Here is a 144,179-nt window from a genome sequence, read left to right on the forward strand (position 1 = left end):
TTTATTACTATGACATTTGTGTATATTTTATGAATCAATAAAGATATGCACAACTTACGTATACTCAGTGTGTGTGTGTGTGTGTGTGTGTGTGTGTGTGTGTGTGTGCGCGCGCGCGCGCAAGACATTGGACTAGACTAGAGATTCGTGTGCATCATGATCATTTTGTTATTGTGTGGATGCGAGTCAAATCATTGATTGAGTGATTGATTGATTATAAAACAAACAAGCAAACAAACAAACATAATAAAGGTGCATTCAATTTCAAATAGCCTACTCGTATACACTACAGTACACATACATGTCCGTGAGATCTGTGACCTTATACCACAAATTTTACCAAAAATAGATCAGCGCGCATGCTTGGTGGCGCACCTTTTCAGTCCCGCCCACTTCCTGGTCTTTAATGGTGGTTAGCGGTGATTGGCCGAGCCTCTGGAGTCCTCCTCCTCCTACAACACTTACGACGACCCCGAAAATTGCAGACCTACAAGCTCACAACGCGTCGAGGACGCGACGCGTTGTGGGTTGGTAGGCCTGCTATTTTCGGCCACTCGACACCGTCGTGCGACGAAGTCCAAACGCGGGCTACAGAGTGTCGAGTAGCAGCTGATCCACTCTGTTCTGTTCTAATCCGGAGGGGATTGAGTGCGTTCGTTGTTGGTGTGAAAGAAAGCAGACTGGGGCATACGTGACGGACTGGCTGCTGCGGCTCATTTTGTTTCTGTGTAACTTTCTCCTAAAGCAATCTGCCACAGTTTCTCAGCAGAGTTGCGGATGAACATCTACAGTTCATTTTCAAACCGAGAGAGCGCAAGTTTAGGAGTGAGTGATGGTCTGATTTGGTTTTGGATAGTTTCTAGGAGCGAGACGCTGAGATTGTTGCGTCTCTCCGTGGTGCTAAACATGGATGTGAGTGTTAACGCAGATCATTAAGGTCGGGTGGGTTGCTGACTGTCTGGTATTTGTGGATGTGGCGGGTTGTTCTCTCCTCTGCTCCGACCGACGACGGCTTTGAGTTTGAACGCATCCACTGCACACAGGTGACGAGGTGAGGCTTTTTCCGTTACAAGCGAAGCCTAGAGAGTAAAAGAGAGAACGTTTGAAAATCAACATGCATCCTATATCGTAGTCATATGGGTTTTGTGTGTGTGTGTTTTTGTTTCAGGGTTAGGTTGTAATCTTCATTTTCAAGTGGAATCTGTTTCAAAGGTGAGTCTAGTTTTGATAGGTACAGGCTATGTCACGAACAAATAACGGTGTTTCCTATAATATATTGAAACACTTTGTTGTTTTGCCATGTTTAAAAGTTATTTTATTGACCTGATTCACAATGGCGTAACATGTAGCATTATGACCAACAGACAGTTTCACTTCCATAATACTAGCAAAAATAAGTTAAAATAAAGTCTCAAACTACCTGCCAGCCCCACACCATTATGCAACTCCTTGTAACAAAGCCGGTTTATAGACTGTTGCAGCGGTCTGGCTACTGTGGCTACTGGCTAGCCCCTTTCGGGACACTTGGTTACCTTTTCTGTCGTCCCAATTCTTTTTTAACAGAAAAGGTATAACCAAGGGTCCCGAAAGGGGATACAGTCTGGCCTGATCAGTGGTTGCAAGGAGTTGTAAATACTAGCTACGACTAGTACTACTACTATTGTGGATACACCAACTACTAGCAGTGATAGAAGTGGTTGACCAGAATCCTTCCAGTCTGGCTGTCACTTAATTTTGAGAAGATCATTTATCCTGATGAGATTTGAGCTATACCCACTCTGTCTGCCCTACCCCCATAACATCTGTTGCTTTATCCCCCAATTATACCATTAGCCTACATCCAGACTGGCCTTTATACACACACACTCTCTCTCCCTGGACACAACTATGTTTCTTTTGTCATACTTGTCTCTGCCAGGCCTGTAGACTAGGTGCCAAAGATCTTGTGAGTGTGTGTCCGTAGCTAATCTTGTAAACTACTACACCAATCAGCTTTAGATTTCTTGTGAACACTGCCGGTAGACCAAGAAACTCGATTCCCATATATTTTTTTAATATATCAAGCATAACTGTTAAGGTCCTTACACACTGGCAAATTAGCAACGCAATTTGTTTATGTGAATAATTAGCCTTAAAAAAATAATCATAAAGTCAATGACCTTTATTTACGGAGCCCCTGAATGGCCATGTATTCAAAATATATTTTATCTTGTACGTACAAGATAATATCTTGTACGGACAAGTATATATTATTATTATTATTGTACGTACGAGATATTATCTTGTACGTACAAGATAAAATATATTTTGAATGCATGGCCATTCAGGGCCTCCGTATTTATTATTGTGAATCGTGAAAACCGCATGTAATCTTTCTTTTAAAGTAGTCTCTTCAGACATTTACACCAACATTGTTTTTGTGAAGTAGTCTTGGACAGTTTGTAAAGATCACTAAACTGGAAACGGTGCATTGATATGGCGCCTTTCTCCAAAGCTCTTCGTAGCCTATTACACATTTCACCCATTCATACATACGTTCACACACTGACTGCAGAAGCAACCATGAAAGGCACCAACCTGCTCATCAGGAGCAGTTAGACTAGAGGTTCAGTCTCTTGCTCAAGGACACAAAGCCAAGAGAAGCTGGGTATCAAAATGGGAAGCTTCAGATTTCCAAGCGGCCGCTCTACCTCCTACGCCACTCTGTCTTTCACAGACGGAGCCACACAGAAAGACTGATGTGCATGCACATGTGATTGCAAATGGGAGAGAGACGCAATTCCATTAAAGCCCACATTTGATTAATACCAACATACTAAATGTGACAACAGGTGCATCTATGTCATGTGCACATCTTAGGCTGAGATTATTGTCCTGACCTCCACTGTGTGCCTGTTCTAGTTTTCTCTGTTTACATGTGCGACCATGAATGTGCGCGTGTGTGTGTGTTTGTGTGTTAGTATCTGCATTGCTGATGCATTCAGTTCAGCTCCATTCCTGTGTTGAATTGCTGATCCTATGCAAACCAATACAAATGACCTACCAAGAACACACAAAAGAAACCATGTCATTCAGCCTCTTGTCAATGTAAATAAATATTATAGTCAATCTATAAGCGTAGAGGCAGCTTCACACACTTGATGAACGCACCTAATTAATTGATCTCATAAATGGTTTAGATACCAACATGATTTGTAATATTTGTGTTCTTTAATGTAATTACTTCAGTCATTTGCTTCAATTACCACAGAGTAAAATATTCCTTTGTAACTGAGAGTGTACATAACAGTAAAATGAACACTAAGGATTTTACTGTGCTGTGTCTTCAGTGTCAATATGCAGTTATGCACAATGGTTTGTTGCTCTGGCCAGCCAGACATGATGAAACATGTCCTTCATCACTCTCTTGTCTATCGCTCTTCCTTTACCGTAATCATTTGTCTCTTGGTGTTTCTGTCTGTCTCACTCTCTTTCACCCCTTCCCTCCAATCTCCATTGATCCTCTCTCTCCCCTTATCATCCTTTCTCTCATTGTCTCCGTCTATCTTTTTGGACTTGTCCATGTCCTTCATTTGTCTCCCAGGCTCCAGCCCATGCTGGTGGGGAGTTTCTTTGTTTATTTATTTGTTCAGTCCATTAGGGCCTACTAAAAGTAACAGGTAGGCTATTATTTTAGGTGTCCAGGCAGATCTTAATGATGTGACTAGGTGGCGTAATGATGACTATTTGACCGTTTTGTTTACCCATCTGGTGATGTAATTGTGACGCTTTTACACTCATTCCGCCAACTCGTAACCTGCACAAATACATGCATAACAATAATCTCTGGCCTAACCCTAACCTAACACTAAAACCAGCAGCTCATTCTCAATTTCAAGGATTTCCTAATCTCTATGTGTATATACACCACCTTGACTCATCCTCAGCTGTTTATTCACAGCATTTTTCTGTTTCTCCATTATCTCTCCTCTTATCGACAGAGATTACAATATCAATATCCTGGTTGATGATTTCTGGGTGAACTATGTACCAGTGAAGTCACTGTCATGAGATCTGTGTGTGACAACAGTCTCAGTTGTTTCCACACAGCACTGGTTGAAGGACAGTGAGGTTTAAAGGTCTTGTACTGTAAAACTATAACGTTATAATTCATTTGGGGTCTCTGTGCCTAAAAGTTAAATTTGACAACCAGTTATTCTTTTGTGGGCTGAATATGTAACACAACAAGCTTCCTCTACATCATGTAGGCTTTTCTTAATGTCTCCACACATCAGGCAGCTAGAGAAATGTTTTCTTCTTGTGTGTGCTTCTGACACGTCCCAGCAGCAGCTTGCGCGTAGCGAGTAAAAATATGCCACATAGTTACATCTTTTTACTGCAAATATTAACCAGGAATTGCTTAAAATAACTAGGGATTCACCGAATGGGAAATTCTTGGCCAAAACCGAATACAGAATATAGGAAACAGCCGAATATGATTTACTATTTTGTTTTTAACAGTTTTTGTACCATTGCTGTCAGAGCTGTACAGCTACCTCCAGGCATGTGTGCGCTGTGCTTGAAGCCACGTTTTGATCTCATCAAAACAAAATGTAAAGGTAACCCCGGTTCTTTAACGATTCGGTTTCGGCTCTAAAACCAAACAAATACCAAAAATCTTTTTTTACACTATTCGGCCGAATAGTTTTGGTGGTCGAATATTCGGTGCATCCCTAAAAATAACTGAAAATATGGGTCTGGACAAGGTTAGGCTCACCTGATATTCCAAATTGCATTGCTTACTTGATGTGCTTGTTAGGTTGAATTGGCCTCACAGGCAAATGGCAGTCTGGTCCTCAACTTCTTAATGATGCTCAGCATATGAGTTGGACCTGTCACTCAAGACGCAGCATTAAGTACTAAACGTGTTTAACATGCTGTAGTAACTCAATTCTTTATGCTACCGTCATACTTAAGCGGATGAGACTACTTCTACTCTATTCTTTAACTAAGATAATGGAACCCCATGTATGGATGACTACTTTAGTCAAACTCTTTGGCTTGTTGCGTACTAATCTTTTCTCTTCTAGCATGTCATCCGGCGTTAACTGACTCGGCGTATTAATGATTTAAATTATGCTATTCTATTCTATTCTAATAATTGTTTGTCTTATGTTTCCCAGATGTCAAGGCTGTGGAGGCGAGATATGTCTCTGTCAGAGAGACTGGGGGATGGCTCTCCTCTGGGCATGGTACCCGGCCCTCCACCCACAGTTGCCCTGTCCGGGCCTAACCACTCCTGGCTCCCTGGGGCCCCTCTGTTGACGCCAGACCAGCCTACTTTCCTGATGACCCCCACCGCGCAGGCTGTTTCTGGGTTCTTTGTCTGGACTGCACTCATCATCACCTGCCACCAGGTAACGATGGTTAACACAATTTAGTTACTAATGGGAAAATTGCCTTGCACAATACTACAGGATTGCAGCAAATAATACAGTCTCAATAGCTTACTAATGGTAATTGGAGTCTTTTTTTTGTTTCCCACAGGCAAGTGGGTTTTTGTTTGGGGCGGTTCTTTCTTTTGATTAGCAACCTTCTTTTGTTTGATATTCACATAACATGAGATATAACTGTCCATGAACTCTTGAATGTCCTTGTGCTCTGCTCAGAGCTCTCTCTGTCTCTCTCACTCGCTGTCTACCTCTTTCTCTCTCTGAGACATGCAAACATGCACCAGCTGCCCAAACATCCACTGTCAGACGGGATGGCAAAGTTGGTGTACTGTTAACAGTTTTAATGCTGTGATTAAACAATCGTGTTCCACATCTCCCTGCCGTGTTTTCTCTAACCTTTGAAGAGCGACTGTTCGCCGCTTCACCTCCCAATGTATGAATGAACAAAGTATGAATAAAGCGCTTTGAGCACTTGGAAAAGCGCTATAAAATGCAATTCCAATAAATAATTTACCGCAACATTGGCTACGTTTACATGGACAGTTAAATCCCCTTTTCATTCAGAATAAAAGTTAAATCCTATTAAAAGTTGTCATGTAAACGCCTACAAAAACTTAAATCGGAATGAAAATGGCCAATCTGATTTAAACTTAGATCTGATGTAACTGACCAGTTTATTCCATTTTAAAATCCTATTGAAACAATTGTGGACTCATGTAAACACTCATTCGGATTTAAGTTCATTCTGGTCTTTCTGTGCATGCTTGTTTCCATGTAATTGGTATGGCTATATTATGCTCTTGTTTTGCGATTAATTATAAGAAACTAGACATGTTTAATTTCACATCTCTGAGAGCAACCTCTCATAGGCTACAGGATACATCAAATATAAAGTAATATGGCATAAAGGTGTTTTTATATTATTATTATTTTTGTTTTACCTGAAATGTAGTGGAGTAAAAGCATTGGAAATTTGAAATACTCAAGTAAAGTAGAAATACTACTAAAGTAGTACTTATTTACTTTCCACCACTGGACTAAACATATCCGCCCCGCCCCCTATCCAATCAGAAGCCTTCCCAGCCCCAAACCTGATGTGGAATGAAATAATGGGATTTAAAAGTGTTGTCCATGTAAACACTCATTTGGAATGACCATTTCCCATGTAAACAGCAAAAAACTTACTTCTGAATTAATTAATTCTGAAGTTTTCATTCTGAATGAAAAAGCCCTCATGTAACCGCAGCCATTGAGTTAAAAGAATACAAATTTCAGTTTCTTCTTTGATAAAAGAAGTTGATCCATTTTGGGCGGGAACCCCTTTTGGTGTTAGCATTATGTTATGCTTTAGCTATTGAAAAATAGCAGATCTACAAGCTCATAGCGCACCACCGAGTGGCACGCTAGGAGCTTGTAGGTCTGCTATTTTTGAAAAATCGAAGAACGACTGATATAGAAACATAGCTTTTTCAGAAAACTGTCAGGATGTAGAAGACATTTTTAGAATCTGATCTCAGGTCAGAATGGGTTAAGTGAGTGAAGTGTTCCTATGGAGAAACGTATTTAACTATATCTAAAGGTTTAGTTGTGCATTGGAAATGTGTTCTAGCATGGTGAAAGTAGACAAGTGGTGCAGTGGAGGGTATACAAAAGAAGGTAATGCCGTATTCCACGTATGTGCATGTGTGTTTTTCTATCTGCATTGCTGATGCATACACTTGAGCTCAATTTCCGTGTTGATTTGCTGATCCTGTGCAAACCAATACAAATGACCTACAGTATGAAGACACAGAAAATCAATCATGTCACTCAACCTCTAGTAAATCTAGATCTAAAAGCGTAGAGGCAGCCTCACGCACTTGATCAAACCACATAATTAAATAACTCCATGTAGACCATTATTACGACCTTTGACCCTATATGGGGTCTTTGCTCCAAAGGAGGAATATATATTGTGGCTGTCAAGGATCACAAACCAATTCAGGCAAAAAGGTGTACATTTATTGAAAATCTTTACAATATTCACATCAACAGGGCAAGCATGTATATATAGCTTCAGGGTGGCCAATGCTAAAAATAACAAACAAAACACCCCCCAGCCCTACCTAGAAAAGAAACAATCCTAAACTACACCAAAAAGAAAATTACAATCTAGGCTCCCTGACTAAACATTAAACAATGGGTCAAAACTGGGGCACCAAAATAAATAGCAGCACACCCTTACCATACAGCTTCCCTTCTTTTAACACAGGAAAAGGGTTTGGGATATTTTGACAGCGGTTTGTGTACAATGGTTGGTCTGTTCTCTAAACACTCAGTAACTAAAGAAACCTCAAACTCAGCAGGTAAGGCACACAGCCTACAGACACTACCCTAGCTACAGACTGGGTTCAGCAGCACAGGTGACGGATGGCAAAACTGACGAGGAGCTTCTCCCAGCCTTTTATACTGGTGGCTGGCTGATTGAAACATGAGGCCCAGGTGTCTCCAGACACTAAGCCACTCCTCCAATCCACCCTCCAGTCATCATGCACAGAACAGCCTCCTCCTCGGCAGCCTCGGAACAGCCTCCACACACAGAACAGCCTCCTCCTCGGCAGCCTCGGAACAGCCTCCACACACAGAACAGCCTCCTCCTCGGCAGCCTCGGAACAGCCTCCACACACAGAACAGCCTCCTCCTCGGCAGCCTCGGAACAGCCTCCACACACAGAACAGCCTCCTCCTCGGCAGCCTCGGAACAGCCTCCACACACAGAACAGCCTCGGAACAGCCTCCACACACAGAACAGCCTCCTCCTCGGCAGCCTCGGAACAGCCTCCACACACAGAACAGCCTCCTCCTCGGCAGCCTCGGAACAGTAAACAACAATTGTGGGCATTTATTGCGTAACTGCACATTTCTAGTGTGCACACCAACCAAAAAGTTTTTGCTGTCACAAATGGAGAATTTTCAGCACACACTCATTTTGAATATTTGAAACGGTTTCAGTACTCATTTTCTGGCCTATCAAAACCAGGAGGAAAATAAACAACCTGCATTTGTCTGTTTCCACACGAGTCCACAGTGACACACACACAAACGCACACACTGTTGCCTATATGATGCTCCTCCACCTCAGTCACAGTGCTGCACTGTGTCACCTTTGTGTGTGCGCTCAGTTCAGACAACAGCAAGAGCAAGCTACTAATATTGGTCTTTCTCATTTTGTTTCACCGCAAACTTCACTCAGTGACACAAATGGAACTGTCCTTTTTTTGGACCACTTTTTGGCTGGCTCCTGTCGCAACGAATCGTTACTTGCCATGCATGCAATGCTGCTTCCTCACGTGGAATCGGTATTCTGGTCATGGTGTGAGCTATAGGCTGGTCATGGTGTGAGCTTCACTGAGATATAGGCAAGTTTGTCTGTGTTGGCTTACTCAATATGATATGAGCACAGAACCTCTGGAAATAGGTTTGAGTGACAAATATGCTCTGACTGGACAAAAGTCTTATACATGTCTTATACAGTCTTATACATGTAAAAAAAGTAATTCAACTTTCATTCTACCACCTCAGAAACATTGTCAAAATCAAACCCTTCCTATCCACCCCTGACTTAACTAAAGTAATCCATGCATTCATTTATTCATGTCTCGATTATTGCAACTCCCTGTACTCTTGTCTTTCCAATAAATCCATCCAACGTTTACAACTAGTTCAGAATGTCGCAGCCCGAGTCCTGACCGGTACAAAGAAATACGACCACATCTCACCAATCCTGGCATCCCTGCATTGGCTCCCAATCACTTTTAGAATCGATTTTAAAATCCTATTATTAACTTTTAAGTCCATCTCCGATCTGGCCCCATCCTACATATCTGACCTACTCAAGCCCTATGTCCCACAGCGCACCTTAAGGTCCTCAGAAAAGGCGCTCTTGGTAGTTCCAACTTCCAAGTTGAGAACTAAAGGTGACCGGGCCTTTGCATTCAGAGCCCCAACTCTCTGGAATGCCCTCCCCCTCGAGATAAGGCTCGCAGAATCCGTCCCCCGCTTCAAATCCCTCCTAAAAACTCATTTTTATAAAGCTTCTTTTAACACCTAAACCTTTTTTTTTTTTCTTTTTTTTTTTTAACATTCCCTATTGTTCTTATGTTCTGTTCATTGCCTGTTCTTTATTTTTATTATTGTCAACTGTTGTTTATGGTGTGCACTGCATTTGATTTTATGTTTTTCTGTAAAGCACTTTGTAACCTCGTTTTGAAAGGTGATATATAAATAAAGGTTTATTATTATTATTATTATTATACTCTTCCCTTCTCTCCCAAGCATGATTTGGCTTAAACTTTGTTCATTTCAGCTAGAAAACATTACAACTAAGTACAAATTCAAAAGAAACATGCAAGACATGTTAGCAGATAGTAGTATGGAAATTGTTAGAGTAAGAGGTTTTACATCATGATGGATGTGAAGCTCTATACACACGGGAGAGTGATTTCCTGTGTGTGTCACACACACACACACACACACACACACACACACACACACACACACACACACACGGTTCAGTCTGTGAGGAGAGCAGGGGTTGCTTGGCAACATCACTTGGCAGGTGTTTGTGTTACAGGGCATGAGCAAACACACACAGAATGTGAAAGGTGAAATGCAATCTCAGGTGATGAAGGGTGTGTTTAAGTTTGGCTGCCTGAATGGAAGGGGGCTGGGGCAACAATAATGAAAGACAGGGGACTCAGGGTGTCGGGATGGTGTGTGGTTCTATCTCATGGTGGTTGCAAACAATGTGTACAACAATGTGCAAACACAGCAGCAAGATTTGTGAGTTGCTGTGATAGGAGAAGGATATCAAATGGAACACAACCACCGTAAAGACTAATCATTGTGTATATGCCTGCACTATACCTGCATCGAGTGATCTTGGTACATAGAAGTTGATCTATTGAAGAATCTGACAAAGTACATAATTTTTGTTTTTGTTTTGATTGTATTGCTGTATTGTTGTACTGTTCTTTCTGCTTTGGCAATGTAAATGTATGTTTTCTCATGCCAATAAAGCCCTTTGAATTGAATTGAATTGAATTGGTTGCACTCTCATTCATTCCTGTGAGATGATCTCAGGTTATAACATACAACATTGATTACTAGTCTATACTGTCTGGAATGTTTGCGTTTTCTCATCTCTCCTACACTGTCATCATTCCTTCCCTATTGATCGTCTCTTAACCCATTTTGGGCGGGCACCCATTTTGGTGTTAGCATCATGTTATGCTTTAGCTATTGAAAAATAGCAGATCTACAAGCTCATAGCGCGCCACCGAGTGGCGCGCTACGAGCTTGTAGGTCTGCTATTGTTTTTAAATCGAAGAACCACTGACATGGAAACATAGCTTTTTCAGAAAACTGTCAGGATGTAGAAGACATTTTTAGAATCTGATCTCAGGTAAAAATGGGTTAACCATTGAATGGCCGGGGGGGTCAGATCAGAATACACAAGGGACTAAGATGCTCAGTTCATCTTAATAATAACATGAAAAAGATCACTTACAACTCACAGAAACCTTGATAGAGCAAGGCAGACAGAAACCTTGTTGGGTGAGAACTAAAGAGCAAAGCAGACCAAAAAGCATGGAAGGGGAACAAAGTATGCAGACAGAACAGAGAGATTTGTATTTGTAGCAGTATTTATTGTTCTGGAGTTTATTACAGAGCGGGATTCCCTTCAGATGATCAGTTTTATGTATTATTCATTGTACAATGGACACTAAAAACGATCTACAAGCTCACAACGCATCACTAGAGGAGCAGGGGTTCTCAACCTGGGGGTCATGACCCCTGAATGGCTGGAAAATGGAAATTATGTTAACATAGTACACATAGTACATATAATATATATAGTACATGCATAAACTTTTCTTAACCCATTTTGACCTGATATGAGATCAGATTCTAAAAATGTCTTCTACATCCTGACAGTTTTCTGAAAAAGCTGTTTCTATGTCAGTCGTTCTTCGATTTTTCAAAAATAGCTGACCTACAAGCTCGTAGCGCTGACGGATCTGTAGATCTGACAGACAGCCAGTAGGCTGACAGGACACACTGCCCGACTGGATTACCAGCCAAGGTGCCTGGACCACTGAGCCATGGCCCAGGCCTCTGATTATATTATTAACATCACTGTAAATGTGTGCAAGAATGTCTGCATTATAAATGTTATTATATAGTGTGGGAATTAATCAAAATATGCACAATGTCACGCTGAAATTAAACCCTTGAGCCTGATATTTCTTTCCATATGCCTCTCGCTTCCTTAATTTCATTCATTTTTTTCCTTCTCACATTCCTTTCTTCATTCTTTCCCTCCATCCTTCCTTATTTTCTTGAATTTCTTTCCTTGATTCTGTCTTCCCTGGCTCTTCCTTCCCTCCCTCCCTCCCTCCTTCCTGACTCTCTCCCTCTGTCTCATGTCAGATCTACATGCACCTGCGATTCTACAACTCTCCCAAGGAGCAGCGTCACATCGTGAGGATCCTCTTCATCGTACCCATCTATGCCTTTGACTCCTGGCTAAGCCTGCTCTTCTTCACCAATGACCAGTACTATGTGTACTTTGACACCGTGCGGGACTGCTACGAAGGTGAGACGAGATGCACCGCCACCAACTGGTCTGTTCCACTTGTTCTGTTCTCTTTGTAGCGCCACTAGCGGCGGGGCTCTAAAGCTTAGTTCAGACCAAAGATTAAGGCTCAAACCACACCAGCTGCCACTCCTTACAACTACTCGCAACTCCTTTCAACAAAACAAACCACACCAGTGCACCAATTCCCCATTGGGAATAATGGTTGCAAGTAGTTGCATCTTGCAAGAAGTTCTATAACAACCCTCTGGTGTGGTTAGGGCTTTACAACTAAATGAAACTGTTGAGCCCCATCTTACAATGGTGTTGTGTACAGTCGGTACACCATAGAGTAAGCGTAAAACATAGGGATTTTCTCTCTTTACTTGTAGTAAAGTACTGCGATTGGCTGGGTATGTATTTATGTCTGTGTACTCCACCGGCCAATGAGGCGATCGGTTGGGTATGTATGTATGTCTGTGTACTCCACCGGCCAATAAGGCGTTTGGTTGGGTATGTATGTCTGTGTACTCCACCGGCCAATAAGGCGATCGGTTGGGTATGTATGTATGTCTGTGTACTCCACCGGCCAATAAGGCGATCGGCTGGGTATGCATGTATGTATGCATGTCAGTCTACTCCACCGGCCAATAAGGGATCACTGTTCTTGATTGCGTAACTAAAGCACGTTTCAAGGTTGGTATAAGGTCAATAGGGGGTATAATATGTATGTCGGGGTATGTACAAGTCGGTGTCCTCCAACAGCCAATAAGAGACCACCATTCTTGGTGATGTTACTAAGGTACGTTTCAAGGTTGGTATAAGGTCAATAACTGGTCTAAAGGATTTAGAATAGCAGAGATCTCTAGGACTCAGAGCAGCAGTCGTACCCAGACAGACAGCAGAGAGCTCTAGGACTCAGAGCAGCAGTCATACCCAGACAGAGAGCTCTTTAGGGACTCGGAGCAGCAGTCGTACCCAGACAGCAGCAGAGAGCTTTAAGACTCAGAGCAGCAGTCATACCCAGACAGACAGCAGAGAGCTCTAGGACTCAGAGCAGCAGTCATACCCAGACAGAGAGCTCTTTAGGGACTCGGAGCAGCAGTCGTACCCAGACAGCAGCAGAGAGCTTTAGGACTCAGAGCAGCAGTCGTAACAGCAGTGGTGAGTGCACTTCATGGTGCACTCTGCTTGCGCACAAGTGTGCAAGTTGGGATCTCGAGATCTAGTTCCTCATGTTTCCTGCTCATCTCTTTTTTTCCTGCTCACTCTCCCCTCTCTACCTCTGCTGTTCTGTACTAATCATCCACTCCCCCAACTATTTATAACTAATTTATTAGTCCTTTACCACACCCACTTCCTCTACCTCTTGTTAGCTTTTCCTCCTAATGTTTCACCTCCTTGTTTTTCTTCTGTCTTGCTCCCTCTCCTCATTGTCTTGTCACTTCCTCCCACTTCCCCCACCTCTCTCCTCCTGGCCTCTTACTTGTTTACCTCCTCTCTCCTGCCCTTTCTCTCATCCTCTGTCTCTCCTCATCTCTCTTTGACCTTTGGTCTCCCTGCCTGTCCACCCCCCACTGCTCTCTCCTCCTCAACTTCTGTCCCTCCCAGCCTTTTCCAAATATTCTAAGCTGTTGCATAGCAACCACACTTAATCACTATCCTCCCAGGCAATCAAACACTCAATGCTCAATGCTGGGGGATGTAAAAGAATGACTCCTGTGTCTCTCAACCAAACTTGTATGCATGTATGTATGCAGCCAGCAGTATAGATGTATCCTACTGTATCACCATAGCAACGGCTGCTGCTGAAGAAAGAGATCTCAGGAGGAACTGTGCATGACACACACACACACACACACACACACACACACACACACACACACACACACACACACACACACACACACACACACACACACACGTACATGCAGTGTTGTCCCTGAACACGTTCACGAATGGTGAAAGTGAACTGAACATACTGTATTTCTTCTTGATGAACGTTAATTGTGAACTCGTTCATTTCCGGCGTGTGTGAACGTCACTCTCTCATAGTTCACTTCGTTCAACAGTGTGTCAGATTTCCATAGAGCCTTCCAGGCGAAAACCCAGCTAAAACACCCCCTAAACAGGTCTTGGTATGTACAGTAGCTGAAAACCCACCAATAAGCACAAAACCAATTTAACTCATCTTTCTCAGCCGTGCAATTTCTCTGGAGCGTGCATCACACATCTTACAACTGCATGATGAATGATGTGTGCTGGTGCTGATGCACGCAGACACGGAACATGTCCCGACCCAAACGCTGAGGTAAACTTTTTGTTCGATTAAACATAATCTCCCACAGTAGAAGCCTGATTTATTCTTCGTTGTATGAAGTGTTGCATGCTGAAAATAGCTGATCTGCAAGCTCACAGCGTGTCGCGAAATATGCAGGTATTGCCTTCACAAAGTTGGGGCTTCATTTTCACATATAAAGACAAAAGCAAAGACGGAACTAAAAATAACTAAAATTGTAATAATAATTTTAGTTAAATATTTTGAATGATGAACTGAACATGGTCTTTTTTTTATTTGTCAACTGTGAATTGAACTAGTTCATGTAGAAAGTGACCTTTCCCAACAATGACTATACATACGTGTTCCAGTTAATACACTCCACGCGTTATAGTATAATTGACAAGATACCGTGACTGCTGGGATTGTTAATTACCTTTGGAGCATATGCCAAAATATTTGCGCCTTTTTGATCCATGAAAATCAGCTTGAAAACAGTCCCATGATTGTTATTGAACGCGGGTTATGGACATACAGTACAGACATAGAGGATAGATAGAAAACCAATCATAGGCAGGGGATTTTCTCTCTCTCTGCGCTGGGAATGTATTGGTGACAGAGCTCTCTCTCTGCTGGGAATGTATTGGTGACTGGCATAACAGGTACTGCTGCCAGTGGTTCAGCTGACACATGGGAACTCATGCACACGCGTGCTCACGCACAGTACCCCCACAGGCGGGGGTGTGTATATTACACACAAACAAAAGTACAGCCTTTGAATGAATGAATCGAAGGCATGAATTCACACTCAAAGGCATGAATTCACACTCACCTCGCTCCCAACCTTCCGCCGTAGTCTGAAAACCCAACCTCTTCAGACTCCATGATGGCCCGTAGCACTTGCCCTAGCCCCAACATTTTTATGTAGATTGCAAAATCCATCAGTCCAAATCTGAGCATGACAAATCTACGCAGGGAGAATTCTGGATGAAGTAGAGGCTCATTTATGCTTTGTTGTATGGTATGAGTCCTGCTTTGGGAGTTGTGTTCTGGGCTGATGAGCAAATTAATGACTGTAGAAGCACAAACAATGGAGTAATGACTTATTCACTTTTTTTTTATAGACTTAAGGTCATTCATACTCCCGAGTCCCAACCTACAATGTACAATCAGGCTACTCCTACAAATTGGTGTTGTGAGTGGGTGTGGATGATTGTTAAACCTGGATGTTTGACATAGCTATGCCTTATTGTCTGGGTATGAAATCAGCCTGTGATCGTCTGTGTGATGTACAGTATGTGTGGTCAACTGTTTTTTGTTTTTGTTTAGCTAATTTCGTTGTATAATAACTTACCGGTAGTCATATCTGCCCTGTGGAAATGTCAATGTTGCATGACAATTAATCTTAGAGTACATTTTCATCATCGTGACAGCATTAGCTCACTTATTTATTTTCCTGAGAGCCTGTGCTAACATTAGCTCATGGATCAAATGCATTTGTTCTACTGTTATTAGTTGGACAAACTACTACGAGTTGTTACTGTGCAACAGGAAGCGGTTAAGTGCATGTACAGTGCACTGCATGACTGCATGTGTGGTGCTGGAAGATGTAGTTCACACCCTCTTTCCATTTCATGTTTATTGCTGCTAAAATGAAAACATACATTGTAAACCTGTTTGCTCATGCGTGCCGCCTACAAGCTAAAACATAGGGGAAAATGAGAAACATTTTGTGATTATTAGAAGTGGAGACACATGTAAAGGTGCAAAAGTAAATGGTTGCCTAGCCAGAGCCATGATCGTTGTTTTTGTAGCAAATTCTTAGACAATTGCCATTTACCTATCGGACAACTGCTTTGCTCTGAGTTTGTAGTGCGCATATTTACAGGCTGGCTGTGCCGGGCTTCAATTAGATCAAAATACCACAACATATGTCCCTGTTGACATGAGAGTATTTTTGTGTCTTACGATGCTTTTTAGGAATGGTTTCATTCAGAGTAATTGTGATTCTGAATCCCTTTTTGGAGAATTTCCCATAAAATAGATTATTCCTTCCTCAAACTATATATTTAGGAACAATGTCGTTGAGTGATTTCATGCTTCTTTTTCTTGCCAGAAAGTTTACAACCTCATCTGGTTCAACTTGAAACATGCTCTTAAACGTCCTGGTCCAGTTACAGTATCATACAAAGAATGACTTTTACTGTAATTGTTTGGGTATAAAGACTCCATTGTTGGAAGGATATTCTATGCCCACCCACACATAATCACCAGCCCTGTCATTCTACCAACCTGCCAGCTCTCAACAAAGATGTTTTGCTGTTTTTCTGTCCCCAGCGTTTGTCATCTACAACTTCCTGAGTCTGTGTTACGAGTACCTTGGAGGAGAGAGTGCCATCATGGCTGAGATCAGAGGAAAGCCCATTGAGTAAGCACCTGATAATACAATAATTCAAATTCTTGTGATGCATCTGGTATGCATTTTCCTGCAAAGTTCAATGAGTGCAAAGTTCACTCTGCCTGTGCAAAGTGCCAATACAAATCAAATTGGACTTTTTGTGTTCTCTTTAATATTATCTTTGAGAACAGTGGTTCTCAAACGTTGTCAATGTCATGTCAAGGACCCCCAAATTAAGCATTTGGCCGCAGGCTCCCATCTGAAAATATTTTTGGCCAGGGACCGCCATACAAGATTTGTATTTGAAATGTTTCAAAACTATTGCGTATCTTTCAAAAACAAAATCAAGATTTTTGTAAAACAAATAGCTGACGTACAAGCTTGGCTTGTCGATTTTTCTACTCCCATTACACTTAAAACAGGCAGCCTCTAGATGGCCTCTAGTACAGACCTATTTCTTCACTCTTGCTTTTAGTTTTTTAATTCTCTGTGTTGTTCATGTCGTCATTGTTTTGCCGTATTCATTGCCTTTTTTTCTATTTTAATGTTTTATACTTTTGCTTTTAACTTTTCTTTATTTCTATGTAAAGCTCACATTCATTCGTCAAAAGACCTTTGACCTTTAGATCACTTCACACAAGCGTGATCTTTATTAATATTTATTACTTAATTTCAGACTTAATCAATGTTTATATAGCTCATTGTGCTTTTATTCTTTTTGGGCGCGACCCATCTTATAGCTGCTTGCTGTTATTGTTGTTATTATTATTATTATTATTATTTTATTGCTCCCCCTGAACTATGCCCCTCTAAGAAAGAAACCCTGTTTGTTTCTGCTCCATGCAGGTCGAGCTGCTTTTACGGTACATGCTGTCTGTGGGGGAGATCCTACTCCATCGGCTTCCTTCGGTTCTGCAAGCAGGCAACGCTGCAGTTCTGTGTGGTCAAACCGCTCATGGCCGCCATCACCGTAATCCTGCAGGCCTACGGCAAATACAAAGATGGCGACTTCAAGTAAGTGCTGCACTGTGTACAAGTAAAGTACTGTACACTCACTGCATTCACTGCACCAACCACTGCAGTCAAACTTAGTTACTTGGTGAATGGTGAGTGATATTCAAATATTTCACTTGACACTGAACCCCCCCACTTGACCCCCCCAACACACGCACGCACACATGCACACACACACAAAATGAAAGAACAGAACATTTGAATACAGAACACACAAAAATGTATCTAATAGAAAATACTAATTGGAATAACAATCCCTTTCTCTGTCTCCAGTGTTGCCCGTGGTTACCTGTATGTGACCATCATCAACAACGTGTCGGTCAGCCTGTCCCTGTACGCACTCTTCCTATTCTACTTCTCCACCAGGACGCTACTCAGCCCCTACAGCCCCATGCTCAAGTTCCTTATGGTCAAGTCTGTCATCTTCCTCTCTTTCTGGCAGGGTGAGGAACAACACACACACACACACACACACACACACACAGATTAAACTATTTATTAAAGACTTTAAATCCGTAGACTAATCTTCTTTAAAATGTTCCATCAGGCATGTTGCTGGCCATCCTTGAGAAGTGCGGGGCCATCCCTCGGATTAATTCTGAGGAAGTGACAGTTGGGGAAGGGACAGTCGCCGCTGGTTACCAGAACTTCATCATCTGCATAGAGATGTTCTTCGCTGCCCTGGGCCTGCACCTCGCCTTCACATACAATGTCTACATGGACAAACGGCTGGACTCCCAGGGTAAGAACAGATGAGGAAAAAGATACAAATAATACAGGGTAACCTTTAAACTTATATTGCAGTGTTTGTTTGTCTATGCAGTATGCGCTTGTTTGACTGTTAGACATTCTCTTTTTACTGTGTGTGTGTGTGTGTGTGTGTGTGTGTGTGTGTGTGTGTGTGTGTGTGTGCCTGCCTCGCTCTTCCATTCTGGACATGTGGTGTGGTTCAAATTATTAATAATTACGGTGCAATTATGGTGAACAAGTGGCCTCACATTGACGCGAGTGCCATTGATGCTTTCTATCTCCCAGGCCCAAGATACCATGTACAGAATAATCTTTTTAGCTGAAAATATGTCTTTGATCATCAAGCACCAGCATCAAGGCTGTGGTGACTTTGCCAGAGTGTCTGACCAGCTGTTTATCCTTTTGAAGGAATTGATTGCGTAGGCCCTGACACTAGATTGCGTAGGCCCTGACACTATTGCGCAAGTAGCATCATTATGGGAGCTTTTTTTTTCATGGATTGTTACATTCTGTCATTCCTTCTTGACTTTATCTTCATCTATCTTCATCATTCAATGTCCAAAATGTCCCACATCTTCCATTTAAATGTTTTTATAATGGAAGCATTAAGCATAAATTTGGAATGTAGGACTCGTCACTTGTCCTTTCTTTTGCTTCTGGTACTTTTACACCCAGTGTTCATTTTTCCCCGTGCTCGACAGGGTCACTTTTCCTGTTTCTACTTATTCTTTTCTTCCCTCTTTCTCTCTCTTTGTCTCTTGATATTTTTCTCTCTACTGCAATACAAAGGAGCCCTTCCTACAGAAGGAGAGTTTGGTAGGTCAAACGCTAGTCCTCTTTACAGCACAGTCCCCTCATCTTCCCAGTTCCTTTTTATCTGCTTGTCTTTATTTCTACTTGCTATTCCTGGCAACTTTGGCTGATCTCAATTTGTGTTTTGTCAACCTGCTACGTTTGTTTGCTTGTGATTCAGATTGTAGTTTGGTGAATTTAGCTGTAAATGCTGTGTATGCATGGGGGTTTGTTTGTTTATTTTATTATAGTTTATTGTACAGCTGTAATTCTCGTATTCTCCACTTGTCTTAGAATTATTTATTCTCTTGTCCGTCCCATCCTCCCCTCTCCCCAGGGCGCAGTGCTCCCATGAAGAGCATCTCCAGCAGCTTGAAGGAGACCATGAACCCCGGGGACATGGTCCAAGACGCCATCATTAATTTCTCGCCGGCCTACCAGCAGTACACCCAGCAGTCAACACGCGAGCAGGGCAACAAGCGGCCCTCGCCCGTTGCCCGCACCAACAGCACAGTGGGCTCCCGAGCAGGAGTGGGCGTCTGCACTGGAGCAGACACAGAGAAAACATTTCTCCTCAGCTCTGATGATGAGTTCTAGAGAGAGAAGACTCAACTTGAATTTCTTCATCTTCACTCAGCATAAGTAATTATGGCAGATCTACAGTGCTATGGTGGTTCAGGTGACTTCCTTAGAGACATTGAAGGGAGTAAGGTACTGGCTGAGCTGATGCCTGCTTTAGACTGAACTTAAAGTAGAGGATCTCGACACGAAAATGCTGGACAAGCATGCATACACATACAGTATACACAGGCACTATAAATTACATTGTTAAGAAACTATTTTGTCTCAGATTTAGCAGGGACATTTTAAGATATTTTTTCATCACTGTCTTGACATTTCAGTGGTCATAGGAAGGTTTTTTTGCGTGCAAATTTCTATGAATTGTACAGTTTTTTTTTATACAGTACATTACTTTTGAGTCCATTTCATGATGGAGCTTCATTTTACATTGTCTCGCCTAGTATAATATTTTGTTCAGCAAAACATAGATATTTTTTACCTTAATTTAACCAGGCAGACAAATAAAGGAGCTCAAACATTCAGGGTAATAACAAATAAAAACAAAACAATGGTAGTACCGTAGTACTGTCTAAAGTTAGATATGGAGATACAATACCGTATTGCTTCACTTCAGAAAGTTAGCTTGGCTTGTTTTTATGGCCTAGTTATGGGCTTTTGTTGTGATGTCGGATTGGTCACAAAGACATTAGGGCTCTGAAGGTAATGTGGGAAACGTAGTTTTGACAGACGGGTATCTGGTGATTTCAGTAAGATGGGCTTTAAATTGCTCTTTAAACTGGGTCAGCCTTCCAGACATCTCCTGGGTCTTGAAGATGGAGAGCATGCCATAATTGCCACATCCTCTTGTCTGGACTGTCTGTGACATAAATCATCTTGAGATCGGCAATGCTGTTTTACAGAAAGAGATCCAGCAGATTTCCAACGTCAATCGAGCTCACTTGTCCAATGTTGTGTTCAGCTTTTGCTGGGGGGGGGGGTTAATCTTGTGAGCTGTTGTAATAAGCAATTTGTAGGATTATCTAAAGATATTTACTCCAATAACGTATTTAAAAACAGCTTTCTAAACTGCTAAGCTATAAGACTGAAGCTATGATCACATACTTGATAATATTATTTTGCTGCTATCTGTCTGGATTCTCTTTTTCTGACTTTGCCTGGCATTGTGTATTTTCAGATATCCCAACATGACAAGTGTTTGTAATTGGACTTTTAAAAGGGACAGTGTTTGGAGCAGGATGGAATATATTTATAGTTGCTGCTGTGGCCAGTGAATTGTATGCTGTAGGACTAGGATTGTGTTACTGTTATATCTGGAGGCATTGGGGAGGAATGGGAACCGTGGTGGTGGGAGAGACCATCTGACCCTACTGGATCAGAGTATGAGAGAATGCCGAAAGACCCGTCAAAGTGCTAGCATAGCCACCAGCGCTACTGGAGATTACACCAATGTAATTGAGGGCATTATTCGTATATGCTGGGGCACATGTTGGTTCACTCAGGGCACACTGCCAAGTGCCAATGTAGGTTAACGGGATCTAACTCTCTATTTATAGGCCATTTGAGGAATATGGATTCAAGCTGCATTTTGATATATTTGATGTTGTAGTGTTCTTAAAATACTGTATTTATACCAAATGCAATTACAGCATAACACATCTTCAAGATGGCTGTTTAAAGATCTTAATCTGATGGAGCCTGAACTAATGACACGTGGCTAATTTTACTCTTACATCATTGGTGAGGCTTCCATGAGAATAGTCTGTAGCTGTACATCAGAAGCAGATATTTTCATTAGTCAGAGCTGGTCATTTCATTACATATAATTTGGGTTCTTAGGTCATCTGAGTGACTCATACTTGTAGAGAACCTGACATTAACTTTTACTGTAACACGCAAAAGCACTGAGTCACCACTCTGTGATTGCCGTGTTGGAACAGTAGAGGGCACAATTCACTCTCCCGCACACCCCCCCCCCCCCCCCCCCCCTATAAAACTGGCAGGCAGGGCCCTTATCAGACTTTATGCACTGTACACACGTAACAGAAGAAGAATGCTTTGTCTTCAGCACCAGTATGCAGCCTCTGCCCTACAAAGCTCTCTTCTTCACTGTTTGTGTTAGCGTGCGGGTGCAGATGCATGTGTGTTTGTAACCGAACAGAAGCATGCCCTGTCCCTGTAGGGTTTCTCACACAATGGTCTCAGCTCTTTTTCACATTTCCTGCCTAATATGTTTGTGTTCTGAATAGGAGCATTTGCAGAATAGATGCAACATTATAGCACTCCAGGATCAATAGGCAGCTTCGCGCTTCACTTTTGTTTGTTTTATGTGGGTCATTGTGTTTAGCAAAAAGCATCTTGTGTTTTGTAATTATGGACAGCTTATGACGTGTCCTCAAACTTTTAGTTTTAAAAAGGCAACTTGTGTTACAGAATCTGTTTTCTTTTATTTCATTATTTTCATTTTAGCTTGTTGCAATCTTGGGACATTGTCCTTGCACATAATTTCATTTTTGAGTGGTGCAACCACTCCCTTACGGAGCTGTGTGGGTGGCTGGCTGGGTGGGTGCGTCTGAGCACGAAAACAGCATGGTTGTTTTTCACCACCTGTACGCAACGTAACACACAAACGCATATTAATTGTATTCATGATGATTTCATGTGTGCCAGTACAGTACAGTGACAGTACAGTAGAGGGACCCCCACACGGTAACTCTATGTCATTTCTCAACCGTTTCGGACGCGGGGTGGCTCGCCGGAACCGGCCCGGCCCCCTGTGCGCGTTCCCGGGGGTCTGTATATTTCGGGGACCCCCACACGGTAACTCTGTCATTTCTCTACCATTTTGGACGCGTGGCGGCTCGCCAGAACCGGGCCAGCACCCTGGGTGCGTTCCTGTGCGCCCCCCTCCCCCCGGCGCCCCCCACACGGAGTTGCACCACTCACTTCACACGGCTCTGATTTTCCTTTTTTGTAAGCCAATCAAAGTATTTTATTGCTTATACATTTGAAGAACTCAACTGATTAAACTAAACGGGATCAAAGCACTGTGTAATCAGACCCCCCCCCCCCCTGTTGTGTGCACACACACACACACACACACACACACACACACACACACACAAAATAAATAAGAAATAAGAAAAATAATTATACTTAAACCTGCCTGCATGTTGGTGTAATTGTTAGTCCTGTCATTAACTACTTAAACCCTATATTGTTAGTTTCCTGGGGTTCCCAGACATGGTCCCAAATGTCTTTGCTGAACAAAAGTGCACCTATAAGCTCGCATTATGTTGTGACACACTTGTAGATCTTCCAGATGTTCCAGAATAGGGATGCTAGGGGGCATGTGGTTAAATGGTTAATAAATGCACAGCATCACTCATTAAAACACCTGTATAGTGAAGTGTGATCTGAATAGTTATGGGTGTTTCCAGAACATAAGGCAATAACAGTTAATGTCCCACTCTTGGTTCCTGGCCCACTACTTGGGAAACACTGTTTTACTTGAGCTGGTTTAGTTTTTTTGTTTTTAGGGGGCAATATAACTCGCATTCATGTTGAATTATAAACAATTAGACTATTTTGATTTAAGTCTCAAGATGAGAGAAACCACATCATTGTCATCTCTTGCTATTGTGTTTGGCATGTACTTAGAACCTGTTCCAAACATCAACGTCACCAAATATGTATTTGGTGTACAAATACTACATGTACAAATATTACTGGCAGAACATAGGATTTATGTTGTATTATTATGTAAATAAAGATTTGAGAGTTTAGACTTGTATGCATTAATTTTAATGTATGCCATAAGCTTGAGTGAATGGATAAAAAAATGTTTTGTATCATTACTATATACTGTAACTGTCGTTTATCATTTTAACTATGTATTCTTTGTTTCCACTTTTGTTATTATACTTTATTTTTCCAAAGCTGCTCTTATGATGCTTGTATTTTATGTCGATGTTAAACTCAAATAGAAATCTGGAGAAATAAAGATATTTAGTTTTGTTGAAATGAAATGACTCATTTTCTCTTAATTTCAATTAGGTCTTGCACACTTCATGCTGTTATTGTTTTCTTAAATGAGTCAGATTTGGACATTTCCATGCAATGAATCGGACCACAGTCAACGGTTAAAGGTATATTCAGTGATTTCACTCAAAAAAACCTTAGGTTTCGTTTTTGGCTGGGACCTAAGCCTTTCGTCCAATCAGGATAGAGAGCCAAAAACGAAACCTGAGGTTTTTTACCCCCAGGGGTTAACTGGGGACAGGGAGGAACTCCTTATATGGTCAGCACACTCTATAGTAGAGAGGATTATCACAACAAAACAAAAAAATAAGTGATATTTGAATTAAGTGAAATCACTGAATATACCTTTAAATGAGTCAGATTTGGACATTTCCATGCAATGAATCGGACCACAGTCAACGGTTAACACAAGGAGTTGTTGGTAAGTTGGGTGCTGCCTTTTTCTTAAACACTTCACCATGCATGTATACAGTTTGGCCGTGGGTATCCACACAGAGGAGGCCGGTTAACTTGATCACTCTGCATTAGTGTCCACACTGCAGAGCACCTCCTACATGTGCTTCTCTCTCTTTAACTGTTTTATGGTTCTTCTTTCTAGTTCCTCATATGAAACCCACCAGTGGGAAAACAGTTTACTTTACGATAACCGCATTTCTGTCACGGCTTGCCTTTGTATTAAGACAATTGCCACTTCCCCTTTTTAAGTTTGCAGGATGAATAAGCAAAAGTGGCCTTGTATAATCAGTGGATATACAGTATAGGCCTACTATATATATTTTTATTACATTTTAGGTATTTTTAGCTGATGCTGTAATACATGTAGTGAGTGACTAAAGCCTGATTTATACTTCGTCATGAAATGGTGTTGCAAGGTGGAAATTGCTCATCTACAAGCTAAAATCACCCGTGTGAACGGAGTAGTGCAACTCCCCTCTCTCTGCAGCACTATCTCTCTCTCTCTGTTTCTGGCACAACAGTGCCACTTTTGCCCCTACTGGTACTCATAGTAACATAGTCACATACATAGTCATAGGTTAAGACGGACATTGCTGTTCCTTGGAGTGGTTGCACCACTCAAAAATGCAGTAGATCACAATGCATTGTGGACTGGTAAAATATTTGCGGAATACTAAAATCTAATGTTTTATTTATTTTTCTATGAATCTGTGACTTGACACCCATACTGTTATAAAACGAAAAGAAAAAGATTTTGAAAAGAAAAAGTTAAATAGAAAATTTGGAAAATGTTTGGCTATAATAACATGCCCAAAATAGGGACACCAGATTGAAAGTGGTTAAAGGGCAGTCACAAGGCCACCACGAAGGTTGTGGGAGGCCAGCTCATGTACAATGAGTCAGTCAACTGGAAACTAAATCTAGCCCACAAGAGAAAGTGGAAACTGAATTTATATTTGTATTTTCTGTTATACAACAAAGCATAGGCTAAATTAGCTTCTGACGATGTCGGAATATAAACTTCACATTCACATTGTAGGAAGTAATTTTAAGTTTTTGAGTGAACTTGTAGCAATAGCGGCTACCGGCTATGTCTTGTGTAAAACATGGGGGGTGTTTTGCAACATATTTCAGTGGTATCTTTTAACAGCAGATAGTTCCACTTTGCTTCCCCCCCCCCAATTGTAAGCTTAACAAACTCAATTGATATCCCAGTAGGCCTACTTAACATGATCCAGCACATCTCATGACAAGCACACAATTTTATGTACAATATATACAACATTTATTTTAATTATTAATATATATAAAATAGACAATGTACTTAAATTTTCACCATAGAAAAAATACAATAAATACAAAGACCATTTGTTTTGTAGTAGTACAAAACATCCAGCACAAATTTGACAGATCTGAGACGTTAAAATATTACTGAATAATTGCTATGCAACATTGATACTGATATAGCTAAATATAGTAACCCTATGATATCTCAAGGAGTATTTATCAACACAATATAGTGTTATAATGCCTGCTTAAAAAAAATCATATTGCTATTTGAGGTCTGGTTCCCCCCACTGAAACCCAGCATACTGAAGTCTAGTTAGCATAGTTTGCATGAAATACAGTTTAAGATTTTTAAGTTAATCACACTTCGCATGAACTCTTAATTCCACCCTCTTCACTCACATAACCCTCACTTCCTTTAGCCATCTTTCTCCAACTACTACATGTGTAGTATGTACTTTCTTCCATTCTTATTCCATCTATCTTCCTGTTCCAATCAATTCTCATTACCATCACCTCTCTGATCTCACTTATGCCAATGCTGAAATAACCTTGATTTTTTTATTACCATAAATAAACTCACACCATCACCTTGGTACTTCATAGAAAAATAAGAATATCCCTACAAGCCACTATGAAATTAGTACAAACAAGGCAAACACGCATACGGAAAAATCATCATACAGCAATATGGCCATTGAATTTAGCATATTTCTAAAACAGCTCATAACGACAGTTAACATTTTTTCAAAATAATAATCGTCACTCAAGTACAATAATTAGACGTGGGAATAATCCCAAAACTAGTCATATACAAGTACTTTTTGGAAAAAGAAAACCAAACCAAAAACATAACATCACAGCACTCGTTAGCTTTTCTTTTCGTAATATCTATCTTTAAATACAAATAAAATATAGAATATAGCTCTGATAAATGTCGCTCAACATTTTCGTCTTTCATCGTACGTACAAACATTACAAAAGACAACAGATAAAAAGGAATGTATGAATAGAATTTGCATTGACGGAGCATAATTCCTACCAGATGTAGTCCCATGGTTTTTTTCTTTTTTTTTAACATGTTCCAGCAAAATGACCAACATCTGTCGTTGGGGAGTCTAGTAGATATACAAAGCTTTGCTTTTTTTAATACAAAATCACAACAGACTAACACATTAAAGCACAGTAATATCTACGGACAACGAAAATAGCTTGGTGAATTATTGGACGAGGATTTCGTAATTAATTGTGTAATTGCATACAGCAATTTAGCTTCTACAATTAATCGTGGTATATTTGGTTCACCGCAACATAGACACCAATAATCAGATCACGTCATCTCCGAAAATAATTTAGAATTACAACTTCAACTATAGTTGTGCAGCCCTACATTCAGACAATGCTATCCTCTGGTAATATAAAACTAGCAAAAGAATGTGTGCCCATAAATTCTAAAGGAGCTGTAGCATTCCACTGTTTAACCTTTCCCCACCAAAGTATTCTTTCACTCCCCTCATACACTTAAAGGCATTGAGTTAATGTAAGAAAGTCTTACGCCAGCCCTACACCTCCAAAATCCATTCACAAGGAGTGAACAAATAAACTCTAGGTGGAAAGATAGAAAATATAGGCTTGTGTTTTCTTTTAAAAAGAAAACATCAGTTGCTAACACAGTACATGGTTGGTTGGTTTCAATCTACAGTTTCCTTAAAGATGAGACAAGATTGATTAACCAAAACATATTGCTTGAAATTGAAATCCTATTAAACGGGTAAAGAAAACAAAACAAACACGCAGAGACGCGTTGCTCCTTCAAAGCAGAACCATACAAGAAATGACTAAATGATCAGACTACTGTATGTGTGCTGCGAGAGGAATGCAGACATTGTTGAGTTGGAGGAAGCAGAACATACTGTATATGCCTGGTCCAACTTTGGAATTTTGCAGTTGGTCAGATGCCATGTTACTGGAGCAGTCACTAGCAGAGTCAAAGAGCACCAGCTGTACGGCTGGCTTTGTCGATGGTTGGCCTTGAGGATACGCACACCTTGCCGGTCACTTTATGCTTCAGTCAGATTCTTCAGTCAGCCACTGTCCATGTCTGTGTGTGCGTGTGTGTCAAAAGTGTGAGTGAGTTTGGTGCTTTAGGTCTGTTGTGGTTACGTGTGTTGAGCAGGCCTGAAAAGTATTATGACCAACTCTGAACTCATCAGTCTTGTGTGCGTTCATGCACGTGTGTGTGTGTAACACAGATGAGCATTTAGTAAGTGCCTATGTCTAGAGCTCAACAGTGACTGCTCACTTTTTAAACAGCTCCATTTTCCGGTGTTAATTTCTCATTAATTTACACCAGGAACATTTCACGAAATCCTCACAATCAAAACATTTAATTTGGTGCAACAACAACAACAAAAAAAAGGACAAGGGTCAACGAACAGTACTAAACTAAAGAAATGTTAGAGTGAATTTACTATTCCTCCCATAAATATTGTGAATGATACATTTCCAATGACTTCCAACCCAACAATAGTTTCATTGACACGGTTCAGTGCTTCGTTTACTAATCTAAATCCTCCATTCAGAATATGAATTCTTACTTCCGGAACGTCACTGTTGAGCTCTACATATTATTTTCCTTGTCCTTACTCTCCTGTGTGTGTACAGTCATGTCCGTGTGCATGTGGCATGTATGTGTGTTTGCATTGCAGGTCATGTATCCCACCCCAGTCCAGGTATCCCCTCTCCTATGAGTTGGATCCCTGCTCTCTCTGTGGTTGTGAGGGAGTCTTGACAATGGTGATGACCGAGGCAGTGTTGAGGCGGGGGGCTGTGGCCAGGAGGCTGCCTCCTCCGGACTCAAGGCCCCGGGCGAACCTCTGCAAGGCGGCCAGGCGGGCCCCGAGGCCTTCGAGCTCCCGCCGCATGCCAGCGTTCTCCACGCCCAGCCTCTCCACCTCGCGCTGGAGCTCCTTCTTCTGCTGTTCGAGGGCCTCGCGCTGTGACACCCGCTTGACACGGCAGCTGGCGGCATAACCCCGGTTCTTCAGTGTACGCCGGCGTTGCTTCAGCTTCTGCACCTCCTCGCGGGAGAGGCCCCGCAAGTGCAGGTTGAGCTCTCGCACCGACAGCGACATGAGCTCGCTGTCTGACAGGATGGGCACATTCTCGCCGCACTCCCTCTTCACCTGACAGGACGCAATAGGATCCGTTTAGCTTTGCTCACTCGCACGTTGGTTATTAATGCAAAGTAAAAAGAACATTAAAATAAGATAAAATAATTTAAAGGAGAAATAACAATAGAAACAAAAGGCTCGTTAAAAGAATATTGGAGAGTTGGGGAAAAGGAAGGGAGGAGATGGAATAGAAGGAAATGAAAGAAGAAAGGGCAAACATGGTAGAAGGCGCCTACAGGAGACTGGATACGAAAAAAGAATAGTCAACAATGGGAGGACATTAAGAATTTGTATCGATGCTGACGTCTTTCCTTCCACAGAAATAGTTGAGGCTGCTAACATAAGTCATTGTTATGGAAATAAACTTGTCTTACTGTACCTTCAGGGCTTTGCTGTTTCTTTCTGATGTCATGGTCTGACTTTGTTTGTTCTTCTTTCCCAGGCACCAGGCAACACGGATTTAGACACTCTGGAAGAATAGACCAAATAACATACTTTAAATTAGGGCTGCACAATATTAACAAAAATATATATTCTGCAAAACAATGGAATCTCTTAACGCATTTAGACTGTACGATGCGTGGGAACGTCATAACTAATCCAACCGACAGGTTTCGTCCTAGCGCATTTTCATTGATATATCAAACGAGAGAAATATATTCTGAATTTCTCTTTTTTCTTGCCTCTCCTTCTGCGCGCGTAATCTAAGGAGCTCTCCGTGGTTTTGACCAGATGGATATACTAAGCTCTTAATTTCTGACTTCAACATGCCTCTCGTTCAAAATATTAAGCGAGCAATCATCAGAGACTTATATCGCAATCTTAGCGAGGTAAGCAAGCAAAACTATGTCTCTCGGTTTTTGTCCGTAACGGAAGGGAGGGCTTTACAGAGTAAAAGCGGCCATATCTTCCAAGTTCCCGGCACCCCGAGCTTCTATTTTGAAAGAAATCCCGGTGCTGATTGTGTTAAGATGCCATCTGGGGCCACAATTATATATAGCCTTGCCGAGCCATGAGGCCCATAGGGCAGGAGCCTATCTCCTGTTTCTGTAGCGTGAGGCAGCTTGATGTACATGACGCTAGTATGTCGTAGGGATTTACCCCCAATCCAACCCTTGATGCCGAGTGTCAAGCAGGGAGGCATTGGGTCCCATTTTTACAGTCTTTTAAGATATATATTTTTTTTGCGGCTTACGCCTTTATTGATTTTTTAAGGGATAGAAAGTAGGCTGACAGGAAACGGGAGAGAGATGGGGGGATGACATGCGGTAAAGGCCGGGTCGGGTCCGGGAGTCGAACCCGCGGCACACCGCGACTGGATCACCAGTCCGGTGCCCAGACCGTTACGCTACGGCCTGGGCCATTTTTACAGTCTTGACCCGGCCGGGGATTGAACCCCAACCTCCCAGTCTCAGGGCAGACACAAGGCCAACCTAGCATCATGTTATCTGGGAATTTAAGTAAATCCTTTTTCATGATTAAATATTCAGTGCCCACCCCCCCCCACAAAAGCATTATCACATGTGATTCAGAACATCATGCAGTTTTGTTCTCCATTTAGTCTGACATTCACAATGTGCTCACAAGATGGCCAGTCATGTGCGAATAAAAAAAAAGGAGAAGAAGCCAGTATTCTGAGCTTTTCCAAATGTTGCCTTTTAGTTTAATCAGTGGTTTGATATAAAAAGAAGGGCTTCCAAGTGGTGTGCTTGTGCTTTCTCTGTTGACTGGAAACGTCTAGGGGAGGGATCATGTGTCCACCCCCTCCTTGCTCAAAGCAGGTGTCTCCGAAATCTAACCAAAACCCACCACACTTCCCCTTACCAACCGTCAGAGGGGCCGGTCAGGTCCTTTCTCTCTCCCCCCACTGTGGTGACATGGATTCAGTAGTATTGTACTACAGTACTTTTTATCTACAGTACAGTGTCAGTGAGTGCATTGCACTGACAAGAACACCTATAACAATAATTCAGCTAAAATAGCAAAACTATATTCCATTATTTTAAATCATCAACAAATATGACTACCAAGACACTGTCAATGAAAGCAATATATTTCAGTTGCGCTAACCCTGCTTTCACTGTAAATAAACCATTCCAACCCTCCTCCTCATACACGTGTGTGGAATGAAAACTATCCTTAAACACCAGGCCTGGTTTGATTGCATTTCCCGTAAAGCGTGGGAAGTTTTGGTTGTGTGTGTCGAACCACCAGACGTGACCGTTTCATAAAGTCAGGGTGATTCAGCAAGAAACTGCCTTGCCTGGCTGATCCACTGTCCACAGCTCCGCCAGCACACACACACACACAGTCACACACTGTGCTGAACAACAGCACATATAAGGTCACATGGGTAGATTTCCACAGACATCACGGTGTAGTCACTGTAGTGCTTGGGTATTACCAAATATAATGTTACATAGATGGTATAGGCCTATGCAATGACGACTATCCCAAAGTATTGCGTTACTGGCCAACCACAACACGTTAACCCTTTACCCCCTTATTAAATAAGCAGAGGTAATGGGATGACATAAGATTAAGATGAGTTAAATTCCACATTCCACACATGAAACAGGGTCGTATGCCCCCTCCCCCCAACAACAATCCTCCCGTTTCATATGCAGACACTGCTGGCTGGCATGGTGCTAAAAGCAGCCTGCTCTAGTAAACAGCCATCACAAGTGCGCACGCCATCCATCTTAGCAAGGCTTTAAATGCTACACAAATGGCTTAAAACATTGTAGGTACTTAAATGTGCTTCCAAAACACTGTCCAGCAATGTCATTATGTGCCCACCGCGTTACATCGAGATCAATAAGGCCTAAACAATCCGTCAGAAATCGAAGCATTTGTGCTTCAGGGTGGCTCGAAAACATGCTAGCAGCACGTTAGCATGGAGGGCTAAAAGAAGCACATTAAAGCAAACAGCTGCCTACTCACTTGTCCTTGGTGTGTCTGTCAGTCGCGGTGGAAAACCAGTCCTCGTCGGTTGGTGTGTTCGGTGATAACAGAAAACGGAACGTCTTCACGGTCAAGGAACGGTTGGATTTATATGTCTGCTCTCGGTCGGTCGAGGAGAGTGTCTGGCGACAAAATGTCAGTCCGCCTTTTCCCGGAATTACTCTCTGCTGTTTGAGGTTGGATTCTTTCATTCATAAAAAACACACCAACAATGACGTCAGGCCAGAGGAATGAGGGCGGAGCCTCCCCCCGCCCCCACAGCGTACTGTGAAAGATGTAAACAACATGGAAAGGAAAGCCCAAATCCCAACTTTTCCATTGCCCTGTTCCCAGGATTTCTCCTTGCATTTTCCTTATTATTTTTCAATATATAGACTAAATAATAATACATTGTGTACACACACATTGTCCATGTTCATCTCACACCATATAATCATGGAATTATATGGCCTTTATTATGCTGTGCAAATGAGTTGCGAATGCGTTATAAATGGGTAAATTAACTAAATTGATTTTTAATGTGACAAAACATCACCCACCCTTATTTACACATCAGGGCCGTCATACAATATATAAAAATATGTTAATCCAGTCTATCATTCATCAGATTTTTTTAAAGAAAGACCCTTGATCATTAGTTTGTACATTATACACTGATGATTCTGAACAGGTTTGAAGATCTAATTTTAATTGGTTTTACACAATGTCATGCTCATGGTGTTGACGACACAAACCTGTCATTAGACAGTCCGTACGACAGGGGGAGACGTTCGTTTGAGCGAATCCAGGAAGTGACCCCTTTTCCCGTCATCCAACGCGCACATGCACGCTTTACTGAATGACCTCAGACTGTCGCAGGACCGGTGCTGCACCTTCCTCGTCTGCCTAAAATTCACAAGCCCTTGGAGAAAGAAATATAATAATATCCTCCTTTCTCTGTGATTAGCGACCAAGACCAAGACTCTGCTGATTTGATCAGACAGACTGTCGGAGACGGGCTTGTAGATAGATCACCATGTCCGGAATTGAAGAGCTACCCCCCGTTGCGGGCCCCATCTCTGTCCGGCCCCCTGAAGACGAGATTGAAGATGATGATGATGACGACGATGATGATGAGGTATGGATTTATTATAAACACATTAAATCAAATAGATTAACAATCACACTGCAGCCCTGCCTGGATTCAAGCGGCAGCTAGCTTCTGAACATACAGACCCTAGCTTGCTAAATAACCCTTCGATTTCTCTCGGAATTAATGCTGGCAGTCGTTAGGTAATTTTACTTTTAAAGAGTAGTTATTTTGTTTTGTTATATTATCGCACTAATGCACAATCATCATGGATATTGCAAGGTTAACTTTGGACCATAATTTGATTTCCAACCCTATTTATGATGACTTACTTTACATATATTGGAATGCAGCTGTCATTTGATTTTAGTGATTGTTCCTACAGTGTAGAAACAGTGAAACACTGTTTCACTGTTTATACACTGTAGCTATAGGTAGTTGATGCATCCTTTGTGGCCGAAACCCTGAGAATTGAGGTCAAGTAGACCTCAGAACTTTGTACATGCCCCAGAGCATATGATTGTAGAATGTTATCACGCCGTACACCTGTATGGAAGATTTGTTATGTTTCTTTCTGCACTCATTTATTCAGGGTTTTCCTTTTGATTTGTCATGTGTGTGTATATGTACGATGGATGGATAGATATTGAATAATCCATTGCACACCATAGAGCAGTATTTATTTGAAGACTTGAAACAGTGAACAATGTGTTTTTGTTTTCTCTCTGTCAGTTGGATGAGACAATGGTGGAGAGGCTCTGGGGTTTGACAGAGATGTTCCCTGACACAGTGCGCAGCGCTGCAGAGGTGTCTGCAAATTGTTCTGTCTCTCTTGCCAAGCAGTTCTACAGGTACGTCAGTAGTATGTCTCTTCCACATTGAGAGATCCACACTAACATGATGGTGTAGGTTAGGTGCCTGCAAGTAACTCTTAGATCCTATTTTTAATATCTTGAATCTAGAGTTGCAATACCAACCCTTGACAGGCCATACATCGAAAAACTGAAAAGTCCTATCTGATTGTATTTAACAATGTTAAACTCACAAACATTGCAGCTGTACGGAAAGCTTTAATTATCCTCTTTTTATCTGCAAGTTTTTGTTGAATAAAAATCCACAGGTTATGAGCTACTTTCTGGCATTCAATTATGTGCATGTGATTATTTTACTAAGTGTTGGAGTTTGGAAGTGCACATTCAATAACGCAACGTCCTGCTGCCTCCTGCATTGTGTTTTATTTATTTTTTTATTTTATTGAGATTAACACTTATAATAATAAATATAATCACCTGCACAGAATTATTGACAGAAAGTAGCTCATAACATGCATATGGTGGATTTTTATGAAACAAAAACATTGCAGATGGAAAGAGCATTATTTAAGCTTTCCGTACAGCTGCAGATTGTATTAAACGTGGTTTAATAGATTGTATTAAACGTGGTTTAATACAATCAGATATGATCAGGAACGAGTACATCAGAACTAAGGACAGCGCATGTAAGATGTTTTGGAGATGAAGCCAGAGAGCCCAGACTGAGATGGTTTCGAGTTTGAGGAGGGATAGTGAGTATATCAGTAGAAGGATGTTGCGGTTGGAACTGCCAGGCAGGAGGCCTAAAGGAAGACCAAAGAGAAGATTTATGGATGTAGTGAAAGAGGACATGAAGTTTGTTGGTGTGAGAGAAAAGGAGACAGAGGACGGGGTGAGACTGGAGGCAGATGATTCACTGTGGCGACCCCTGAAGGGAAAAGCAGAATACAATCAGATATGACTTTTCTGTTTGATATATGGCCTGTCAATAGTTGTTATTGCAACTCTAGATCTAAGAGTTGCTTGTGGTGTAGGTGTACTGTTAAATTATACAATTAAAGCCCTATTCATAATCATATTTCATATTTCTTCTAGCTTGTAATATGTTGCTAGCTAGTTATTCTGTTGCTTTGTAGGGCAACACACTTACTGGAGCTGAATCTTGCCACTTTTGATGTTTTGTGACCACTGACCAGTGACCACAGATCACATAGTCATAAATGAATGTATACAACAAGATATAAAAGAAATAATATATATAAAATCAATTATATATCTTCCCAATATGTCCCTCTTGCCCATATCCTAAAGCTATTACTCATGTTTATCTTAGACATTTAATTCCTCTTATCTTTTCCTTTTTATGTTTGTGTATGTATGTGCAATGTAGTTTCTCCCGCGCAGCACTCTGGGTTGGCACCACTTCCTTTATGATCCTGGTGCTTCCTGTAGTGTTTGAGACAGAAAGACTACAACTGGAGCAGCAGCAGTTACAACAGCAGAGACAGGTCTGTGTTTGTGTGCGAACGTATAATTTCTGCACAGACCACAGCTTTAAATAAACTTGTATAGCTTGTTTCACATTTTGTCATTGTTCTTTAAACCTTTACTTAATACTTTTGCATGTTTTGGATCTATGGGCATACCCAGCACAGGTGAAGACTGATTATATCCACCTCTCCATTTAGATCCTTCTCGGTCCCAACACTGGCATGTCTGGAGGGATGCCTGGCATGATGCCACCTGCACCTGGCAAAATGTGACGAAGATGTTCCTGCACAAATGTGAGACCTGCCGCTAACAGCGGAGAGGGACAGCCCAGAAAAGAGGCGGTGAAGAAGATTATGAAGACCAGAAGAATTGATGGAACTGTGAAAGCTTTATCCTGATGATGCTTATTTCAATATCCAGGACTGGCCAATCGGATGGGCCGTTGAAGAGGAGGATTGCCATTTCCTGGGTGTTGCAGTCTAATGTGTCCCCCTCTCTCACTGTCTCTCTTTTTTCAAACACCTCACAGAGACTTACTTCATGGGGCAATATCTGTCTATTTTGTTTTTATACATTATACATACAGTATATATATATATATATAATGTACTTCTAGTGATTTAAGTGAGTTATGTTCCCTACTGACAACAGGTGAAGGTGGTTTATTACAAAAAAAGGGTGTGTGAAAGATCCAAAGTACTTCTAGAGCCTTGTTAACTGGTGGTTTTTGTTCAAACTGAAACTTGAAACACTGGCATAACGTGGTGGACCAAGAACAGAGACAAGAGAATATTCTGTTATTGATTATATTTGGTTGTGGAGGGGTCATAGAGAAGGTAAAATTTGGGTCCCGAGTAAAGCCAGCAGTGAGCCATTGTTCTACACTCTACAGAATACCAATTGTATGTCTGTGTTTTCAGTCTGAGCAATGTCCATGTGGGCGTGATACTTGTAATGACATTCTGCCCTTTGAAGCGATTGAAAACGTCTGTTTGGTATTTGATATATATATTGGTTCCATCTGTATGTGGAGAATAAATGGGTAGTACATGCCGACTAAAAGCAATGCTGCACAACTGGAGTGCATTCCAAGATGTGGAACATGCATACTATGTAGCTGAAATATGATTCATAACTCTGCTGCAATGGTTCCCAATCCCAACCTCAGTTCTGGAGGCCTGTACGTGTCTGTCCATACTATTTTCTTGTAAATAGAGTTCTCATCGGGCCCGCAAATTAAGGCCCGGCCCTAACTGGGCCCTAACTGATCAGGCCCTAGGCCCGGCCAGATTAATTTGCATAGATTTTAGGCCCGACCCGGCCCTAAAATGTCGGGTCGGGCCTGGTCAGGTTTGTGCAGAATTTGAGAACTCTACACAGAGTAAAAGTGAAACGCCAGTCAGCACCATCTTCATAATAGATAAATACACAAACAGACAGAACAGAACTATTATTTTTTATTATTCTAAACAAATTCAATATATATATATTTTTTTCATGGAGCCCCAGGCCCAGCCCGGCCCTACTGATTAGCATACATTTTAGGCCCGGCCCGGCCCTAAAATGTCGGGTCGGGTCGGGCCTGGTCGGGTTCGGGCAGAGTTTGAGAACTCTAGTTGTAAACCTGGTATGACGGGAGTAAATTAGTGTGTGATTACAGGAAAGCCAGTTAGTACTCTTTATCCCCAACACTGGATTTGTGAACTGTTAATATATGTCAGTAGTTCCCATCTCCAGTCCTGGGGATCCGGCTAGAACACAGGCTACCATTTATAGCTAGAAGGAGAAGCGGCAACATTCTCGCTCCCCTGGATTGGAGGTGAGAGTTGCTAAACCACACTCATATCCACTACACTGTGCATTTCTATCTGTATTGTTTGTGAGCTTTCATTCTGGGTACGATTGTTTCTTAATATGGTGTCCCATTACTTAGAGTTGACATCTCTACCATTTTTGTTTGCACCTTACAATAGCATTGGGCAATATCTGACATCAAAGTAAAGTAGCAGTATGTATGGGCCAAACTGTACTGGAATTGTCAATACTAAACTTTGAGAGTAGTTTATTAAAATATACATTTGAGAGCCTAGCACTACCTTTTAATTGATCAATGATTGATCACCTGTGAACTTGAAGACAGGTAGTTATTGGTCTTGATTAATTTAAGAACATGCCACAAAAGCCATATTTCCTTTACTTCTCCAAAGTCAAAGCCATAACCTGTTATACGTTTGGACTCTGTGTCACATTCCCTAGTGAAATGCCCAGTTAAAAGAATGTATACTGACAAACATTACCCTGACAAGTGACAATTCCAGTCCAGTGTAATTGAACATCATTCGTTTTACTTTTCTCTCATGTTGGAATTTACAGTCCTTACCTCTGCTCATGGAGCATATTCTGTTTTCAACATGACTGCTAATAAAAACACCAGTGAGATGGAAAGCTATGTAGGCATATGTCTTTCTTTACTCTAGGCGTAGGGAGTCAAACTTATTGATGCAATAGATTACAATATGTTGCTGTTGAAAGTTAGATTGAATGTGTGTGTGTGATATTAAATCAAATTTTGTCTAGCCTAAATCTGTACACTATCAATTGAGTTGATTAAAATGTGCTTGTCGATTATTTAGGAAAGTAAGTAGGTTTGTAACCTTAAGCTATTTACTAAATGGTTTGTGTCAATTCATATATAGGATTTAATCTAATCTAAATGTTTCATTCAAATCAACTCGCAGAAAACAACAGGCCGCTGACTAGATAATACTTGCACTAGCTACTAGCTAGTGTCCACTGGATAAGCTATTAGCCTACCATAGATTTACCGGTAGATATGTTTTTCTTTACGTCAACAGTTACCGGACAACTAGCTAGCCAATCACAGTCTGCTGTCCCCCCGTACCATGGGATCTACAGGCAGAACAATCTATATTCTTCCCGCCAATCAATCTGTCAAGTGCTTATTCATAACTCTGGTCAATTGTCAAAACGGGTTCTCTATTTGATTTAACCTTTTGATAATATAGGTAACTCCATTCTTTTATTGTGCGGTAATGCTGTTTCTATTTAATTATTAGTAGTTTGTGGCTATTTAGTGAATTTATGTGTTTGTAGATTTTAGTAGTTGTAGTTCATGTCAACTGCCTTGGGATCGAGTTGAAAAGCGGAAAAATCACTTACCTAATACCTAGCTTAAAGCTATAGCTTAGTTGTCAGTGAAAAGTTGATGAGCTAACGTTAATATATGCCTACTTAGACACAAGCTATAGCTGCCATTTAACAGTGAGACAGTTAAAAACTATCATCACAACTTTTAGCTTCTACCTGCAATCAATATGAAAAGTGCAATGGAGGACCAAGTCGTGGAAGATGATGCTGTGTACCAGGAGGATGAGGTGAGAACACGAGGAATACAGGGACTGTCACTAGGCTATGCTGTTACTGTATCTATCAAGACTCCTATTTTCCTCCTAACAAAACCTATATATCCCTGTTACTGTATTTTGTTTTCCTTTGTCTCACCTATCAGGAGAGCTTCTTCCAAGACATTGACTTATTGCAGAAACATGGAATTGTGAGTTACCTCTAAATAAGGAAAATGTTCCAAAACAAACACGCGCACGCACGCGCACGCGCACACACACACACACACACACACACACACACACACACACACACACACACACACACACACACACACACACACACACACACACACACACACACACACACAGGTCCACATGTGCACCTAACAGCTTACAATGCATCTCTTTCTGTTGTCCTCATCATTTTCTCTTATTTATGTCTACAGAACATGGCGGACATTAAAAAGCTGAAGTCTGTGGGTATCTGTACTGTGAAGGGCATCCAGATGACCACTCGCAGGTCCCTGTGCAACATCAAGGGCCTGTCAGAGGCCAAGGTGGATAAAATCAAAGAGGCTGCTGGAAAGATGCTGGTGAGAGCTCATGGAGCATCCAGACTTTCTTTAAAATGTTTCATCCACATTTTCAGGATTACATAACCTATTAACAAATTCAACAGTGCACATAAAATAATACTTGTTCTGTGAGTGGAAATTTGGAGAGATTGTCCTTTCAGTTTGTTCTTTTCACATTGTAGACAAATGGTTTCCAGACTGCCTTTGAGTACAGTGCCAAGAGGAAGCAAGTGTTCCATATCACAACCGGGAGTCAGGAGTTTGAGTTAAGAAGCTAGTTTATGATTCTTTGTGCTTCTCTTTACTAATCAACTTGTTGATTATTATGAATGTGTTAGACAATTACAATGTCGTTGGCTACCAGCTACCAGATATTTTGGAAAGTAATCAATTATTTGAAAGAACTATTTTATTCTAAAAGTTCAGTTGTCAAAATAGGGTAAATATTACTAGTTTCCTGAACTGGTGTTACAGCTACTGATATTCTGTGGATGTTATCTGTCTGCAGCAAACTGTTGGGTGGAGGTATGGAGAGCATGGCAATCACAGAGGCCTTTGGAGGTGAGGAGTTGTTATGCTACACTTCTATTGCTGTACTCTGGGCTGTGCTATGGGCCTTTTTGTCTCCACCAGGCCGAAGGCATGGGAGAGAGTGTTTTGCACTCTGTGTGTGGGTGTGTGTGTGTCCGTTCGTCCGTCCGTGTGTCCATCCGTCCATCTGTGTACAAATCATGAACACAGTGTGCAATTTACTTGAAATCTTTCACAGACTTTCCTACTAGGCTGAGGAATATATCCCACCCTTTTCACATTGGCCTGTTATAGAGCCACCAACAGGTGTATTTTTTCAAAACACATTTTTGGAACAAAATGCCTCAAATAATCCAATTGCCATCCAAGGCGTAAGAAGAAATGGCACCCTTTTCACATTGGCCTGTTATAGCGCCACCAAGAGGTGTATTTTTGCAAAACACATTTTTGGAACATAATGCCTCAAATCATCCAATTGCCAACCAAGGTGTAAGAAGAAATAGCCCTTTCACACCCTTTTCACATTGGCCTATTATAGCACCACCAGGAGGCCACAAACTGACCTGCCCTGGTGGAGACCTGTGCCCTGAGGTGCACTTTATCTAGTTTCCTTTGTTATATCTTGTACGATATGTGAATGTGACCTTCAAGGTGTGCAACCCAATTCCAACTTAGCAGTCATATATTTTATATGGACGTGTGTGTGTGTGTGTGTGTGTGTGTGTGTGTGTGTGTGTGTGTGTGTGTGTGTGTGTGTGTGTGTGTGTGTGTGCTCGCGCGTGTGCGCGCGTGTGTGTGTGTGTGTGTGTGTGTTTAACTATTGATCAGCAATTAAATGTACAACAACTAAGCAGAGTGTTAGATGTATTTGTATTTGTTTCAACAGAGTTCCGGACAGGGAAAACTCAGCTCTCACACACACTTTGTGGTAAGTTATCTCATCAAAGAGATAATGAAAACTTTGAGTGAACTAAATTAATTACTTAGACTGAGTGTGTACTGTTGTTCAGTCACAGCTCAGCTACCTGGAGAAGATGGCTACACCGGAGGCAAAGTCATCTTCATCGACACAGAGCACACCTTGTATCCTTTATTCATATACATTGTAGCTTGGTGACGTGATATCCCCTTTGGGAATTAAGTTCTCAGGCTCTGTACTTACAGTATAGAAGTCCTATTACAGTATCAACTGCTAACTTTAACATATTCATTCTATATGAATGTCATATTATTATTATCAGGTATTGGATACTTCATTATTTTGGATATGTCATTTAACTTTTACATAGGACCTCATCTGTGTAAAATGTGCTTATTATATAACACTTGTATGCATTTCCTACAACACAAGCAAACATGTGAAAGGTCTAATTTAAGAAAATAAACCATCAATAATTGTAAAGTTGTAAAGTGTTATTTAAGTCCCATATTACCCTTGACTTGTATGGTGTTGATTCTAGTCGTCCAGATAGGTTGAAGAACATCGCTGAGCGGTTTAATGTGGACCACGATGCTGTCCTTGACAACGTGCTCTATGCTCGAGCATACACCAGTATGTGCACAGTAGGGTAGCCACTTTATTAGGGACACTTACCTAATAAAGCACCTACTAAAAATAAATTAATCCAATTCACTTGAAATTATTACAACCATGAATTACCGTATTACAAAAGATATATTACAACAAGAACCAATTAATATCTGGTTCATATCTGGATCCCTAGGAATAGGATAGAATCATTACATTGGCCAATGAAACAAACCTATTAGATCATGCATCTTGCCCATTCTAATTTTGTTTAGTTGAACAATGACTGAAACTCTTCACCTTGGCATAAGAGTAGTTGAGCATGCTATATACATAAGCATGCTGTTATGTTGATGGGCAGGTGTACCTAATAAAGTGGCTACTGATGGTCCGCCTTTCATTTCCTAGTAAGACATTACTGTATATGGCTGCAACTATCGATTATTTTACATTGATAACTTTTTAATTACATCATCTATGCACTGTAGTGAATCAACATGAAATTGTAATATAGTATATTTTTCGAAATGGATCTGTCTGATTAACCACTTTGGTACTATTTTATAGTTAAGTTTTACAATGATGTCACTCAAAAACAAATCTACAAGCTCACATCGTTGTAAGCTCATTACGTAGATCTGCTCTTTTTGCTTTATATGAAACCTTTGCCTATTATGACGTTATGATTATGATGTTCTAAATAGGGTTAGTGGTTAACTGTTGCAATCTCACACTCAAATCAATTAATTTATTAATAGTTTTATTTTAAATCATTTTTGTAGCACCCCTAATTCACCTAGTTTTGTGGCACAATGTGTCAGGTTTTGAATTTAACTCACACAATCTAACTCCATTCGTTATGATGCATCACTTCTGCACAGACACTCATTTCTGTTCTTGTCCGCAACCCAGCTGAATCATAGCGCAACACACTTTTGCAGCTTTATTTAGTTTGTGCTCTGTCTGTAGGTGAACATCAGATGGAGCTGTTGGACTTTGTAGCAGCCAAGTTCCACGAGGAAGGAGGAGTTTTCAAACTTCTGGTATGTGGAAGGGACATTTTACAGGAATTCATCCTCAGGGTTATTCATTGATTTTCATTTGTTTTTTTTAAGTTGTAATCTTCTCTCTTGTGAAGGTTTTTCTAGGTAGAATATATTGTATTTTTTATGTATTTTTTATTCTCATATGTGATTTACAATGAATTAAGTGTAGAATGAATTAAAATTCCCAGATAACCAGCATTACAAAGTTAAGACAAGATGGCCAATTGGCCATACAACACACCTGATATCCTCACATGATTATGTGTCAGGCCAAGGAAAGCTCTCACTTTTCATTGGTTGATACTGTATTTAAAAACATCAGACAAATTTAAGCACTTTGAATCTGGTGTCCATGTTTTGGGCATAGAATAGAAAAATCACACCAGTGTGAACCAAGTGGTGCAACTCCCGTCTATTGGTTCTCTGTATCGTTCCAATTTGTATCATTCCAATTTCTTCTCTGTATCGTTCCAATTTCTTCTCTGTATCGTTTGCGTCCAGCAGGTGGCAGCCATGTCACATACTTCTCTCGTTCCAATTTCACGCATGCGTACACCACTCGTGCTCACACAGGTACATCACAAACAGGTACACAGGTACACGGACATTGCATGCTGGATGTAGAAGTGCTTGCACCACTTAAAAAAAGCAAAGGTTTACAAATTAAATTGCCGGTCAACAAGAGTTTGTGTATCGGCTATTTTCGCTACTTTTTCAATAAACTACAAGGTATTAAAAGGCCGTTAATGTGTGTTCGACAGCAACAATAACTAATAATATAGATATAATATAGATTAATAGTGTCTGTCTACCCTGCACCTCATCTCTCGGCCATCAGATCATTGACTCCATCATGGCTCTGTTCCGGGTGGACTTCTCTGGCCGAGGGGAGCTGGCTGAGCGGCAGCAGAAACTGGCCCAAATGCTCTCCAGGCTGCAGAAGATCTCTGAAGGTCTGAACCACAGGCACACTCTCCTTATCTCTTCTTTCTTCCCCTTCCTTCATATGCCTTTTCATTTCCTCTAATATTTTTCTTCTCCAGTCTGGAAATAACCTTTCAAGTCTCAGCCAGGGTTTCTATTTGAGTTATGTATAGGAAAATGTACATTTTCATTGTATATAAATAATGAAAATAGCTTATATATTGATCTGATATTCAATGTAACAGAAACTGATACCAACACCCTTGTCTTGACTTTATATGTTTTTCATCTATGTCTTGTCTTATAATGTGATTTATATTGTATGCTGTTATGTAATGTTGTTTAGAATGACATTATTCAAGGCAGAAGCCTTTTGAGCATCAATCTGAGACATAAATGCTATTCTAAAATTAGCCTGGTTTCTAGCCCACATACCCTGCCCACTCCACTGAGTGAACAAGAGCAGAAAGCTCAGAGTCTGATAATCAGGCTAATTCTAAATAGTCATATAAGGGTGACACACAAATAGATACACAAGTCTTCCATAGATGGCCATGTACTATAGACAGATTATGCTGACAGAGGGTAGGAGTAGAATCCGACCATCAGCTGTTAAGATTAACAGCTGCCGTCAAATTAGAATTAGTTGTATACATTGATGTGAAAAGTGGCTGACTTGCATTGAATGAATGAATTTTATTTATATAGCACCTTTCCAAACATAAAGTTAGTGCTTTACAGGTTAAAAACAACAATCAAAAACAACATCAAGAACATCAGAAATAACAAAGCATAGAATCATAACAACAAACATCAAGGAACACTAAATAAATATATACGTACACATATACATATATGTATAGTTTTTACTCCATGACCTTGTAAAAGATAAAGAATCTTCAGTAAAATAACCAATCTTGCATCACGATTCTGTTGATCTGTGGAATTGGGAGTTGAGAGAGTTGGAGCTGTTGAGTTGAAGTTAAGCACTCACTTTGGCAGGAACAGCACAATCATCAATCCTGGTTGATTCGGCTGTGTCACAAATACATGATGCCTAAATGATGACATTATGCTTTGAGAGACTACCATGAACGCTTGTACTGTATAATGTACCCTGTACTGTATGACATATCTAATTGCCTATAAACATGTTTCTTCTATCTAGAGTACAATGTAGCTGTGTTCGTCACCAACCAGATGACTGCGGATCCTGGTGCAGGAATGACGTAAGAAATAACATTGCATTCACTCAGTACAATAATAATAATAATAATAAAACTTTATTTGTATAGCACCTTTCATGACATGAAATGCAGCTCAACGTGCTTTACAGAACAATGGAGAATAAAAGAAAAGCAAGGCAACGACATTAAAAAACAAGCAGTATGCATTACTGCTTGTTTTACAGTGAGGACATGAAAAATAAAAAATTAAAGGCAATGTTGTAGAAGTGGGTCTTGAGCTGAGCTTTAAAAAGTCTACAGAGGCTGCCTGACGAAGGTACAGTGGGAGCTTGTTCCATGCCGACGGCCCGTAGAAGCAAAAAGCTGCTTCCCCGTATTTTTTTGTTGCCATTTTCTTTGGGCAAAGCGAGCAGGCCGGCGGTGGAAGACCTTAGGGGGCGGTTTGGGACATATTTAGGCAGGCAGTCATGTAGGTAGGAAGGTGCGAGACCATTGAGAGCTTTATAGACAAGTAAAATTATTTTAAAATCAATCCTAAAAACAACCGGAAGCCAGTGCAGTGATGCCAAAACTGGAGTAATATGTTCTCTCATCTTAGTTCTAGTTAAAACTCTGGCTGCTGCATTTTGGACAAGTTGTAATCTGTCAGTTGTTTTCTTAGGCAGTACAGGCACACTGTCGCGTGCAGACGCGTCAGAAGAACCTGAAGCCCTTCTTCTTCGTGGGGTTTTTAGACAGCTGGTGGAGGTGGAGCTTCTTTTCCATCCACCAGCTGTCTAAAAACCCCACGAATAAGAAGGGCTTCAGCCGGTTCTTCTGACGCGTCTGCGCGCGACAGTGTCTGTACACACAAAAAGTTCTTGAATTTTGCAAAACTCACATCTGTAAATCCAGTTATAATCTCTCAATTAAAATGAAATAACTTCAGACAACAACACATTCACTGCAATAAGTGTGATCAAGGGAGAACAGGAGAGCATTTTGTTTGGTTTTTAATTGGTTGTTTATTCTTGTTTTCCCATTCCAGGTTTCAAGCTGATCCCAAGAAGCCGATTGGAGGGCACATCCTGGCCCACGCCTCCACCACAAGGATCAGTCTGAGGAAGGGGCGTGCAGAATTGAGAATTGCCAAGATATTTGACAGGTACTTACCACAGACTTTGTGTAATTTCAGAAGAACATGTAGTATTCAAGGGAGCCAAAGCACTGCCTGCCACCTAATCCAGGCTTAAATTAGACTACTGTAGAACAATGCAACTCACTACTTGCATTTGGCAGAGGAGCAGATAAACTTTGGGGTCATTTTTCTCCAGTTTCTCTACAGCTCTGCCACCTAGTAGTAAAAAAAAGCAGGGTTTGCAAAACCTCTTCACCCTGTCTGACATGTGTAGTGCTGGGCCTGGGGGGGGGGGGGGGGACACTGTATAACCCCTGTTATACTAGTGAGGTGATGTGGCAGTGATGTGTCTTCTCTTTTCCATTATGTCCTCTTACTCCTCTAGTCCTGATATGCCAGAGAATGAGGCCACTTTTGCCATTACAGCTGGGGGTATTGCAGATGCCAAAGAATGAAAAGACCATATGCAATGACTGTTCCTATCTACTGTAACTAATTTAACGTTTATTTCAAAGTGACATATGTTCATGTTGTGCTAAAGTACCATTTGTATTGCATTTGTATTTATTGCATTTGTATTTATTCAGCAATTTAAGGCTAAACAAAGTACCATTTAAGGCATTTGTATTGATTTGTTAATTTAAAGCGGTTGTATTTATTTCTATGGTGATTGATTGGTTTGCTTGTTCAGTATTCATGGTGGTGGTGGAATTAAATTGATCATACTTTGTTTGAGTTTGTTGTCAAGTCTGTTTATTGATGGAAAAAATCACACCCGTGTGAAGTGAGGGGCGCTCATACATTATCATGACGTAACATCGATTTGCTCAGACACAATTCTCCATTCATTGTCAATTTGTGTAGGACGGAAATAGACGATTTCCTCGTCTACATCTAACTATAAATGCAAATCCAGGTAACTCAAGAACCGTTCTCCCCACCAACTTCAAATTCGACACGCGTTCCACCCCACCTCAGGGGGTGCAGTGCCTGGTGTCGAGTCGATCGGACCCACGGTTGTCCAGAACCACCACAAAAATGCCTCTGACCGGGATCTGGACAGGGCCACTGCCCACTGCCCAGTGTCCATATAATGGAGCTGGTCTGTTCTGACATCATTCTGACGTCTGCATAGCTCCATATTCGGGCATGCCCGACAAAGAATTCCATATATGGGCATAAAAGGGACACAGACATAATATCTGGGTGGGGCACACATTTCCAACTTGCATCGTTCCAAGTAGGTCAGTGCCCAATTGGCACCGCTTTAGTATGACGTAAATTCTCCATACATTGTCAATGGCATTTCATGTTTGTGTTAGGACAAAAATCTACCCTATAGCTGAATATAAAAGGACATTTTTAAATAAATAAGCTCCAGGTTATAGACATAGGCAATATATTCTTCACAGATTCTTCTGGTTTTCATAGCCTTAGTGTTTGTACAATGTTTTATCCTGTTGAACCTACTAATACATTGATCAGTGGCTTTATCACTCAATAAAGGGCATATATTACCAATATAGAAATCATGAGGACTCAACTTGGAATAATACAGTTTCTACCTTTAGGAACAGACATCAATAGCCTTCATTAAAAAAAAACTTTATTCAAAAAGTATGAGCATGGCATCATTATGCAAGTTTCACAAAAAGAAAAGAAAATACAACTCTTTTATATTTTCTCCCACAACTCCCTCTTTTATATTTTCTCCCACAACTCCCTTCCCAATCCTCCCCCATCCACCGACCATATTTCCCCGCGAGGCCAGGCATACAAACAACATACAGGTATTAATTAACAACTCAATTTAACTAATTATTTAACTCTGTTACACTATCACCATCTGGTATAGCATCACATACAATGGAGTATTCTTTAGGTGAAACAGGGAAAGTCTGTTTATTGATAAGTGTTTATATGGTGGCCTCACCCCTCACCTCATTTGTCTGCATGAGATCAGAAAGGGGTAAGTGGTAAACTGTGGTGTGGAGATAACGGTCAACCGTCACAGGCTAATGAGCACGCACAGTAGAGGTCGGGTGCCCCCTAGCGGGCAGTTGATACCTCAGAGGTGAGAGACGGTCTCAGCCTACTACCGGCTCCATATGCTTCCAAAACAACAAGGCGCAACACAAAGCAATGGGAACTTAGCTACGCGGGTCATTGAGAGCGTTGTCAGACACGCCAGCAAGCGGGTTTGAGTGAAACGACCGATCCCTTTATTTCCCCGTGGGTGCTTTGGAAGCGCGTCATCTCTCCGGAGCAGCAGCGATGGACCCGACAGACACAGCCCCAGATTCGTGGGACCTGGAGGTGGATGCCGAGGCCCCGGCTGCTGCCGTCGCCGCCTCCGCGGGACTCGACAGCGCCTTCGCTGAGCTCAACGTCAACGCGAAGCCGTTCGTCCCCAATGTTAACGCCGCGGTGTTCATACCGAGCTTCATCCAGAGCGGTACCGAGGAAAGGCCGCTGCCAGGCGGTAGGTGTTCGTGCTCAGCTGGAATAATAACATGCATATTAGCCAAGAGACAGCTGGAACTTAGCTGAACTCGCTAGCCTGCTAATCCCAGCTAGCCGTGCTGCTGGTCCAATCAGTGCCAACAATCATAGCTTGCCACGCAGTGGGAAGTCATCAACAAGTCAAATCATGTGTTTGTTTTGTATGCAAATACATAAGATCACGCGCTATTGCTAATTCCCCAGGCAGTAATTACATTCCCATAGAAGCATTGTTTTATGGCTTTCTAATTTTCTCGAAATTCCGCGAGTTTGAAATGTTATTTTCTTTCCTCTTTGAAAGGTGTTTCCGATCCAGTTGCTAACATGGAGGTGTCAGAAACAGTCGGTATGCATCATTATTTGTACAATATTAAATAGTCTGTTAGGTATCAACATAGTGAACCCTCACCAGACAGTCACCTGCCAAGAGTGTTGTTGAAACCTAAAGCCCCCCAAAAACCTTCATGCACATTATGAGAGCGATGCTCTTCACGTTTGAGCTGTACTTGTTATATCTTTAGTCAGCGTCATGTCTTCCTCGTATGCAAGCTTGGTCCACATGGACGCTACCGAGCCAAATTTGGAGTCCTTGGCAAGCCCATGTGTATTAGCCTACTGAACCTATATGGTGTGATGCAATATCACTTGTCTACTATGCCTAAAATAGATGTCCCCATTTGGCGCAGATGGTGAAAGATATCAATGGCTACAACAGGTCCTCAGCACCACCACTCCAAGGCTTGGGCCTACTAACACTTGTCAGAGCATTTTGTGGTGTCTGCAGCATATTGTTAAAGGGAAATACTGCCATGTCACCACTGGCTGGTCAGATCCTATATAATGCTGATGTCAGGTGTTTACATTTGGTCAAGAGACAGAACACAGTGCACCTTTTACTCGGGTTACACAGGTCCGCAACTGTAGCCAGAAAGACAGAAACAGAAAATTGACATTGGTGAGTACCATAGGAAGAGATGGTGAGATGTAAATGTGAAAAAGGATAGTTGGACAATTGGAGAAGCAATGTAAAACAATGAAGTCAACCTCTTTACTGCCATTCGACCAGGGCCAGTGGGAATAGCTTTTGTTACAATGTCATGGTGCAGAATAACTGTTAGGCAAATAGACAATAGTATTGCATACCACACAATACATAGTTCAAAATTCAACAGACAACTCTTGCTGATAGAGTGCCAAAAGAGAAAATATTGTAAATGAAGCCTTGAATAATGAATACATTATTATATAAATAAAGAGTTGTTACTTAGAACATTAAAACATCAGCATGTTAGAGTTTGTTTAAATCTGTATTCTGTAAGTCACTGATTTGCCATGTGATTCTCTTAGTCTTTGTCATAAAGTCAGTGTGAATGTGTCTCACTTGTCATTACGGTAGTTATATTTATTGTATGCAGGTTGAGAAGGGTTTCTATTTGACCACTGTACTGTGTCAGACTCAGGGGGCAAATGAATCAATCATACACAACAGATTTCAGTGTCTGATTATGGTTGTTTAACCTCAATATAAAGTTGCCAATATTAGTGTTACGATCTTTTTACTGCTGATGTTCAACTGCCGACCTACAAGGAAACATAATTCTATAGTAATTATTTAATAATGGCACATAAATAAGTCAAAAAGCCATCCCCACCAATTAAGGACCAACTTTAAATATATTATTCACAATGTTGTCTACAGCCTGGTATTGCTTACAACCTCACGATCGATACGTATCACAATAGAAACCACGATACGAATACGATATGTATCGTGATACGTGTTGATTTAGAATAATGTTTCTAATGTTTTGACAAGTTTAAAGTTTCCAAATCAATCTGAAAAACTTAGATGACAACATTTAAACAAAAAGCAAGGAAATAAATACAAATACATTATGTATGATGGATAAATGCAAAAGATTTAACCCATTTAATCCTAATATATCGCAACGTTTTATTTATTATTTTTTTACGCCGCGTCACACACTGCATTTCCTGGCATATCGTACGGTAGCCTCTGTATCGATATGATTATCGTCAAGGAATACCATACGATTATTTCCATATAAATTAATTGAACCCACCCCTTGTCTTTATAGTTGTAGTGTGGACTCTGCCTTCCACCAAACTGTATTCATTGTTGGCTGTAGTTAAGTCAGGGCAAAGGCCGGGGTTGAGCACATGGCAAACAAACACACTCAGTCAAATAATTTCAGCCCCAGTGGAGAACGGAGGAACGGAGGCAGACATGACTACAGAGGAGGAGACGTGGGAGCAGAAGGAGGAGCCAGGAGGCGGAGGTGGAGGCGGAGGAGTAGGTGAGGACACCCCAGAGGCAGGGAGTCCCTCCAGAGAGGTTGGCCAGAGGGCGGCAGATGAGCAGATGTTGGAAGACGAAGAGGAGGATTTGCCCGTGCTCAAAGTGGTGCCCGTGCCCCCGCCGGATGCCCCCAGGAAAGAGCACGTCAACGTTGTGTTCATCGGTCACGTTGGTATGTCTCTGGGAATCCCTCTTAAGGAGATTGTATCAAGTTGTTGTATCTTAATATAAAGGATATAGTCTTTAAAAAAAATGCATGTCCTGTCTGTGGCACTATATGCGTGTCCGCCTGTCCGGTACAATATTGCTGGTTATGTGTCAATTGTATAATGTTACTTTGTTACTGCACATCTGCACCGCATGCCAACACAGATGTCTTGTACTGCAACTTCATCCATGGTCAACAAAGAGTGCTTGATTGCAATTATGTCTTTCAGATGCTGGCAAGTCAACCATTGGAGGACAGATCATGTGAGTGTTGATATGCTGATCTTTAATTTATTTAATTTCCATTATAATAAATATAATTTATTTGGAACTGCAGTGAATGTTTGGGCAGTCTTCAGTCTTCTTTAATCACACGTCTAGACTTGATTTTTGGCGTCGGGCAACCAGTAGTCCAAAGTATAGGACTTTGACGCTAAACATGGTAATCAAATACATAAAAATAGTCATCAAGAATCAAAAGTAAGCTAAGAATCTAACATCCGTCTAACAGTGGAATATCTATATAATGAAACTATCCGTATACACTACACTTATTTATTTATTTGACAGGGACAAAGCTCATTGATCAACATGTCAGTTTTCACATCAATGTAAATGGGCCAGAGTTAGCCGAAGCTAAATTTCATCTGTAGTCCCTGTACAGTGGAATATCTATATAATGAAACTATGCGTATACACTGTGACTATAGGGTGCTATGTCTACATAAAATGCTATCTAAATTACATAAGTTGAGCCTTTGCATACATGGTCGTCGAGGCTAGGGCAAGTGCTACGGGCTAAGATGGAGTCTGAAGAGGTGGGTTTTCAGACTATGGCGGAAGATTGGGAGTGAGTCTGCAGTTCTGATTGCAATGGGAAGTGCATTCCATAGTTTTGGAGACAGAACAAGGGAGAAGAGTTTGGGACGTGTGGAGCGTTGTCGCTGCGTTTTGAGTGAATGTACTTCCAGCTTCCCTGCGTTTGTAGGGTCCAATCAGACTTGCAAGATATGGAGGTGCCATACCTTTGGTTGCTTTGAAGACCAGCATCAGAGTTTTGTACTCTGTGCGGGCAGCAACAGGGAGCAAATGGAGGGAGCGGAGAAAGGGGAAGACATGTGAGAATGTTGGCTGGTTGAAGACCAGGCGAGCTGCGGCTACGCGAGACTAGGACCACAATGGTTATTCATAGTTGCCTGAAAGAAATACACAGACTGATGTCCTGAACTGATGATAATGACGTCATAGCGGACCCTGAGTAGACATCCCACCACCCAGGAAGTCTACACTGCATTGTAATTGTATGTCTACATGGACCTGTCCGATTACATCTTCACCAAGATTCCCATATGATATACATTATATTATGGGATATTGCAACCACATGTATAAATAATATATTGGTTATTGCAATAACTAACGCATGCAGTGGAAAAACAGACCCGTCATATCAATAACGTCATTATGGGGACGGGTGATGCTATTTCTATGAATTGTGTCGGTGTTGCAGAAGTGGGGATATTGTACTGTTGTGTGGCAAATGGATATGTGACCAAATTGACCAAATTGCGATTAACAAAATAACGCAACCCCCATATGTCATGCCCTCATCACATCCCCTTCTCTACTGTTTTTGTCCTTTTCATATGTTGTTTTGGGTTTTGATTTGTAGGTACTTGACTGGCATGGTGGAGAAGAGAACCCTAGAGAAATATGAAAGAGAAGCGAAAGAGAAGAACAGAGAGACATGGTGAGTTAGGCTTGTGTTTTCACCAGGATTTCTGTGTGTTTGGAATTGCTTACCATTATGGCATTCCTTTTAATGGAATTCCTTTGACAGCATTCTTTTTTATGAGCATCCTGTCATAGCATTCCTCAAATTCTTATTTTTTCTTTATGCTGGTAATCAAATGATTCGAATCAATAGTTCACATCAAGCAATAAGCAACAGGAAGGAATGTATTACTTCATTCAAAATCTGGTGAGGAAATCCCCTCAAATCTATGGGTGCCTGAATAGGCAGAAAATGTATTACCAAATAGTGTATGCAATTAATGCATCCAAAAGAGCTGAATAAATGCTTTATGGACACATAATAGTGATTATTATTTAAGTTAAGTTTTGCCATAACCATTTATTTTGCCATAAATCAGGTAGCTTTAAGGTACGGCCATGACAGCAATGGTAGGAAAAAATCTATATAATATTAATCATATTCGGATATTAGGTATTCGGTTTCGGCCAACTGTTTCCTATATTCTGTATTCGGTTTCGGCCAAGAATTTCCCTTTCGGTGCATCCCTAGTTCCATCTCATTTGTTGTTGGATGTATTTATTATTCACTGTGTTCTTCACAAATGTATTAAATCTGGTTTGATATCACAAGCTTGGGTAATACAAAATATTATTTGTATATCCTCAGGAGTCAATTGGGTCATCACAGCAGTATGGGAAAATGTAACCGACAATGAAAATCCAGTACAAACAGACTTTTCAAAATTTCATTCTAGCCCATAGACCTTTTTTTAAACGCCTTGATTGTGCAGGGATTTTTCAAAATAATGGCACTATAGTGCCAAGCAGATTTGGCAGATTTGACTCTGAAATGCCCCGCCTTCCATTTCTCCCCAAAACTGGGAGGCATAAACTTCCGTTACTACCTTGTGCTGTACTGCTGTCACATCTAAAGTCTCTAGAAGTGTTTATATTCCAAACAAGATGCTAGGAGAAGTCAGAAATGAAGACAGAACATTGCCGTTTTGATCAAAACCATGGAGAACGAAGAGACAGTTTAGTCGGTCCATAAACAAGGAAGTGAACGGCAGTGTGCATGCGCAAAACATGTCTAGGGTCGCTGAAGAAGGCATGGCCAAATGTTTTTATTTTTATTTCAGCGATCCCGTTTGATATCATTAACCCATTTAGATCTGAGGCCGATTAAAAAGGCAGTTGATAAACCAAGAAGCCAACCCACTGTGTGTCACCTACAATTCGGTCTTAAGAGGGATTTGTAAGAGGGTCAAATTACTTTGAACGTTTCTTAGACGGTTGTTTTTTTAAGGTTGACCAATTAACTTTTTATATTTGTGCAGTTGCCTTGACAACAGAAATATGTGTTAATGATACACCTACAATTTCTACAAAGTATGTAGCCACGTAGACACACAAAATAAGTGGTCCCATATTTTGTAACAGAAAGTTGGCTTCTTAACATTGCTGGCAATAGTATGGAAAAATGAGTGTTACTTCACAGCCTTCACAGCCTTATGTTCTACAGGGAACAAAGAGGATTAAGTAAGTAGTTAAGTAAGCACCCTCAGACTTGGAACTCCAGGTGAACAGTGAACACAGTGAACTGCAGTAGATTATAACAATAGCAGTGATCCTGGACTGCACTAACACAGAGTAAATAGGGTGGTTGAGTGGAGCGATAACAACGCTCTCTTCATTAATGCAAAAAAACAAAACAAGGCCCTATATAAATTTACAATTTACTGACAAAACACTACTGTCTGGCCTTGACAGCCCATACATCCAAACAGAAAAGTCCTATCTGATTACATTAAACAACGTTAAACTAACTTTGCCACTCAATCTGCCACTAAATTTGACACTTACTTTATGCATGCACATACCCTCTATTCATGGTGAACAAATCAATTGGACCTTAATTTAGGAGCAAGCAGTGACTGTATGGATGTTCAGTAAGCCAACATGGCTGTGTCTACTCCACAGGTACCTGTCATGGGCCCTGGACACCAACCAGGAGGAGCGAGACAAGGGGAAGACGGTGGAAGTCGGCAGAGCCTACTTTGAGACTGAGAAAAAGCATTTCACCATCCTGGATGCCCCGGGACACAAGAGCTTTGTGCCTAACATGATTGGTGGAGCATCTCAAGCAGACCTGGCTGTCCTGGTGAGACACGCAGACACTCAATTGTAGGATCACATATCTGCCATAAGTTTCATATGTTTCACCATAAATAAATAGAAATGATGTATAACATTTAAGCGTTAAGCCAGGTAAAACGTGTAGATTTAGCCTAGAGAAAAATACGGAAAATTATGTTTTATATTTCTTAATCTAGTTGATTGACATGAAGACAATTGGATGATAACAATAGAGTGCAAACCTTTAGTGAAAATATTACCTTTACCTCCTTATCTATACCGTAATTAAATGTGAATTATTTGATTATACACAGTTAATCATGTAGACACACACACACACACACCTCAAAGCACATTTCACATTGTATGCATTTGACAAATTAATGGCTTTTGTGGGTTAAAGAATGGATTAATTACTGCACTTTTTCTATCTGCACTTCTGTGTTTCCATTTCATTCCTTTTATTTCCTGATAATTCCCGTAAAGTCCTATTGAAAGTTTCTGCCTTTAATATTCCCGGAACCCTTGTGACAGTCAGCCATTCAACACACTTTGCTGAATGTCCTGTCCTTTTGTGTAGGGAACAACACAAAAGAGAACACTGTAACCGCAGCCTACAGCTGACATGTACTGCATGTCTGTTTTTAACACTTAAGTTATCCTGTTTCACCGAAAACGGCACCAAACTACACACACGTAATTACAAAAACAGAAACTCTAAATAGCACAATAAAATCATACTACAGAAGATGATAATGCCACAGTGTCCTAGTGTCGGAAAATAATCCATGATCGATCTGTGAAAAAATGTTAGAAAAACGGAGGCGATCGTATTGCGCTGCGTCATCCCATAGGATTCCACTATGTGGGGGTTTTCCGCTGCCCCCCACAGGCAGGGACACAGGGACACACGTTTTTATTTTTTCGGTCACGTGATCCACATGTGTGACGTGTCAAAAAGAACCCGCGGAAAACGTATGACGTCTCATAAGCTAGGTTATCAAAAGCGCCCTCCAGTCTCAATAAAGCAACTCGGGCTTCTCGTGTTTAGCAGGGAAAGACTCAATCAATAATCTCGGGAAACTCAGGTTTAGCAGTAAGTGTTAACACTGATGATAAAACGGGCGGCTCAAAGCATTTCATTCGTTGACAGGTGTAGTATATGATCATATACCATGGCTGTGAAGTCTGTATAGTTCTATGCCACTTTGCGGCTCTGAAAGAAAAAATACTAACAAATAGGGTTGGCTATAAATTATACAAACATTAAAAGGTAATAACAAATGTTCTGTCAACAAAACCAAATATATTGGAAGAACATACCACAGCCTGGCATGAATGATAACATATGATAAATATATGACCTGTCTTTTCTTGGTTCTTGTCAGGTGATCTCAGCCAGAAAGGGGGAATTTGAGACGGGCTTTGAGAAAGGTGGCCAGACCCGGGAGCACGCCATGCTGGCCAAGACAGCTGGTGTCAAACATCTCATTGTCCTGGTCAACAAGATGGATGACCCCACTGTCAACTGGAGCCTGGAAAGGTGAACACCGCACACTTGACCGATAGCTTACATTGTTCAAATTACAGATTAATTACAGTTGACACAGACTCAATTCCATGAAGATATTTGCAAGAGACCAATTGCTAAAGTAGTTACACTGAACAGATGCCCAGGCGTGATGTGGCGTCACTATTTTGGGCTTGTTATTATACATGAAAATCTTAAATTGTGCAGTGAAATTATCTATGTCGCAATGTGGCGTGTTCTGAGCTTGTAGTACATGAAAATAAGGAGAAGAAGCCAGCACTCTAAAGAAGCGTTCCTGGTGGTCACAAAAGTTTAAAACAAGTCACACTTTATCTATACAACACATTTCATACAAAAACGTCAGCAAATACTGCACAAGAAATTCGTAGAACAATACACATTCATGTACTGTACAATTTTTTTAGAAATGTTTATATAATAATAATAATTATTATTATCATGCAGCTCAAACGCGCTTTACAGAGCAATGACGAAAAAAAGAAAAGCAAGGCATAAAACAACATTAAAATAATAGCAATAATGCAGGACATGAATAACAACAAAAAATGTAAAAGCAAGATTGTAGAAGTAGGTCTTGAACTGTGCTTTAAAAATGTCTACAGAGATGGAGATTGGGGACAACAGGCTCAGGTAAAAATGTAAGATTAAAACAGCTTTTCATCTCCACCCACAGATACGAGGAGTGTAAAGAAAAACTAGTGCCGTTTCTTAAAAAAGTGGGTTTCAACCCCAAAAAGGACATCTACTTCATGCCTTGTTCTGGACTCACAGGGTCCAACCTCAAAGACCCTGTAACAGAATGCCCCTGGTACACGTAAGTAACAAGCTGTGGAAAATTGTATGACACAGTGTCGTCTGTATTACTCACTAGTAGTGATAGCCATGCATGGAGCTTCATGCAGAGTCCCATGTTTGGAGATATGCCCGTTTTGGCAGCTTATCAGACAGAAAGGTTCAGCAGAAAACAGTTAATAAAACCAAACCAGTTAACAACAAAACACAATGTTTGACTTGAAATTGACCAAAGAGTACCTCAATTACATCTACTGTATATTACTGGTCTTCCTCGTTATCTTCAACTTCAACTATTCTCTTATTGAAGAATGCCAGTCAATAAAATAATTTCAAGGTATAGTATTGTTCTGTTGTAGATGGTTAAAACTTCTTTGTGTGTCATTTTAAATTAATTTGTTATGTAAATTGTTTAGTCGAATAAAAAGTGCTGAAAGTGAAAATAAGATTTCTCTCCTGAATCAAGCAGTTGTACTGTACTCTGTTAGCTCAGTGGTAAAAATGTAGTTATTTACAGAAAGTTGAACTTGGGCTGGAACTTCAACAGTTGGATCATTTTCTTGCATACTGCCAGTGTTAACTGTACTATTTATCTCTCTTTCAGGGGCTTGCCCTTCATCGCCCACCTGGACAGTTTGCCAAACTTAAATAGATCCAATGATGGCCCAATCCGACTACCTATTGTAGACAAATACAAGGTAAGCACAAGAGGTTCTGGTGAAAGGGTCTTGGAGACTGTTGAAAAAAGTCAGTTTTTTCAGAAAGGAATATAAACTTTTGAGGTCAAAGTCGGAAGAAAAACGGAAGAACAACAATAATATGCAGTTCTTCGTGGTTTGGTGTCTGTGTGCAAGCCACCAGGCAGAATCATGTGTTTGCCATTTCTTATCCTCCAACCTCCCCTGTCAGGAGTTAATACAGTTTGTTTAATTCATACAGTTCATTCATTGCTCTGCCTGCAACCACAGTGTTGTGACTATAGAGTATATAAAATATCTCTATGGTTGTGATTAGCATTGATTACTCTTGGTTGAGGAGATGCTGATCATGTTCAAGCCTGTTAGGATTTCCTCGATCAATGATCGATCGCATAAAGATTTTAAGGTAAACAAAATATCCAAATAATACCTTGGTATCTGGACTTGGTATTAATTCTACTGTGACTATGCTTGAGTTAACAGGCTGCCAAGGTCACTCATTCAGTACAGTGGATTAGGCCAACCTGCTCCACAGTGCAGCAGGTTGGCATGGTGATGTAGGAATGTTATGGTGATCTACTGGGCACGATGTTGCTTGTTACCACATAAGTGGCATCATTTTAGTGTACGTGTTTTACATACAGTATGTTACTATATCATACTGTAAGAGACTTCAGAGTCATTGTAAAGTGAATTTCTAAGGGACTTTGACACTTTGCATTGACTCATTCAAAGTGGATTATCTGAAATGTATATCCACTATCCAGTGTACTGTATATAGACAGACATAAATATGAGATGGCTTTGATTCTTCATTGACGTGTGTGCGTGTGTGTGTGCGTGCCTAGGACATGGGTACAGTTGTGTTGGGGAAACTGGAGTCAGGAATCATCAGCAAAGCCCAGACGCTGATGATGATGCCAAACAGGGTAAGATTTCTGTAAACCACTAGCACTATAGCTCATATAAGGACTGTAAATGTATGGCTAAAATGATAGTTAGTAAGTCTTAACAAAATTACTTTCTCTCACGCTTTGCGCCTGGTATGTTAATTTAGTTTTTTAATCCTACCTTTTTGTGGTAACCACAGAAATACCTTTTTGAGTAGTGCAGCCACTCCAATGCACAGCAATGTGTGTCACTGGCTGCTGGCTGGCTGGCTGGCTGGCTGGCTGGGTTTGTCTCTGTCCATCCGAGAACGGAAGCATTATAGCGTTTGTTGACCACCAAGTGTCACTGTTGCGCAGCCACACAGACAGACAGACAGACAGACAGACAGACAGACAGACAGACAGACAGACACACACACAAACACACGCGCGCCAGGGAGGAGGGCTTGTATAGTACTACAGCACCACTTCAGACAGGTCTGACTTTTAAAACACTGAGTAGTGTAATTAGCTGTGAGTGACTTATGTTACTATTACTGTATAAGCCACTCTGTCGGCCCAAAATGCGGTGGTCGAGAAGACATCTAGAGATAGAAGCTGTGTTGTCTCTCTAATCATCATTATGTGTCTTCTAGCACACGGTGGAGGTGCTGAGCATCCTGAGTGACGACGTGGAGACGGATGATGCTACTCCCGGGGAGAACCTGAAGCTGAGGCTGAAGGGCATCGAGGAGGAGGAGATCCTGCCCGGCTTCCTCCTCTGTAGCATCGAGGACCTCTGTCACACTGGACGCACCTTTGACGCACAGGTGCTCCATGATTTCACCACTTAAAGGAATATACTGTAAAACATGTACAATACAATCTAAGGAGTTTAGGGGAAATGAGAGACAACTTTGAAGCCATAATCACTCAAAGGCCATGGCTAAAGTTTAGATGTCACATGAACAAAACATTATACAGTACCATTCAGTGTTGCTATACACCAGCTTATTAACCGTTACCCGATTTTGGGAGGACAGAAGATCCTAGCTTATGAGTTGTTTTTGTCACTTTCAGTGCTCAGGCCAATCTGTCAGTGCTGTTGACGATCATATGGCAGCAGTATAGTGGCTTAGTTCTGAAACCAAAGCCTAACACAAACAATAACTATGAAGGCCTCCTCTTGAAACAATTTGTAGTTTAAGCATTTAGCAGACACTCTTATCCAGAACAACTTACCGTACAAGTGCGAAATCAGAGTAAACATAAACCCTTGTCAACAAACTGGAGAATGAAACCGGTCAAATGCCTGGTATCACTATTACAGTGGTGTTCTGTCAATTACCATGGAGGGTTTTATTTCAGCAATTTTGATGGAATGAAAAGCTGATCACATGATCAGACACCACTGTACTGTATGTTATATGACCTGCACTGTTCATATTCACTTCATTCACTAACATTCTCCTTTTGATTTCAGATTGTCATCATTGAACACAAATCGATCATATGCCCCGGTTACCATGCAATCCTCCATATTCACACTTGCATTGAAGAAGTACAAATCATGGTAAGTAATTATAACGTTTTCTAATATTTTTGTAACTGCAACTTTCTAATAGTTATGTATGATATGGTTATGTCATGGCTATGGAAACGCAACAACCAATGTCTTATTCTCTTACCCTCCTTACACAAACTGTGGATTATAGTACCGTAATTTCCGGACTATAAGCCGCGGCTTTTTACCCATGATTTGAACCCTGCGGCTTATACAACGGTGCGGCTAATCTATGGATTTTTACAGCTAACGCAGAGCCATCTCAGGCTCTGAGCTAACGTAGCTGCGTCTTATAGTCCGGTGCGGCTTATAGTCCAGTGCGGCTTGTATATTGGATTTTCCCTAAATTTGGCTGGTGCGGCTTATATTCAGGTGCGGCTTATAGTCCGGAAATTACGTTATTTAAAATTAATTAAATAAAGTCAAATCTATGGTTATCATATTGTTGTTGGCCACAATAAGTAAATCATTATCTCCACCAGGCTGGAGGTTATGTTTTTGTCTCCGTCCGTTTGTGCTAGAAAGGCACACCTTTCTAGTTATGTAAGGTCATTATTGGCTCAGAAATTCCATGTTGTTGCATCCCTACTACAAAATACTTTACACTCGTCTTCAACTCTCTTCCATTCCCCACTCACAACCAACTCCCAGGCCTTAATCTGTCTCGTGGATAAGAAGACGGGGGAGAAGAGTAAGACACGGCCCAGGTTTGTGAAGCAGGACCAGGTGGTTATCGCCCGGCTGCAAGCAGCAGGAACCATCTGTATGGAGACCTTTAAAGACTTTCCTCAGATGGGACGTTTCACACTCAGAGATGAAGGTTTGTGTGTGTGTGTGTGTGTAAAGTGTTTGACTCTATACTGTAGGCTTGTGTCTGGGCATGTCACTATCAACATATTTTGTGGAGTTTTTGAGTTTTCTTATTTGTCAAATTACAGTTACAGTGTATTAATTTCGTCTTCGTCCCTTCCAGGCAAAACCATCGCTATTGGCAAAGTGCTGAAGCTGGTGCCAGAGAAGGACTAAATGCACTAGCAGTAGTATGCATGGAGATCTTCCACTGGTTATAAAGAGGGCATGTTGCTAGAAGAATCTATGTGAAACAGCCACTATGCTAATGGAAAGCAGAGGAAATGGAGAATGAATGAATGAGTGCAATGTTGAAGTTAAAGACTGAATCAGTTTTTGTGATCAACTACATGAAGCGACAAGATCCAGTGAACCAGCTTTCTCATATTGAGAGCTTAGCTATGCCACTAATGTAGCTATATTATAACCCCCCTCCCGACCTGGCTGATGTCACTGTTGCCTCGCAGCACCATTTTGTGGAATGGACATTGATGCATTGAAATGCATTGGGAAATGTAACAACACTGCTCTTGTGTCATGTTGTTATAAAGACCAGACTTGGCCTGTGATTATCATTTGCTAAAAGGAAAACAACAACTCCATATTGAGAATTAAATGGATGTTTTGTTTTGGGGATTATGGATTGTTGTACCAAATTCTTTGGTCTCTGTTGGATGTGATTCCAGTGGTTTATTTGATTTCAGATCACATCCTCTGTTACAAAAAAAAAGTGGGAACACAAACGCACAGACATCTGTTACATTATTAAAGATGAAATAAACTTACAGAAAAGCAAGTGTCTTTTTTTTTTAAAGTAGGATTTTATTAGGATGATGTGACTTCCTTGTTAATGGTCATCAATCATTATACTAATAAGGTTTTGAAGGTTGAACTGTGTGATGTGGTACACTGTACAGGAATGTACAGTGAACATACTGTAGGTGACAGCATTTCTTAATATACTGAGCATAGGTGACAGAGCATGTCTTAAATCTTAATATTAAATTCAAAGGACCATTATTGGCATGAGAAATGTTTATATTGCAATTTGCAAGAGTCAAAATATAGGCTAATTGACAATGGGGAGAGTAGTTGGAGGGGATAGCATTATATAAACGGCTTCATATTGTCATATAGCCCCTGACCCAGGGGGTTCCGAGAGGGGCTAATTGTCATATTGCGTCGTTGTATACATGTTATATGATATCTTATGTCTTTTGCAGTCACTTTGGGACAAATCACTTAAATTGTCTTTATTCAAAAAGGTTAAGGGGTTGAGTCAAAACTCAAAAGGTAAACTTAAGTCTTCTCATCTGGGGGGGCTGTGGCTTTCAGCCTAAGGTTACACAACAGGGTTTTTGTTGTCCTGCTTTCCCCCACAGACAACAGTGTTGGAGCTGCATTGAGACTAGTGACAGTCAGTCAGTATCCAACGCGTTTAGTCTGATCTAGAGTAGTAGTCGGAGTAGAAGGTGGCGGTGATGCGCCAACAAGCTGGATGCCAACAACGGAAGTAAAACAAGACGAAAACTAGAAGAAGACGTGTATCACGCCCGGCTAGTGCGCATGCGTTCCTCCTCGCCTACTACACGTGAAACAGACAGTATGGCGAATAAAACACTAAAAACAGAGGACCTCGCTTTGGACAGAGCACAGGTAATAATATTAAACGAGCACTATTACATTTACAGCAGAAAGAGTACCCGTGTAATAGTAAATATTTGATGACAGTCGTTACTAGATTGCGACAGAATGATGTTAGTATGCACTCTGTCTGCGGTGCCTAATGTTAGCTGTACTAGCCGATTAGCTTGCCGACAATGCCGCGCTGTTGCCACGAAGCAGCTCTAGTCTGTACTGACAGTGACACAGACCGTGAGAGTCAGTGGTTTGCAGTCGTTTAATTGTGTGTAAATTAGTTGTTGGGTGGTGTTTGTCTTGTATAACTATACAACTCATGTGGTTTTCCAGGTCAAAAGGGCCGTCCAGGCTCTGCAGGCTTTCTTGAAATCCAAGTCCACCCCGCTCCTGGCCGACACTCACCATGTGTGCCTTCTCTTCACGTTGTGGAAGATCCCCAAAAAGGCACAGAACATCCGCATGTGAGTTGATAGACATCCCAAATACCTCCGAAATGCATTCAGGTGTCCGAAAAGGGGCTATTGAGAATGACAGGCAGTCCATACTCATACTGTCTCCGACCACCGAACTTTTCGTCGGAAAGATCAGACTTGAATTTTTTTATCCGAAGTAGAGTTCGGCGAGTCACAACATATGGGAGTGCAGCTTTCAGAACAAAAATTCGGAGGAATGCGTTTCATAAGTTGCGAGTGACGTCATGTTGTAGTTGTACCGGAGCTTTCCGACGAAAAGTTCGATGGTCGGAGACAGTATGGACTGCCCGAGTGCCCGTGTTGTATTCATACCCAGGGGGGCAGTCAGCCAGATATTTCGTGAAGCCTCATTTGAAATCGGTAGTTCATATAATGGCCTGTTGTGGCGCTGGACCGGACCCAAAAAGCCCCATAGCTCCATAGAGGCCCATGTATTTTGGCCCAACTTCACCTAGACTGTATTACCTTAATAAACATGGTCATGAATACTTTCTTCTTCCAGTCACTAGTTTAAAGTCTCATTTCTAATGTCATAATATTCTTTTTGGAAAATTATGGTCCCATTAATTAAAAAAATGACCATAAAGAAAAAAAACCATCGCGTATGTTCTGAGGGGCGTGGCTACCATTACAGTCTATGATCGGGATTCCCCTCCCACTCGAGTCAAAATAAAAACCAACGGAGAAGAAGGGGGGAAGTCCCGCCTCGTTGTCTGGGCAGCCAATGACCAGCTGGTATACAAAACGGAGCCAGCCAATGGCCAGCTGGTACCAAAGATGGCGACTTACATCAGGAATTAGCATATTATTACAGGCTTCATTTTACGTTCATGTTAGACCCGGGGAACGCTTTGTCCATATTTTTTACAGTCTATGATTCATACTCAGGCTGATGATTCCCCAGGGTTTGCCCCGGCTGTAACGCAGTGGTTCTCAAACTTTTCAGGCCGCGACCCCCCCCCCCCCCAATTTGGCAAATATTTCACCAGTTCAGTTATTAATTATAGTATATTTTGTTACTTTAGTTTTTTGTTGACCAACCACTTATTTTATGACCCTTTTCTCTAATTTAATTTCAATGTCATGACATTGTTACTGTAATGATCAATTACAGGGCTAAAAAATACCCTATTTTAAAATTATTTTTTTGAATAATTTGATTTCTAAATGATAAAATAATTACAATGTTTTTACAAATGCATTTTGTGTTGTCGTATACATTTTGGCTACACATTGACAGTACTTTCAAAAGAAAGTGCTATTTTGGTTGCACCACTGCAATCATTTTAATGTTTAGGTACCACTCTGCATCCTTGCATTGTTCCTCATTGCTGTAAAATGTCCTTGTAAGTGAGTTGTCATATAGCACCTCAGCAAACCCATGTCTCTACTGTGAAGTGTTTGATATGGGTAATACATGGGTGCTACAGAAACTCAAAGTATATCCAGATGGTCCTCCTTTCTCAATGGAGCCTGTCTCTAGATCTTTGAGACATTTCGTAAGTGTTTAGTTCAAACGCTCTCCATATCAGTCAAGTTTATTTTCCTCAGAGAGTATCGGGACCTTTACCAACATCGAGTACATGATTAGGGTTAGGGTATCTGTATCGGTACAACTCTACTCTATGAACATCAATTATTTGTAAAAAATAAACTAATGCCAAGTATTTCTCTTGACACCAGCCCCCTGCCTCATGGCCAGCGGACAGACACGGATGAAATATGCCTCTTCACCAGAGATGAACCAAACATGACCTCGGATCAGACCCAGCGTTTCTACAAGAAGCTGCTGGAAGAGAGAGGAGTGAAAAATGTCACAGAGGTACCACTCTGAATCCTTGCATTGTTCCCCATTGCTTTAAAATGTCCTTGTAAGTGAGTTGTTATATAGCACCTCAGCAAACCCATGTCTCTACTGTGAAGTGTTTGATATGGGTAATACATGGGTGCTACAGAAACTCAAAGTATATCCAGATGGTCCTCCTTTCTCAATGGAGCCTGTCTCTAGATCTTTGAGACATTTCGTAAGTGTTGAGTTAAAATCCGTATCAGTCAAGTTTATTTTCATCCAATCTGGCTAAACTGATAATCCCCATAACAAGATGTCGCAATCATGATTGACCTGTATTTATGGAACTGTATATTCTGCCATTTTCCTCTACTGTGGAAATGTATTTCAAATTATTCTAGTAATTTCCTGTCTTTGAAAATTGATTTACACTGAATACAAAATGCACTAAAAAAGTGCTATTTAAAATGTCTTACTGTTCCTTGTCTGCCTTGTGCCAGATCATCCCATTCAAGGTACTAAAGACAGAATACAAGCCACATGAGGCCAAGCGTCGCCTGCTGGGAAACTATGACCTCTTCTTGTCTGATGATCGCATCCGTCGGCTGCTGCCCAGCCATCTGGGAAAGCACTTCTATGAGAAGAAGAAGTAAGATAAGCGTCTGATTCACTTACCCACTTAAACCCTGTATTCTTTCTTAGTAAATCGGACCAGAGTTACAACTGTACTTGGACAATTTTGTTTAGTCTAACAATATCTCATCGGCTAAAGTAGCCAATATACAAGCTCATAGTGCACCACGTTGCAATGCGTTAGCTTGTAGATCTGCTATTGTGTTCCCCCCAGAATAGGCATGCTGGGGTTTAAGTACTGAAATGCGTAGGAGAAATGTCAGTTGTTGACAATAAGAATTTTTTTTTGTTTTTACGGTAGTAATTAAAATAGCTGCTCTCTCTCTTCCACAGGGAGCCTCTGTGTGTTAATCTGCAGAGTAAGCAGCTGTCCAAAGACATGCAGAGTGTCATCCAGGGTTCCTATGTGAAGGTCACCAACAAAGGCAGCTGCTGGTATTAAAGTCATTATGTTACATACTTTATTAAGAACAAAGAAAGGACCTATGGTTGCAGAGACACACTCAAATGTTGAAAAAACACTATCTTGTGGCCAGACAATCAGACCGTCTACTGATAAAATGCATTGGACGCCGGAGAAAACCAGGCAGTGCTAACAAACCTACGCCAATGATTTGAAAATCAATCCTAATACCTTGAGAAAGGACCCCACGTCCCCACCCTAAAATCTTTACATTGGTTCTTCTGTGATGCTGCATTATTATTTTGAGGGCCCTCCTATATTTAGTCTTACACAAACATTAAATTCTCATTGACAATTAATTGAGAATTTACGTCATATGTGGACGAGCTAATTGGCTATTTTTGAGCGGTGCCTCCGCTCCATTACGCAGCTATGTGTGTCCCTCCTACCCTATGTAATGTGTGCGTGTCCCTGTGTCTGTCCGAGCACGGAAAGCTGCAACACGTTAACATTGTCATTTCTCGACCATTTGGACGCGGGAAGGCTCGCTGGAACAGTGCAGGCCCCCTGGTCATGTACCTGGGGGGTCTGGATGTTCCGGGGCGGGGACCCCCACGTGGTAAATGTTTACAGCAGTAATTTTTGTCCTACACAAAGTTAAATTCCCATTCACAATGAATTGATGATGTACGATGACAAGAGCGCCCCTTACTTCACACGGGTGTGAATTTGAACTGTTTACATACAGTTTTAGCTGAGCTAGGATCAGCTATGCCTGATCCATCTTCTGTGACTTGAATCTTTACTGTAAATTATTTGGTATAAATATTTAGAAGCTTAATTGATAATTACGAAATAAGAATGATCTAATATAAAATGGCACCATAGCAAACCCATTCCTGCTTGTTGAGTGTGGGATCTGGGCAACACTGGAGCCAAAAGAGACTTCAAAGTATATCCAGATGGTCCTCCTCTTTCTGTGGAGCCTGTCTCTAGAACTTTGATACAGGAATTTTAAGTGATGTTTTTATTTTGGTTTTGAGATGGGGCTATGCTATTCTGGTGACAATGATATTTTATTTATTCCAGTTATCTTTGAATTCTATAATGGGAACATAAATAATTATTAGTCTGAGCTGTTGTTTGAGTCTTATATTGGCCTGTGTTCACCACTGCTATCCCTAGACTGGCTGTGATGATGTGATGTGACATACATTTCATGTATTCCAAATACACAGCCATAGATCACTCCCATGCCCGCCTGGATAGCAGCCTGATCTTTGCAGCATTTAACTTCGATCTATCTACGATCTATGGCTGTGTACATGAAATGTATGTGTATTATCAGCCGTTCTGCATGCGTTCTGACTTAAATGAAACAATTAAGCAGTTTGAAACTACAAATTTAAATTACCAAATTGATGCAGGAATATGTACAGCCGTATCAAAACTTTTAACAAGTCTTACTGAGACGTGAGCTTCATATCCAGGCCTAATCATAATTTCATAGTAACGATGAGCTCTCTTTTCAGTATGGCCCGTATTGCCCACTCTGGCATGACGTCAGACGAAATAACGGACAACATTGAGGCTGCTGTCAAAACGGTGTTGACCAAACTACGCTCGGTGAGTCCTCAGCCAGTTGCACACCTTTTGGGTACCTGAATTCCCAACATCTTACATTTGGAACTGTACCATTACAGCTCAAATAGTTTTGCAAGATACTGCATCATGGAACTCTGTGTTAATGAGCTCATGTTGCCATTTGTCAGAAAGGACCAGTGGTGAAGATCATCCACATAAAGAGTGAAGCAACAGCAGCCCTACCAATCTACACCTCGGACCTCAGCCACCTAACTCTGCTGGAGGACGCGCAGAGAGGGGCCAAGGCAGAGAAGGGCAAGGTATGTCTGCCAGAAAACGCCACTCAATTCATTGTTCAGTATTGCTGCTGCACAATTCCGTTAACCTTTCCTGCCATTTGATTTTCATCTTTCAGTATGTAACTTTCAATTTTCAGGTCCATGGCTCCTTGCATATATGTAATATGTGCATGCAGTGTAATATGTGTATTCGTTTACTCAGGCAAACATTACATGTATGCCTATTTTTGCCTACTCCTGGCTGTTTGTCAACAGTGTATGTCTTGTGTGAATTACAGAGAGCTGCCAATAAGGAGACACTGGAAACTGCTCCCAAGAACGCAGAAGACGAAGACGAGATTCCACAACTAGTTCCCATAGAATCGCCTAGCAAAAAGCCAAAGATAGAGGTCAGTATAACACGGAATCTTAAAAAGATGCTTTTTAAGATTTGTTTTCATCTAGTTCTTTAAATGAAAGGCTTTTATGACAATTACCAATTCTATATCAAAATGTCAGGTCACACAGCTAAGCACAGCATGGGCGGTTTCATGTCTTGATTGAGGTTCATTGCACAAATTGATTGTTTTGCATTTCTCCCTTTTTATGGTGATAGGCAATGACCCAAAAGTCCAAGAAGTCTCATGGCAAAAAAGCTGGGAAGCCCCAGACTCCAAGTCCAAACCGAAAAAGAAAGATGCCTAAAGCAAAATGAGTCTGTGAAGTGTCTTAAATCATCCCCTTCCCCCTTCACTTACCATGTCAACCTGGACTATAAATACAAATATACCAGAATACACATGCCATGGAATTGTGGTATTTTTGTCTTCCACAAACTGTCTCGTTCTTGTACTAAAATGTTTATATAAAACTTGATGGATCCAAATTAGACTCTTGTCTTTTGTATGACTACATATTGCCAATGATAATATTAAGTTGAGGCAAATGAACATTTATTGGTCTGATGCATCCCAGCTGACATGTATGAAAGAACAGTTTTCTTTTTCTTCAAGAGATGACACCCTGCAAAGACAACCCCAAATACAGTATGTTGTATATTGGTGATGTTTCTGTTTTGAACTACAAAAAATGTGGATGAGGAGAGCAACAAACATTACCCATTCTATAAAGTCTCACATGATGATCAGAGATCTCTACCTACTGCTATGAGGAAATCTAATTTCAATGAAACACCCACTGCTACAATTTTTTTTAGCAAACCATGATTGTTTGGGAAAGTTCCAAAATGTGTCAGCCTGGTTTTAGTCCATTTTGTATTTGTGTGTCTCACTCAGTTTCTGTGGGTGCAGCTACAGACAGCAGTGCCATGGCCAATTGATTGGCAGGTCTAATTGTGTTCTTGTAACTAGGCTCTCACACACAGACTGGCTTCATGATGCAAAGGTTTCTCAGGCATTCTCCCCAGTGGGTTCTTTGAATTTATTGAAGCTGATTTGTTCCCAATTTTAAGCTTTTTATTCGCATTCTTGGGAAATTGGATCTGTAGTGTTGCGTGTGCACTGTGCTGTACCGTGGGTATGGGCTAGTTATGGTGACAAATGACCACAATTCAAACTGAAGGATGTTGTAGTTGCCTAATATAAGTTGATTTTGAAAATATTTGCATTTTACAATGATCTGCCTACACTGCTAGTTTCTCAGACAAATGTCACCAGGCTAATGGGCAAAGATCAAAAGATGTGTATTTTGTTTGTAGATTTTTGCTTTAACCTTGAGGGCTGTTTACTCAGAGTGAACAAAAAACGGCCATCAGAACTGTGCACATAACCACATATAGTTGCTAGCTACTATCGGATGACATGTTGGTACACCTGCTGCTACTGTCATGCAAAAATGCTGTTTGTTAAAAAATTGCATGAGGCTTTTATATTGGATCACAGTACAAATACTTTTATAGCATAATTAAAGTTTTATTTAGATTTTCTTACTACTGTTTTTTAAAGGCACAATGATTAATTTGAGGGTTATATTTTCATTTATTTAAATGGAAAATATGCTTTTTGGAATTAAAATATAGACCAGCCTTACTCCAGTGCTTAGAAACATTAGACCGTACCAATATAAATACACATATTTCAGCCCCAAAATATGTTAGTCTTATAAGGAGCCGTGTCAGTCATAGAGAATAGATACCTGCTATTTTTGTGTTCTTTGGGGTGGCTATACATGTTTTTTATCACCGATTGGGTGCTGCTGCCACTAATATTTATTTTAAAACACAACAAAAGAATTTTGTTTGCCACTGCCTTTTGGTACTTAGGTACGATCCACCTCTGCAATACTTGACAGGACAGTTTTAGCTGTTCAAAGGGATTATGTGGACTTTCTCTCTTTAAATCTCAATCTTTTTAGTTTCATTGACGCCCAGTTTTATTATATGCATTGTATGACCACAGACTCCCTTTTGATAAATGTTTTATCTCTGGGACCCCAATCTACTATGTAAAAAAAAAAGTCTTAATTTAACAGAGATTTACAATTGGAATAAACAGGCCCTTAAAGGGTCCACTTGGTTCATTCCAAACTATCAATCATTTGGCTGCCCCCCCCCCTGGACCCAATGATGAGAAGTGAGAACCACTGGTGTAGATTATTCCGTGCTTTGAAAGCACAGAAGATGAAGGCTGGTGCTGGCCAATCAACAGTGACGATGGGAGATGTCAACAGTTGGATTATGTGTGTCTATTCATCACAAATCCTTTGCCGTGAGGGTGTGGTGGACCATCTCAAATTTCAGGGGCAGGGCTGCAGGAACGAGAGATTTCTTTGCCAAAATCGATGTACACAGACTACACACTACTAGACTACACAGTAGCAGAGATCATACACAGCCTGTGCAGTGAGATGCGGTAGTATCTATGGTGAATTTCGATTACCTTTAGATGATTAATTACAGCCACTATGACCAGATGTATGAGATAAAGAGGATCCGACAGGAGCTGTGGATGTTGAGTTTGAGTTTTGGAGTCTGCTGCTCAGTGGTAAGCTTACTGTTTAGTGACGTTGGCAGTGAGGTCTGAAAGAACATCAGCTATGCTGTAGATGAGAACACAACTCTTCAACAGTGATGTCCATGCATTAGCAAGCAGAAACACAAGCAACTTGGAATCGTTCATCTAAAATGATTGATTTTTTTTATTGACAATAGTCTATCACTGAAGCTCATATCAAATGTGTCTCTGCTTTTGCTACCACACTCATTCTGCTCCTGATGGGAATTCTAAACATTTGTCCAAATACGTTCATATTCAATAAACATTTAAGCTGGAAAAAGACGTACTGCAAGAGAAGAGGAACCAGGTCTGGAAGCTGCATCATCCTTTAGAACGGTTAGAGCATGGAAGTGTCAGGAGAAACCTCCTTTCCACGTCAATCTGATTCAGAGACTTCTGTGAGGCAGAGCCTGCAAACGGAACCCCCTCCCAGAATTCTGCAGCCCTCAAGCTGGACCTACTTCCACAAACCCGTCATCGCCATAGTGATGGGAGCATTGATGTCTGCTGTGGGGGCAGTCCTTTTTCTGCTCCACTCTGCAGGAGTTCCTGACACACCCCACGGCATTGCCCCAGCCTGCCTATCCATAGGGCTGATGTTTGTGGTGGTTGGCCTGGTGTGGATACCCATACTCAAGGAGAAGCTAAGACGAAAGGGGCCGTGGCAAGAGACTTGGCATGGAAGCTGTGAATAGTGTAAGGAGGGAAAAGTCAACATTAAGGAGATAATTGTTAACCACTTTCAACCAGGCATTCCTTCAAATATTTTCAAACTTTATAAAAAATATAAAATATCAGATCTATAATCTCACAAGTAACACATCGCATCATGATGTGAACTTGTAGATTGTCATACGATGACGTATAAAAAAGGCAAGTGGTTAATATTAAAGGCATTTATTCCTTTTAAAGGGTGTGACAGCAGAGAGCTGTCACTTGTTTCACAAGTTGGGAAGTAATAAACGTTTGCTTCAATAAACGTTAAACATTGTCTTGCCTGATGTGTTGTTGGGAGGACTTTTAATGTTTTAGTTGAGCATTCTATCTGAAACTTAATTCAGGTGAAAAGCTCTGCAGCGATTACAAATTACATTTTGTGCAGTGGATGGACAGAGGGTCCTTATTTTGTAGAGTGAAACCCCCTTGACTGCAGACAATTTATAGGACATTATTACCCTACATCAACTCTAGTCTAATCACCACTCTGTTTTTATAGTTTCCAGCTGATAAGCACTGAGGGTCAATGTACTTTGAACATGTGGGTTGATATACTGTATGTGTGACTCTCAGCCAGTTTTGGACAACATTGCACTTTACTTACTGCAGGATTGACAGCAGCCCAAAACCTCTATCCACCTGGAAGTTTGGAAAGGAATCACCCACTGTGGTGACAGCATCCTATCTTTGTGGACTGATACATTCTGGTCTTTAGGTTTGGAGTAGCCTCAGTCCACTGTCAACAATGTCAACGTCCGTAGAGATGGTGCCGGTCGTAGAGGAGAGGAGGTACGGAGGCGTGGGCCGGTGCAAGTGCTCCTTCTGGTTCGCAGTGGCGCATGACATTTTCGGAGTGTTCATCATGATGGTCGGAGTGTTTGGTGGACTGGTGATCCATGACCTTTTCATTTATGCTGGCGCAATTATCATCTTCCTTAGCCTCATCTGGTGGGTGTTCTGGTACAGCGGGAACATTGATGTCCCACCTGAAGAGCTGGAGGATGATGTGGGCATGATGAAGCTGAAGAACCAGAAAGGAATCAGCAAGGTGGTGAGGCAAATGTCTGACCGACTCTCCAACGGGATCAGGAACTCGTTCAGGAGGAACGGCATGGCCAGCAAAGACAGCCCCATGGAGCCACAGTCTTTGGACACATTGGGAGGCAACACGACTTCAACTGCTGCCCAGCAGCAGACTCCTGATGGGGCACTTTCTGTTATATGTCAAAACACCCCTCAACAGGCTTCATCGAAAGAATATGTGAGGGAGACTCTGTCAATATGATCTGGGCAGTTAATCGTCAAAGAAATTGTCAAATTGATTGCTTTGTGAAAGCATTTCACTTGCTACATCATGTAATGATTAAGCAGTACCAAGGTCTTTTCTGGACATGTCCTTATCTAGTAGATAGGGCATAAACTTTGCACACAAACTCGTATGTGCTCGCGCTCATACACACACACACACACACACACACACACACACACACACACACACACACACACACACACACACACACACACACACACACACACACACACACACACACACACACACACACACACACACATTAACAAAGGCTAACAAAAACAAATTGGTTGCATGTTCATCTGTCAATGGCTATTGTTATTGACAATATTCAGGTGATATGAATATCCAAAACTTTATTTTATGTGAATAAGAAAGAAAAGATATAAGACGTGTAATGTGAAATGTTTGTTTTATATAGTAGCCTACTTAGTGCACTAAACTTTGTATACACTGAACTTACCTCTGGATCTCAAAATGAAGAATATTATACACTCTTACGAGTGGTAATCTGATTATAGCAGTCTTCATGAAATTCTAAAATGTTAATACATTTGCCTACTCTACCACAATATAGTTTACACACTTAATGTGCATGTTGGAATTGCTTATATACTATTTATTGTTCAATTAAATGTTTACATACAAACAATGATATTTCTGCACACTTTGTTGAAACAAAATGTCTGCAATGCAGGGAGATATTTGTGGACAATCCAGTGTCTGCCCTTCTGGGCTCAAAAGATGAAATATGGAGATGCAAAGTTTCTACCCAACTGCGGAAAAAGAATGGCTAAAAGGTACAAACATCACACCTGTGTGAAGTGAGTGGTGCAACTCCGTGTGAGGGTCCTCTGAAGTTCCAGGCCCACAGGACCACGGCCAGGGTGCCGGCCCGGTTCCGGCGAGCCGCCCCACGTCTGAAACGGTAGAGAAATGGGAGAGTTACCATGTAGGGGTCTCCGGGGGTCCCCAGGGAGTCCCCGGAACATCCAGACCCCCAGGAACGCGCCGAGGGGGGGCGGGCCGATTCCGGTGAGCCGCCCCACGTCCGAAACGGTTGAGTAATGAGTTACCGTGTGGGGGTCTCTCTACTGTACTGTACTGCACACCCGAAATCATCATATATACAGTTAATATGTGCGTCTGTGTTTGTGTGTGTTAGGTTGCGCACATGTGGTGAAAAACAACCATGCTGTTTTCGTGCTCTGACGGCAGGCACCCACCCAGCCACACACATACTCACATAGCTCCGTAAGGGAGTGGTTGTACCACTCAATAAACGAAGCACTTGATGAAATACTCTGATAGGGCGAATGGATGTCAGTAAAACTGTCTTAGATTAGATATGATACGAATTATCATATATTTTGCTGATAAGTGATATTCATTCAGGATGAAAAAGACATTTACCAACTGTATAGTTTGTCTGTCTCTTTCCAATGACAGCTGGGAATTGGGGAAGTGAGTGACCAAGTTCACTCAGGTTAGACTAAAATAAATTTCAATACTAGATGGTTTTACCATCTGCTAAAAATGGAAAATGAAACGCTCTGCAGTCAAACAAGTTCAATAGTGGCAGTTTTACAACAGCAGGCAGAGCTTGCAAACAAGTGCTGGTAAAGCAGAGTAATGGTGCTACTCTGAAACAGTTCTTGTTATTAAAAGTGAATCTGAATTGATGGAAATCATATTAATTGCTCGGATACTGCTTGAGTTCAGATGAAAAATGGATGGCGGTTTCTGCCTCTTTTCTGAAAATAAAGTGAAAAAAGGTACAAACTCAAAGCACCTGATGAATTGCTCTGATAGGGGTGAATATATGCCACCAAAATGTCTTAACTCTTAAGATCAGATATGATAGGAATATCACTTATCAGCAAAATAAATTGACTGACTGACTGACTGACTGACTGTATATAGCTTGTTTTGATTGATTGATTGAAATATTTATTAACAGTTTGTAGAATTTACAGTACATTTTAAGCACAAACTCAATACAAAGACTGTCAACTGTGAGTGGACGACCCAATTAAGCATTACACTTGTTTACAACAGGGTCCACATTGTTCAATTCATCAAAACATTTAAAGACATACAGACATTTAGAGACATACAAAAAGACATTTCTATGTAGCTAAAGTACAGAACAGGAATTCATCATATGGGAAGCAAAAAAGGGAAAAGATACAATATACAGTGAGGGAAAATGGGGGGGGGGGGGTGGGGGGGATTCAGATTTTACAGAGGCCAGTTTCGAATTGCAGCCATCCGTAGGTGCCCTTTGAGAGCGGTTTTGAAGGAGTCAAGGGATTCACATGTCTTAATGACTGTTGGTAGGGCGTTCCACATTTTGGTGGCATAGGAGCGAAAATAATTTAGTCCCCTGTTTGTGCCGAATCTGGGTTGTACATGGTTTGTTGCACTCCCTCTGGTGTTGTGGGTGTGGACTTCGTTTACATTAAGGAAGTATTTAGACAGGTACATGGGTATCTTGGTGGTGTATCGAATCTTGTGGACCAGACCCATTGCAAGATGCTGTACTCTGTCGTCGACCCTAAGCCATCCCAGCCTTGTCTTGAGACTGACTGCTATTTCACCCTTTATTAAAAAGATAAAATGGAAAGCTCTGTGGTCAAACCATAGACTGTAAAAGGGTCAAACAAGTGCATTCATTTCAGTTTCGTCATGTTGCATATTTAACAGCAGGTGGAGCTATTTTGCAAGGCAACAAGTGCATGGTGGTAAAACGATTATACCAAATGGTGCTAATCTGAAATTGTGTGTGTGTGTGTGTGTGTGTGTGTGTGTGTGTGTGTGTGTGTGTGTGTGTGTGTGTGTGTGTGTGTGTGTGTGTGTGTGAGCGAGACGCAACTTGGCCTGTTGTAGCGCCACCATGAGGCTGATTTGAATGCATTTATTTTGGATTCCAAGGCCCTTTCCCAATTCCTTTTTTAACCCTACCCCTCAGCCCTTGCCCCTTCCCCTTGTCCCTACATAATGAGTGTCAAGGGGTAGGGAGATAAATCATCCCCCTAGGAATTGGAACGTCCCTAAATATTGAACGTCCCTTGTAGATATTGATATACAACCTGTTCTCAGAAAATAGCTGATCTGCAAGCTCACTACAGGCTAGTGGTCCCCAAACTTTGATGGCATTTCTGTCTCTAGGACCCCCAATTTATATTGTAAAATCAATGTTAATTAACTCTGAGAGTGTACAAACTATCATTTAGCCCATAACCCACTTTGGAAACTACTTTCCATTTGATTTAAGCTGTAGAGCCCACACGGAAAGGACTTATATGAAACTTATATGTTCATATATGTGCATATATGCAACATATATGTCATATTCAGGTACATATATGTGCATATATGTATATAAGCATGACATATATGCAACATATATGGCACTTATATAGTGCATATATGCCACATTTAGGTCCATATATGTGCATATATATCTATAAGTAGGACATATAATTATGCAACATATACGTCATATTCAAGTACATATGCAACAAATATGGCACTTATATAGTGCATACATGCCACATTCAGGTCCATACATGTAAATAAATATCATAATTATGCATAATATATAGCTCTATTGAAATTCAGGTTCATAATATTGCATAGCCATAATACACCATGTAAAGCTCATAGACATGTCACAAACAGGTTAATAATGCATACATTATGTAAAAATGACAACATGAATAGATTGTGTTTAAAACATTTATTTGCAAGTTAATTCACTCACACAGGCGCGTGTATAATACATGTGACAATCTTGGGACTAACTTTCCTTTTCTTTATTTTGACTGTCTACTAAGCAGTCTTCATCAGGGCAATACTGCAGGGCATTATGTAGCCTACATGCCTGTTTGCAATTCAGATGGACCAAGCACTATGCACTCCACATGAGGAACCACATGTACACCTTGTCTGATATAATTTCAACTTTAAAGGCAGAAAAAAAGAAACAAGCTGCGATGACAAGCGTGGATATAGCCAGGTCAAACTCACATCATTCTATTTTTCTTCTTGTAATATTACCACATGGTTGAGGACAACCTGGAACCCCATCAACGCCTTGTGGCCAATTATGTGTACCATAAATTAACTGCTGCATGACATTAATCTGTTTGGAAGGCATATCTATCTATCTATCTATCTATCTATCTATCTACCGGTATCTATATTTATATAAAGCATTACATTATGAAAGGGGGGGGGGAAATTAAAAAGGTAAAAACAAGACATTTATCTCATCGTATTTTGCCGCACAGTCTAGCTGAATGGTCTAGCAGCTAGCTAGTGGACCAGCATAGCCCAGCATCACCAGCTGGTGAAACTGGCCTATGCTGGTCTATGCTGGTTTAGCTGGTCTCATTACTTTGTACATATTTATGCTGCCAGTACAGTAGTCATTGTATCTTTGGTAGACCACCCCCCCCCCCCCCCCCCCCCGTCAATTTATCTATTTGAAATACTTTAACATATCTGCTTACACATGTACAGTAAAAAAGGTCAATTTTAGTTAATTTAAGCATTTTTATATCACAATGACAATGATCCAACTGTCATTGTGTAGGCCTATGTAATGTATTTTGGAGGGTGTTAAACATTGCAATTTATTATTATTAACTTCTACTACACTTACACTACATCTCAGAGACGAATATTGTACTTTAACTCCACTACAATTATTTGAGAACTTTAGTTACTAGTTAATTTGTATTTTTATTACAAAACCTACAGCAATCTGGGAACCCATCTGCAAAAATAAAGGGAAAATGGCACCCCCTTGAGTCAACAGTTTGTCTCAAGAGACTAAACATACAGTAGGGAAACCACCTTAGATATAGGCCATTTGAAAATGGCCAATCTACATGTTCCCAATTGTGAACTTGTAGATCCATTTTCAAAATGTTTTAGACATTTTAAGCATTTCTACATAATGAGTACTTTCTGCTTTTGGTACTTTTAAGTGCATTTTGATACACTTTACATTTTGATACATTTTACCTACACACAATACTCTTACTTAAGTTGATACCAGTAATCTTACCTAAGTAAAGTTTTATTACCATACTTTACAGTATTTCTACATTGCAGTATTCATACTTCAACTTAAGAAATGTTTTCCACTACTGCTCACATAGGTTTAAGCAATGTAAAGACAAAGTAAACTGTTCAAACCGCAGCTCATCAGTTTCAGCTTGCAGCTGGTGCTTGATTACTAAACGTAATTGTGAACTATATGACTGAGATAGGGATGGGAATGATCAATTAATTGATAACCTTATCGATTAACTGGTTAGTATGTCCAACATAAAATATGTTAGACATAATATTTGCTGATATAAATACAAAAGGCATATTATATTCCTCAATCAAGTATTTATTTGACCATTTGAGATACAGGGCCAGTCAATGGCATCTTTGTGAGGAATACAATGAAATGGAAAAGTCACACGCATACATACATATTATACACACACATCCTTAAAACACAGGTACATTGTTTTGGCGAACCCACATTTGGGTGAAATTTCAAAGTTGAAATAAAGCACATTAAAAATAAAGCATATTGAATTGTATAGGTTAGATGTTACAATGCTGGGATCCCTGATTGTGTCTAACGTACAAAAGTGCAAAAACACAAAGGTGTTTCTGTAGGCTGTCGCCAGAACCTTAAAAAAAAAGAAAAAAAGAGATTCCATTCACAGAATATGCCTTTCAAAAATCAGACCTGTCTTTATTGAGTGGTGCTGACGTGCTGTACAGTACTTGTGCTGTACATATGTACAAGCCCTCCTCCCTGGCCTGTGTGTTAGGCTGTGCAACAGTGACACTTGGTGGTGAACAAATGCTATAACGCTATTTTCGTGCTCTGACACAAGGACCTGTCTATAGGAGTGATTGCACCACTCAAAACAGCCTAACCAGTAAGACCACTGAGGGCGAGAAACGACCTCGCCACTGGCCATATATGGAGCATGTCTTGGGTGTACAGGGTTTGATGAGGTCAGATCAACATATTTTATGTTAGAACAGGTCAGCTCCATATATGGAGATCTAAGGTTGGCAGCGGGGGAAGTGTCTTGAGTGTACAGGCTTAGGTAGGGCCGGGCCTTAATTTTCAGGCCTGTTGAGAACACAAATAATGAGATGCACAAAACTTTGGGGCAGGCCTATCTAAAGTTTAAATGGACAGGCTATCAGTCAAAAGGGAGACATCAAAGAGGAAGGATAGATGTAGAAGGATCAACCTTAATATGGAACCACAAGGTTCTGACATATATCCATATGCAGTACTAATATTGATCAGGGATCTCTATATATGGACTCAATTGCGACAGCAGGTCGCATTTATGACATCAGGGATCTCCATCCCGGATGTCACGAGACCTGGTCACCATACAGTTAGTATGTGGGGGCTTTTGAGTGATTGACTGAATAAGTACTTGTACTCTGAAAAATAAAATAAAAGGTATCGGGACAACTCTAGAGCAGAACAGCTCGATGTGATTCATTGCAAACTTTGATGAAGAATCTCTTAATGATCGATTAACCCATTTAGGATAGAAAACGTATTCTACAAATGTCTTCTAAATATGACAGTTTTCTGAAGAAACCTATGTTTAAAACACCAAAAGGGGTTCCTGTCCTGAATGGGTTAAAACAATAGACTAGTCTCGCTCATGTGCATTTGGGAAGACACAAATGTACACCTCATCACCGGATTTTAAAACAATGCATTTCTGCTCTATCTGGTCTATGGAAAGTAGACACACAGGCGAAAAAAGGCATTGATTTACACGTCTGATGTGTTCCACAAAACTAGGTACAACGTGAAGCCTTTTCAAAAGTACAGCAATTTATGTACTTCCTGCTGGTGAAGGAAATGATACTATGTCCTGAATTTCTCCATAACCACCACCACCACCACTCAGCTTTGCGAAAAAGTCTTCACGTCTCTTACTGAGGGTGTACCTTTTGCTGGTATAAATCAGTCCTTTATGTACCATTCTCCTATGCACTACGACTTCATTGTCTCCACCAGCCGAAGGCATGGGGAGAGTATGTTTTGCACTCCGTCCGTCCGTGTGTCCGTGTGTCCGTCCGTGAACAGCTAATCTCGGCCACCGTTAACCCGGTCGATGCCATATTTTGCACACACACTCCCTGGATGCCAACCATGAACCTCTGCCCCAAACTTTCCAGAACGGCCTGTTATAGCGCCACCAGGAGGCCGCTTTGTGCAAAACAAGTTTTTCGATGCCATATTTTGCACACACACTCCCTGGATGCCAACCATGAACCTCTGCCCCAAACTTTCCAGAACGGCCTGTTATAGCGCCACCAGGAGGCCGCTTTGTGCAAAACAAGTTTTTGCACAGTACACCTACAGATTTTGTCCAAACATCACGCAAATTGGTACACAGTCTCTCTAGAGCCATTCAACGAAACGGGTCTTTCAGATTTATCAGACTCCATCCTGATTGGTTAAGATTGGCTTCCAAAGTTCACAGGAGTGCTCAGTTTCAAACAAAATGCTGCAAATCATCGCGTGATTTCCGTGAAATTGTGCACCCACATTCCCACTAGGCCGAGGACAAAATGCCACATGAACAATTTCAACTCAGCCTCAAGGTGGCGCTATAACTGGCCGAAAAGTGTTTTTACCTCTAACTGCACGGATCTGTGGATAACCTGGTGGAGACCTGTGCCCGGAAGGGCACTTTTTCTAGTCTGGTGCTGTTCTTTGTGCAGAAATGATGGCACTTTTCTCATAAGCGGTAGTCTCTGTCACCCTGCCATTATCTAGAACAGTTGTATCATATTTGGTAAAACACTTTACTCTTCTGTCGTTTGTCAATTCCAAACAAAACTCCTTAACTTGTTCACTAACTGCATACTTAGTGGTGATGAATGGTACTGCTCTGTGCAACAGGAATTTGTTGACTATCTGAAGAGCTACACACTTAGTTCCATGCAGCCGTTTCAAAAGACCACCATTTGCAGTCTTAAACACAAATGCTGAATGTGCCCAGAGTGGCCCCCACAATTTTAAAGACTTTGCCAGGTGAGTTAGCAGATGTACATTAAATGTCATAGCTGCTTCCCAATACAGCAACTGAACCTTGGTGACAAACTCAAACAGCATGTCATCTGCTTTGTTTACATCTTGGAAGCTGATGTTTTCTTGCAAAAGCAAAAATACTGCAGACACCAGAAGGCTTAGATGCTTCACATAGCATGGTTTAAGTATTCCATTCAGGACTGGCAAGCTGTAATATAGGAGCCATGCCCGCCACTCTGAAGCTTTCCAGTATTTGCGCTCTGCAAGGGGCCTGGGTAGTCGTGTTATCAGGTGTGGAGGCTTAATATCCTTCATCCTGTTCTCAAGCCTCCTCAGTGTTGGGACTTCCAATGTAGTATGGTTGACCACTTCCTGTCAAAAGTAGCTATGTGAATTGTCTAATGACACCAAGTAAAACAGCATGCATATAATCTGGTACGAACCCCCACACTATATCAAAATAAGGCATGTTTATGACACTTTTGTTTTGTGCTACTGCTTGCTCCATGTCTAACAGCATTGCCTTGGCCTCTCTGTCTGCATAGACTGCTGGAGTCACCTGTTTCTCTACTAGAGTACCAGGATGTAAACAGAAGCCACAACCAAAGTAGCCATTAAACTGGTGGTGTTTTGTCTGGATTTTCAAGAAGTGCCTGAATTTGAGGTGCAATTGGTACGTTGATAAAGAAGCTTGCACTGTTCATGGAAGAACAGACTGCACAATGCAAAATGTTTGCATCGGTTATTTATTTTTGCGTGCCAATGTACATTTACAGCTTTTGCAGTAGAAGTGGAACTCCACTATGTCAGAGTTGTTTTTAAAGACCTTGTTGAACTAATATTTTGATCTTGGCAACACCTCTTTGCCAAACAACATATTAATTAGCTTTAACAAGTCCTCAAGTTGTGTTCCAGTTATATTATGCTTTGCTGCATGACTCATTAGCATGAGAAGAGCTTCAGCCTTTGTACCTGCTGACATTAGTACTGAATCCATATTTATGTCAAACCCGATCTGTCCGAATGGATCATCTTCTGGAAGCTCTTCCATTTCTGAATCAACTTCACAAGTACTGCCCTCTGACTCACGACCAGATTCCTGGACCACTTCAGATTCAGCACTGCCCTCTGATGATGACTCACAACCAGATTCCTGGACCATGTCACTTGGTTGCCGCTCAGATGGAAGGAGAAAGAATCCAGATGGATTCATGACCTGCAAAATAAAACACCACATGAGTGCATATGTCTGCATAGGACAGTGAACACAGCTTTTCTCATAGGTTTAATATAAAATGTGGTACCTTTTTCAAAAGGCAGACGGTATAAACATGCAAAAGTAGTTATTTTGCCAATTGCCGTTAACCATCATTATGGTTAATAACACTAGTTAGCCATGTGCATAGCCTTAACTGACACACATCTTTTTCTTTTTTTTTTAAGATATTTTTTTTGCGGCTTACGCCTTTTATTGATTTTTTAAGGGACAGACAGTAGGCTGACAGGAAACAGGAGAGAGATGGGGGGATGACATGCGGTTAAGGCCGTGTCGGGTCCGGGAGTCGAACCCGCGGCACACCGCGACTGGATCACCAGTCCGGTGCCCAGACCGTTACGCTACGGCCTGGGCCACTGACACACATCTTTAATGAAACGCACCTTAGGCGTGGTTGGTAGAAGAACTCACCTGGGGATGCAGCCTAACTTTCCCCAACCAGCATCACTCTCGAGTAGGCTGGTGCCCGACAGGCACAGGTCTAGTTATTTTTTATATTGAAATCAATATCAATCAAATAAAAATATGTAACCACTTAACGATTTAAGACTAACCACTTAAGCCCCATTTTATACTTTGTCACACAACAGTGCCATACAAGAAATAGTGAAACTATCAGATCTACAAGCTCACAATGCTTCACATCAGACCTTGTAGATTTACACCATTTTTGTTTTGTTTAGTTTAGCCTGTAATGACATGCCCGATTTTTTCTTTCACCGAACCCCTTTGCCAGAAATAGCCTTGCAACGCATCACGCTGTGAGATTTTAAATCTGCTATTTTTACCAAATACACAAAAACAAAATATAGGGACTGCATGAGAATAATGAAGGTGTGGTTGATAGAAAGCCTTACCTGGTCAGTCATGACGTCTGGATCTGGTAGAGAATCTCGGTCGTCACGGTCATCAGATGGCTATAAATGACAAAACACATTGATGCTTTTTTCACTAATATTTTGTTAAGTTTCGCCTGTAATGACATGCCCGATTTTTTTTCCTTCACCAAAACCCCTTGCCGGAAATAGTCTCACCTACAATCACAACACATCATGCTGTGAGATTTTAGATGCTATTTTTGCTAAATATTCAGCAACAAAATATAGGGACTCTAGGGTGCATGAGAATAATGAAACCACCTTCAGGTGTGGTTGATAGAAAAGCTTAGAGATAGGATCCAGAAGGAAGCACACACACATCTCCAGAAACATCTCCAGAAATTATACAGGTGCTGGACAAAAAAATATACGTACAATGAAAAGGAAGGGATGTCCGCACACAAACGTTTCGACCCTTACAGGTCTTCGTCGTATTGAACTGGTAGAGAATCTCGGTCATCAGATGGCTTAGGCTATAAATGACAAAACACATTGATGAGTCCTTGTGCCTACATACATTAACAGTGAAACCACAGCTCGTGTCCTCATGGGTGCGTTCGGAAATGCGCCTTGAACGCACTGGTGTGCTCTCTTGTCGTTCGTTTATTCAGTGCACTCGGTGTGTTGTAGTTCGAAAATCCAGTGTGCTGCACACCGGGTGTGCCGAGTGCTATTTTTCAATAGATAAAGTATAACATAATGCTTAGTTAAAACACCAAAAGGGGTTCAATTTTAACGGGCCATGCCTTCGCATTATTTCATTTTGTTAATACCTGTTGACTTCTATGGAATCCAAATAATTGAACTCAGTCATGGCGAATTTGAATCCATATGTGTCGTGTCATGAACTCACCTTGGCATTTGGACCTGGTCCGACTTCATCTTCCAAGCGGCTGGCAGCAGTAAGAATTACCTGAATGCAAATTACGAAATAATGTATTTAACAAACAGTAGGTTGTTTAATAATAAATACAATTAAATCATTATTAATTTAAAACAAATCTATGTTTTCAATAAATACAATTTTAATAAAAACACGTCCAAAAGTTTTGATTATACTATATTATAATAAGTAGTACAACGGTGTCATGCAATGAATAGTGAAAATAGCAGATCTACAAACTCACAATATTAATCTCTCACCTCAGCATCTGCAGTGTGCGAAGAGTCCGAAGATGAACTGATTTTGTCACACTGAAAACATTTTCAAGACAAATAACATCAGGTAAAACATCAGATTATGTCTCATAATTGATTAATTCTGAATATGGGGTATTATTCTACATTTCTCATAAAGTGACTTACATCCAAATGTCCTCTTTTCAGTCTTGGAGGAGGCAATTTTATTTTTCTGTTAGGCTCAAAGTACAATTTGTACTTACGTCTAGACATTCTTTAATTTTTTTAAAAAGGAGAAAAAAAGACGACATTAGTAACTGACAGATTCTTTAACAGAATGTGAGTTTACACTTAAAAAAATAAACTAAACAGAAGGGTGTTATAGCCTATTTTCCCCCCATTGTTCAATAGGACATCCTGTAATGCTCAATAAAGTTTTAATGTGTGCTTATTACCGCCTAAAGTTAAAGGTCTCGAGCACGCAGTAGTACGCACCAATCAGAGTGGCGAATAGAACCTACTCTACACCGACACAAGGCACGGAGCAAGTCCAATTTACCTCATACTTTGTTCTCAGACTCGACAATTTATATCATTTCACTTTTGCTATAGACAGTCCGGCGTCTACTAGTTCACACAGCAAAAATGTTTGCTTATGTAAAATATTTAGATGAGAATTGTAAAGCAATAGTTCCCACCTCTGACATTAAGGATTTTGACAGCAGCAGTGCATATTGCTACGGTTTATTGGGTGCGCTGGCAGGGGCAAATTTTGTTGCTGAAAGGTGAGTCATACTAAAACACTCAAAGTAATAACTAATAAGTATTAAAAATATACCTAACTTAAGTCTTTTAATTTGGAAAACATGCATTTGGGGGTAGGTAGACAGTCTACCGCCCGTAGACGGTGGAAAATAGTTCACTAGTACGCTCGAGCTTTCGGCGCGATACCATGGTACGGATAAATATAAATCATGCTTGTAACTTGTGTCAAGCTAATAGCTATATTTTCATAATGCTGACGAGCCTATAATACGCACATTAGACTCAATACATTCATATACACGTGAAAGGACCGCAATGGAAACAAACCGCTGGCTTTGTGTATTTGTATGTCTACGGGAATTCGGAACCGGGAGGAGGCGGTAAATGTTTGGGCTAAAGCTAAACCAGAGCTAGCTTAGAGCTAAAGCTGGCTAGCTAAAGCTGTCCCACAGCTAGCTAGCTAGCTAGCTGGTTAAGCTAACGTGGCTTCAGTATATGGCCACAAATGGACAGACAGTATGCCGACGTTATAGTTATAGGTCGTTTTCTGTACTTACATCTTATGTGTTTTCAGAGTCAAGAGAAGAACAACTCCTCTCTCGAAGGGGAAAAGAGTTCGAGTGCAAACTTTGAAAGAAAAGTCACACCACAGCAGTCCGGGTGCACCGAGAGAAGATGCTAAAAACAAATAAACAATGAATGTACGTACGTCACTTCCATTGAAATGATTAGCGGGGGCGGGGCTGTGATCAAAATAGGGACACTTCACCCTTTTTGCAAAAAAAATTATGTTAATGACGTTTAGAAGCTTTAGAACACTTTCCTGGAGATCTTTATGTGTGTAATATGTGGTTTTAGATATTTTAGATTGTAGCAGTGAGCCTGTTGTCTCTGATGTCATGGACACTGGGCTCACTAGCTTCCTTCCTGGACTACATGTTGTCTCAGTAAGACAGCTCTCCCCCTATCCACAAGGAGGAGCAGTGCACCAAAGAATTATGGGAATTGTAGTCCAGGAAGGTAGTGAGACCAGTGTCCATGACATCAGAGACAACAGGCTCACTGCTACAATCTAAAATAACTAAAACCACATATTACACACATAAAGTATATATACAGTTGGAGGGTACAGCATTTTGTAGACAGAGCTATATCACATTGCATCGTTTTATACATTTTTTGAAGAAAAAAAATAGCATTTTGTTTTGTAGTCATTTAGACAAAGCAGCATTTTTTCTCTCAAGACTAAAATAAGATGTAAGGTTTATAGCTCTGTTTTACATGTGCAGTAGGTCTACTTAAGGTACAGATACATCATACTTGGATTGGCCCTCTGGATTAATATAGATAGATATATATATTAAAAAAAAGTCTAGCCTGTAACGATGACATAAAATAAATATGGTAAAACACTACATTTCCTTAACTGTTTTAACTGGATAAAAAATAAAAATAAAATCCCACTAGCTATTTATAAATTATAATAAGCTGTATTGCCTATAGGCACAATGCACAATGCAATGGTGAAGAAACATTATTTGTCATTGTCATAATGGACATACATTTTAGCTTCTTATTACTGATACCACTTTAATTTAATTGTGTAATTTTGTTGCATATTATCTGTCTAATAAGTCCATAGACATTCTAAAGCCAGTTTAAGACACAAACTTCTCCCATAATATATTTATGATGCATAATGTTTAACATAATCTTTTGCTTTGTTGTTCTCTTTCTAACTGTCACAGATGCAGTGTTATCAAACCCAAAGACAAAATCACAAAGTAAGTGGAAAATAAAAACATTACGCACACATTGAAAATGGCTACTGATCAAACTGGTATAAGTGAATAATAATGTTTACATTTTGCTGTACTATATGTAGTTTCAGAGTCTGAGTCTGGCAGTGACAACGCAGTGGAATCATCTCCATCTGTATCTCCAACAGGAGACGAGGTACACACACACACACACACACACACACACACACACACACACACACACACACACACACACACACACACACACACACACACAAAATACTGTAGGGTGTAGGTATACATTGCCACTACAATACAAATCAACTTAGATCTGTGTGGATTGTAAGGATGTCCCCGAACATTCGGGGTTCGAACCTTCCCTCGTTAGGGTTGGCACTCGAATCTTAATTAATGGCCTAATCAGGGGGGCACACAACCGATGTGCCAGTGCGCATACGTCGTCAAAATGTTTTCTGTGCGTAGATCAAAGGCATGCAAGGCGCATTTGCGCACCAAAGCTGAGACAGTTATGTAGAGAAATCTGACAGGCATTCAAAAGGAACTCAAATGTGATGTTAATGTCCTGTAAGTAGACTTAAAATAAAACTAGTGTTGACTAATCATTACATGTTGCTCCTATTTTGAAGAGGAAGTTAGTGCACAGGAAGTCTGTTTCAGCTGTAAACAAGCTACTATGACACTTTCCCAAAGTTATGTGCTAGGGTACAGCCTTAGTGGATTGGTTAAATGTGCTGTAGGTATTTTGTTTTTGTTAAAATTAAGAGAACTGTTAAAGAAATGTACAATAAATCACACACACACTCACTTAACCCATTTAGACCTGACAACGATTCTAAAATGTCTTCTAAATCCTGACAGTTCTAAATCCTGACAGCAGAAGTCATACAAAATAAGCAAAAATGGAAGTGAAACAAATACATCAGCAGACAAAATTAAAACATTTGTTACATTATATGTAATGAAATATGTACTGTAGTAATACTGATTATTTCTGTTTGTGCTTCTTGTCAGATTCACTTGGGAGGAGACATTAAAATTCGGCGAGAGGCTTGGGCCAGAATCCCAAATTCTCCAAGGGATTCGTTATTTGTAAAGGAGCTTGCAGTGGCTACTGAGCCACCAGCTCAGTGGCCTTGTGGTTAGAGTGTCCTGAGAATGCCTCCCTGCTTGACACTCAGCATCAAGGGTTGGATTGGGGTGTAAGTCCCTGCGACATACTAGCGTCATGTCCAGGGGGTGTACTTGTACATCAAGCTGCCTCACGGTACAGAAACAGGAGATAGGCTCCTGCCCTATGGGCCTCATGTCTACAGAAACAGGAGATAGGCTCCTGCCCTATGGGCCTCATGGCTCGGCAAGGCTACTTGCGGTGGCTATGTGTGGCACAAAGACACTGGGGGAACGGAGCCTACTGGCAAGGAATGACAAAGATCAGAACAAATTTATAGTTTCATAACACTTATTCATGTTCCAGCTAATTCAGAAGACTTTGGAGGAGATGGAGAGACGAGAGCAACAGGGGCAGGGCAGTAAACGGACCCCCAAGCCTAACCTAAAATTTGTGGAGGAGGAGGGGGGAATGGATCTTTCTAAGAAAAAGGTAAGTGTGGTCTTTTGTGTGTTTATTATGTACAGTACATGCTACCACAAAGTAATCCAAGATTCTAATTAAAGCAGTATCTAATTCTAAATGACACGTCATTAATGCACTCAGATATTTTTCGTCATCTATCTCCTAATTGCCCTTTTGGAAGTACAGTAGTCAGATTTTTCCATTGGTAAATGGTGCATTTATATATGTATATATATATATATTACATAGATTGTGTAATATGAATCAAAATGAATCGATACTAGTACTACACATTATGAAATACAACACAGGAGCATAGCTCCTGTGTTGTTGTAACAAATATCTCCAGGTAAAATAATTTCTGACCTGATGAAGATTGTGTGAGATGGAAAACATTGTCTTCTTCTCAATAAAGTAATTATTTTACCTGGAGACCGGTGTGCAGGCCCAGCTCCCTCTTTCCATGATTGCCTTATTGGCCCTGCACCCACTGTCGAGGTGTGTGCACAAATACAAATGCTATGTAACAAAGACATCGTCTAAAATGTATATTGTATTCAGTGACAGAATCAGCCATTGCTGTATTCTTAAACTGCAGCCCTCTGTCAACAAGGCTATGTCTCTTCCCATTTTGACATCTGAGCGCAGCCGCTCAGATGTCAAAGTGGGAAGAGCCCGAACCGCAGTGACATTATGGGCCGTTGTGTGATGGTGTTGCACACTGAAAATACCTACAGCTATGTGAGCTTGTAGATAAGCCATTTTAGGCATGCCATCACACAATGTTTTATTGTTATTACCTCAAGGGTCAAGGGATCAAGGGATCAAGGGTAACCTTAACAAAGGTTATTATAATTAGCCTTAGTACTAAGGTTAACTATACTTATTACTTACCGTCTGTTGATCTGATCATCGTGATTGATCCTTTCCTATTCATCCCTACACTAGATATACCTCAAATTAAAGACGACATCGCCTTTCTGGCTGGTAGAGTAAGTTCTTATTTTTATTTTATTTTTTATTGTAGGCCTACTTGTTTTTTTTCACCATAGATAAGTTTGTATGATGTTGGTCTCATTGGTAGGGTAATTAACTTGCTGCATTTGTGTTTATAATTGTTTAAGAATCGACCAATTAGAGACATGGACACTGATAGAGACACATCAGCACAAACATTGCAGGTGAGTAATATTTGACAGAAGGATTGTGATTTACTTATATTTGACTAGAGGAGGCAAATTGGTTTGTTAAGGGCTGATCTCACAAAATGCTCAATGTATTTGCACTGCCAGCAGGTAGGTATGTTAACAATTGATCAACAATTGATTTTTTTTCTTTTTTCTTTTTAGAATTTTGAACTATCCTCAACTTTGCTGCTCTGCTTTTGGACCTCCTGGGACAATGGTTAATTATCTGTAGACAATGCATTGACCCTCATTACTTTCTCAGATCATGGCAGCAAAATAATATTGCTGGTGTAAATGTGAAGGCAGCATTATGCAGCCTGCTATGTTTTTGTCCCACAACCAAAAAAGTCCAAATAATGCGGCTGCAGTTTATTTCAGTTTTTAAAAACCTCCGTTCAGGAAACAGTTTATAAAAACGTAACCTCGCATCACCAGGCTTTCCACCTCGGAGGAAAGCCTGGTCTGTGTTACAAAAGTTCTGTGTGAACCCAAAAATGAATGCTGGCCAGGCTAATAAAAACAGCAGCAAAGTAACTGAAGTTTTACAGTAGTAGAGTGCTGTCCTGCCCACTACTGTAAAAGTTAACACTTTTGTCATGTCACTGTTTAATTTTAAGAGCCATCCATCCATCCAGCCATCGTCTACCCCTTATCCGGGCCGTGTCGTGGGGGCAACAGCTCCAGCAGAGAGCTCCAGACCTCCCTGTCGCGAGCAACACCGGCCAAATGCACCTGAAGGTCCCCCGAAAGTAAGTACATTGTCATTGTCTCCACCAGGCCGTAGGCATAGGGAGAGAGTATGTTTTGCACTCCGTCCGTCCGTCCGTCCGTCCGTGTGTCCGTCCGTCCGTCTGTGAACAGCTAATCTCTGGCACCGCTGGCTTGATCGCAGCCATATTATGCACACACACTCCCTGAATGCCAGAGCTGAACCTCTGCCCCAAAGTTTTCACATTGGCCTGTTATAGTGCCACCAGGAGGCCACTTTGTGCAAAACAAATGTTTTGACAGTACACCTACAGATTTTGTCCAAACATCGCGCAAATTGGTACAATGCAGTCTCTCTAGAGCCATTCAACGAAACATGTCTTTCAGATTTTTCAGACTCCATCCTGATTGGCTAAGATTGGTTTCCAAAGTTCGCAGGAGTACAAAATGCTGCAAATCATGAACACATTGTGTGATTTCCGTGACCTTTTGCACGCACAATACCACTAGGCAGAGGAAGAAATGGCACTTTTTAGAATCCTCCTCCTCAGGTCTAAATTGTTAACTTAAATGTGATATTTATTTATTTTTTCAGATTGAAATTGTGAAAGGATCAGGAGTCCTGTGCAACAGGACAACCTGGTTTTCCGCCTCCAACAGCACCACTCCAACCCAAATGGTGTGATTGCTGCTGATGGGCGTGTTCCCTATTGAGGAACTCCTGGAGAGCAACCTCAGCGGTATTTTTTCCCCCAAAATCTCTTTAAGTCGATCCATTAACTAATGCAGAATTAAGATTTGAACCTGCTTGGGATAATGTATTTCCGTTTGTACCTCCATAACATAAATCTGAGATATTGCTTAAGTGAAACATCATGTAGTTAGGGGGATTTTGAAAAATAATGTTTAAAATATCTTATTTAGGTGGGATGTCAAAGCGTGGCACTGGGGAACATTTGAAGGCCCTGGATCCAGAGAAAAAGAACGCCATACTTGGTGAGTACAAAAAAAGAATTCAAGAAGAAAAAGAACAGTTCATAGATATGCATTGAGTTGACTACTTTAACCATCCCTATTTTCACTATTTATTAGCCATCAGTGGTAGTTTATCACTGGAGTCAGAAAATATCAGGTAAGTGATGACACCCATTGCAGAAATCTGCACGGCGTAGCACCTGGTAATTATAAAAGCCTAACTTAATTTGCTCACTTCATCGCAGCTCACTATAGTCTATATTCTGGGCTACTAGTGTGCTTCCACTGAGATAAGTGTGGTCCTCTGGGTTGTAGAACATGTACAGTAGTTGGTTAGTCAATAACAATTGTTGTCCTACAGCAGTGGTTCCCAACTGGTGGGCCGCAAGGGGATTTCAAGTGGGCCCCCAAATAATTTGACAAAACACTAGAATGTTATTAAAATATAACATTCATATTTAAAGAAGTCTTTAAAAATGATACTATTTTATGGTGTTTCTTAGAATGGAATAAGTATACTATGTTCCATTGATCTAAGCCAGAACACAAGTTGATTGATCATTAAATAAACATCAAATAAACAACTTAAGAAAATGCACGTGGCCCACCTACAGTATCAACTTGTCTACTGCCAGGTTATGTGATCAGATAGGCGGGCCGTGAAAACAATTGAAGATTTTCATGTTGGTTCTGCCACAAGAAAAGATTGGGAAAAACTGATCTACATCTACGAGTGCATGTGTTTGGTCCGACGGAGCATTGGTCCGATGCATTGGTGTGATCGACAACCTACCTCAAACCCTCACCCTAACCCTAACCTCACCGGGGGCAGCACACCTAAACCTAACCCCAACCCTCTCCCGACCCCCAGCGCAGACCCTCACCCTAACCCTAACCTCCCCCGGGGCGCAGCACACCTAAACCTAACCTCGGACCAATGCGCGTCGGATCATTGCTCCGTCGGATCATAGTATGCCTCCCTACATCTACTGCACCCTTCTTCACCCATAACCCATTTAGACTTGAGGCCAATTCAAAATGCAGTCGTAACCTTAGTTTTTATTTTTAGAATATTGTTAACATTCAATATATATACTCACTCTACAAATAACAGGGCCTGTGATATTTTAATTTGTCCATTAACACCCAGCCCTGTATAATGTAGTAATGTCCAAAATGACTCCCAGATTGAATTGCACTTTGACATGAAGGGTATTTCAGGTCTAAATGGGTTCATCGTTAATCATGCCATTTGCACCATATCATGCTTTTAGTTAATTTGCTTGATTTGCATGTCTTATCACTAAATAACCTGTGCTGATGAGTGCTGTCACGTCGCCAATACTAATTAAAGTGACATTTGTGAGAAAAGCTTGTTTAAATCTATTCAATCCATATACCATCTTTTTGGTTAAAGGCCAACAATCGTCAACAATAGGTTTGTGTACACTAACAGATGGACTGCTTGAATTCTAGTTGACTTCAAGCATGTATTTTTTTGTATTGCCATGTTTTGTTCTTGCTTAAATGTAAATCGCTCTGGATTAAGAGCGATTTACATTGCTAAATGCCTAAATTATAAATCGGGTCCACTGTCTTCTCATTATTGCCTTTTCCTTGATTCTATGTAGAAGCCACATTAAAGAAGTTCCCGCAGTCAACCAAAGGCATGCTGGGAACAGCAGTAAACGGAAAGCTGACGGAGCTGCGGCGGTTCCACAAGAAGTAGACAAACAAGTAATGATATTATTAAAATGAAATAAAGCTGTTGATACAGCCCCTCCTATATCCAGCTTTAATGTCTGTCCACTACACAAACATTAAATTCAGATTGACAATGAATGGAGAATGATACATCATAGTGTATTGTACCGTCATGATGACATGACGCAAATTGTGATGTGCATTTTGTAGCTTGCTTCTGAACTAATGATGCCTCTTTTTGATCAAATCAGATTCGGGGATGACGAGTGCCGGAGAGAAGCCTTGCATGGTGTCCTGGAGCCCCCACCTGTATTTTTTGTTATTTATGAGCTAATTATAATTTATTATGATTTATTTTTATATGCCAATGCCATAATTAAATGTTTATTCTCCCAAGAAACATCTCCGAGGTCTTCTTTTCTGACACATATTTTTTTATTCAGAAAGATAAAGATATAGATTATGTAATTTACATATAATAGGCTACATCACTGGTTCCCAAACCACATACACAATTTCTGTGTAAATAAAATTGTTGCTATATTATTATTATTATTATTGTATTATTTATAATTGTATTATTATTATATTATATTATTTATGTACATATATGTACATGTGCATATAAGTGCATATATGCACATATAGGGGGTCCAATTTCATATATGTTACATATATGTCTATCATATATGTAATATATATGTCTAACATATATGTTACATATATGTTAGACATATATGTCTAACATATATGTAACATATAAGTCCTTTCCGTGTGGGAGATGGAACGTAAATATAACATTGCTGTGGTTATGATGAAATAAATATATTGTAATTTTGTCTCATGTTGGTAGCCCACCATGCAGAATGTAATTCAGCTAGATATAGCTCATTCTGACACCTGCTCAACAGTTGTACCTGATTAATTGATTATTGTATTAACAGTTTGTATAGCATGGGTACAGATATATATACAGGGTTAGAAAAAGGAAAAACAATTTACAGTATAGAAAGAAGGGGCTGTGGTCACTGTTCATTGTTTTTAATATCATTAAGAACAGAGTCATTTTCTATCAATGAAAATGCCATTGTGATTCATCTCCATCCAATGTACAGCAGCTTGCAATCTGTTCCGTAGCTGGTTTGCCTGGGGAAAAAACACCATTGCTAATTAGTTATGCAAGTTTTGCAACTTGTGGGGATTAGTTTAACATTGGTCATGATAAAACCATAGCTATCACTGCAGCGAGTAGCCAACGTTATGCAGTGACAGCGTTATGTAGGTACAGTAGGCTATTTCACGGCTTTTAAGAGCTCCAAAAGCAGAATGTTGACATATCGTGGTATGGGGGGTCGGACTGATGCCTGCTAATAAGCTAGCTTGCATCCGAGTTGTATCACCGGCGCACCAGCGATAAATAAAAAAGAATAAAGCGCCGATGCGGCGCCAAATGAATGGGTAACGTTGTATGAATGCAACGCCGTATCATATCGTTAGTTCACGTGAAGTAACGTTAACCTTTGCTAGAGATTGCGATATTTTTGGCGATGCAGATTGTTAATACATTCAAATAATATTGGTTATTATAATATTTTTCCATAATAAAGGACATAAAAGGCTTCTTACCTCGTCCGCCTTTCAGCCCTCAGTGATGTTGCTCCGTTTGAAGTCCCGTCGAGATATCCCTTCAAACGAAGGGGATTCTACCCCTCACCCTCGGCCCTTCCCCTCCATCCAAAGACAATTGAGATAACCCTTCCCCCTCACGTGAACGCGCATAAGCAAGGGCAAGGGCTAAGGGCCAGGACGAAGGGGGGAATTGGGATTGAGCCCAAGAACTGTAGCCTACGCCCTACTGAACTGATTGTTGAACTAAGAAGAGAAACACTGAGGAAACAAGGCAGGTGTTTTGTTAGCTCTGTTCCATAGCCTATGCTATGGAACAGAGCTAGTGTTTTGTATGTCTGGTAGGCAGGCATGTCGCGCCTAATTGTAGAACGCAGGGCATTCACTCTGAAGAGTGCGGGCGCAGACACCACAAAACAGTTTGCAATCAAACAGCCAGTTAATATACAGCGCAAAATAGACGCGCCGACCACGGCAACGACAGACAGGCTGACCACAGTGTTGCAGATGCAGTTAGTAGTGCAGCAAGCAACTCTGACAATATGGTAAGTAGGCCTACAGTATTACTGCAGACAGCTACCATTTGGATAGATGCAACAACGCAAAGCCAATGCAGGTGCCTATTAGATGGGGGGTATAGCACCCGCAGTTTCATTAAAGAGGATATTTCCAGAGCACTTAACCTGGCTGCCAGTTATAGGTAAAGAAACGTTGTATATGTATGTGTTTGGTTCCAAAACACCCCAGAGAATTACCTGCAGGAAAGTGAAGGCTCGTTTGAGCATATCCACGGATATCCCCAGCCATGCATGCCTATTCCCACTATAGGCTGAGGAAGAAATGCCACTTGACAGTTTTCAAATCAGCCTCATGGTAACGCTACAACAGGCCAAGTTGCGTCACACACACACACACACACACACACACACACACACACACACACACACACACACACACACACACACACACACACACACACACACACACACACACACACACACACACACACAACCCAAACAAACATGTTTAAATTTACATTTACAATTAACATTTTGCCAAACATCACACACTCTCCTATCCTCCTGGTGGAGACCTGTAGGCTACCCAGAAGGGCACTTTTTAGTGTGGGCAACCAGACTCTTGTAACTGTGACACTTTATTATTTCACTGGAGTAGTCTTTATTTTGACGCTTTATACCTCCCACACTGTACGCTGTACGCATCAAAGGGGTTTGAACCCGTGAAGTTCTATAAAGTTGTATTAAGAAGTCGGGCGTCTAGACCGCTAGACCACTGAGGACGCTGCCAGGAAAGGGACTCATTTCTGTATTGACTATTTAAGCCGTGACGTGACGCTAATTGGAGATAAAGGCGTTTGAAAGAAACGGATCCGAAATTCAAGATGGTGCACTCCATTGTTGTTGACATCATCAGCTAGCAACCCAATGCTAATGTGAGTAGCATCTCGATCAAAAGCACTAAAAAAGACCATTGCGCCGTGAATCTACGCCAATGGCGTTGGGCCAGACTAACGCCAATGACGCAAATTCACGCTAATGGCGGGCCTGAGTTAAAATACTGACTAGATATTAGATACAGTAATAGTGATCAAATCAGACTATATCATTCATTTCACTTCATATTTTATACAAAACCGTAATTCAAAACACACTTTAAGTACCGTGCTGAGGATAGTTTGTTAATGTAATCCAACACATTAATTATTACTTGATGCAAGTAGATCATAATTGTGAAAGCAACTTTTCTAACCGTATTCACTCTCAACAGCAAAGATATATTTTGAGGTAGACTTACCTTTCTCAGGTAACAGTTGACATATACCGTATTACTCTATTGTTATGTACATTGAAACACTGAATACACTTGGAATAATTCTATACAGTGTTACAGCAGGAATATTGATCTTAAAGTGTATACTGTATATGTGTACTTTTCATGCTAATTTTAAGAATGTCGAAATATATTTTCCACAATTTTGCACATTCCATTTGTAGCTCATTCTTTACTAGCTAATGTTAAACACGTTTTACGTCCTGCAATATCCTCTGAGAGATAACAATAATTTGGAATGAGACAACAAAGTATAAAGGTATAATAATTACTAGAAATGTTTACTGCTGTATTTAAATTATGAGTGTATTGTTTTCAGGACAATAACACCTTTTACTTATTCAGAATTTACCATGTCAATCTTGAGCTGTCAAAACAAATGGAATATGGTACAATAATGGTACATTTAGTTAAATATATTATACTGTGCGGTTTTATTATACAGTATGTAACAATGCAATAATTTTATAAGCTATCTTGATACTTCAAAGTGTTGTGTGACTGAGTGAACAATTAATTTCACTTTAAAACAGGACCGATGTGACCAAATACTTCTGGGTTAAAAAAAGAAGAAAAGCTGTATATGCATATGAACATTTTGACTGTAACCGCCACTGTAGCCATTTATAGAAAGGTTGTTGTTAATTTGATCAACTGATAAGATTTTATTTTAAATAAATATATATTTTTAATCGTGGTTAGTGGTTACCACCACAGTCTTTTGATGAGGACAGGAGAAAAATTGGTGGCCGTGACCCATAATGTAATCTGAATTTAAAAGTAGACCAAAATGATTCTTTCAATGTATTTTTAAAATTTTAAAAATACATAAAAATAGGTTGACTTGGGGTCTCAAGGGCTCTAATTCTCCTTTTTTTTAATCAGCTTGCAGAGCTGATAAAAATCTCTAGTAGCCATGTAGTAGCGAGATTTTCATGATTGGCTAGCCTATAAGCCAAAGGGAGACTAGCCCTATACGACCAATGGGATAGATGGCTAATTTCACCCTTCTGCTAGGCTCTCCTCTTCCCCACTCCCCCCCCACCGTACCATAACTAGAGACTGTCTCCTCTTCCCCACTCCCCCCCCCCACCGTACCATAACTAGAGACTGTCTCCTCTTCCCCACTCCCCCCCACCGTACCATAACTAGAGACTGTCTCCTCTTCCCCACTCCCCCCCACCGTACCATAACTAGAGACTGTCTCCTCTTCCCCACTCCCCCCCCCCACCGTACCATAACTAGAGACTGTCTCCTCTTCCCCACTCCCCCCCACCGTACCATAACTAGAGACTGTCTCCTCTTCCCCACTCTCCCCCACCGTACCATAACTAGAGACTGTCTCCTCTTCCCCACTCTCCCCCCCACCGTACCATAACTAGAGACTGTCTCCTCTTCCCCACTCCCCCCCCCACCGTACCATAACTAGAGACTGTCTCCTCTTCCCCACTCCCCCCCACCGTACCATAACTAGAGACTGCAAACGCAACTACAGAAAGCCCCACTACGGTACAATATGCAAGAAATCTACCCCAAATCTCTTCACCGAAAATAGCACAATGTTTATCCCAGAATATTATACCAGATTTCATACGGTTAAACTGACAGATTTTAGTATGAATTTTGACATAATGATCTTTTCCTATAAAGAGAACAGCTCTCATCATAGCCAAGAATGAACTTGTCTCTGAAGGCCCCATCTGGTTTGTAGCCCCTTGAAAGTCCTCCCACTAGCAGTAACCCTGCTAGCTGATCAATAATTCTGTCTGTTATTAATAACTACTGAATCTGATTGTACATTTACTTTGGTAGAATGTTTGTGATGGCTGCACTTTCACAACGGCACTAATCAATGTAAAATGAATCTGTTACCAGCCTAGCTGAATCTGCTAGAAGAAATGTTACAAACTGAGAAAGGAGTTCATGCTGTACACTTTATACCTGATGTATGTATCTCTTTTGAGAGTGCATCAATCTTTTTTGTATTTTGTATCTGGAAACCTGGAAGCTGATATGGAAAATAAAGTATGTTACTTTGTGTCTTTGTTTTATTGTATTGACAAATGTCAGATTCAGTGTATAGCATATTTTCTGTGCTGGCCTTTTACGTCCCTTCAATTAACTCATTATATTTATTCAAAACCAACCAAGTCAAAATTCAAATATAAAAATGTGTATATCCCATTGCATTTAGAAAGGCGATAAAAGCCATACATACATACCATATACTATATGGTATGTTGTCTTTCATGGTTTAAAAAAGTGTGCCCTGGGACAAAAAAGTTGGGAAACACTGCCATATAGTATTTATATTCATCTGCATATTCTTCTTACTATAGCTCTCTCTCTCACACACTTTGAGAAATTACAGAGTTACCATTTGGGGGTCCCTGGGGGTCCCTGAACCTTGAGACCCCCAAAGACGCCCCCAGGGGGGCGACACAATCACAACGAGCCGTCCAAAACGGTTGAGAAATGACAGTTACCATTTGGGGGTCCCGGGGGGTCCCCGAACCTCCAAAACCTTGAAAACGCCACCAGGGGGGGGGGCGACACAATTCCAACGAGCCCACCGCCGTCCAAAACAGTTGAGAAATGACAGAGTTACCATTTGGGGGTCCCTGGGGGGTCCCAGGGGGTCCATCGGGGTCCCTGAACCTTGAGCCCCCTAAAGACGCCCCCAGGGGGGCGACACAATCACAACGAGCCCACCGCCGTCCAAAACGGTTGAGAAATGACAGAGTTACCATTTGGGGGTCCCGGGGGGTACCTCGGGGTCCCTGAACCTTGAGCCCCCTAAAGACGCCCCCAGGGGGGCGACACGATTCCAACGAGCCCACCCCCATCCAAAACAGTTGAGAAATGACAGTTACCATTTGGGGGTCCCTGGGTGGTCCCGGGGGGTCCCTGGGGGTCCCTGAACCTTGAGCACCCTAAAGACGCCCCCAGGGGGGCGACACGATTCCAACGAGCCCACCCCCGTCCAAAACAGTTGAGAAATGACAGTTACCATTTGGGGGTCCCTGGGTGGTCCCGGGGGGTCCCTGAACCTTGAGCCCCCTAAAGACGCCCCCAGGGGGGCGACACAATCACAACGAGCCCACCGCCGTCCAAAACGGTTGAGAAATGACAGAGTTACCATTTGGGGGTCCCGGGGGGTCCCTCGGGGTCCCTGAACCTTGAGCCCCCTAAAGACGCCCCCAGGGGGGCGACACGATTCCAACGAGCCCACCCCCCGCACCCCCGTCCAAAACAGTTGAGAAATTACAGTTACCATTTGGGGGTCCCCCACAATTTTAACATCCCAGATCGATTGAAATATGAATCTACTGTGCTGACTGCTACAGCAGGTCCATATATACTTCTAATGCCCATTAGAGCTATGGACCACCGCCCCCCCCTTTCCCCTCACTGTATATGTATCTTTTCCCTTTTTGCTTCCTATATGATGAATTCCTGTTCTGTTCTTTAAACTACATAGAAGTGTCTATTTGTATGTCTCTAAATGTTTTGATGAATTGAACAATGTGGACCCTGTTGTAAACAAGTGTAATGCTTAATTGGGTCGTCCACTCACAGTTAACAGTCTTTGTATTGAGTTTGTGCTTGAAATGTACTGTAATTCTACAAACTGTTAATAAATATTTCAATCAATCAATCAAACCAGAGCTAGACTACACCATGATATATTATTAGGAGTACAATAACTTTGCATTGTGAATAAAAAGGTATAGCCACAGTGGGGTTGCAGTGTAATGCTGAAGGTTTAATCACAGGGCTGTCTGCTTTATGTACTATGATTAAACGTGCATTCTGGTATTGTGAATCAATGATTGAGAAAAACATCAGAGGGGTTTGAACCCGTGAAGTTATATAAAGTTTAATTCAAAGTCGGGTGTCTAAACCGCTAGACCACTGAGGACGCTGCCAGGAAGGGGACTCATGTCTGTATTGACTATTTATAAGCCGTGACGTAACCCGCTTCTGGGTCTTACTCAAGAAAGCTCCACGTCCTCGCGGGCGTGGCCTCACGTCATACCCGGAAGGAAGTGCCGCCCCCCCCTCAAATCAAGAAAGCTCCACGTCCTCGCGGGCGTGGCCTCACGTCATACCCGGAAGGAAGTGCCGCCCCCCCTCAAATCAAGAAAGCTCCACGTCCTCGCGGGCGTGGCCTTACGTCATACCCGGAAGGAAGTGCCGCCCCCCCTCAAATACGGAAGAGACGCGTGTAGGGGGTTTTGCTCAGTGTTGTTTTGCCACGTCACCATGTCGGTCGTCGTCGTGTCCGCAGCAAGCAGGTACGTTCAATGTTATTTAATACTTAACGTTGTTGTTGTTCAAACATCTGTGATCACTTTATATGTTAACTTGTTGTGATGTTTATATAGTATGTTCGTGCCACTCTGTAAAACCGTGTTCCAGTAGCCGAGTGGTTACTCTCGGCGCCTAGTAGACAACAGGGCCCGGGTTCGAGTCCCCGTCGAGGACTGAGAGTTAGCTTCATTCTTACCAAACTAGCACAATTGTTTTAGCTTTTCTCGTCGAGGTCCATTATTCATTCAGTATTTGAGCCTAAAAATGGTGGTCCCGTGGCTCAGATACTGAATGAATAAAGGACCTCGATTTGATGCAAACAAACAGTGTTTGTTAAGAAGAAAATAAACTCGGTCATCGACTGGGAAGTGAACCCTGGCCCGGATGTTCACATACCATCGACTTAACCATTGGGCTACTGGATCATGGTTTTATAAAGTAGTAGTAGTAACATATATGAACACAACACAGTAGGAACAGAGCATTCTGGGATGCACGCTAGTTCGTTAGCTAGCTAGCGTGCTGCCGTCGTGAACGTGCACAATGATAGTCAACGGACCAGCGCGTTCATGTGTTTGGGGCCAGGCTGCAATACCTTCATTCGGCCACTATGTCCATTTCGCCTCAGGGTTTCCTCTGGGTGCCTTCTCTATTCATAATATACTCTATGCTCACAATGGTGGTCCGTGGCTGAATAAATAATCGACTAGAGGTGAACAGAGTAGTGTTTAGATGGTTCTGTTATGACTGCATGCTGTAGTGTTTAGATGGTTCTGTTATGACTGAATGTTGTAGTATTTAGATGGTTCTGTTATGACTTCCCCTCTGCATGTTGTAGTGTTTAGATGGTTCTGTTATGACTTCTCCTCTGCATGCTGTAGTGTTTAGATGGTTCTGTTATGACTGCATGTCGTAGTATTACTATTTAGATGGTTCTGTTATGACTTCCCCTCTGCATGTTGTAGTATTTAGATGGTTGTTAGACCAGTTGTGATGCAACAGAGTTTGCTGTGACCGTTGTGAATTATGGGTGGTGTGGTTTTTGCCAAGACGGTGGATTGTGGCTCATGCCTTCCTGCTGTTATTTGTCATGTTGGTGTTCTCTATATCTTTTCGTCCTGGGCATGACGTTAAACTGTTCCGTTCGAGAGTACCAGCGACCCTCGAATGTAAACAGCCACGAAAGGAAATTATGTGTGTGTGAGGTGTTCTCTATGGGTTGGGTTTCAGGTGGTTGTATTGTAGTAGCTTGACATTTCTTGGAGGGCACTTTCAAGGACAGACTCAATCTTCTGGAAGTCTGCTTGTTGGGTCGTAATGCAGAGGTTGTCGGCGTAGATGAAATGCTGGCATTAGGCATTGGGTAGTGGCTGGTCGTTTGTGTAGATATTGAAAAGGAGGGGGGCGAGCACGCTACCTTGTGGGAGGCCGTTCTTTTGGGCTTTCCATTTACTCCTCTGGTCATTTAACTGGACATAGAAGCGCCTGTTGTTGAGGAGGCTTTTCCTGAACATTGTGCGGTGTTGGACAGTGTCGTAGGCAGCAGAGAGATCTCTGAATGCTGCTCCAGTTATTTGTTTCCCCTCAAACCCATCCTCAATGTGTTGGGTGAGGTTGAGCTCTGTCCAGCACAGGAGCGGCTGGGACGGAAACCAGCTTGGTCTTTAGTCAGCTTGGTATCTATGAGTGGCAACGAGGCGTTGGAGTAGCAGCTTCTCATATAGCCTTGTAGGTGATGCAGAGGGAAATGGGTCGGTAGCTCTTTGTGGATAATGGGTCTTTGCCAGGTTTAAGGATTGCAACCACTTTGGCCTTTTCCCAGACAGAAGGGATGGTTTTCTGTGCTATGCATGTGTTCAGCATCCCCACAAGCCAGGTCTTTGTGTTGGGTCCCAGGTGCTGTAACATTTCTGCCAGTAGGTCATCAATCTCTGCTGCTTTTCCGGGTTTCAACTTTCCCATTGCAGTTTCAAGTTCTTCTAGGTCGAAGGGTTTGGTTTGAGGGCTGGCTGATTGTGCTTGGTCTGATACCACTGTGCAATGGTATTCTCCTGTGGGTCGGTGGCGGTCTTGGTCACAACTGGTGGCCAACAGTTGTAACCAACACCGCCACCGACTCACATAGAATACCATCGCACAGTGGTATCAGCCAGCCCTCAAACCAAACCCTTCGACTTAGAAGAACGTGAAACTGCAATGGGAAAGTTGAAACCCGGAAAAGCAGCAGGGATTGATGGCATACTGGCAGAAATGATACAGCACCTGGGACCTAACGCAAGGACCTGGCTTGTGGGGATGCTGAACACATGCATAGCACAGAAAACCATCCCTTCTGTTTGGAAAAAGGCCGAAGTGGTTGCAATCCCTAAACCTGGCAAAGACCCATTATCCCCGAAGAGCTACCGACCCATTTCCCTCCTGCATCACCTACAAGCTCTATGAGAGGCACTAACATTTCTGAACAGACTATATTTACATCAATATGTCTGGGTCCCCACCTACTCACTCAGGGTTGACGTGTCACACCTGCAGTGATGGGAGGGGTACCAAAATGTGGTGTTTTGATTGGTTGATGGGGGCACTCCCTTAGTATAAAAGTGTATGTTTTGTGTACACATGACCTGATGAAGATCAAATAGATCGAAACGTTGTCAGTATTTCAATACAGAACGTTTTTTTTATACCTGTGAAGTGCGGGCTCCATCCAATACCTACACCAGTTGTGATGCAACAGAGTTTGCTGTGACCGTTGTGAATTATGGGTGGTGTGGTTTTTGCCAAGACGGTGGATTGTGGCTCATGCCTTCCTGCTGTTATTTGTCATGTTGGTGTTCTCTATATCTTTTCGTCCTGGGCATGACGTTAAACTGTTCCGTTCGAGAGTACCAGCGACCCTCGAATGTAAACAGCCACGAAAGGAAATTATGTGTGTGTGAGGTGTTCTCTATGGGTTGGGTTTCAGGTGGTTGTATTGTAGTAGCTTGACATTTCTTGGAGGGCACTTTCAAGGACAGACTCAATCTTCTGGAAGTCTGCTTGTTGGGTCGTAATGCAGAGGTTGTCGGCGTAGATGAAATGCTGGCATTAGGCATTGGGTAGTGGCTGGTCGTTTGTGTAGATATTGAAAAGGAGGGGGGCGAGCACGCTACCTTGTGGGAGGCCGTTCTTTTGGGCTTTCCATTTACTCCTCTGGTCATTTAACTGGACATAGAAGCGCCTGTTGTTGAGGAGGCTTTTCCTGACCATTGTGCGGTGTTGGACAGTGTCGTAGGCAGCAGAGAGATCTCTGAATGCTGCTCCAGTTATTTGTTTCCCCTCAAACCCATCCTCAATGTGTTGGGTGAGGTTGAGCTCTGTCCAGCACAGGAGCGGCTGGGACGGAAACCAGCTTGGTCTTTAGTCAGCTTGGTATCTATGAGTGGCAACGAGGCGTTGGAGTAGCAGCTTCTCATATAGCCTTGTAGGTGATGCAGAGGGAAATGGGTCGGTAGCTCTTTGTGGATAATGGGTCTTTGCCAGGTTTAAGGATTGCAACCACTTTGGCCTTTTCCCAGACAGAAGGGATGGTTTTCTGTGCTATGCATGTGTTCAGCATCCCCACAAGCCAGGTCTTTGTGTTGGGTCCCAGGTGCTGTAACATTTCTGCCAGTAGGTCATCAATCTCTGCTGCTTTTCCGGGTTTCAACTTTCCCATTGCAGTTTCAAGTTCTTCTAGGTCGAAGGGTTTGGTTTGAGGGCTGGCTGATTGTGCTTGGTCTGATACCACTGTGCAATGGTATTCTCCTGTGGGTCGGTGGCGGTCTTGGTCACAACTGGTGGCCAACAGTTGTAACCAACACCGCCACCGACTCACATAGAATACCATCGCACAGTGGTATCAGCCAGCCCTCAAACCAAACCCTTCGACTTAGAAGAACGTGAAACTGCAATGGGAAAGTTGAAACCCGGAAAAGCAGCAGGGATTGATGGCATACTGGCAGAAATGATACAGCACCTGGGACCTAACGCAAGGACCTGGCTTGTGGGGATGCTGAACACATGCATAGCACAGAAAACCATCCCTTCTGTTTGGAAAAAGGCCGAAGTGGTTGCAATCCCTAAACCTGGCAAAGACCCATTATCCCCGAAGAGCTACCGACCCATTTCCCTCCTGCATCACCTACAAGCTCTATGAGAGGCACTAACATTTCTGAACAGACTATATTTACATCAATATGTCTGGGTCCCCACCTACTCACTCAGGGTTGACGTGTCACACCTGCAGTGATGGGAGGGGTACCAAAATGTGGTGTTTTGATTGGTTGATGGGGGCACTCCCTTAGTATAAAAGTGTATGTTTTGTGTACACATGACCTGATGAAGATCAAATAGATCGAAACGTTGTCAGTATTTCAATACAGAACGTTTTTTTTATACCTGTGAAGTGCGGGCTCCATCCAATACCTACACCAGTTGTGATGCAACAGAGTTTGCTGTGACCGTTGTGAATTATGGGTGGTGTGGTTTTTGCCAAGACGGTGGATTGTGGCTCATGCCTTCCTGCTGTTATTTGTCATGTTGGTGTTCTCTATATCTTTTCGTCCTGGGCATGACGTTAAACTGTTCCGTTCGAGAGTACCAGCGACCCTCGAATGTAAACAGCCACGAAAGGAAATTATGTGTGTGTGAGGTGTTCTCTATGGGTTGGGTTTCAGGTGGTTGTATTGTAGTAGCTTGACATTTCTTGGAGGGCACTTTCAAGGACAGACTCAATCTTCTGGAAGTCTGCTTGTTGGGTCGTAATGCAGAGGTTGTCGGCGTAGATGAAATGCTGGCATTAGGCATTGGGTAGTGGCTGGTCGTTTGTGTAGATATTGAAAAGGAGGGGGGCGAGCACGCTACCTTGTGGGAGGCCGTTCTTTTGGGCTTTCCATTTACTCCTCTGGTCATTTAACTGGACATAGAAGCGCCTGTTGTTGAGGAGGCTTTTCCTGACCATTGTGCGGTGTTGGACAGTGTCGTAGGCAGCAGAGAGATCTCTGAATGCTGCTCCAGTTATTTGTTTCCCCTCAAACCCATCCTCAATGTGTTGGGTGAGGTTGAGCTCTGTCCAGCACAGGAGCGGCTGGGACGGAAACCAGCTTGGTCTTTAGTCAGCTTGGTATCTATGAGTGGCAACGAGGCGTTGGAGTAGCAGCTTCTCATATAGCCTTGTAGGTGATGCAGAGGGAAATGGGTCGGTAGCTCTTTGTGGATAATGGTTTTTTGCCAGGTTTAAGGATTGCAACCACTTTGGCCTTTTCCCAGACAGAAGGGATGGTTTTCTGTGCTATGCATGTGTTCAGCATCCCCACAAGCCAGGTCTTTGTGTTGGGTCCCAGGTGCTGTAACATTTCTGCCAGTAGGTCATCAATCTCTGCTGCTTTTCCGGGTTTCAACTTTCCCATTGCAGTTTCAAGTTCTTCTAGGTCGAAGGGTTTGGTTTGAGGGCTGGCTGATTGTGCTTGGTCTGATACCACTGTGCAATGGTATTCTCCTGTGGGTCGGTGGCGGTCTTGGTCACAACTGGTGGCCAACAGTTGTAACCAACACCGCCACCGACTCACATAGAATACCATCGCACAGTGGTATCAGACCAACCACAATCAGCCAGCCCTCAAACCAAACCCTTCGACTTAGAAGAACGTGAAACTGCAATGGGAAAGTTGAAACCCGGAAAAGCAGCAGGGATTGATGGCATACTGGCAGAAATGATACAGCACCTGGGACCTAACGCAAGGACCTGGCTTGTGGGGATGCTGAACACATGCATAGCACAGAAAACCATCCCTTCTGTTTGGAAAAAGGCTGAAGTGGTTGCAATCCCTAAACCTGGCAAAGACCCATTATCCCCGAAGAGCTACCGACCCATTTCCCTCCTGCATCACCTACAAGCTCTATGAGAGGCACTAACATTTCTGAACAGACTATATTTACATCAATATGTCTGGGTCCCCACCTACTCACTCAGGGTTGACGTGTCACACCTGCAGTGATGGGAGGGGCACCAAAATGTGGTGTTTTGATTGGTTGATGGGGGCACCCCCTTAGTATAAAAGTGTATGTTTTGTGTACACACGACCTGATGAAGATCAAATAGATCGAAACGTTGTCAGTATTTCAATACAGAACGTTTTTTTTATACCTGTGAAGTGCGGGCTCCATCCAATACCTACACCAGTTGTGATGCAACAGAGTTTGCTGTGACCGTTGTGAATTATGGGTGGTGTGGTTTTTGCCAAGACGGTGGATTGGGGCTCATGCCTTCCTGCTGTTATTTGTCATGTTGGTGTTCTCTATATCTTTTCGTCCTGGGCATGACGTTAAACTGTTCCGTTCGAGAGTACCAGCGACCCTCTAATGTAAACAGCCACGAAAGGAAATTATGTGTGTGTGAGGTGTTCTCTATGGGTTGGGTTTCAGGTGGTTGTATTGTAGTAGCTTGACATTTCTTGGAGGGCACTTTCAAGGACAGACTCAATCTTCTGGAAGTCTGCTTGTTGGGTCGTAATGCAGAGGTTGTCGGCGTAGATGAAATGCTGGCATTAGGCATTGGGTAGTGGCTGGTCGTTTGTGTAGATATTGAAAAGGAGGGGGGGCGAGCACGCTACCTTGTGGGAGGCCGTTCTTTTGGGCTTTCCATTTACTCCTCTGGTCATTTAACTGGACATAGAAGCGCCTGTTGTTGAGGAGGCTTTTCCTGACCATTGTGCGGTGTTGGACAGTGTCGTAGGCAGCAGAGAGATCTCTGAATGCTGCTCCAGTTATTTGTTCCCCCTCAAACCCATCCTCAATGTGTTGGGTGAGGTTGAGCTCTGTCCAGCACAGGAGCGGCTGGGACGGAAACCAGCTTGGTCTTTAGTCAGCTTGGTATCTATGAGTGGCAACGAGGCGTTGGAGTAGCAGCTTCTCATATAGCCTTGTAGGTGATGCAGAGGGAAATGGGTCGGTAGCTCTTTGTGGATAATGGGTCTTTGCCAGGTTTAAGGATTGCAACCACTTTGGCCTTTTCCCAGACAGAAGGGATGGTTTTCTGTGCTATGCATGTGTTCAGCATCCCCACAAGCCAGGTCTTTGTGTTGGGTCCCAGGTGCTGTAACATTTCTGCCAGTAGGTCATCAATCTCTGCTGCTTTTCCGGGTTTCAACTTTCCCATTGCAGTTTCAAGTTCTTCTAGGTCGAAGGGTTTGGTTTGAGGGCTGGCTGATTGTGCTTGGTCTGATACCACTGTGCAATGGTATTCTCCTGTGGGTCGGTGGCGGTCTTGGTCACAACTGGTGGCCAACAGTTGTAACCAACACCGCCACCGACTCACATAGAATACCATCGCACAGTGGTATCAGACCAACCACAATCAGCCAGCCCTCAAACCAAACCCTTCGACTTAGAAGAACGTGAAACTGCAATGGGAAAGTTGAAACCCGGAAAAGCAGCAGGGATTGATGGCATACTGGCAGAAATGATACAGCACCTGGGACCTAACGCAAGGACCTGGCTTGTGGGGATGCTGAACACATGCATAGCACAGAAAACCATCCCTTCTGTTTGGAAAAAGGCCGAAGTGGTTGCAATCCCTAAACCTGGCAAAGACCCATTATCCCCGAAGAGCTACCGACCCATTTCCCTCCTGCATCACCTACAAGCTCTATGAGAGGCACTAACATTTCTGAACAGACTATATTTACATCAATATGTCTGGGTCCCCACCTACTCACTCAGGGTTGACGTGTCACACCTGCAGTGATGGGAGGGGCACCAAAATGTGGTGTTTTGATTGGTTGATGGGGGCACTCCCTTAGTATAAAAGTGTATGTTTTGTGTACACACGACCTGATGAAGATCAAATAGATCGAAACGTTGTCAGTATTTCAATACAGAACGTTTTTTTTATACCTGTGAAGTGCGGGCTCCATCCAATACCTACACCAGTTGTGATGCAACAGAGTTTGCTGTGACCGTTGTGAATTATGGGTGGTGTGGTTTTTGCCAAGACGGTGGATTGGGGCTCATGCCTTCCTGCTGTTATTTGTCATGTTGGTGTTCTCTATATCTTTTCGTCCTGGGCATGACGTTAAACTGTTCCGTTCGAGAGTACCAGCGACCCTCTAATGTAAACAGCCACGAAAGGAAATTATGTGTGTGTGAGGTGTTCTCTATGGGTTGGGTTTCAGGTGGTTGTATTGTAGTAGCTTGACATTTCTTGGAGGGCACTTTCAAGGACAGACTCAATCTTCTGGAAGTCTGCTTGTTGGGTCGTAATGCAGAGGTTGTCGGCGTAGATGAAATGCTGGCATTAGGCATTGGGTAGTGGCTGGTCGTTTGTGTAGATATTGAAAAGGAGGGGGGGCGAGCACGCTACCTTGTGGGAGGCCGTTCTTTTGGGCTTTCCATTTACTCCTCTGGTCATTTAACTGGACATAGAAGCGCCTGTTGTTGAGGAGGCTTTTCCTGACCATTGTGCGGTGTTGGACAGTGTCGTAGGCAGCAGAGAGATCTCTGAATGCTGCTCCAGTTATTTGTTCCCCCTCAAACCCATCCTCAATGTGTTGGGTGAGGTTGAGCTCTGTCCAGCACAGGAGCGGCTGGGACGGAAACCAGCTTGGTCTTTAGTCAGCTTGGTATCTATGAGTGGCAACGAGGCGTTGGAGTAGCAGCTTCTCATATAGCCTTGTAGGTGATGCAGAGGGAAATGGGTCGGTAGCTCTTTGTGGATAATGGGTCTTTGCCAGGTTTAAGGATTGCAACCACTTTGGCCTTTTCCCAGACAGAAGGGATGGTTTTCTGTGCTATGCATGTGTTCAGCATCCCCACAAGCCAGGTCTTTGTGTTGGGTCCCAGGTGCTGTAACATTTCTGCCAGTAGGTCATCAATCTCTGCTGCTTTTCCGGGTTTCAACTTTCCCATTGCAGTTTCAAGTTCTTCTAGGTCGAAGGGTTTGGTTTGAGGGCTGGCTGATTGTGCTTGGTCTGATACCACTGTGCAATGGTATTCTCCTGTGGGTCGGTGGCGGTCTTGGTCACAACTGGTGGCCAACAGTTGTAACCAACACCGCCACCGACTCACATAGAATACCATCGCACAGTGGTATCAGACCAACCACAATCAGCCAGCCCTCAAACCAAACCCTTCGACTTAGAAGAACGTGAAACTGCAATGGGAAAGTTGAAACCCGGAAAAGCAGCAGGGATTGATGGCATACTGGCAGAAATGATACAGCACCTGGGACCTAACGCAAGGACCTGGCTTGTGGGGATGCTGAACACATGCATAGCACAGAAAACCATCCCTTCTGTTTGGAAAAAGGCCGAAGTGGTTGCAATCCCTAAACCTGGCAAAGACCCATTATCCCCGAAGAGCTACCGACCCATTTCCCTCCTGCATCACCTACAAGCTCTATGAGAGGCACTAACATTTCTGAACAGACTATATTTACATCAATATGTCTGGGTCCCCACCTACTCACTCAGGGTTGACGTGTCACACCTGCAGTGATAGGAGGGGCACCAAAATGTGGTGTTTTGATTGGTTGATGGGGGCACTCCCTTAGTATAAAAGTGTATGTTTTGTGTACACATGACCTGATGAAGATCAAATAGATCGAAACGTTGTCAGTATTTCAATACAGAACGTTTTTTTTATACCTGTGATGTGCGGGCTCCATCCAATACCTACACCAGTGATGCAACAGAGTTTGCTGTGACCGTTGTGAATTATGGGTGGTGTGGTCTTTGCCAAGACGGTGGATTGTGGCTCATGCCTTCCTGCTGTTATTTGTCATGTTGGTGTTCTCTATATCTTTTCGTCCTGGACATGACGTTAAACTGTTCCGTTCGAGAGGACCGGCGACCCTCGAATGTAAACAGGAGTAGCAGCCTCTCTTGTAGGTGATGCAGAGGAGGGAAATGGGTCGGTAGCTCTTTGAGGATGATGGGTCTTTGCCAGGTTTGGGGATTGCAACCACTTTGGCCTTTCTCCAGACAGAAGGGATGGTTTTCTGTGCCATGCATGTATTCAGCATCCTCACGAGCCAGGTCTTTGTGTTAGGTTCCAGGTGCTGTATAATTTCTGCCAGTATGTCATCAATCTCTGCTGCTTTTCCGGGTTTCAACTTTCCCATTGCAGTTTCGAGTTCTTCTAGGTCGAAGGGTTTGGTTTGAGGGCTGGCTGATTGTGGTTGGTCTGATACCACTGTGCGATGGTATTCTCCTGTGGGTCGGCGGCGGTGTTGGTTACGACTGTTGGCCACCAGTTGTGATGCAACAGAGTTCGCTGTGACCGTTGTGAATTATGGGTGGCTCCCTGAGGTCCTTGATCGCCATTGGGTCCAACAGTGGTCATTGAAGCGTGCGCACACATGCACCTACACACGCACAGGCGCACATGCGTATGCACACCTGGACCTTTAAATGAACAACAACACAAAAACTAAGGCACTGGTGTCGGACTTCTGGTTTACCGGAACGGGGTTCAACTCCCTGCAGTGCCCTGCTCAATGTGTTGTATTTCATTCATTGGTCCATGGTCTCAGAGGTCATTGAGCGGCGCGCTATAGTGCGCGATTCTTCATCATTGTTGAGGATTTAAAAAAAAGGTGAAAATCAAGGAAAAGCAAAAGGCTATATTCCATGGTCACGGACCACATACTGGTCAAGGTCATTTATACTGGTGAAGATCATTTACTAGTCTTATGAAGGTCATTTATACTGGTCAAGGTCATTTACTAGTCTCATGGAGGTAATTTATAATGCCTTCCTGCTGTTATTTGTCATGTTGGTGTTCTCTATATCTTTTCGTCCTGGGCATGACGTTAAACTGTTCCGTTCGAGAGGACCGGCGACCCTCGAATGTAAACAGCCACGAAAGGAAACTATGTGTGTGTGAGGTGTTCTCTATCATTTCATTCCAGTACTACTACTTTGGGTAGTGGCTGGACGTTTGTGTAGATATTGAAAAGGAGGGGGCGAGCAGGCTACCTTGTGGTAGGCCGTTCTTTTGGGCTTTCCATTTACTCCTCTGGTCATTTAACTGGACATAGAAGCGCCTGTTGTTGAGGAGGCTTTTCCTGACCATTGTGCGGTGTTGGACAGTGTCGTAGGCAGCAGAGAGATCTCTGAATGCTGCTCCAGTTATTTGTTTTCCCTCAAACCCATCCTCAATGTGTTGGGTGAGGTTGAGCTCTGTCCAGCACAGGAGCGGCCAGGACGGAAACCAGCTTGGTCTTTAGTCAGCTTGGTGTCTATGAGTGGCAACGAGGCGTTGGAGTAGCAGCTTCTCATATAGCCTTGTAGGTGATGCAGAGGGAAATGGGTTGGTAGCTCTTTGTGGATAGTGGGTCTTTGCCAGGTTTAAGGATTGCAACCACTTTGGCCTTTTCCCAGACAGAAGGGATGGTTTTCTGTGCTATGCATGTGTTCAGCATCCCCACAAGCCAGGTCTTTGCGTTGGGTCCCAGGTGCTGTAACATTTCTGCCAGTAGGTCATCAATCCCTGCTGCTTTTCCGGGTTTCAACTTTCCCATTGCAGTTTCAAGTTCTTCTAGGTCGAAGGGTTTGGTTTGAGGGCTGGCTGATTGTGGTTGGTCTGATACCACTGTGCGATGGTATTCTCCTGTGGGTCGGTGGCGGTCTTGGTCACAACTGGTGGCCAACAGTTGTAACCAACACCGCCACCGACTCACATAGAATACCATCGCACAGTGGTATCAGACCAACCACAATCAGCCAGCCCTCAAACCAAACCCTTCGACTTAGAAGAACGTGAAACTGCAATGGGAAAGTTGAAACCCGGAAAAGCAGCAGGGATTGATGGCATACTGGCAGAAATGATACAGCACCTGGGACCTAACGCAAGGACCTGGCTTGTGGGGATGCTGAACACATGCATAGCACAGAAAACCATCCCTTCTGTTTGGAAAAAGGCCGAAGTGGTTGCAATCCCTAAACCTGGCAAAGACCCATTATCCCCGAAGAGCTACCGACCCATTTCCCTCCTGCATCACCTACAAGCTCTATGAGAGGCACTAACATTTCTGAACAGACTATATTTACATCAATATGTCTGGGTCCCCACCTACTCACTCAGGGTTGACGTGTCACACCTGCAGTGATGGGAGGGGCACCAAAATGTGGTGTTTTGATTGGTTGATGGGGGCACTCCCTTAGTATAAAAGTGTATGTTTTGTGTACACACGACCTGATGAAGATCAAATAGATCGAAACGTTGTCAGTATTTCAATACAGAACGTTTTTTTTATACCTGTGAAGTGCGGGCTCCATCCAATACCTACACCAGTTGTGATGCAACAGAGTTTGCTGTGACCGTTGTGAATTATGGGTGGTGTGGTTTTTGCCAAGACGGTGGATTGGGGCTCATGCCTTCCTGCTGTTATTTGTCATGTTGGTGTTCTCTATATCTTTTCGTCCTGGGCATGACGTTAAACTGTTCCGTTCGAGAGTACCAGCGACCCTCTAATGTAAACAGCCACGAAAGGAAATTATGTGTGTGTGAGGTGTTCTCTATGGGTTGGGTTTCAGGTGGTTGTATTGTAGTAGCTTGACATTTCTTGGAGGGCACTTTCAAGGACAGACTCAATCTTCTGGAAGTCTGCTTGTTGGGTCGTAATGCAGAGGTTGTCGGCGTAGATGAAATGCTGGCATTAGGCATTGGGTAGTGGCTGGTCGTTTGTGTAGATATTGAAAAGGAGGGGGGCGAGCACGCTACCTTGTGGGAGGCCGTTCTTTTGGGCTTTCCATTTACTCCTCTGGTCATTTAACTGGACATAGAAGCGCCTGTTGTTGAGGAGGCTTTTCCTGAACATTGTGCGGTGTTGGACAGTGTCGTAGGCAGCAGAGAGATCTCTGAATGCTGCTCCAGTTATTTGTTTCCCCTCAAACCCATCCTCAATGTGTTGGGTGAGGTTGAGCTCTGTCCAGCACAGGAGCGGCTGGGACGGAAACCAGCTTGGTCTTTAGTCAGCTTGGTATCTATGAGTGGCAACGAGGCGTTGGAGTAGCAGCTTCTCATATAGCCTTGTAGGTGATGCAGAGGGAAATGGGTCGGTAGCTCTTTGTGGATAATGGGTCTTTGCCAGGTTTAAGGATTGCAACCACTTTGGCCTTTTCCCAGACAGAAGGGATGGTTTTCTGTGCTATGCATGTGTTCAGCATCCCCACAAGCCAGGTCTTTGTGTTGGGTCCCAGGTGCTGTAACATTTCTGCCAGTAGGTCATCAATCTCTGCTGCTTTTCCGGGTTTCAACTTTCCCATTGCAGTTTCAAGTTCTTCTAGGTCGAAGGGTTTGGTTTGAGGGCTGGCTGATTGTGCTTGGTCTGATACCACTGTGCAATGGTATTCTCCTGTGGGTCGGTGGCGGTCTTGGTCACAACTGGTGGCCAACAGTTGTAACCAACACCGCCACCGACTCACATAGAATACCATCGCACAGTGGTATCAGCCAGCCCTCAAACCAAACCCTTCGACTTAGAAGAACGTGAAACTGCAATGGGAAAGTTGAAACCCGGAAAAGCAGCAGGGATTGATGGCATACTGGCAGAAATGATACAGCACCTGGGACCTAACGCAAGGACCTGGCTTGTGGGGATGCTGAACACATGCATAGCACAGAAAACCATCCCTTCTGTTTGGAAAAAGGCCGAAGTGGTTGCAATCCCTAAACCTGGCAAAGACCCATTATCCCCGAAGAGCTACCGACCCATTTCCCTCCTGCATCACCTACAAGCTCTATGAGAGGCACTAACATTTCTGAACAGACTATATTTACATCAATATGTCTGGGTCCCCACCTACTCACTCAGGGTTGACGTGTCACACCTGCAGTGATGGGAGGGGTACCAAAATGTGGTGTTTTGATTGGTTGATGGGGGCACTCCCTTAGTATAAAAGTGTATGTTTTGTGTACACATGACCTGATGAAGATCAAATAGATCGAAACGTTGTCAGTATTTCAATACAGAACGTTTTTTTTATACCTGTGAAGTGCGGGCTCCATCCAATACCTACACCAGTTGTGATGCAACAGAGTTTGCTGTGACCGTTGTGAATTATGGGTGGTGTGGTTTTTGCCAAGACGGTGGATTGTGGCTCATGCCTTCCTGCTGTTATTTGTCATGTTGGTGTTCTCTATATCTTTTCGTCCTGGGCATGACGTTAAACTGTTCCGTTCGAGAGTACCAGCGACCCTCGAATGTAAACAGCCACGAAAGGAAATTATGTGTGTGTGAGGTGTTCTCTATGGGTTGGGTTTCAGGTGGTTGTATTGTAGTAGCTTGACATTTCTTGGAGGGCACTTTCAAGGACAGACTCAATCTTCTGGAAGTCTGCTTGTTGGGTCGTAATGCAGAGGTTGTCGGCGTAGATGAAATGCTGGCATTAGGCATTGGGTAGTGGCTGGTCGTTTGTGTAGATATTGAAAAGGAGGGGGGCGAGCACGCTACCTTGTGGGAGGCCGTTCTTTTGGGCTTTCCATTTACTCCTCTGGTCATTTAACTGGACATAGAAGCGCCTGTTGTTGAGGAGGCTTTTCCTGACCATTGTGCGGTGTTGGACAGTGTCGTAGGCAGCAGAGAGATCTCTGAATGCTGCTCCAGTTATTTGTTTCCCCTCAAACCCATCCTCAATGTGTTGGGTGAGGTTGAGCTCTGTCCAGCACAGGAGCGGCTGGGACGGAAACCAGCTTGGTCTTTAGTCAGCTTGGTATCTATGAGTGGCAACGAGGCGTTGGAGTAGCAGCTTCTCATATAGCCTTGTAGGTGATGCAGAGGGAAATGGGTCGGTAGCTCTTTGTGGATAATGGGTCTTTGCCAGGTTTAAGGATTGCAACCACTTTGGCCTTTTCCCAGACAGAAGGGATGGTTTTCTGTGCTATGCATGTGTTCAGCATCCCCACAAGCCAGGTCTTTGTGTTGGGTCCCAGGTGCTGTAACATTTCTGCCAGTAGGTCATCAATCTCTGCTGCTTTTCCGGGTTTCAACTTTCCCATTGCAGTTTCAAGTTCTTCTAGGTCGAAGGGTTTGGTTTGAGGGCTGGCTGATTGTGCTTGGTCTGATACCACTGTGCAATGGTATTCTCCTGTGGGTCGGTGGCGGTCTTGGTCACAACTGGTGGCCAACAGTTGTAACCAACACCGCCACCGACTCACATAGAATACCATCGCACAGTGGTATCAGCCAGCCCTCAAACCAAACCCTTCGACTTAGAAGAACGTGAAACTGCAATGGGAAAGTTGAAACCCGGAAAAGCAGCAGGGATTGATGGCATACTGGCAGAAATGATACAGCACCTGGGACCTAACGCAAGGACCTGGCTTGTGGGGATGCTGAACACATGCATAGCACAGAAAACCATCCCTTCTGTTTGGAAAAAGGCCGAAGTGGTTGCAATCCCTAAACCTGGCAAAGACCCATTATCCCCGAAGAGCTACCGACCCATTTCCCTCCTGCATCACCTACAAGCTCTATGAGAGGCACTAACATTTCTGAACAGACTATATTTACATCAATATGTCTGGGTCCCCACCTACTCACTCAGGGTTGACGTGTCACACCTGCAGTGATGGGAGGGGTACCAAAATGTGGTGTTTTGATTGGTTGATGGGGGCACTCCCTTAGTATAAAAGTGTATGTTTTGTGTACACATGACCTGATGAAGATCAAATAGATCGAAACGTTGTCAGTATTTCAATACAGAACGTTTTTTTTATACCTGTGAAGTGCGGGCTCCATCCAATACCTACACCAGTTGTGATGCAACAGAGTTTGCTGTGACCGTTGTGAATTATGGGTGGTGTGGTTTTTGCCAAGACGGTGGATTGTGGCTCATGCCTTCCTGCTGTTATTTGTCATGTTGGTGTTCTCTATATCTTTTCGTCCTGGGCATGACGTTAAACTGTTCCGTTCGAGAGTACCAGCGACCCTCGAATGTAAACAGCCACGAAAGGAAATTATGTGTGTGTGAGGTGTTCTCTATGGGTTGGGTTTCAGGTGGTTGTATTGTAGTAGCTTGACATTTCTTGGAGGGCACTTTCAAGGACAGACTCAATCTTCTGGAAGTCTGCTTGTTGGGTCGTAATGCAGAGGTTGTCGGCGTAGATGAAATGCTGGCATTAGGCATTGGGTAGTGGCTGGTCGTTTGTGTAGATATTGAAAAGGAGGGGGGCGAGCACGCTACCTTGTGGGAGGCCGTTCTTTTGGGCTTTCCATTTACTCCTCTGGTCATTTAACTGGACATAGAAGCGCCTGTTGTTGAGGAGGCTTTTCCTGACCATTGTGCGGTGTTGGACAGTGTCGTAGGCAGCAGAGAGATCTCTGAATGCTGCTCCAGTTATTTGTTTCCCCTCAAACCCATCCTCAATGTGTTGGGTGAGGTTGAGCTCTGTCCAGCACAGGAGCGGCTGGGACGGAAACCAGCTTGGTCTTTAGTCAGCTTGGTATCTATGAGTGGCAACGAGGCGTTGGAGTAGCAGCTTCTCATATAGCCTTGTAGGTGATGCAGAGGGAAATGGGTCGGTAGCTCTTTGTGGATAATGGTTTTTTGCCAGGTTTAAGGATTGCAACCACTTTGGCCTTTTCCCAGACAGAAGGGATGGTTTTCTGTGCTATGCATGTGTTCAGCATCCCCACAAGCCAGGTCTTTGTGTTGGGTCCCAGGTGCTGTAACATTTCTGCCAGTAGGTCATCAATCTCTGCTGCTTTTCCGGGTTTCAACTTTCCCATTGCAGTTTCAAGTTCTTCTAGGTCGAAGGGTTTGGTTTGAGGGCTGGCTGATTGTGCTTGGTCTGATACCACTGTGCAATGGTATTCTCCTGTGGGTCGGTGGCGGTCTTGGTCACAACTGGTGGCCAACAGTTGTAACCAACACCGCCACCGACTCACATAGAATACCATCGCACAGTGGTATCAGACCAACCACAATCAGCCAGCCCTCAAACCAAACCCTTCGACTTAGAAGAACGTGAAACTGCAATGGGAAAGTTGAAACCCGGAAAAGCAGCAGGGATTGATGGCATACTGGCAGAAATGATACAGCACCTGGGACCTAACGCAAGGACCTGGCTTGTGGGGATGCTGAACACATGCATAGCACAGAAAACCATCCCTTCTGTTTGGAAAAAGGCTGAAGTGGTTGCAATCCCTAAACCTGGCAAAGACCCATTATCCCCGAAGAGCTACCGACCCATTTCCCTCCTGCATCACCTACAAGCTCTATGAGAGGCACTAACATTTCTGAACAGACTATATTTACATCAATATGTCTGGGTCCCCACCTACTCACTCAGGGTTGACGTGTCACACCTGCAGTGATGGGAGGGGCACCAAAATGTGGTGTTTTGATTGGTTGATGGGGGCACCCCCTTAGTATAAAAGTGTATGTTTTGTGTACACACGACCTGATGAAGATCAAATAGATCGAAACGTTGTCAGTATTTCAATACAGAACGTTTTTTTTATACCTGTGAAGTGCGGGCTCCATCCAATACCTACACCAGTTGTGATGCAACAGAGTTTGCTGTGACCGTTGTGAATTATGGGTGGTGTGGTTTTTGCCAAGACGGTGGATTGGGGCTCATGCCTTCCTGCTGTTATTTGTCATGTTGGTGTTCTCTATATCTTTTCGTCCTGGGCATGACGTTAAACTGTTCCGTTCGAGAGTACCAGCGACCCTCTAATGTAAACAGCCACGAAAGGAAATTATGTGTGTGTGAGGTGTTCTCTATGGGTTGGGTTTCAGGTGGTTGTATTGTAGTAGCTTGACATTTCTTGGAGGGCACTTTCAAGGACAGACTCAATCTTCTGGAAGTCTGCTTGTTGGGTCGTAATGCAGAGGTTGTCGGCGTAGATGAAATGCTGGCATTAGGCATTGGGTAGTGGCTGGTCGTTTGTGTAGATATTGAAAAGGAGGGGGGGCGAGCACGCTACCTTGTGGGAGGCCGTTCTTTTGGGCTTTCCATTTACTCCTCTGGTCATTTAACTGGACATAGAAGCGCCTGTTGTTGAGGAGGCTTTTCCTGACCATTGTGCGGTGTTGGACAGTGTCGTAGGCAGCAGAGAGATCTCTGAATGCTGCTCCAGTTATTTGTTCCCCCTCAAACCCATCCTCAATGTGTTGGGTGAGGTTGAGCTCTGTCCAGCACAGGAGCGGCTGGGACGGAAACCAGCTTGGTCTTTAGTCAGCTTGGTATCTATGAGTGGCAACGAGGCGTTGGAGTAGCAGCTTCTCATATAGCCTTGTAGGTGATGCAGAGGGAAATGGGTCGGTAGCTCTTTGTGGATAATGGGTCTTTGCCAGGTTTAAGGATTGCAACCACTTTGGCCTTTTCCCAGACAGAAGGGATGGTTTTCTGTGCTATGCATGTGTTCAGCATCCCCACAAGCCAGGTCTTTGTGTTGGGTCCCAGGTGCTGTAACATTTCTGCCAGTAGGTCATCAATCTCTGCTGCTTTTCCGGGTTTCAACTTTCCCATTGCAGTTTCAAGTTCTTCTAGGTCGAAGGGTTTGGTTTGAGGGCTGGCTGATTGTGCTTGGTCTGATACCACTGTGCAATGGTATTCTCCTGTGGGTCGGTGGCGGTCTTGGTCACAACTGGTGGCCAACAGTTGTAACCAACACCGCCACCGACTCACATAGAATACCATCGCACAGTGGTATCAGACCAACCACAATCAGCCAGCCCTCAAACCAAACCCTTCGACTTAGAAGAACGTGAAACTGCAATGGGAAAGTTGAAACCCGGAAAAGCAGCAGGGATTGATGGCATACTGGCAGAAATGATACAGCACCTGGGACCTAACGCAAGGACCTGGCTTGTGGGGATGCTGAACACATGCATAGCACAGAAAACCATCCCTTCTGTTTGGAAAAAGGCCGAAGTGGTTGCAATCCCTAAACCTGGCAAAGACCCATTATCCCCGAAGAGCTACCGACCCATTTCCCTCCTGCATCACCTACAAGCTCTATGAGAGGCACTAACATTTCTGAACAGACTATATTTACATCAATATGTCTGGGTCCCCACCTACTCACTCAGGGTTGACGTGTCACACCTGCAGTGATGGGAGGGGCACCAAAATGTGGTGTTTTGATTGGTTGATGGGGGCACTCCCTTAGTATAAAAGTGTATGTTTTGTGTACACACGACCTGATGAAGATCAAATAGATCGAAACGTTGTCAGTATTTCAATACAGAACGTTTTTTTTATACCTGTGAAGTGCGGGCTCCATCCAATACCTACACCAGTTGTGATGCAACAGAGTTTGCTGTGACCGTTGTGAATTATGGGTGGTGTGGTTTTTGCCAAGACGGTGGATTGGGGCTCATGCCTTCCTGCTGTTATTTGTCATGTTGGTGTTCTCTATATCTTTTCGTCCTGGGCATGACGTTAAACTGTTCCGTTCGAGAGTACCAGCGACCCTCTAATGTAAACAGCCACGAAAGGAAATTATGTGTGTGTGAGGTGTTCTCTATGGGTTGGGTTTCAGGTGGTTGTATTGTAGTAGCTTGACATTTCTTGGAGGGCACTTTCAAGGACAGACTCAATCTTCTGGAAGTCTGCTTGTTGGGTCGTAATGCAGAGGTTGTCGGCGTAGATGAAATGCTGGCATTAGGCATTGGGTAGTGGCTGGTCGTTTGTGTAGATATTGAAAAGGAGGGGGGGCGAGCACGCTACCTTGTGGGAGGCCGTTCTTTTGGGCTTTCCATTTACTCCTCTGGTCATTTAACTGGACATAGAAGCGCCTGTTGTTGAGGAGGCTTTTCCTGACCATTGTGCGGTGTTGGACAGTGTCGTAGGCAGCAGAGAGATCTCTGAATGCTGCTCCAGTTATTTGTTCCCCCTCAAACCCATCCTCAATGTGTTGGGTGAGGTTGAGCTCTGTCCAGCACAGGAGCGGCTGGGACGGAAACCAGCTTGGTCTTTAGTCAGCTTGGTATCTATGAGTGGCAACGAGGCGTTGGAGTAGCAGCTTCTCATATAGCCTTGTAGGTGATGCAGAGGGAAATGGGTCGGTAGCTCTTTGTGGATAATGGGTCTTTGCCAGGTTTAAGGATTGCAACCACTTTGGCCTTTTCCCAGACAGAAGGGATGGTTTTCTGTGCTATGCATGTGTTCAGCATCCCCACAAGCCAGGTCTTTGTGTTGGGTCCCAGGTGCTGTAACATTTCTGCCAGTAGGTCATCAATCTCTGCTGCTTTTCCGGGTTTCAACTTTCCCATTGCAGTTTCAAGTTCTTCTAGGTCGAAGGGTTTGGTTTGAGGGCTGGCTGATTGTGCTTGGTCTGATACCACTGTGCAATGGTATTCTCCTGTGGGTCGGTGGCGGTCTTGGTCACAACTGGTGGCCAACAGTTGTAACCAACACCGCCACCGACTCACATAGAATACCATCGCACAGTGGTATCAGACCAACCACAATCAGCCAGCCCTCAAACCAAACCCTTCGACTTAGAAGAACGTGAAACTGCAATGGGAAAGTTGAAACCCGGAAAAGCAGCAGGGATTGATGGCATACTGGCAGAAATGATACAGCACCTGGGACCTAACGCAAGGACCTGGCTTGTGGGGATGCTGAACACATGCATAGCACAGAAAACCATCCCTTCTGTTTGGAAAAAGGCCGAAGTGGTTGCAATCCCTAAACCTGGCAAAGACCCATTATCCCCGAAGAGCTACCGACCCATTTCCCTCCTGCATCACCTACAAGCTCTATGAGAGGCACTAACATTTCTGAACAGACTATATTTACATCAATATGTCTGGGTCCCCACCTACTCACTCAGGGTTGACGTGTCACACCTGCAGTGATAGGAGGGGCACCAAAATGTGGTGTTTTGATTGGTTGATGGGGGCACTCCCTTAGTATAAAAGTGTATGTTTTGTGTACACATGACCTGATGAAGATCAAATAGATCGAAACGTTGTCAGTATTTCAATACAGAACGTTTTTTTTATACCTGTGATGTGCGGGCTCCATCCAATACCTACACCAGTGATGCAACAGAGTTTGCTGTGACCGTTGTGAATTATGGGTGGTGTGGTCTTTGCCAAGACGGTGGATTGTGGCTCATGCCTTCCTGCTGTTATTTGTCATGTTGGTGTTCTCTATATCTTTTCGTCCTGGACATGACGTTAAACTGTTCCGTTCGAGAGGACCGGCGACCCTCGAATGTAAACAGGAGTAGCAGCCTCTCTTGTAGGTGATGCAGAGGAGGGAAATGGGTCGGTAGCTCTTTGAGGATGATGGGTCTTTGCCAGGTTTGGGGATTGCAACCACTTTGGCCTTTCTCCAGACAGAAGGGATGGTTTTCTGTGCCATGCATGTATTCAGCATCCTCACGAGCCAGGTCTTTGTGTTAGGTTCCAGGTGCTGTATAATTTCTGCCAGTATGTCATCAATCTCTGCTGCTTTTCCGGGTTTCAACTTTCCCATTGCAGTTTCGAGTTCTTCTAGGTCGAAGGGTTTGGTTTGAGGGCTGGCTGATTGTGGTTGGTCTGATACCACTGTGCGATGGTATTCTCCTGTGGGTCGGCGGCGGTGTTGGTTACGACTGTTGGCCACCAGTTGTGATGCAACAGAGTTCGCTGTGACCGTTGTGAATTATGGGTGGCTCCCTGAGGTCCTTGATCGCCATTGGGTCCAACAGTGGTCATTGAAGCGTGCGCACACATGCACCTACACACGCACAGGCGCACATGCGTATGCACACCTGGACCTTTAAATGAACAACAACACAAAAACTAAGGCACTGGTGTCGGACTTCTGGTTTACCGGAACGGGGTTCAACTCCCTGCAGTGCCCTGCTCAATGTGTTGTATTTCATTCATTGGTCCATGGTCTCAGAGGTCATTGAGCGGCGCGCTATAGTGCGCGATTCTTCATCATTGTTGAGGATTTAAAAAAAAGGTGAAAATCAAGGAAAAGCAAAAGGCTATATTCCATGGTCACGGACCACATACTGGTCAAGGTCATTTATACTGGTGAAGATCATTTACTAGTCTTATGAAGGTCATTTATACTGGTCAAGGTCATTTACTAGTCTCATGGAGGTAATTTATAATGCCTTCCTGCTGTTATTTGTCATGTTGGTGTTCTCTATATCTTTTCGTCCTGGGCATGACGTTAAACTGTTCCGTTCGAGAGGACCGGCGACCCTCGAATGTAAACAGCCACGAAAGGAAACTATGTGTGTGTGAGGTGTTCTCTATCATTTCATTCCAGTACTACTACTTTGGGTAGTGGCTGGACGTTTGTGTAGATATTGAAAAGGAGGGGGCGAGCAGGCTACCTTGTGGTAGGCCGTTCTTTTGGGCTTTCCATTTACTCCTCTGGTCATTTAACTGGACATAGAAGCGCCTGTTGTTGAGGAGGCTTTTCCTGACCATTGTGCGGTGTTGGACAGTGTCGTAGGCAGCAGAGAGATCTCTGAATGCTGCTCCAGTTATTTGTTTTCCCTCAAACCCATCCTCAATGTGTTGGGTGAGGTTGAGCTCTGTCCAGCACAGGAGCGGCCAGGACGGAAACCAGCTTGGTCTTTAGTCAGCTTGGTGTCTATGAGTGGCAACGAGGCGTTGGAGTAGCAGCTTCTCATATAGCCTTGTAGGTGATGCAGAGGGAAATGGGTTGGTAGCTCTTTGTGGATAGTGGGTCTTTGCCAGGTTTAAGGATTGCAACCACTTTGGCCTTTTCCCAGACAGAAGGGATGGTTTTCTGTGCTATGCATGTGTTCAGCATCCCCACAAGCCAGGTCTTTGCGTTGGGTCCCAGGTGCTGTAACATTTCTGCCAGTAGGTCATCAATCCCTGCTGCTTTTCCGGGTTTCAACTTTCCCATTGCAGTTTCAAGTTCTTCTAGGTCGAAGGGTTTGGTTTGAGGGCTGGCTGATTGTGGTTGGTCTGATACCACTGTGCGATGGTATTCTCCTGTGGGTCGGTGGCGGTCTTGGTCACAACTGGTGGCCAACAGTTGTAACCAACACCGCCACCGACTCACATAGAATACCATCGCACAGTGGTATCAGACCAACCACAATCAGCCAGCCCTCAAACCAAACCCTTCGACTTAGAAGAACGTGAAACTGCAATGGGAAAGTTGAAACCCGGAAAAGCAGCAGGGATTGATGGCATACTGGCAGAAATGATACAGCACCTGGGACCTAACGCAAGGACCTGGCTTGTGGGGATGCTGAACACATGCATAGCACAGAAAACCATCCCTTCTGTTTGGAAAAAGGCCGAAGTGGTTGCAATCCCTAAACCTGGCAAAGACCCATTATCCCCGAAGAGCTACCGACCCATTTCCCTCCTGCATCACCTACAAGCTCTATGAGAGGCACTAACATTTCTGAACAGACTATATTTACATCAATATGTCTGGGTCCCCACCTACTCACTCAGGGTTGACGTGTCACACCTGCAGTGATGGGAGGGGCACCAAAATGTGGTGTTTTGATTGGTTGATGGGGGCACTCCCTTAGTATAAAAGTGTATGTTTTGTGTACACACGACCTGATGAAGATCAAATAGATCGAAACGTTGTCAGTATTTCAATACAGAACGTTTTTTTTATACCTGTGAAGTGCGGGCTCCATCCAATACCTACACCAGTTGTGATGCAACAGAGTTTGCTGTGACCGTTGTGAATTATGGGTGGTGTGGTTTTTGCCAAGACGGTGGATTGGGGCTCATGCCTTCCTGCTGTTATTTGTCATGTTGGTGTTCTCTATATCTTTTCGTCCTGGGCATGACGTTAAACTGTTCCGTTCGAGAGTACCAGCGACCCTCTAATGTAAACAGCCACGAAAGGAAATTATGTGTGTGTGAGGTGTTCTCTATGGGTTGGGTTTCAGGTGGTTGTATTGTAGTAGCTTGACATTTCTTGGAGGGCACTTTCAAGGACAGACTCAATCTTCTGGAAGTCTGCTTGTTGGGTCGTAATGCAGAGGTTGTCGGCGTAGATGAAATGCTGGCATTAGGCATTGGGTAGTGGCTGGTCGTTTGTGTAGATATTGAAAAGGAGGGGGGGCGAGCACGCTACCTTGTGGGAGGCCGTTCTTTTGGGCTTTCCATTTACTCCTCTGGTCATTTAACTGGACATAGAAGCGCCTGTTGTTGAGGAGGCTTTTCCTGACCATTGTGCGGTGTTGGACAGTGTCGTAGGCAGCAGAAAGATCTCTGAATGCTGCTCCAGTTATTTGTTCCCCCTCAAACCCATCCTCAATGTGTTGGGTGAGGTTGAGCTCTGTCCAGCACAGGAGCGGCTGGGACGGAAACCAGCTTGGTCTTTAGTCAGCTTGGTATCTATGAGTGGCAACGAGGCGTTGGAGTAGCAGCTTCTCATATAGCCTTGTAGGTGATGCAGAGGGAAATGGGTCGGTAGCTCTTTGTGGATAATGGGTCTTTGCCAGGTTTAAGGATTGCAACCACTTTGGCCTTTTCCCAGACAGAAGGGATGGTTTTCTGTGCTATGCATGTGTTCAGCATCCCCACAAGCCAGGTCTTTGTGTTGGGTCCCAGGTGCTGTAACATTTCTGCCAGTAGGTCATCAATCTCTGCTGCTTTTCCGGGTTTCAACTTTCCCATTGCAGTTTCAAGTTCTTCTAGGTCGAAGGGTTTGGTTTGAGGGCTGGCTGATTGTGCTTGGTCTGATACCACTGTGCAATGGTATTCTCCTGTGGGTCGGTGGCGGTCTTGGTCACAACTGGTGGCCAACAGTTGTAACCAACACCGCCACCGACTCACATAGAATACCATCGCACAGTGGTATCAGACCAACCACAATCAGCCAGCCCTCAAACCAAACCCTTCGACTTAGAAGAACGTGAAACTGCAATGGGAAAGTTGAAACCCGGAAAAGCAGCAGGGATTGATGGCATACTGGCAGAAATGATACAGCACCTGGGACCTAACGCAAGGACCTGGCTTGTGGGGATGCTGAACACATGCATAGCACAGAAAACCATCCCTTCTGTTTGGAAAAAGGCCGAAGTGGTTGCAATCCCTAAACCTGGCAAAGACCCATTATCCCCGAAGAGCTACCGACCCATTTCCCTCCTGCATCACCTACAAGCTCTATGAGAGGCACTAACATTTCTGAACAGACTATATTTACATCAATATGTCTGGGTCCCCACCTACTCACTCAGGGTTGACGTGTCACACCTGCAGTGATAGGAGGGGCACCAAAATGTGGTGTTTTGATTGGTTGATGGGGGCACTCCCTTAGTATAAAAGTGTATGTTTTGTGTACACATGACCTGATGAAGATCAAATAGATCGAAACGTTGTCAGTATTTCAATACAGAACGTTTTTTTTATACCTGTGATGTGCGGGCTCCATCCAATACCTACACCAGTGATGCAACAGAGTTTGCTGTGACCGTTGTGAATTATGGGTGGTGTGGTCTTTGCCAAGACGGTGGATTGTGGCTCATGCCTTCCTGCTGTTATTTGTCATGTTGGTGTTCTCTATATCTTTTCGTCCTGGACATGACGTTAAACTGTTCCGTTCGAGAGGACCGGCGACCCTCGAATGTAAACAGGAGTAGCAGCCTCTCTTGTAGGTGATGCAGAGGAGGGAAATGGGTCGGTAGCTCTTTGAGGATGATGGGTCTTTGCCAGGTTTGGGGATTGCAACCACTTTGGCCTTTCTCCAGACAGAAGGGATGGTTTTCTGTGCCATGCATGTATTCAGCATCCTCACGAGCCAGGTCTTTGCGTTAGGTTCCAGGTGCTGTATAATTTCTGCCAGTATGTCATCAATCTCTGCTGCTTTTCCGGGTTTCAACTTTCCCATTGCAGTTTCGAGTTCTTCTAGGTCGAAGGGTTTGGTTTGAGGGCTGGCTGATTGTGGTTGGTCTGATACCACTGTGCGATGGTATTCTCCTGTGGGTCGGCGGCGGTGTTGGTTACGACTGTTGGCCACCAGTTGTGATGCAACAGAGTTCGCTGTGACCGTTGTGAATTATGGGTGGCTCCCTGAGGTCCTTGATCGCCATTGGGTCCAACAGTGGTCATTGAAGCGTGCGCACACATGCACCTACACACGCACAGGCGCACATGCGTATGCACACCTGGACCTTTAAATGAACAACAACACAAAAACTAAGGCACTGGTGTCGGACTTCTGGTTTACCGGAACGGGGTTCAACTCCCTGCAGTGCCCTGCTCAATGTGTTGTATTTCATTCATTGGTCCATGGTCTCAGAGGTCATTGAGCGGCGCGCTATAGTGCGCGATTCTTCATCATTGTTGAGGATTTTAAAAAAAGGTGAAAATCAAGGAAAAGCAAAAGGCTATATTCCATGGTCACGGACCACATACTGGTCAAGGTCATTTATACTGGTGAAGATCATTTACTAGTCTTATGAAGGTCATTTATACTGGTCAAGGTCATTTACTAGTCTCATGGAGGTAATTTATAATGCCTTCCTGCTGTTATTTGTCATGTTGGTGTTCTCTATATCTTTTCGTCCTGGGCATGACGTTAAACTGTTCCGTTCGAGAGGACCGGCGACCCTCGAATGTAAACAGCCACGAAAGGAAACTATGTGTGTGTGAGGTGTTCTCTATCATTTCATTCCAGTACTACTACTTTGGGTAGTGGCTGGACGTTTGTGTAGATATTGAAAAGGAGGGGGCGAGCAGGCTACCTTGTGGTAGGCCGTTCTTTTGGGCTTTCCATTTACTCCTCTGGTCATTTAACTGGACATAGAAGCGCCTGTTGTTGAGGAGGCTTTTCCTGACCATTGTGCGGTGTTGGACAGTGTCGTAGGCAGCAGAGAGATCTCTGAATGCTGCTCCAGTTATTTGTTTTCCCTCAAACCCATCCTCAATGTGTTGGGTGAGGTTGAGCTCTGTCCAGCACAGGAGCGGCCAGGACGGAAACCAGCTTGGTCTTTAGTCAGCTTGGTGTCTATGAGTGGCAACGAGGCGTTGGAGTAGCAGCTTCTCATATAGCCTTGTAGGTGATGCAGAGGGAAATGGGTTGGTAGCTCTTTGTGGATAGTGGGTCTTTGCCAGGTTTAAGGATTGCAACCACTTTGGCCTTTTCCCAGACAGAAGGGATGGTTTTCTGTGCTATGCATGTGTTCAGCATCCCCACAAGCCAGGTCTTTGCGTTGGGTCCCAGGTGCTGTAACATTTCTGCCAGTAGGTCATCAATCCCTGCTGCTTTTCCGGGTTTCAACTTTCCCATTGCAGTTTCAAGTTCTTCTAGGTCGAAGGGTTTGGTTTGAGGGCTGGCTGATTGTGGTTGGTCTGATACCACTGTGCGATGGTATTCTCCTGTGGGTCGGTGGCGGTCTTGGTCACAACTGGTGGCCAACAGTTGTAACCAACACCGCCACCGACTCACATAGAATACCATCGCACAGTGGTATCAGACCAACCACAATCAGCCAGCCCTCAAACCAAACCCTTCGACTTAGAAGAACGTGAAACTGCAATGGGAAAGTTGAAACCCGGAAAAGCAGCAGGGATTGATGGCATACTGGCAGAAATGATACAGCACCTGGGACCTAACGCAAGGACCTGGCTTGTGGGGATGCTGAACACATGCATAGCACAGAAAACCATCCCTTCTGTTTGGAAAAAGGCCGAAGTGGTTGCAATCCCTAAACCTGGCAAAGACCCATTATCCCCGAAGAGCTACCGACCCATTTCCCTCCTGCATCACCTACAAGCTCTATGAGAGGCACTAACATTTCTGAACAGACTATATTTACATCAATATGTCTGGGTCCCCACCTACTCACTCAGGGTTGACGTGTCACACCTGCAGTGATGGGAGGGGCACCAAAATGTGGTGTTTTGATTGGTTGATGGGGGCACTCCCTTAGTATAAAAGTGTATGTTTTGTGTACACATGACCTGATGAAGATCAAATAGATCGAAACGTTGTCAGTATTTCAATACAGAACGTTTTTTTTATACCTGTGAAGTGCGGGCTCCATCCAATACCTACACCAGTTGTGATGCAACAGAGTTTGCTGTGACCGTTGTGAATTATGGGTGGTGTGGTTTTTGCCAAGACGGTGGATTGGGGCTCATGCCTTCCTGCTGTTATTTGTCATGTTGGTGTTCTCTATATCTTTTCGTCCTGGGCATGACGTTAAACTGTTCCGTTCGAGAGTACCAGCGACCCTCTAATGTAAACAGCCACGAAAGGAAATTATGTGTGTGTGAGGTGTTCTCTATGGGTTGGGTTTCAGGTGGTTGTATTGTAGTAGCTTGACATTTCTTGGAGGGCACTTTCAAGGACAGACTCAATCTTCTGGAAGTCTGCTTGTTGGGTCGTAATGCAGAGGTTGTCGGCGTAGATGAAATGCTGGCATTAGGCATTGGGTAGTGGCTGGTCGTTTGTGTAGATATTGAAAAGGAGGGGGGGCGAGCACGCTACCTTGTGGGAGGCCGTTCTTTTGGGCTTTCCATTTACTCCTCTGGTCATTTAACTGGACATAGAAGCGCCTGTTGTTGAGGAGGCTTTTCCTGACCATTGTGCGGTGTTGGACAGTGTCGTAGGCAGCAGAGAGATCTCTGAATGCTGCTCCAGTTATTTGTTCCCCCTCAAACCCATCCTCAATGTGTTGGGTGAGGTTGAGCTCTGTCCAGCACAGGAGCGGCTGGGACGGAAACCAGCTTGGTCTTTAGTCAGCTTGGTATCTATGAGTGGCAACGAGGCGTTGGAGTAGCAGCTTCTCATATAGCCTTGTAGGTGATGCAGAGGGAAATGGGTCGGTAGCTCTTTGTGGATAATGGGTCTTTGCCAGGTTTAAGGATTGCAACCACTTTGGCCTTTTCCCAGACAGAAGGGATGGTTTTCTGTGCTATGCATGTGTTCAGCATCCCCACAAGCCAGGTCTTTGTGTTGGGTCCCAGGTGCTGTAACATTTCTGCCAGTAGGTCATCAATCTCTGCTGCTTTTCCGGGTTTCAACTTTCCCATTGCAGTTTCAAGTTCTTCTAGGTCGAAGGGTTTGGTTTGAGGGCTGGCTGATTGTGCTTGGTCTGATACCACTGTGCAATGGTATTCTCCTGTGGGTCGGTGGCGGTCTTGGTCACAACTGGTGGCCAACAGTTGTAACCAACACCGCCACCGACTCACATAGAATACCATCGCACAGTGGTATCAGACCAACCACAATCAGCCAGCCCTCAAACCAAACCCTTCGACTTAGAAGAGCGTGAAACTGCAATGGGAAAGTTGAAACCCGGAAAAGCAGCAGGGATTGATGGCATACTGGCAGAAATGATACAGCACCTGGGACCTAACGCAAGGACCTGGCTTGTGGGGATGCTGAACACATGCATAGCACAGAAAACCATCCCTTCTGTTTGGAAAAAGGCCGAAGTGGTTGCAATCCCTAAACCTGGCAAAGACCCATTATCCCCGAAGAGCTACCGACCCATTTCCCTCCTGCATCACCTACAAGCTCTATGAGAGGCACTAACATTTCTGAACAGACTATATTTACATCAATATGTCTGGGTCCCCACCTACTCACTCAGGGTTGACGTGTCACACCTGCAGTGATAGGAGGGGCACCAAAATGTGGTGTTTTGATTGGTTGATGGGGGCACTCCCTTAGTATAAAAGTGTATGTTTTGTGTACACATGACCTGATGAAGATCAAATAGATCGAAACGTTGTCAGTATTTCAATACAGAACGTTTTTTTTATACCTGTGATGTGCGGGCTCCATCCAATACCTACACCAGTTGTGATGCAACAGAGTTTGCTGTGACCGTTGTGAATTATGGGTGGTGTGGTCTTTGCCAAGACGGTGGATTGTGGCTCATGCCTTCCTGCTGTTATTTGTCATGTTGGTGTTCTCTATATCTTTTCGTCCTGGACATGACGTTAAACTGTTCCGTTCGAGAGGACCGGCGACCCTCGAATGTAAACAGGAGTAGCAGCCTCTCTTGTAGGTGATGCAGAGGAGGGAAATGGGTCGGTAGCTCTTTGAGGATGATGGGTCTTTGCCAGGTTTGGGGATTGCAACCACTTTGGCCTTTCTCCAGACAGAAGGGATGGTTTTCTGTGCCATGCATGTATTCAGCATCCTCACGAGCCAGGTCTTTGCGTTAGGTTCCAGGTGCTGTATAATTTCTGCCAGTATGTCATCAATCTCTGCTGCTTTTCCGGGTTTCAACTTTCCCATTGCAGTTTCGAGTTCTTCTAGGTCGAAGGGTTTGGTTTGAGGGCTGGCTGATTGTGGTTGGTCTGATACCACTGTGCGATGGTATTCTCCTGTGGGTCGGCGGCGGTGTTGGTTACGACTGTTGGCCACCAGTTGTGATGCAACAGAGTTCGCTGTGACCGTTGTGAATTATGGGTGGCTCCCTGAGGTCCTTGATCGCCATTGGGTCCAACAGTGGTCATTGAAGCGTGCGCACACATGCACCTACACACGCACAGGCGCACATGCGTATGCACACCTGGACCTTTAAATGAACAACAACACAAAAACTAAGGCACTGGTGTCGGACTTCTGGTTTACCGGAACGGGGTTCAACTCCCTGCAGTGCCCTGCTCAATGTGTTGTATTTCATTCATTGGTCCATGGTCTCAGAGGTCATTGAGCGGCGCGCTATAGTGCGCGATTCTTCATCATTGTTGAGGATTTAAAAAAAAGGTGAAAATCAAGGAAAAGCAAAAGGCTATATTCCATGGTCACGGACCACATACTGGTCAAGGTCATTTATACTGGTGAAGATCATTTACTAGTCTTATGAAGGTCATTTATACTGGTCAAGGTCATTTACTAGTCTCATGGAGGTAATTTATAATGCCTTCCTGCTGTTATTTGTCATGTTGGTGTTCTCTATATCTTTTCGTCCTGGGCATGACGTTAAACTGTTCCGTTCGAGAGGACCGGCGACCCTCGAATGTAAACAGCCACGAAAGGAAACTATGTGTGTGTGAGGTGTTCTCTATCATTTCATTCCAGTACTACTACTTTGGGTAGTGGCTGGACGTTTGTGTAGATATTGAAAAGGAGGGGGCGAGCAGGCTACCTTGTGGTAGGCCGTTCTTTTGGGCTTTCCATTTACTCCTCTGGTCATTTAACTGGACATAGAAGCGCCTGTTGTTGAGGAGGCTTTTCCTGACCATTGTGCGGTGTTGGACAGTGTCGTAGGCAGCAGAGAGATCTCTGAATGCTGCTCCAGTTATTTGTTTTCCCTCAAACCCATCCTCAATGTGTTGGGTGAGGTTGAGCTCTGTCCAGCACAGGAGCGGCCAGGACGGAAACCAGCTTGGTCTTTAGTCAGCTTGGTGTCTATGAGTGGCAACGAGGCGTTGGAGTAGCAGCTTCTCATATAGCCTTGTAGGTGATGCAGAGGGAAATGGGTTGGTAGCTCTTTGTGGATAGTGGGTCTTTGCCAGGTTTAAGGATTGCAACCACTTTGGCCTTTTCCCAGACAGAAGGGATGGTTTTCTGTGCTATGCATGTGTTCAGCATCCCCACAAGCCAGGTCTTTGCGTTGGGTCCCAGGTGCTGTAACATTTCTGCCAGTAGGTCATCAATCCCTGCTGCTTTTCCGGGTTTCAACTTTCCCATTGCAGTTTCAAGTTCTTCTAGGTCGAAGGGTTTGGTTTGAGGGCTGGCTGATTGTGCTTGGTCTGATACCACTGTGCGATGGTATTCTCCTGTGGGTCGGTGGCGGTCTTGGTCACAACTGGTGGCCAACAGTTGTAACCAACACCGCCACCGACTCACATAGAATACCATCGCACAGTGGTATCAGACCAACCACAATCAGCCAGCCCTCAAACCAAACCCTTCGACTTAGAAGAACGTGAAACTGCAATGGGAAAGTTGAAACCCGGAAAAGCAGCAGGGATTGATGGCATACTGGCAGAAATGATACAGCACCTGGGACCTAACGCAAGGACCTGGCTTGTGGGGATGCTGAACACATGCATAGCACAGAAAACCATCCCTTCTGTTTGGAAAAAGGCCGAAGTGGTTGCAATCCCTAAACCTGGCAAAGACCCATTATCCCCGAAGAGCTACCGACCCATTTCCCTCCTGCATCACCTACAAGCTCTATGAGAGGCACTAACATTTCTGAACAGACTATATTTACATCAATATGTCTGGGTCCCCACCTACTCACTCAGGGTTGACGTGTCACACCTGCAGTGATGGGAGGGGCACCAAAATGTGGTGTTTTGATTGGTTGATGGGGGCACTCCCTTAGTATAAAAGTGTATGTTTTGTGTACACATGACCTGATGAAGATCAAATAGATCGAAACGTTGTCAGTATTTCAATACAGAACGTTTTTTTTTTTATACCTGTGATGTGCGGGCTCCATCCAATACCTACACCAGTTGTGATGCAACAGAGTTTGCTGTGACTGTTGTGAATTATGGGTGGTGTGGTCTTTGCCAAGACGGTGGATTGTGGCTCATGCCTTCCTGCTGTTATTTGTCATGTTGGTGTTCTCTATATCTTTTCGTCCTGGGCATGACGTTAAACTGTTCCGTTCGAGAGGACCGGCGACCCTCGAATGTAAACAGCCACGAAAGGAAACTATGTGTGTGTGTGAGGTGTTCTCTATCATTTCATTCCAGTACTACTACTTTGGGTAGTGGCTGGACATTTGTGTAGATATTGAAAAGGAGGGGGCGAGCAGGCTACCTTGTGGTAGGCCGTTCTTTTGGGCTTTCCATTTACTCCTCTGGTCATTTAACTGGACATAGAAGCGCCTGTTGTTGAGGAGGCTTTTCCTGGCCATTGTGCGGTGTTGGACAGTGTCGTAGGCAGCAGAGAGATCTCTGAATGCTGCTCCAGTTATTTGTTTTCCCTCAAACCCATCCTCAATGTGTTGGGTGAGGTTGAGCTCTGTCCAGCACAGGAGCGGCCTGGACGGAAACCAGCTTGGTCTTTAGTCAGCTTGGTGTCTATGAGTGGTATGAGGCGTTGGAGTAGCAGCCTCTCTTGTAGGGGATGCAGAGGAGGGAAATGTGTCGGTAGCTCTTTGAGGATGATGGGTCTTTGCCAGGTTTGGGGATTGCAACCACTTTGGCCTTTCTCCAGACAGAAGGGATGGTTTTCTGTGCCATGCATTTATTCAGTATCCCCACGAGCCAGGTCTTTGTGCTAGGTCCCAGGTGCTGTATCATTTCTGCCAGTATGTCATCAATCCCTGCTGCTTTTCCGGGTTTCAACTTTCCCATTGCAGTTTCGAGTTCTTCTAGGTCGAAGGGTTTGGTTTGAGGGCTGGCTGATTGTGGTTGGTCTGATGCCACTGTGCAATGGTAATCTCCTGTGTGTCGGCGGCGGTGTTGGTTACGACTGTTGGCCACCAGTTGTGATGCAACAGAGTTCGCTGTGACCGTTGTGAATTATGGGTGGCTCCCTGAGGTCCTTGATCCCCATGGGGTCCAACAGTGGCCATTGAAGCGTGCACACACACATGCACACATGGACCTTTAAATGAACAACAACACAAAAACTAAGGCGCTGGTGTCGGACTTCTGGTTTACCGGAACGGGGTTCAACTCCCTGCAGTGCCCTGCTCAATGTGTTGTATTTCATTCATTGGTCCATGGTCTCAGGTCATTGAGCGGCGCGCTATAGTGCGCGATTCTTCATCTCCATCCAATAACTACACCAGTTGTGACGCAATAGAGTTTGCTGTGACCGTTGTGAATTATGGGTGGTGTGGTCTTTGCCAAGACGGTGGATTGTGGCCCATGCCTTCCTGCTGTTATTTGTCATGTTGGTGTTCTCTATATCTTTTCGTCCTGGGCATGACGTTAAACTGTTCCGTTCGAGAGGACCGGCGACCCTCGAATGTAAACAGCCACAAAAGGAAACTATGTGTGTGTGAGGTGTTCTCTATCATTTAATTCCAGACTTTCCTTCGTTCATTCCCAACTTCACTGTCTATCTCCTGTGTTCTCCATTCATCTTGAGCGATACACAGTCGTCTGATGTGCGGGGGGAGGTGCCGGCTAGCGCATAAAGGCACGGGACAGGTGTTGTCTTTACGCATCCCGTGTTGATGCGACAGGTGTCATTTAGGGCTGTGTCGACCAATTTGGTGTGACGTGATCGGCTGCAGCTTGAGCAGGCATACTCTGCTGTAGAAAGACAGGGCCATGGCAGTTGCACAGATTGTTTGTGGGTCTGCGCCCCTCTTGGATTTCACTAGTTTTCACAGGATGTTATTGTGGGTGTTGACCGTGGCTTTTGTGTTCTCCAGGTGTTTTTTGAAGAAGAGTGTCCTGTCCAGTGTAACTCCAAGATACATGGGGTGGGTATGGTTGGAGAGTTTGTGACCATCCCAAGTGACGCTCAGTTCTTTTTTCGCGTCTCGGTTCCTCAGGTGGAAGCTGCATAGTTGGGTTTGTGTGTCTTTCTTTTTCTGTCTTTCTTTCTTAGGACGGAGATCAAGGTAGACGCCGTTGGAAGGCTCAACACAAGCCGGTGCCCCTAGAGATCCATCCCAAAGCTTCCCTCAGGGAGCCCAGCAAGCCAGCTAGCCAGCAAGCCTGCCCAGTCAGCGAACGCAGCCAGTCAGCTCTGCCAGTCAGCCAGTGTAGATAGTCAGGCTGCCAAGCCAGAGCATATCAGCCCTTGCAGTCAGCCACTGCAGCCATGCCAGCCTTGCTCAGTCAGCTCAGCCAGGCCTCTCTCGAGGCCTGGCTCTCTGTCTGCCTGGCCCGGTCTGCCCCGCCCTGCCTTGCAGCAACAGAACCAGCCTTTCTGGCAAGCCAGCCAGCTCAGAATGCGAGCTGAGCAAGCCAGTGCAGCAACAAGCCCAGACTAGGTTACTGCAGCCTTACTGTGCAGCCACAGCCACTCAGCGGAGATCAGCAGGAGCTGGCCAGGCTCCAACCCTTGCAGCGCAGCCTTAGGCCGGATAGTCCCCCTGCCTGCACTTTGTTGCCTTCCTGGCCTGTCTGCCTGCCTAGGCGCCTCGGTCTTCCTGTCTGTCTGCCTTGGCCTGCCTGTCTGAAACTGGTTAAGACTAACTGCGTGCTTGCCAGCTGCGCTGGCTTGCTGAGCTCGTATTCTGAGCTGGCTGGCTTGCTAGCAAGGCTGGTTCTGTTGCTGCAAGGCAGGGCAGGGCAGACCGGGCCAGGCAGACAGAGAGCCAGGCCTCGAGAGAGGCCTGGCTGAGCTGACTGAGCAAGGCTGGTATGGCTGCAATGGCGGACTGCAAGGGCTGATATGCTCTGGCTTGTCAGCCTGACTTTCTACACTGGCTGACTGGCGGAGCTGGCTGGCTGCGTTGGCTGACTGGGCGGGCTTGCTGGCTAGCTGGCTTGCTGGACTCCCTGAGGGAAGCTTTGGGATGGATCTCTAGGGGCATCGGCTTGTGTTGAGCCTTCCAACGGCGTCTACCTTGATCTTCATCCTAAGAAAGACAGACAGAAAAAGAAAGACACACACAAAGTCAACTATGCAGCTTCCACATGAGGAAGGCAGGCAGGAAGGCAGGCAGGCACAAGCTGCCTGCGTGCTTGCTTCGCCCTCCAGTTGCTGCTCCAGTTATTTGTTTTCTCTCAAACCCATCCTCAATGTGTTGGGTGAGGTTGAGCTCTGTCCAGCACAGGACGGGACGGAAACCACCTTGGTCTTTAGTCAGCTTGGTGTCTATGAGTGGTATGAGGCGTTGGAGTAGCAGCCTCTCTTGTAGGTGATGCAGAGGAGGGAAATGGGTCGGTAGCTCTTTGAGGATGATGGGTCTTTGCCAGGTTTGGGGATTGCAACCACTTTGGCCTTTCTCCAGACAGAAGGGATGGTTTTCTGTGCCATGCATGTGTTCAGCATCCCCACGAGCCAGGTCTTTGCGTTAGGTTCCAGGTGCTGTATCATTTCTGCCAGTATGTCATCAATCCCTGCTACTTTTCCGGGTTTCAACTTTCCCATTGCAGTTTCGAGTTCTTCTAGGTCGAAGGGTTTGGTTTGAGGGCTGGCTGATTGTGGTTGGTCTGATGCCACTGTGCAATGGTAATCTCCTGTGTGTCGGCGGCGGTGTTGGTTACGACTGTTGGCCACCAGTTGTGATGCAACAGAGTTCGCTGTGACCGTTGTGAATTATGGGTGGCTCCCTGAGGTCCTTGATCCCCATGGGGTCCAACAGTGGCCATTGAAGCGTGCACACACACATGCACACATGGACCTTTAAATGAACAACAACACAAAAACTAAGGCGCTGGTGTCGGACTTCTGGTTTACCGGAACGGGGTTCAACTCCCTGCAGTGCCCTGCTCAATGTATTGTATTTCATTCATTGGTCCATGGTCTCAGGTCATTGAGCGGCGCGCTATAGTGCGCGATTCTTCATCTCCATCCAATAACTACACCAGTTGTGACGCAATAGAGTTTGCTGTGACCGTTGTGAATTATGGGTGGTGTGGTCTTTGCCAAGACGGTGGATTGTGGCCCATGCCTTCCTGCTGTTATTTGTCATGTTGGTGTTCTCTATATCTTTTCGTCCTGGGCATGACGTTAAACTGTTCCGTTCGAGAGGACCGGCGACCCTCGAATGTAAACAGCCACAAAAGGAAACTATGTGTGTGTGAGGTGTTCTCTATCATTTAATTCCAGACTTTCCTTCGTTCATTCCCAACTTCACTGTCTATCTCCTGTGTTCTCCATTCATCTTGAGCGATACACAGTCGTCTGATGTGCGGGGGGAGGTGCCGGCTAGCGCATAAAGGCACGGGACAGGTGTTGTCTTGACGCATCCCGTGTTGATGCGACAGGTGTCATTTAGGGCTGTGTCGACCAATTTGGTGTGACGTGATCGGCTCCAGCTTGAGCAGGCATACTCTGCTGTAGAAAGACAGGGCCATGGCAGTTGCACAGATTGTTTGTGGGTCTGCGCCCCTCTTGGATTTCACTAGTTTTCACAGGATGTTATTGTGGGTGTTGACCGTGGCTTTTGTGTTCTCCGGGTGTTTTTTGAAGAAGAGTGTCCTGTCCAGTGTAACTCCAAGATACATGGGGTGGGTATGGTTGGAGAGTTTGTGACCATCCCAAGTGACGCTCAGTTCTTTTTTCGCGTCTCGGTTCCTCAGGTGGAAGCTGCATAGTTGGGTTTGTGTGTCTTTCTTTTTCTGTCTTTCTTTCTTAGGACGGAGATCAAGGTAGACGCCGTTGGAAGGCTCAACACAAGCCGGTGCCCCTAGAGATCCATCCCAAAGCTTCCCTCAGGGAGCCCAGCAAGCCAGCTAGCCAGCAAGCCTGCCCAGTCAGCGAACGCAGCCAGTCAGCTCCGCCAGTCAGCCAGTGTAGATAGTCAGGCTGCCAAGCCAGAGCATATCAGCCCTTGCAGTCAGCCACTGCAGCCATGCCAGCCTTGCTCAGTCAGCTCAGCCAGGCCTCTCTCGAGGCCTGGCTCTCTGTCTGCCTGGCCCGGTCTGCCCCGCCCTGCCTTGCAGCAACAGAACCAGCCTTTCTGGCAAGCCAGCCAGCTCAGAATGCGAGCTGAGCAAGCCAGTGCAGCAACAAGCCCAGACTAGGTTACTGCAGCCTTACTGTGCAGCCACAGCCACTCAGCGGAGATCAGCAGGAGCTGGCCAGGCTCCAACCCTTGCAGCGCAGCCTTAGGCCGGATAGTCCCCCTGCCTGCACTTTGTTGCCTTCCTGGCCTGTCTGCCTGCCTAGGCGCCTCGGTCTTCCTGTCTGTCTGCCTTGGCCTGCCTGTCTGAAACTGGTTAAGACTAACTGCGTGCTTGCCAGCTGCGCTGGCTTGCTGAGCTCGTATTCTGAGCTGGCTGGCTTGCTAGCAAGGCTGGTTCTGTTGCTGCAAGGCAGGGCAGGGCAGACCGGGCCAGGCAGACAGAGAGCCAGGCCTCGAGAGAGGCCTGGCTGAGCTGACTGAGCAAGGCTGGTATGGCTGCAATGGCGGACTGCAAGGGCTGATATGCTCTGGCTTGTCAGCCTGACTTTCTACACTGGCTGACTGGCGGAGCTGGCTGGCTGCGTTGGCTGACTGGGCGGGCTTGCTGGCTAGCTGGCTTGCTGGACTCCCTGAGGGAAGCTTTGGGATGGATCTCTAGGGGCATCGGCTTGTGTTGAGCCTTCCAACGGCGTCTACCTTGATCTTCATCCTAAGAAAGACAGACAGAAAAAGAAAGACACACACAAAGTCAACTATGCAGCTTCCACATGAGGAAGGCAGGCAGGAAGGCAGGCAGGCACAAGCTGCCTGCGTGCTTGCTTCGCCCTCCAGTTGCTGCTCCAGTTATTTGTTTTCTCTCAAACCCATCCTCAATGTGTTGGGTGAGGTTGAGCTCTGTCCAGCACAGGACGGGACGGAAACCACCTTGGTCTTTAGTCAGCTTGGTGTCTATGAGTGGTATGAGGCGTTGGAGTAGCAGCCTCTCTTGTAGGTGATGCAGAGGAGGGAAATGGGTCGGTAGCTCTTTGAGGATGATGGGTCTTTGCCAGGTTTGGGGATTGCAACCACTTTGGCCTTTCTCCAGACAGAAGGGATGGTTTTCTGTGCCATGCATGTGTTCAGCATCCCCACGAGCCAGGTCTTTGCGTTAGGTTCCAGGTGCTGTATCATTTCTGCCAGTATGTCATCAATCCCTGCTGCTTTTCCGGGTTTCAACTTTCCCATTGCAGTTTCGAGTTCTTCTAGGTCGAAGGGTTTGGTTTGAGGGCTGGCTGATTGTGGTTGGTCTGATGCCACTGTGCAATGGTAATCTCCTGTGTGTCGGCGGCGGTGTTGGTTACGACTGTTGGCCACCAGTTGTGATGCAACAGAGTTCGCTGTGACCGTTGTGAATTATGGGTGGCTCCCTGAGGTCCTTGATCCCCATGGGGTCCAACAGTGGCCATTGAAGCGTGCACACACACATGCACACATGGACCTTTAAATGAACAACAACACAAAAACTAAGGCGCTGGTGTCGGACTTCTGGTTTACCGGAACGGGGTTCAACTCCCTGCAGTGCCCTGCTCAATGTGTTGTATTTCATTCATTGGTCCATGGTCTCAGGTCATTGAGCGGCGCGCTATAGTGCGCGATTCTTCATCTCCATCCAATAACTACACCAGTTGTGACGCAATAGAGTTTGCTGTGACCGTTGTGAATTATGGGTGGTGTGGTCTTTGCCAAGACGGTGGATTGTGGCCCATGCCTTCCTGCTGTTATTTGTCATGTTGGTGTTCTCTTTATCTTTTCGTCCTGGGCATGACGTTAAACTGTTCCGTTCGAGAGGACCGGCGACCCTCGAATGTAAACAGCCACAAAAGGAAACTATGTGTGTGTGAGGTGTTCTCTATCATTTAATTCCAGACTTTCCTTCGTTCATTCCCAACTTCACTGTCTATCTCCTGTGTTCTCCATTCATCTTGAGCGATACACAGTCGTCTGATGTGCGGGGGGAGGTGCCGGCTAGCGCATAAAGGCACGGGACAGGTGTTGTCTTGACGCATCCCGTGTTGATGCGACAGGTGTCATTTAGGGCTGTGTCGACCAATTTGGTGTGACGTGATCGGCTCCAGCTTGAGCAGGCATACTCTGCTGTAGAAAGACAGGGCCATGGCAGTTGCACAGATTGTTTGTGGGTCTGCGCCCCTCTTGGATTTCACTAGTTTTCACAGGATGTTATTGTGGGTGTTGACCGTGGCTTTTGTGTTCTCCAGGTGTTTTTTGAAGAAGAGTGTCCTGTCCAGTGTAACTCCAAGATACATGGGGTGGGTATGGTTGGAAAGTTTGTGACCATCCCAAGTGACGCTCAGTTCTTTTTTCGCGTCTCGGTTCCTCAGGTGGAAGCTGCATAGTTGGGTTTGTGTGTCTTTCTTTTTCTGTCTTTCTTTCTTAGGACGGAGATCAAGGTAGACGCCGTTGGAAGGCTCAACACAAGCCGGTGCCCCTAGAGATCCATCCCAAAGCTTCCCTCAGGGAGCCCAGCAAGCCAGCTAGCCAGCAAGCCTGCCCAGTCAGCGAACGCAGCCAGTCAGCTCCGCCAGTCAGCCAGTGTAGATAGTCAGGCTGCCAAGCCAGAGCATATCAGCCCTTGCAGTCAGCCACTGCAGCCATGCCAGCCTTGCTCAGTCAGCTCAGCCAGGCCTCTCTCGAGGCCTGGCTCTCTGTCTGCCTGGCCCGGTCTGCCCCGCCCTGCCTTGCAGCAACAGAACCAGCCTTTCTGGCAAGCCAGCCAGCTCAGAATGCGAGCTGAGCAAGCCAGTGCAGCAACAAGCCCAGACTAGGTTACTGCAGCCTTACTGTGCAGCCACAGCCACTCAGCGGAGATCAGCAGGAGCTGGCCAGGCTCCAACCCTTGCAGCGCAGCCTTAGGCCGGATAGTCCCCCTGCCTGCACTTTGTTGCCTTCCTGGCCTGTCTGCCTGCCTAGGCGCCTCGGTCTTCCTGTCTGTCTGCCTTGGCCTGCCTGTCTGAAACTGGTTAAGACTAACTGCGTGCTTGCCAGCTGCGCTGGCTTGCTGAGCTCAGAGCTCGTATTCTGAGCTGGCTGGCTTGCTAGCAAGGCTGGTTCTGTTGCTGCAAGGCAGGGCAGGGCAGACCGGGCCAGGCAGACAGAGAGCCAGGCCTCGAGAGAGGCCTGGCTGAGCTGACTGAGCAAGGCTGGTATGGCTGCAATGGCGGACTGCAAGGGCTGATATGCTCTGGCTTGTCAGCCTGACTTTCTACACTGGCTGACTGGCGGAGCTGGCTGGCTGCGTTGGCTGACTGGGCGGGCTTGCTGGCTAGCTGGCTTGCTGGACTCCCTGAGGGAAGCTTTGGGATGGATCTCTAGGGGCATCGGCTTGTGTTGAGCCTTCCAACGGCGTCTACCTTGATCTTCATCCTAAGAAAGACAGACAGAAAAAGAAAGACACACACAAAGTCAACTATGCAGCTTCCACATGAGGAAGGCAGGCAGGAAGGCAGGCAGGCACAAGCTGCCTGCGTGCTTGCTTCGCCCTCCAGTTGCTGCTCCAGTTATTTGTTTTCTCTCAAACCCATCCTCAATGTGTTGGGTGAGGTTGAGCTCTGTCCAGCACAGGACGGGACGGAAACCACCTTGGTCTTTAGTCAGCTTGGTGTCTATGAGTGGTATGAGGCGTTGGAGTAGCAGCCTCTCTTGTAGGTGATGCAGAGGAGGGAAATGGGTCGGTAGCTCTTTGAGGATGATGGGTCTTTGCCAGGTTTGGGGATTGCAACCACTTTGGCCTTTCTCCAGACAGAAGGGATGGTTTTCTGTGCCATGCATGTGTTCAGCATCCCCACGAGCCAGGTCTTTGCGTTAGGTTCCAGGTGCTGTATCATTTCTGCCAGTATGTCATCAATCCCTGCTGCTTTTCCGGGTTTCAACTTTCCCATTGCAGTTTCGAGTTCTTCTAGGTCGAAGGGTTTGGTTTGAGGGCTGGCTGATTGTGGTTGGTCTGATGCCACTGTGCAATGGTAATCTCCTGTGTGTCGGCGGCGGTGTTGGTTACGACTGTTGGCCACCAGTTGTGATGCAACAGAGTTCGCTGTGACCGTTGTGAATTATGGGTGGCTCCCTGAGGTCCTTGATCCCCATGGGGTCCAACAGTGGCCATTGAAGCGTGCACACACACATGCACACATGGACCTTTAAATGAACAACAACACAAAAACTAAGGCGCTGGTGTCGGACTTCTGGTTTACCGGAACGGGGTTCAACTCCCTGCAGTGCCCTGCTCAATGTGTTGTATTTCATTCATTGGTCCATGGTCTCAGGTCATTGAGCGGCGCGCTATAGTGCGCGATTCTTCATCTCCATCCAATAACTACACCAGTTGTGACGCAATAGAGTTTGCTGTGACCGTTGTGAATTATGGGTGGTGTGGTCTTTGCCAAGACGGTGGATTGTGGCCCATGCCTTCCTGCTGTTATTTGTCATGTTGGTGTTCTCTATATCTTTTCGTCCTGGGCATGACGTTAAACTGTTCCGTTCGAGAGGACCGGCGACCCTCGAATGTAAACAGCCACAAAAGGAAACTATGTGTGTGTGAGGTGTTCTCTATCATTTAATTCCAGACTTTCCTTCGTTCATTCCCAACTTCACTGTCTATCTCCTGTGTTCTCCATTCATCTTGAGCGATACACAGTCGTCTGATGTGCGGGGGGAGGTGCCGGCTAGCGCATAAAGGCACGGGACAGGTGTTGTCTTGACGCATCCCGTGTTGATGCGACAGGTGTCATTTAGGGCTGTGTCGACCAATTTGGTGTGACGTGATCGGCTCCAGCTTGAGCAGGCATACTCTGCTGTAGAAAGACAGGGCCATGGCAGTTGCACAGATTGTTTGTGGGTCTGCGCCCCTCTTGGATTTCACTAGTTTTCACAGGATGTTATTGTGGGTGTTGACCGTGGCTTTTGTGTTCTCCAGGTGTTTTTTGAAGAAGAGTGTCCTGTCCAGTGTAACTCCAAGATACATGGGGTGGGTATGGTTGGAGAGTTTGTGACCATCCCAAGTGACGCTCAGTTCTTTTTTCGCGTCTCGGTTCCTCAGGTGGAAGCTGCATAGTTGGGTTTGTGTGTCTTTCTTTTTCTGTCTTTCTTTCTTAGGACGGAGATCAAGGTAGACGCCGTTGGAAGGCTCAACACAAGCCGGTGCCCCTAGAGATCCATCCCAAAGCTTCCCTCAGGGAGCCCAGCAAGCCAGCTAGCCAGCAAGCCTGCCCAGTCAGCGAACGCAGCCAGTCAGCTCCGCCAGTCAGCCAGTGTAGATAGTCAGGCTGCCAAGCCAGAGCATATCAGCCCTTGCAGTCAGCCACTGCAGCCATGCCAGCCTTGCTCAGTCAGCTCAGCCAGGCCTCTCTCGAGGCCTGGCTCTCTGTCTGCCTGGCCCGGTCTGCCCCGCCCTGCCTTGCAGCAACAGAACCAGCCTTTCTGGCAAGCCAGCCAGCTCAGAATGCGAGCTGAGCAAGCCAGTGCAGCAACAAGCCCAGACTAGGTTACTGCAGCCTTACTGTGCAGCCACAGCCACTCAGCGGAGATCAGCAGGAGCTGGCCAGGCTCCAACCCTTGCAGCGCAGCCTTAGGCCGGATAGTCCCCCTGCCTGCACTTTGTTGCCTTCCTGGCCTGTCTGCCTGCCTAGGCGCCTCGGTCTTCCTGTCTGTCTGCCTTGGCCTGCCTGTCTGAAACTGGTTAAGACTAACTGCGTGCTTGCCAGCTGCGCTGGCTTGCTGAGCTCGTATTCTGAGCTGGCTGGCTTGCTAGCAAGGCAGGGCAGGGCAGACCGGGCCAGGCAGACAGAGAGCCAGGCCTCGAGAGAGGCCTGGCTGAGCTGACTGAGCAAGGCTGGTATGGCTGCAATGGCGGACTGCAAGGGCTGATATGCTCTGGCTTGTCAGCCTGACTTTCTACACTGGCTGACTGGCGGAGCTGGCTGGCTGCGTTGGCTGACTGGGCGGGCTTGCTGGCTAGCTGGCTTGCTGGACTCCCTGAGGGAAGCTTTGGGATGGATCTCTAGGGGCATCGGCTTGTGTTGAGCCTTCCAACGGCGTCTACCTTGATCTTCATCCTAAGAAAGACAGACAGAAAAAGAAAGACACACACAAAGTCAACTATGCAGCTTCCACATGAGGAAGGCAGGCAGGAAGGCAGGCAGGCACAAGCTGCCTGCGTGCTTGCTTCGCCCTCCAGTTGCTGCTCCAGTTATTTGTTTTCTCTCAAACCCATCCTCAATGTGTTGGGTGAGGTTGAGCTCTGTCCAGGACGGGACGGAAACCACCTTGGTCTTTAGTCAGCTTGGTGTCTATGAGTGGTATGAGGCGTTGGAGTAGCAGCCTCTCTTGTAGGTGATGCAGAGGAGGGAAATGGGTCGGTAGCTCTTTGAGGATGA

The 144,179-nt window shown here is 43.6% G+C and overlaps 6 protein-coding genes across 9 annotated transcripts; 5 read left to right on the forward strand and 1 right to left on the reverse strand.

Moving 5' to 3' along the window:
• Positions 1 to 659: 659 nt before the first annotated feature.
• tmem184ba (transmembrane protein 184ba) lies at positions 660 to 22,977 on the forward strand. 3 transcript variants are annotated; one of them, XM_083786667.1, is made up of 10 exons: positions 660 to 1,051; positions 1,169 to 1,212; positions 5,163 to 5,396; positions 11,903 to 12,068; positions 16,663 to 16,753; positions 17,570 to 17,737; positions 18,011 to 18,180; positions 18,285 to 18,479; positions 19,277 to 19,303; positions 19,617 to 22,977. In XM_083786667.1, exons 3-10 carry the CDS (start codon positions 5,163 to 5,165, stop codon positions 19,874 to 19,876), a joined length of 1,311 nt encoding a protein of 436 aa, XP_083642793.1. In that variant the 5' UTR covers positions 660 to 1,051; positions 1,169 to 1,212; the 3' UTR covers positions 19,877 to 22,977. The 3 variants fall into 3 exon arrangements, with proteins under 3 accessions (XP_083642793.1, XP_083642795.1, XP_083642794.1); XM_083786669.1 differs by lacking the exon at positions 19,277 to 19,303; XM_083786668.1 differs by lacking the exon at positions 1,169 to 1,212.
• A 2,639-nt stretch (positions 22,978 to 25,616) lies between these two features.
• On the reverse strand, positions 25,617 to 31,976 carry maff (v-maf avian musculoaponeurotic fibrosarcoma oncogene homolog F). The gene is made up of 3 exons (XM_083786897.1): positions 31,759 to 31,976; positions 29,195 to 29,284; positions 25,617 to 28,827 (listed from the first exon to the last, which is right to left on the reverse strand). The coding sequence occupies exons 2-3, from the start codon at positions 29,225 to 29,227 to the stop codon at positions 28,387 to 28,389; spliced, it is 474 nt and encodes a 157-aa protein (XP_083643023.1). The 5' UTR covers positions 29,228 to 29,284; positions 31,759 to 31,976; the 3' UTR covers positions 25,617 to 28,386.
• A 598-nt stretch (positions 31,977 to 32,574) lies between these two features.
• On the forward strand, positions 32,575 to 37,235 carry tomm22 (translocase of outer mitochondrial membrane 22 homolog (yeast)). Its single transcript, XM_083787246.1, has 4 exons — positions 32,575 to 32,896; positions 33,581 to 33,699; positions 35,051 to 35,168; positions 35,349 to 37,235. Exons 1-4 carry the CDS (start codon positions 32,795 to 32,797, stop codon positions 35,421 to 35,423), a joined length of 414 nt encoding a protein of 137 aa, XP_083643372.1. The 5' UTR covers positions 32,575 to 32,794; the 3' UTR covers positions 35,424 to 37,235.
• A 1,251-nt stretch (positions 37,236 to 38,486) lies between these two features.
• On the forward strand, positions 38,487 to 45,915 carry dmc1 (DNA meiotic recombinase 1; the record flags this gene model as incomplete). 2 transcript variants are annotated; one of them, XM_083787270.1, is made up of 13 exons in its annotated part: positions 38,487 to 38,546; positions 38,681 to 38,725; positions 38,963 to 39,109; positions 39,274 to 39,356; positions 39,600 to 39,652; positions 40,509 to 40,550; positions 40,633 to 40,705; positions 41,083 to 41,174; positions 42,120 to 42,193; positions 43,035 to 43,149; positions 44,289 to 44,349; positions 45,335 to 45,451; positions 45,810 to 45,915. In XM_083787270.1, the coding sequence occupies 13 exons, from the start codon at positions 38,487 to 38,489 to the stop codon at positions 45,877 to 45,879; spliced, it is 1,032 nt and encodes a 343-aa protein (XP_083643396.1). In that variant the 3' UTR covers positions 45,880 to 45,915. The 2 variants fall into 2 exon arrangements, with proteins under 2 accessions (XP_083643396.1, XP_083643397.1); XM_083787271.1 differs by having other exon boundaries at positions 38,684 to 38,725.
• Positions 45,916 to 47,468: 1,553 nt separating this feature from the next.
• gspt1 (G1 to S phase transition 1) lies at positions 47,469 to 61,458 on the forward strand. The gene is made up of 14 exons (XM_083787060.1): positions 47,469 to 47,906; positions 48,228 to 48,272; positions 50,143 to 50,418; positions 50,684 to 50,717; positions 52,126 to 52,203; positions 54,189 to 54,369; positions 55,733 to 55,887; positions 56,570 to 56,710; positions 57,293 to 57,386; positions 58,235 to 58,315; positions 58,912 to 59,085; positions 59,739 to 59,828; positions 60,471 to 60,639; positions 60,793 to 61,458. The coding sequence occupies exons 1-14, from the start codon at positions 47,699 to 47,701 to the stop codon at positions 60,843 to 60,845; spliced, it is 1,779 nt and encodes a 592-aa protein (XP_083643186.1). The 5' UTR covers positions 47,469 to 47,698; the 3' UTR covers positions 60,846 to 61,458.
• Positions 61,459 to 62,188: 730 nt separating this feature from the next.
• On the forward strand, positions 62,189 to 68,355 carry rsl1d1 (ribosomal L1 domain containing 1). Its single transcript, XM_083786711.1, has 9 exons — positions 62,189 to 62,324; positions 62,640 to 62,770; positions 64,466 to 64,604; positions 65,072 to 65,220; positions 65,538 to 65,639; positions 67,140 to 67,233; positions 67,380 to 67,511; positions 67,769 to 67,879; positions 68,086 to 68,355. The coding sequence occupies exons 1-9, from the start codon at positions 62,235 to 62,237 to the stop codon at positions 68,182 to 68,184; spliced, it is 1,047 nt and encodes a 348-aa protein (XP_083642837.1). The 5' UTR covers positions 62,189 to 62,234; the 3' UTR covers positions 68,185 to 68,355.
• The last annotated feature ends 75,824 nt before the right edge of the window (positions 68,356 to 144,179 follow it).

Source organism: Protomyctophum parallelum (genome assembly GCF_964188405.1).
Source record: "Protomyctophum parallelum genome assembly, chromosome: 17".
In the NCBI taxonomy this organism is placed as follows: domain Eukaryota; kingdom Metazoa; phylum Chordata; class Actinopteri; order Myctophiformes; family Myctophidae; genus Protomyctophum; species Protomyctophum parallelum.

Coding starts and splice junctions, on each gene's coding strand:
- tmem184ba (XM_083786667.1), top strand. CDS start 5,163: ATGTCAAGGCTGTGGAGGCGAGATATGTCTCTGTCAGAGAGACTGGGG. Junction 5,397..11,902: donor TCATCATCACCTGCCACCAG/GTAACGATGGTT, acceptor GTCTCATGTCAG/ATCTACATGCACCTGCGATT. Junction 12,069..16,662: donor CGTGCGGGACTGCTACGAAG/GTGAGACGAGAT, acceptor TTCTGTCCCCAG/CGTTTGTCATCTACAACTTC.
- maff (XM_083786897.1), bottom strand. CDS start 29,227: ATGACATCAGAAAGAAACAGCAAAGCCCTGAAG. Junction 28,828..29,194: donor GAAACAGCAAAGCCCTGAAG/GTACAGTAAGAC, acceptor GCGTCCTGTCAG/GTGAAGAGGGAGTGCGGCGA.
- tomm22 (XM_083787246.1), top strand. CDS start 32,795: ATGTCCGGAATTGAAGAGCTACCCCCCGTTGCGGGCCCCATCTCTGTC. Junction 32,897..33,580: donor ATGACGACGATGATGATGAG/GTATGGATTTAT, acceptor TCTCTCTGTCAG/TTGGATGAGACAATGGTGGA. Junction 35,169..35,348: donor AGTTACAACAGCAGAGACAG/GTCTGTGTTTGT, acceptor CTCTCCATTTAG/ATCCTTCTCGGTCCCAACAC.
- gspt1 (XM_083787060.1), top strand. CDS start 47,699: ATGGACCCGACAGACACAGCCCCAGATTCGTGGGACCTGGAGGTGGAT. Junction 54,370..55,732: donor AAGCAGACCTGGCTGTCCTG/GTGAGACACGCA, acceptor GGTTCTTGTCAG/GTGATCTCAGCCAGAAAGGG. Junction 59,086..59,738: donor GACGCACCTTTGACGCACAG/GTGCTCCATGAT, acceptor TTTTGATTTCAG/ATTGTCATCATTGAACACAA.
- rsl1d1 (XM_083786711.1), top strand. CDS start 62,235: ATGCGTTCCTCCTCGCCTACTACACGTGAAACAGACAGTATGGCGAAT. Junction 65,640..67,139: donor ACCAACAAAGGCAGCTGCTG/GTATTAAAGTCA, acceptor CTCTCTTTTCAG/TATGGCCCGTATTGCCCACT. Junction 67,234..67,379: donor TGTTGACCAAACTACGCTCG/GTGAGTCCTCAG, acceptor GCCATTTGTCAG/AAAGGACCAGTGGTGAAGAT.